The sequence below is a fragment of the Garra rufa genome, chromosome 5 (genome assembly GCF_049309525.1).
Source record: "Garra rufa chromosome 5, GarRuf1.0, whole genome shotgun sequence".
Classification (NCBI taxonomy): Eukaryota; Metazoa; Chordata; class Actinopteri; order Cypriniformes; family Cyprinidae; genus Garra; species Garra rufa.
The window spans coordinates 14,723,029-14,867,207 of NC_133365.1; the positions used below are offsets into that span (position 1 = coordinate 14,723,029).

A 144,179-nucleotide genomic window follows, 5' to 3' on the forward strand; every position below is an offset into this window, starting at 1 on the left:
AAGTGAGTGCAGCTTTGAAACTATAATTTGGAAAAAGTTAAGCAGAATATAATTGATAACAATGTCCGTCATAGTCTGAAGGGTTGTGTGAGTTGTCCTAAAACATGTCCTGTAGGAAATGTACCCTGTAAAAAAGCATTAGTGCCTCTGTAGTGGATCACTTGGTGACATCTTAATACATCCTCTTTTATGAGGGTCTGCATGTGTTATTGAGGGAACAACAGAGAACGGGGTCTAATTGACACTTATTTGTATAGCTGGGTGGTCTCCCCTTCCACTAGAAGAATGTTAAAATAGTGGTTTATCGCGCCTTGATGTATTTGTAATGAGCACACTGTAGTGCTTGTGTTTTTCTTCCATTGCTCACAAGTAGTGGGTGTCACTCGCAGACTTCATTGTCTAATGGAGGGTCTGTTTATTTCTCTGATTCTGTTTATTGAAAGGATTTTAGCACGATTTACAAAGTTGCTACACTACCTTTCATTTTTGGGGTCGGTGACATTTTTAAAATAAGTTTCACATGTTGACCACGGTTGAAGTCAAAAGTTTACATGCACCTTGGAGAATCTGCAAAATGTTAATTATTTCACCAAAATAAGACAAAATGCATGTTATTTTTTATTTAGTACTGACGTGAGTAAGATATTTGACATAAAAGACATTTATAGTCCACAAGAGAAAATAATACGTGAAATTATACCCCATTCAAAAGTTTACATACACTTGATTCTTAATACTGTGTTGTTACCTGATTGCACCACAGCTGTGCTTTTTTTTGTTTAGTAATAGTTGTTCATGAGTTCCTTGTTTGTCCTGAACAGTTAAGCCTGCTGTTCTTCAGAAAAATCCTTCTGGTCTCTAATTTCTTTGGCATCTTTGTGTATTTGAACCCTTTCCAACAATGACTGTATGATTTTGAGATACATCTTTTCCACACTGAGGACAATTGAGGGACTCATATGCAGCTATTACATAGTTCAAATGCTCACTGATGCTTCAGAAGTAAACAAGATGCATTACCTTTCGGGATTGAAAACTTTTTGAATTTAAAGATCAGGGTAAATTAACTATATAACTTATTTTGTCTTCTGGGAAACATGTGTATTTTCTGTAGCTTCTGAAGGGCAGTACTAAATGAAAACCAAAAAGGTATTTAGACAAAATAAGAAAAATGTACACAACTTCCTTCTGTTCAAAAGTTTACACCCCAGGCTCTTAAAATACTTTATTTTAAATAGAAATCTTTTGTAATATTATAAATGTCTTTACTGTCACTTTTGATCAATTTATTCAATGGTAGTGTATATGTTTTACCATCATAAATCACTTTAAAACAGTCTTTTCCAAACATGACTGAGCTCTCGCTCTTTTATTCGGTTGTACCCTACCTGCTAATGTACTACAGTCAGTATATCAGGCTTATGTCATAGCACATGATCATCACGCAGCTGTGGAGGAGAGGACAGCAGAGGAAAAATCAGCTGTCAAGTCTGTTTGGCCATTGAGAACGTGGGCCAAAAATGAGAAGTATTTAATGATTATGTGAAGCATCGAACTGTTTATAATAATTATAATGGACCTACATACTGTACATGTAGAAGATTTAGGATTTCACCTCCTCAGTCTTCTAGGAGAACATTGAATTGGCATTCCATTGTAAAAGTTTGAATTCTGTGGTCCACTTTTTTCTTTGTTTTCTACTTAAGTTTCCTTTTTATTATTATTTTGTAGTTAATTCGTTTCAATCTTGGATTTTGATGTGCTGAGTGGCATTCCTTAAATATGTTATAGTCCATTTTTTCTTTCTTTTTTTCTTCTTTTTGATTTTTTATTATCTTTTACATTTTTGTAAATGATTCATTTAAAAGTTGTTTACAGAATAATATTGGCTAATACTAGCATATGTACATATGTGCTAATACTAGCATATATAACATGTTCTTAAACAACAACAACAACAACAACAACAACAGATTTTTAGCATCATGGGACACCATTTTTGCTAGTTTTATTTAAATAAGTGGTCCTTAGGGGCCAGGGCCCACTATAGAGGGCCTCAGCAAACTTCCAGGGGAAGTCTAAGTCTTAAAGGGACAGTTCACCCAATAATGAAAATGACCTCATGATTTACTCACCCTCAAGCCATCCTAGGTGTATATGACTTTCTTCTTTCAGATAAATATTGCAGTTATATTTTAAAATGTCCTGGCTTTTTAAAGCTTTATAATGACAGTGAATGACTTTGAGATTCAATAGTCAATTAGAAGTCCAATAAAAAGCATCCTTCCATAATAAAAAGTGTTCCACATGGCTCCAGTGAGTTAATACAACTATTCCAAAGTTAATTGATGCATTTGTGCAATAAAATATCCATATTTAAAACTTTAGAAACTATAATCTCCATCTTTTGATTGTTTTATCTAAATAAGTGGTCCTTAGGGGCCAGGGCCCACTATAGGGGGCCTCAGCAAACTTCCAGGGGAAGCCTAAGTCTTAAAGGGACAGTTCACCCAATAATGAAAATGACCTCATGATTTACTCACCCTCAAGCCATCCTAGGTGTATATGACTGTCTTCTTTCAGATAAATATTGGAGTTATATTTTAAAATGTCCTGGCTTTTTAAGCTTTATAATGACAGTGAATGACTTTGAGATTCAATAGTCCAATAAAGTGCATCCATCCATAATAAAAAGTTCTCCACATGGCTCCAGGGGTTAATACAACTACACTGTAAAAAGTTTTCACCAGATTTAACTTAAAAACCTAAGTTCAGCAGCTGCCTTACATTTTAAGTTAAATCAGCTTAAAACTACAAGTCTTTTTAACTTATTACATTAAAAATTAGTTGATTTAACTTGAGTTTAAATTACTTAAGTTGATTTAACTTAACATGTTAAAGGAGAACTCCGGTGTGATTTTGACCTAAAGTGTATTGAATCATGATACCGAGTGTGAACGTACCTTGCATATCTCATCTCGTCTTGTCCACTGCTGTCCGAAATCTGGGGTCAGTTAGCCGATGCTCACAACAGCTTGTCAATGAAAGTCAATCGGGCATCGAAGGAGCCATGTAAATAAATCACTGTTTTACGCCATTTACGAGGCACAAAGTAGCTCCACACTTCATTGGTAGACTTCCAAGGGCCCTGACATTTAAAACGAGACATTGAGAACTTAGAAAAAGCACCGGTAGTTTATTTACAAGTAGATTTATACAGACAGTAACTGCAAGAAGTTTAGCGGCCGCCGCCATCTTAAATGTAGTCACGATAAGTCGAGTGTCGAGCACCAAGGAAACTACAACCTGATAAGTTGATAAGCTGATAAATTCCTTGGTGCTCGACACTCGACTTATCGTGACTACATTTAAGATGGCGGCGGCCGCTAAACTTCTTGCAGTTACTGTCTGTATAAATCTACTTGTAAATAAACTACCGGTGCTTTTTAAGAGTTCTCAATGTCTCGTTTTAAATGTCAGGGCCCTTGGAAGTCTACCAATGAAGTGTGGAGCTACTTTGTGCCTCGTAAATGGCGTAAAACAGTGATTTATTTACATGGCTCCTTCGATGCCCGATTGACTTTCATTGACAAGCTGTTGTGAGCATCGGCTAACTGACCCCAGATTTCGGACAGCAGTGGAAAAGACGGGATGAGATATGCAAGGTACGTTTACACTCGGTATCATGATTCAATACACTTTAGGTCAAAATCACACCGGAGTTCTAATTTAAGGCAGCTGCTAAACTTCAGTTTTTAAGTTGAAACTGCTGAAAACTTTTTACAGTGTATTCCAAAGCGAATCGGTGCATTTGTGCAATAAAAATATCCATATTTAAAACTTTAGAAACTATAATCTCCAGCTTTTGCTAACTGTCGTACATGCGTTCACAAGAGAGTGGTGTTCCGGTGGATGACGTGAGAATATGCTAGTCTCACAAGAACCATGGTTTGTCGTGGCTTATATCAAAATCCTCTGTGAGGAAAATTTGTATTATTATAGGTATTATTAGTTTTGCTTTACCAAAGAGTGTTCTTTAGACTGTGAAAAAGTGTAAGACCAAAAGTTTTAGTTTAGCTTTTTGGACATCCAAGCTTCTTTGAAATTCATTTGTATTAAATACTTAGAAATGCATCCAGGTGACAGTTAGATAGTTAGATACTTTAAATATGTTGATATAAATATGTTGAACATGCTTTATGATTGGATAAAATAGAAGCATCCTGATTTAATTAGGGTATAAATGCTTATAAGAGTCTTTTTTTTTTTTTTTGGTCGTTGCACTCTGCAGGGCAGCATGAATGACTGTATGACTGTAGACCTTTACTTGCAAGAAAATAAAGTTTCAAAAGACTTTTGTCTCTCCCCTTCATTGAAAACCTCCAAAATTTTTCTTTATAAATTCTCAATTTGTACTTGTGTTCTGTTTTGCTCTCTCCTGTGTGCTTCTGTGTTCATCATTTCCATGTTCACCTATGTCCTACGTCATCTGCTGTAACGCAACTCTCTCATGAACACGTGTACCACAGTTACCAGAAGCTACATATTACGGTTTATGAAGTTTTAAATATTTATATTTTTCTTACACAAACACATCAATAAGCTTCAGAAGGCCTATATTAACACCCCAGAGCCACTTGGAGCACTTTTTTTGGCTAGATTAACATAATCTTAATAAAACTGGTTAAAACACGAAATATCTACACAATTTGTATTGTCAGCAGTCATGTTTTCACTGAAATTCTTCAGAGTTTCAGTATGTCTTCAGTTAACTTCAGTGAAACTCTTCTGCTTGTGCAGAAATGATGCAGTCAAGTGACTAAGAAACGTCTCCCACCCTGTGCTTACAAGCTGACTTCATTTCCCTATAAGCAGCTTTAGACCATGAGGTATTTTTCAGATGTCCTAGTCCTGCCTAATGTCACTTGCACAGCATGACATCCCATTACATGACAGGTTGGTCAGTATAAGCACCAACTTTCTTGTAACTCACAAATTTCTAGTTTTACATTGCATACTAAACCTCCTCAAAATCTGGTGTTTGTGTTTGGGTACGTGTCTGAGGCCACATGGGGTCTTCTGTTTACATGCAAAGGGAATGGAAATATGTTTCTAAGCTGTCAAAGTTTAAAGGACAGGATTACATGGATCAGAGAGAGACACAAACAAACAGACAAAAATAAGCTTAATTTAATAGAGTCAATCATTTGAGAACAAGCTTCATTTGTCACTTGTGGGTACATGAGGGAGGGAGGAATAATAATGATATTAGCTTATTCTACCACAACTTTTGCCATTGAATCACGATGGCAAACTTTGTAAATGTCTTCATTTTATAGCATGTCTGAGTTTCTGAACACTAAAGTTTTTGTTTTTGGCTGAGCTGGTAGCTGAGACCACAGACTTAGAAATCTCTGAAGTCATGTTTTCTGAAAAGAATATAATTTACACTGTTACCGTATGTCTTCCAACACCTGATTCATTTGTGGCAGATTTTAAGCTAATGTTTCCACTGAAATTCATCTTTCTCTAGTAAATTTTACTGAAATATGTATTTACTCATCTAAACATCTAAACAAGACCAGGCCATGAGTCTGTTGACAGGTCAGTTAAGAGCATGTTTAGACCATCAAAGGACTCACACGTATGAATTTGTGATGATTGTTCAAATGTTAATCAGACCAGAGACCATCACAGGAAGGCCACTTTGATGAGTGGATCAACACAAAGCTTTCATGGTAGCATTAAAGATGACGCTCCAAGTGCTGTTGCTGATTTCTTGGAAATAACGCAATAAATAGACCACTGAGTCTTACATAAATCAGCAATAAGGGCAAATTACATTCACAGGGCAACTAAAAAACATTTCTTGTTTTGGAAGGCATGCTGTTGTTGAATTGTCTTTCCTATGCGCACAGTGGAGGTTGTTTTGGACGTATCCAAAAATACGTCAATGTAATTTATGAATATATATTGTCACTTAGAGCTTCTTGATTGCTTTATGCATAGTTGACAGGACTTGTAATTTAAAATCTCCACTGTACATGGAATACTTGGAGATCGACAAACAATTAATGGAAATCTGTTGTGGTTTGCAAGGCTTTTAAGACAGTTTGTAAAAATATGCTTTATCGGGGGAAGTACGTTCCTCAGAGCACTGCCTCGCATTTCACTCTTAGCTTAAGGATGCCGTGACCAGTGTTAGGGGTAACACATTACATGTACAAGTTATGTAATATTACTTTTTCAAATAAGTAACACCAGTAACTTTTTCCCCCATTTATTGAGTAAAAGCTCTCCTGTTCACATGTTGAGAGAAATTGTGAGTAAAATGTTACTTTAGTTCTGGAATAAATGTGAACATGCATTAATTTATCTCATTCACTAAAAAAAAACAGATACAGTATTCCTTAAAATGAACAAAAACTATGAAATTCAATGCAAACCTCCAATAATTAAATGTTAAATAACACAAATATCCTTTATGTATTTAATCCCATTTTATTAACCAATGTCTTTGCTGCCGAACTTTGATGATCCAATTTAACTATACTAATAAGCAAAAATTACTCAAGATAATCTAACATTTGTTTTCCCTTTTTTTTATTGCTGAAGAGTTGACATTTTTTCTTCTGTGGTCTACTGTACAGACATGAATTTACTTTTCTCTAAGCCTGAGGCTTTTGGTGTAAAAAGGCCCAAAATAGAACTTTCTATATTAAAAACAAACAAGCAAGCCCTGCCCAGATTTAAAAAGTAACACAAAAGTAACGTAACACATTACTTTCCATGAAAAGTAACTAAGTAACGTAATTAGTTACTTTTTTTAAGGAGTAACTCAATATTTGAACGCATTACTTTTAAAAGTAACTTTCCCCAACACTGCCCTTAAACAAACAGTACTGAAATTAGAGAACATATTTTAGCATCAAATTAAATTAAATTGAGTATTATAACAAATAAAATCAATTTACTGTATGTTATGCAAGGCAAAAGGCATTTGCATCATGCGAAGCGACCGCTGCTGACGCAGCTGACAGTCATCCTGTCCTTGTATGTTGCGTTGAGTACAATATAATTTACAGCACAGTAGACTTTATAAATGAAATAAAATGTATACAAACCTTTATTTTGCTGAAGAAGTGCACCAAATCGGCGGCGGTGAGAACCGCTCTCTCCTGTAGAAGACGCACACTGACTGTAACTCAGCAGCTAATGTTGTTTCATCGGAGATGAGCTCAACTCAGAGGTTGGGTAGAAAAAATAACCCAGCATTAATTTCAAAATGACCCAGCAGCTTAGTTACAGAAAAACTACTCAGCATCTGGGTAAAAATATGAAAAACAACCCAATAAAATTACCCAACAGGCTTAAAGGAAAACTCCAGATTTTTTTTGGAAATAGGCTCATTTTCCAACTCCCCCAGAGTTAATAAGTTGAATTTTACCGTTTTGAAATCCATTCAGCCGTTCTCCTGTTCTGGCGAGATCACTTTTAGCATAGCTTAGCATAGATCATTGAATCCTATGAGACCAATATAGCATTGCGTTCAAAATGACCAACAAGTTTCGTTATTTGTCCTATTTAAAACTCGACTCTTCTGTAGTTATATTGTGTACTAAGACAGGCGAAAAATGTAAAGTTGCGATTTTCTAGGCCATAAGATTAGGAACAACACTCCCATTCCAGCGTAATAGTCAAGGAAGGTTGATGCCGTAATATGATCTATGCTAAGCTATGCTAAAAGTGATATCGCCAGAACAGGAGAACGGCTGAATGGATTTCAAAACGGTAAAACTCAATTTATTAACTCGGGGGGAGTTGGAGAATGAGCCTATTTCCAAAAAAAGTGGAGTGTTCCTTTAAGGCCCGTTCACACCAAGCACGATAACTATAACCATAACTATAAAGATACAGGGCAACGATATTGTTGGATCACTTTCAGAACGATTTTTTTTTTTACAGCTGATGAATGATAAAACACTGACAGTTAATCAGACTTCATTCAAATTTAAAAGGCTTGTCCATTTGAAATAGCAGGCAACATTGTAGAGAAGCAAGCAGACATTGCACAGCAAACAGAGTAACATAAAATATAAAATTACCTCAGGAATTCAGTGCTAGTTTGGACAACAATGTCTTTCCTCCTTTGAAGGTGCAGTAGAAAAGAGCACGTATTGTTTTTATTTCCACTACATTGACTACGTTAGCGAAACGCTAGATGTAATGTTTAGATGTACTCGAAACGTGCATGCTGAGGACATCTACTGATTGAAGTTGTGTAAATGCAACAAAACAGACAGTTATTGTTCACTGGTGTGGACGCAAATATAGTTATCGTTGCATTTATAGTTTTCGTTATTGTTCTTGGTGTGAACGGGCCTTTAACCCAGCTTTTGGGTTAAAAAGAAATAACCCAGCATTTTTTAGAGTGCATATAAAACATAAAACAGATATTTTAATACATATTTTACCATGATAACATCTATTTTCAGATGTTATTTAACTTCTTTTATTATTACTTTAAGATCTTTTATATTACTTGTATATTATATTTTTCTCCCTATAATGTTGAAGTTCAAATAAAGATGAAGTGACGAGTATTGTGTTTGGTATTTGTCATATTTTCGAGGAAATGTGAAGCTATTTCTGAGTCATTTTAAGAATCAGGGAGGAACCTTATGTTTCTGTGCTGGATTCAGTGTCCTAGAAATTAGCTCCATGAGCTCAGAAACATATTCATGTGAAATACTTGATGTAACGCTCAAAGTACATACACATAGCCCTGACAAAATACAACAATCCGATCTTTGTGCAGATTTTGAAAAGAAAATTTGTTTATCATATACTCACACCTTCAACATCATTCATGCACACATATTTCAGTGTATTGACTGCATAAAGTTATCTCACATTTTCCACAAATTACTAGTCGCTTGTGAACAGATGGCTTTTGGAAAGGTTCTCCTACAGTTTCAGTTAGAATTTGTGTTTAAATCTTAATTGTGTGAATGGCGTGGTTCCCATAGACACACTTATATACAGTGGCTTCAAACCAGTCAGTAATTGTTTTCCTCAGCCAAATTTGAATTAATTTAATTGGTTGTTACCTCGCGTTTGTGGAATGTTAGATACTTTTCCTCTGGAAGGATGTCAAAGCCTAAATTAGAGGTCAAAGAGGCAGGCAGGATGGTGTCAGTGAAGTCACTTGGGTTATCTATGGTCACTCTCCCCTAAATCACAAAACGATATCCCTCACAGTACAAGCTGTTGTAATTTAGTCGAGGACACTAATTTGGCTAACCTTTGCTTCACCCCTTAGTTCTTGAAAGAGATACTTCAAAGACTTTGAGTTAAAGTCTTTTTAAATTTGACAATTTGTGGATGCATTTTTAGAGATAATTTGAAAAAAAGATTACAAGAGTCATACATCATTTATTTTAATCACGGATTTATTATATACAAAAAAAGTAATGTTTATTTTTGCCTAGAATACAGATATGTCTTGCCAAGGGGTTTAATTATTTTCTATAGCTCTAGGCCTTATTCTCCCGAGTCCACCCTTAAGAAAACCTCTTAATTACCCTTAATTGCTTTACAGCCACATTGACAGACGCAAACAGGACATTCCTGCAAGTGTGAGATGTATGGCAGACACGACCAGACAGAGACAATGAGCACAGCTTCACAAGTACTTGTCAACGTAAGGACAAAGTTACTGTAGAAACACTGCATGTACTGTTGATTTGTAAAGGCCACTGTGGACTGTTAGCGTTAAAGGGATAGTTAACTCAAAAATCAAAATTCTGTCATTAATTACTCACCCATTCATGTCGTTCCAAACCCATAAAACATTTTTGATGAAATTTTGGTGGTGCTCTTGTGAACATGCATCGAAGACTGACACGGAAGAAAATAAATTGTTGCATAAAGTAGTTATTTCTGTTATTATTGTGCACAAAAAGTATTCTCACTTAATAAGATTCTGGATGAACCACTGATGTTACATGGACTATTGTAACAATGTCCTTACTACCTTTCTGGGCCTTGAACATGTCAGCTGCATTGCTGTCTATGCAGGGTAAGAAAGCTCTCAGATTTCATCAAAAATTTAATTAATTCTTAATTTGTGTTTCTGAAGATGAACGAAGGTCTTACGGATTTGGAACGACATGAGGGTGAGTAATTAATTACAGAATTTTCATTTTTGGGTGAACTATCCCCCCATTAATGTTTAAAATATCAAAGCTTTGATTATCTGAGTGCAAACATAATAAAACTTTATGTATAAGATTATAAATTGCATTAGACATGTACAATAGCTCCAACAGGTAAAGGTTTGGTTAATGTAACTTGCATTTGCATGTCTGGTTTTCAGTGTTTGGCTTTCCCTTGCATTTTAAATAATGTAATAGATTTTATGACCACTTATTTTTTTTATTTTGTCCCACTAGCAAAACTCAGCATGTGAGCTTTCTTTGGTGTGGGTCCAACAAAAGCTTTCTTTGGTGTTGATCCAAAATAGCACTGTACTGTATGTAATTAACGTATTATTGTAATTTTGACATTTTAAAATACATAAATATATTAAACTATATATGTGATCCACATGTCAAATGGAGTGGTACATATGCATTTTTAATTTAAACCAGGCTCAATGAAACTCCAGCTCAGCTGGGTTTCTGCACAGGATTTCCGTTTATAAAAACCCTGACCTACAGTGTTAGTCTATTATAGTGAATTTTAAACTTTGGTATGGGGGCTTCTGGTAAATTGAAGCCTTTCACATCAAGAATGAAAACTGTCAAGTCACCTTTATTTATATAGCACTTTGAACAATACGGATTGTGTCAAAGCAGCTTTTTAGTATTAAATACGAAAATGGTGTTGATTAATGTAAAAGGACAATAATAAACTCTCAATTTACAGTTGAAGTCAGTTCATTATTGATTAATAATAATGCTAACTCCATCAATAACAGATATTGTAACAATTAGTGTAATCATAACATTTTAAAAATCACTCTAACTCCAACAGTATAGCAAACCCACAACATAATATGGTTGGAATCAATTTCAAAATGATTTTTTTCCAGCCGATGAATGATAAAAACATTGATAACCAATCACAATACTTTGTGAATGATAAAAATGTTGATAACCAATCACAATACTTTAGACTTTGCATTTAACATAACATTATCATCTGTTGGTGTGCAAGATACTACATTTATCATTACAGTTAGATTTCCTTTACTTCTAAAGATTCCAGCACTCAGGGCCCAGTATATGCATTTAAGATTGAATATGTGCTAGTATATACAACAAAAGTCAAAGGTCACTTTTTAATGTATACTACATTCTATTTACCAAAGGAAATGCATTTACCTTTGTATATATAGTTTGTCTGTTTAATGTTCAGTGGGATTATGCAAGAGAAGCTGTTTGGTCATTAAACAGATAGGTCACCCAAAAATAAAAATTCTGTCATCATTTATGCACCCCATGTTGTTCAAAACCCATAAGACTTTGGTTCATCTTCGAAATGCAAATTATAATATTTTTAATGAAACCCAAAAAGTTTTGCCATGAATTTTCCAAGACCGACATCTTTCGGTGATCCTGGAAAAACATTACTGTATAAAAACATTGAACTATCCCTATCCCTAACCCTAAACCTACCCATACCAATTTATCCCTAAAATGTATCTCTCAAATCAAAGAGAAATGATAGCTGAATAACAAAGGTGTAGAAGCACCTAAGCCTAGTTGTAAGTCTAAAACTGACATTTCCTGTAAACCTACCTTCAAATCTGGTTGATTGCAACGTTGTTTCATGTTCAACAAAGATGTCGATCCACATACTGTACTTTCAATTGGCCCCTTTACTGAAAGTCCAGGTAACCAAAACTTAAAAGATCCAAAAATGTTATAAAGGCATTGTAAAACAAATCCAAATTTAGGCTTTTCTTCACATATAATCATACATGCATATATAGGAATCACATATTGTAACAACTAACACTAACACTAACTCTCAGTCTGGCCCATCTACTTTTTTACGCTTCATATCTCAACAGCCTCAGTGATCTATATGTGTTGCAAGCTACATGTGCTTATTGTGATATAGTTCCTGCTTTCCACAGACAGAATGGTACAAATTAACTCCTCTGAATTAGTCCTCTCCATCTCCCAGCTTTTAATGTGCTTAGGAAATGGTGAATGGAGCTAACAGAGCATTACTGATAGGCCTGTTTGGAATATAGAGTCAAATCTGACACAACTGCCACACTCTGTGAACCTTGAGGAGAATATTTATTAGTTAGACAGTATCAACATTGTCACAGTTTGTAATTATAGGAGTTGCATTATTGCATTGTGTTTGTATTTATGCCTTGTATTTATGTTTTTTTTTCTCCCAAAGACCATGTTTCCCCAACATGAGTCATGTGATGATGTAGCATGTCTGGACACACACTGGTGAGGGTTGTTGGGGAAAGTGACAAAAAACTTGCTTGCTGTAACATGCATCTTGTGCCTTGTTATACATATAACCGTTCTACATAATCACAACTGTAGCTTGTAAGAGGGTCAGAGGTTGTGAAAGTTCTTTAAAAAACATTTCTAGCTAGACCCTGATTTATCATCTGGTTTAGCTAATATTCAGTTGCTTTATGATGCACTGGTTGACGGAGTCACTGACTAGGAATAAATGGTATGTCTGGGTGGTATGACATAAAAAGGAATAGTCCTTTGTGTCTTGGAAATAACGGCAAACTGGGGAGTCGCCAGGGTATAACCTTAAAGTTACCTTAGATATTTATACCGTTTAAATTTTTTTGCATAATATAATCAACAACTTGCTATTCTGATTCAATATAGATCTTCTAGCTCTTACTGTAGACATGCTTCTTTTGTATCTGTAATATGCAATGAGTCTGAGCACCGAGTCTGAAGAAAAATCTATAATATTTTTTACTTACTGTAGTTAGCAGTGCTTTTGAAAAATGTGCTATAGATGTTAAGTGATGGGTAAACATCCAGTTTGGTCTGTCAGAGAGGAGTGTAGAGATTCTATCTGAGTTGCAACTGGGTGACCATGTCCAATCATTGGTGTAAATGAAGGTGAGTAATGGCCAAAGCACTGACCCATATGGTAAAAGAGTTTGGGTGAGGAGTGTGAGCTTTTCCAGCTGAACTTAAGATCTGTAATCTTGGAAGGAAGTAAGCCAGAAAAGCACTGACCTGGAAATGCACCATCTTGACCAGTTTAGATATTAACTGTCTGTGGTAAGGACTCATGAAGTGCTGTCTGTAAAAATAGTGATTAGTATCCACACTCTCAGAAAAAAGTACCTTTCAAATGGTACACCATTGTATGTTTTTTACTCCTAAAGTGTACATATTAGTAAAATATTGTTGTGACCCTGCACAAAACCAGTCATAAGTAGCATGGGTTTATTTATTTTTTTGCACCCTCAGATTCCAGATTTTCAAATAGTTGTATCTCTGCCAAATATTGTCATATCCTAACAATCCATACATCAATGGAAAGCTTTTTTATTTAGCTTCTCAATTTATGACTAGTTGTAACCATGGTTTTGTGGTCCAGGATCACATATTAGTACCCATATGGGACAGTAAGTGATGCTAAATCTTCCATATTCTGTCGGTTGATGTATTGAATATTTGTGTAGAGGATTAGTCCACTTCCAGAATAAGAATTTTCAAGATATTCATGTCTTTTTTTCTTCAGTCGTGAAGAAATTACGTTTTTTGAGGAAAACATTCCAGGATTTTTCTCCATATAGTGGACTTCAATGGTGCTCAACAGATTGAAGGTTAATATTGTTTTAATGCAGCTTCAAAGGGCTCTAAACGATCCCAGCAGAGGAAATTTATTGAACCAGAGTACAGAGTATGCAGACGCATCGCAGAGCTAGACAAGACAAGCATTTAAAGGAACACTCCACTTTTTTTGGAAACAGGCTCATTCTCCAACTCCCCCCGAGTTAATAAGTTGAGCTTTACCGTTTTGAAATCCATTCAGCTGTTCTCCTGTTCTGGCGATATCACTTTTAGCATAGCTTAGCATACTTCCTTGACTATTACGCCGGAATGGGAGTGTAGTTCCTAATCTTATCAGCCTAGAAAATTGAAGCTTTGCATTTCCACCGGTCTTAGCACACGATATAACTAAAGAAGAGTCAAGTTTTAAATAGGACAAATATCGAAACTCGTTGGTCATTTTTGAACGTGATGCTATTGGTCTAATAGGATTCAATGATCTATGCTAAGCTATGCTAAAAGTGATATCGCCAGAACAGGAGAACGGCTGAATGGATTTCAAAACGGTAAAAATCAACTTATTAACTCGGGGGGAGTTGGAGAATGAGCCTATTTCCAAAAAAAGTGGAGTGTTCCTTTAAGGTTAAAAAGTATATAAACTATAAGTTTTTAGATAATAACCGATTGTTTCGCTAGATAAGACCCTTATTCCTCAGCTTGGATCGTGTAGAGCCCTTTGAAGCTGCACTGAAACCTTTTAACCTTAATTCGCTGAAGTCCAGTATATGGAGAAAAATCCTGGAATGTTTTATCAGTAAATGATCAGGTTATTTTTGTTTTGGAAGTGGATTAATCCTTTAAGTTCAGTTGATGCCCCAAATTTTTAAATATAAACAAATTTACTGTTCATTTTTATATATATATATTTTTAAAAATACCATAAAACTTAAAATTAAGAAGTAATTAATTATTTGTTTGTTTTCAACACAATCTTGAAAACAATCTTACCATTTTAAATTAGAATGAATTAAAACCATCTTAATTTAGAATTTCTAAACTTTATTCTTTGCTATAGCCTATCTGTTGAACACAAAAAAACCCCATCAGAATATATTCAGACAACTAATGAAGGTGGATTTTTAGCTACCTATTTATTTGTTTGTTTGTTTTTATTATTTAAATTAATTATACACTTTAATAAAACTCAATTAAATAATTGCAAAACAACAAAGTACATATCGAAGTGATTTATAGTGCAGCGTGAACAGGGCCGGAGTGGGACTCCTTTTCAGCCCTGGAGTTTCAAGCCTTAGACCGGCCCACTTTAGTTCACGACTGACTATATTAAAATGACGTCATTTCCAATTCAGTGCAAATACAGTAGCCTAAGTGTTGCTTCACAGTGAAGATTTATTTGAACAGTTAACACAATATAATGTTTAACAGTATCAGTATGTATTTTCTGTTAGAATTAGTGCTCATAAATATCCAAACCTTGAAATGAAAAAATATCAAATAAATACAAATGTATATTAAGCTATATGTATAAAATAAAGATTAAAATAAAATGTATTAAACTTTCTAATGACACTATCATGTCTTTTTCAAGTAAACAGCTGCTTTATAAGTTCAAATATTTTTCATAAATGAGAACATTAAAGGGTAAATGTCTAACACTACTCTTTTAAACATCACAATGTCCTTTTCTGCAATATCTGAATATATATTCTGTGCAAAATTGTTGAGTCCTTAAACACAAATAAAGAATAGAACAAGTATTGCACTGTCCTACCTGCCCATTCTAGTGTGTTGGGCTCATGACTGGTGCTTGGTAATGTTACGGGGCCTGGCTTTTCACTCTTAGCAGCAAACTGGACTAGAGGCTGCTGCTGCTGCTGAAGAGCAACAGTACAAGAAAAAGTTTGATACATAAACATGAACGGTGATTTGCAGACATCGTTGTTTTGCACTGCTCCTAACTAGCTTGACGTTAACCAGGGGCGGACTGAGACAAAATTTCAGGCCGGGAAATCTCACACTTATCCAGGCCATCCCACACCAAAATTTGAAACCCTGGACAACAATATTTTTCATTATCACATAAAGAAAAGTTGAAATCAACTGGGTAAAATAATTAAATGCTATCTCTTGAACTTCCAATTTGCCTTTTAATCTCTTTTAATCTCTCTGTCTCTCATGTGTGTTTACTTTTTAAACAAATTTTCTTGTATCTGTCACTTTTTTCATAAACACATCTCGACCTTTACAACCACCTATACAGTACAGATCTAAGGTTGGTCTTTTTTAAAGAAGACAATCAGCAGATTATTGCAGAAATACTGAGACCTTTTTAAAGACATGTTTTTGTCAAGATTGTAAAAAGTTGTGATTTTGTAAAATGACACTTGACATTGCTGCTAAGGGGGAGGAGACAGCCACCAGGATGGTTCTTGAGCTTCTAAGCTTTCAAAATTATATATAATTTATGATTATTACTAAAACATTTGATAGAAAAAAAGGGCAACAGAAAAAAGAGGGCCACTACATTAGGACCATGTGTTATTGTCGTAATGTTAAAATTAAAACAACAAAAATTAGCTACATCTTGAATATATATTTATTAAAAAATCTTAAAACTAAACATGTTTTGCATTATCATGGGTCATGTTTGGCCCTAAGGAAAATTAACCATGATATTATTGAGCCTATGGTAAACATAGTAACCATGTTTTTTTGGGTTTTTTTTTTAGGATTGATTCCCATTAGTATAATCATAATTTTATACCATGGTGAAAGTATAGTGTAGCAAAACCATTGTATATTGTATAATTATTGTATAACTATAGTAAACATGTTTTGTAAAACCACCGTTAATTTTTATAAGGGTAGCTCCCTAAACCTGTTTTAAAACGATATTTTTTATAGATTAACATTTGTTAGCAGTTCAATACAGGGCCGGAGTGGGACTCCTTTTCAGCCCTGGAGTTTCAAGCCTTAGACCGGCCCACTTTAGTTCACGACTGACTATATTAAAATGACGTCATTTCCAATTCAGTGCAAATACAGTAGCCTAAGTGTTGCTTCACAGTGAAGATTTATTTGAACAGTTAACACAATATAATGTTTAACAGTATCAGTATGTATTTTCTGTTAGAATTAGTGCTCATAAATATCCAAACCTTGAAATGAAAAAATATCAAATAAATACAAATGTATATTAAGCTATATGTATAAAATAAAGATTAAAATAAAATGTATTAAACTTTCTAATGACACTATCATGTCTTTTTCAAGTAAACAGCTGCTTTATAAGTTCAAATATTTTTCATAAATGAGAACATTAAAGGGTAAATGTCTAACACTACTCTTTTAAACATCACAATGTCCTTTTCTGCAATATCTGAATATATATTCTGTGCAAAATTGTTGAGTCCTTAAACACAAATAAAGAATAGAACAAGTATTGCACTGTCCTACCTGCCCATTCTAGTGTGTTGGGCTCATGACTGGTGCTTGGTAATGTTACGGGGCCTGGCTTTTCACTCTTAGCAGCAAACTGGACTAGAGGCTGCTGCTGCTGCTGAAGAGCAACAGTACAAGAAAAAGTTTGATACATAAACATGAACGGTGATTTGCAGACATCGTTGTTTTGCACTGCTCCTAACTAGCTTGACGTTAACCAGGGGCGGACTGAGACAAAATTTCAGGCCGGGAAATCTCACACTTATCCAGGCCATCCCACACCAAAATTTGAAACCCTGGACAACAATATTTTTCATTATCACATAAAGAAAAGTTGAAATCAACTGGGTAAAATAATTAAATGCTATCTCTTGAACTTCCAATTTGCCTTTTAATCTCTTTTAATCTCTCTGTCTCTCATGTGTGTTTACTTTTTAAACAAATTTTCTTGTATCTGTCACTTTTTTCATAAACACATCTCGACCTTTACAACCACCTATACAGTACAGATCTAAGGTTGGTCTTTTTTAAAGAAGACAATCAGCAGATTATTGCAGAAATACTGAGACCTTTTTAAAGACATGTTTTTGTCAAGATTGTAAAAAGTTGTGATTTTGTAAAATGACACTTGACATTGCTGCTAAGGGGGAGGAGACAGCCACCAGGATGGTTCTTGAGCTTCTAAGCTTTCAAAATTATATATAATTTATGATTATTACTAAAACATTTGATAGAAAAAAAGGGCAACAGAAAAAAGAGGGCCACTACATTAGGACCATGTGTTATTGTCGTAATGTTAAAATTAAAACAACAAAAATTAGCTACATCTTGAATATATATTTATTAAAAAATCTTAAAACTAAACATGTTTTGCATTATCATGGGTCATGTTTGGCCCTAAGGAAAATTAACCATGATATTATTGAGCCTATGGTAAACATAGTAACCATGTTTTTTTGGGTTTTTTTTTTAGGATTGATTCCCATTAGTATAATCATAATTTTATACCATGGTGAAAGTATAGTGTAGCAAAACCATTGTATATTGTATAATTATTGTATAACTATAGTAAACATGTTTTGTAAAACCACCGTTAATTTTTATAAGGGTAGCTCCCTAAACCTGTTTTAAAACGATATTTTTTATAGATTAACATTTGTTAGCAGTTCAATACTTAAGTAAACAAAGACAAAACTACAATAGTCTGTTTACAGATGTAACAGACCTGCGCTTTAGGTCCTAAACAGGACAGATTTGTCTCTCTGCTCCACCTGGGCACTTCTACTTCAGTCTCGCGTCGTTTTGGCGGACGGCGGACGCGCGGATGCGCGGAGCGCGCGCGAGACGAAACGCGTGCCAGTCAAGACTAACCGATTTATGATTTATTAGAGTTTTATTATTGAATGGCTAATTCTGAAATAACCACTTTAGTACATTAGGCCGGCAACAAAAACAACAACAACAACAATATTAAATAATAATAATAAAAATTGGAGGGTAGCGGGCCAAAAATTCTCCCGATGGACAGTCCGCCCCTGGCGACTGCTGTGAGTGCAGGCAGCTAGGGACACCGGCCCTCGCGGCCAAAAAAACGGACCGGCCCACCGGGAATTCTCCCGGTCCTCCCGATTAGCCAATCCGGGCCTGGTTCAATACTTAAGTAAACAAAGACAAAACTACAATAGTCTGTTTACAGATGTAACAGACCTGCGCTTTAGGTCCTAAACAGGACAGATTTGTCTCTCTGCTCCACCTGGGCACTTCTACTTCAGTCTCGCGTCGTTTTGGCGGACGGCGGACGCGCGGATGCGCGGAGCGCGCGCGAGACGAAACGCGTGCCAGTCAAGACTAACCGATTTATGATTTATTAGAGTTTTATTATTGAATGGCTAATTCTGAAATAACCACTTTAGTACATTAGGCCGGCAACAAAAACAACAACAACAACAATATTAAATAATAATAATAAAAATTGGAGGGTAGCGGGCCAAAAATTCTCCCGATGGACAGTCCGCCCCTGGCGACTGCTGTGAGTGCAGGCAGCTAGGGACACCGGCCCTCGCGGCCAAAAAAACGGACCGGCCCACCGGGAATTCTCCCGGTCCTCCCGATTAGCCAATCCGGGCCTGAGCGTGAACCTGTCTTAAAGTTCACCGAGTCACTTTATAACCTTTTGAACATCCAGTGTCTCTTTTATCAGCTAGTCCTGTAAGCAGTGCGGTCTCTCCCCCGTGTGGAAGTGCAACTGTCTGATGCATGTGGTCCACCAAATCACTATTGAGGTTAAATTAATACAGAAATAATTTGTGACTTGTAATAAAGTGTAACATGGAAATAAATGATGACTCATGTGTTTTTTTTCCTCTTGGTAGATGTACCTTATCCTTTTATTCAACTCTAGTAATTTTGCTGTTTATGTTTAGCCTAAATTTATGTAATCCTTGGTTATTCGTGATTCATCACAAAAGTTACGTAATTTGAGTTGTTATCTGGGATTTGAACCTAAGGTAAACTGTTTGTTTGTTTTAGCAGGAGCCACAATGATAGACTATTTAAAAGTTAAACTTGATCCAAAATAAATTAATACACAATGAAGTTATATTTGAGGAGAAAGTGTTATTGGCTACAGCATTAGCAATTTCACTGCTTTATTTTCAAGGTTAACATCCACTTAAGGGCTCTGCACTTCGGAGTGTTTAGGGCAAAGTGACGCTCTCGCAAATGTAATTCGTTCCTATTTAGATGCAAATGCTCTGAGCTTGCATTGTATTTGTGTGTGTGTCCTTGTCTGGTCGGGGCACCCGTGACGTGTGTCTCAGTCACTTTCCCCGCACCTCCCTTTTCCTTGGTGTCCACTCACTTTTTCGGGTGGGCAGCCAGCCCCTCCTCTAAATCCCTGACGAAGTTATTTAGGGTGTAAAATGGATTTGAATTTGCTGTTAGCATTCACATTTTCTGTCCGGACCACTGCAAGCAACATACGGTCCAGGGAGAACAAACTGATGAGGAGAACACACTTTTTTCCCCTGATATAAGGACACTTATGAAGGTTTCATGTGGACTCACTGTGAACTGGGATTAAGTAACATTGATTTTCGTTTGGAATTATAACTTTCAGAAAAGGTACAGTATGTCATTCATTCATTATTTTGTACATTTCTGTGCATGTTATGACACTGTCATCAGTCAAAGTGATTCAGTAATTGCAAAATGCATAAAGTCAAGACGTAATATTTAAATCTGAAAATTTTTTAAATAGTGCTTTATTAACGATTGCTTTGCAAAATTTTTACAATATGAATAGAGCAAAATACTATTCTACAGTTTTTTAACCTGAGTCACACAGAATTATTGAAAGTTCCCATGATCTCACTCAATACAGGAGTAGGTTAGAATTATCCAGAGAGAACCAATGGACTAATAAAGCAGTGCCAAAGACGCGTTAACAATCCTTCACATCTGAAGCTAACTGTACACATCATGGGGCGTGACTAGAAATATGTTCCAGGTCCGTTTAGGGCATCTAGCCTAGGGCAAGACACTTCTGAATATCTTTTCACAGACAATAATTGACTATGAAACATTAACTGTAGACTAAGGAATCTAATTATTACAAAGTTAGAAACTTCCAGCAGTAGCCTACATGAGCGAAATACTAGAGCGCACACATGCGTGAATGAAAAGTGTTGATATATCTTATCTCAGACGACTTTTTGAATGACAATGAGATTTTAATGCATGTCAGATTCTTTGGAAACATTTCTAACTAGATACAATTTACTTTAGTAAGGGTTATTTTCACACGTGACACCACGTGTATGTTGTTTTATCATTTAATTTATTTAATTAATATTTTTTTTTTACATAGGTTGTTGCAGTATTCGTGCACTCCAACATTTGCTTCCATCTATTTCTGTCATTTCTACTCAATTTTATGATTTCAGTAATGAGTCAGGGTATTCAAAAGTTCGATGACCTCATCACCGCACGTTTTCATCAATTTTCTTAAGGCGGCAATTCAACTTGCCACTTTTATGTATGAGGCAAAGCATAAACAATTGAAAATGTGCATGAAATAATATGAAGAAAGACAAAGAAATCTTCATTTTCACATACATGTCACTTAGTCTTACACATTAGTGAAAGACCGCACGTAAGTTTTGGTTTGTTCTACCTCACTTTTCATTCTCATATGGTCAGTGGGTAGTCCTGCGAGCCCCACTTTTGTAGTGTGGCGGTGGCAAAAGTTTGTGCCTCACCCCCCGCAGGGGATTATAGCAACTGAATACTCAAATCCGCCACCCACCCTCTGAGAGGAAACACTTTGTATGACCACCACATCGCCTCAGATGAGTAAAGCCATTCAGCATACGAGTCTTAATAGATAGCAAATGTTCTTCAGCTCCGTGTACAGCTAGATTCAAGTGACTTGTCAAATAAATGATTCAATGATTCTTCTCTTCACCTCCTAGACAGGAAGATGTTGCTAAATTTTAAACACATTTTGTGGTTGATCTTCATATACCAAACAACGACTGAACCTGGTAAGCATTTTATGATTTTCTTTTATTTACCACAAGTGTTTATACATTTCTACATGTTGGTAATATGATTTATTAACGTAAGGTGGTTGTATATTAGTCTACGCTACAGATGCATGTGAATATATATATTATTTTCTATTCTGTCTTTTAGGGGTCTATGTGATTTTGTTTCATACAACAAAACTCAATTTTTTTTTTTTTTTTTTTGTAAAATTATTTTCAAAGCTTCTCCTTAACTGGTCAAACTCTACTGAAGCATACCTTAAGCTCTCATTCCCACAAACTATTGTCCCCCAGCTGCCTCTAATGGTTTACTTCCAGGCACCTATACCTTTAATTAGGATCTACTTGTAGTCTGGTGCAAACAGATGGCTTGACTTCATCACTCCAAGAGGCCATGCTCTCACACGGTGGTGTGCTCCCCTAAGGGGTAATCCCACCTGTCCAAAGCATTTCTCACATTGTTGGACCAAGTATATAGTGATTTTCTGTCAGTTATGATCCTTTCAACGTCCCCCTTCAAGGTTATCCATCCTTCTGCAGGAGAGTAATTTCTGGTGTGCTTCACAGAGGCAGTAAAATAATTCTCAGCTCAATTATCATAAACACAGTAAGGCATGATTTCCTGGGCTTTGCAGTGGATGCAGCTGTGTGTATAACATCCCATGTCTTTCGTTCTCTCAGTCTCTGGCACGTTATTGGTGATGCGTCCTGTCAGCGGCTTGTTGTCTGGGAAAGTGACCCTGCCTTGTTACTTCTCCATCATGCCCACTGTTGGACCTAGAAACAGAAATGCCTCAGGAACAGATTACCTGCGCATCAAATGGACCAAAATCGAGGGGGGTGTTGAGTCAACAGTTCTTGTCACCCAAAATGGCGTCATTAAGATCGGTTCGGGGTACAGAAGCCGTGTATCTGTGCAGAGCCATCCGGAAGACATCGGGGACGCTTCTCTGACTATGGTGAAGCTTCGGGCCAGCGATGCTGGAACATACCGTTGTGAAGTGATGTTTGGGATTGAAGACACACAAGACACAGTCAGTTTGGATGTTGAGGGTGAGATTTTTAAATACATTTGTCATTATCTGTCCTTTTAGAGACAACATTGTTGTATCTAAAGCACATATGCTGCCAATATGCTACATTCCTCAAAGCTAATTGATCAATGACAGTCATAACCCAAGTAAATTATAGATAAATGTACATTCAGTCTGTTAAGTGGAAATGTTTATGGGAGAAAACCCGCAAGCACAGATTATCTAAATTGTTGAGGGATTTCAAGGTTGTTTTGGACTCTCCCAGATTACAGTTATAGTGTAAAAAGTCAAATGCACTCCAATAAACTTTGCCTCTCTTAATGTCTTCCCTCTGCTTGGATATACTGTGATGCTGGGACACATCTTGTATGGGCTGATTTATGCGCAGGCCATGTGAAAGGATGGGATGGGTCAACCCTGAACTGCTTTGGCTCTAGAACTTGAGCACCACCCTGCTCTCAGCAAAGACACACTGCCATTTTAATTAGAGCCATTACTCATTTAATTTGAATTTGTTTCAAAGCGACAATTATGGGGGTGGATGGAATGTCCCCTCATTCAAATGAATGTCCCAACATTGCTTGCTTTATTAATTTGTTTATAGCAACTTGCAGACATCATCAGGGGCCTCATTTATAAAACTTTCTTACGCACTGATTTGATCTTAGAGTGTTCGTACGATCAAATCCACGTCAAAGTACAGATTTATAAAAACCGTCTTTGACGTGGAAAAGTACTTATCTCCACGTCAGATTCCAGCTTGGCGTACGACCGTTTCCTTGTGGTAATGCCTGGTATTGCAGATAGTTCAGCCTCACTATAATTTGATTTCTTGCGCTCCTTTTTACTTGCCATTGTCACAGAGTTTTTGCTTTAGGAACGAGCTCATTTTATATGTTAATTAATTAAGCAGGGGCGTTTCGACGGCGGAACATTCAGCTGCACACAATTCCATGATCATTTGTGATTTATAACCGAATGACTGGCGTACGCATGGATTTCGTGTGTACGTTCGTTTCTCTGATTCGCTCTTACGATCAAATCAGAAAAGTTCTTAGATAAAATCAAGGATGGTTTCTACGCAAGTCTTTATAAATGAGGCCCCAGGAATAAAGCAGTTCCTATTAGGCTTCATATTTATTGCGGCCACTGACAACAATGATAGTAATACAATATGCCCCTGTTTAATGAAAATGTTAATGGTCTTTGTTAGGACATGTTCATTTTTGTTCATTTTATTTGTTCTTTTGAACAGGCGTGGTGTTTCACTACAGGTCAAGGGCCAGTAGATACGTTCTGAACTATGCACAAGCTGTGCAGACCTGCAGCGACGTAGGAGCCTCCATTGCTACACCGGAGCAGCTGAGAGCTGCTTATGAGGATGGATTTGACCAGTGTGATGCTGGTTGGATAGCAGATCAAACAGTGAGGTTAGAAGCAACACACACACAAACAGTTTGTACTTCTATATCCTCTACTGGCAAACTCAGTTTTAAACAATTTGTCAACATGTTGATATAAAAAGGAAATTGCGAAGGCTGTACTACTTGTACTAATCATGAGGAACTTTTCTGTCTGTGTGGATTGTTTCTATCTGTAGATATCCAATCACTAGACCAAGGCCTGGCTGCTTTGGAAATCTGCCTGGAAAACCTGGTGTTAGGTCATATGGCAAACGCAGTCCCACAGAGACCTTCGATGTGTACTGCTATGTGGATAAACTTGAGGGTACAGATTTTACTATTCATGATATTTCTTACAACTTCACTCATTTTGAAAAAAACTTTGTTGACAAGGCCAACAGTTCTGTGGTAATGTGAAAGAGCAGTAGTTTATCTATTATATTTGCTCAATGCTGACATATTTCATGTGGTTATAAACTGCGGTTATGGCCAAAAATGAGTATCAACCATTTTGGCGAAGAACATCTGTGGTATTAGACATTGAAGTGGAAGCTTTCAATATTTTAGCTGCCACAAAAGAGACGTTTTTTTAAGCAAACCTGTCTCTTTTCAATGTGAACTTTAACTTGGCTTATCAGAGCATGACAAACTTCACAAAATTGACATAGTTGCATTTTCAGTTACTTAAAAGAATAAGATTTCTTACAAAAATAACAAGAATCATTAAAAAAGGAGACTTGGTATTCTTAATATGTGCTAAGTCCAGCTCCATGTTGTGACAAAGGCATGAAAAAACAACTAACATGGAAAACAAATGGAAAATGGATTCGTGAAATTAACACCCTTTTGTAAGTTGTGGTGTTTAATGTGTCTCATTCCCTCACGGAAGAAGATCTGTGTATGTCTTTACTGTTCTGCTGTAAATTACTTAGACGTCATAAAAACCTCAGTTTGAGCTTTTGACAGCAACACCCAAAGCTGGGCGAAAACAACTTCCCCTCATTTTATTTTCATTTGATTTACCACAGCGTTTGCTAATGGAAAACAATTCTTTCTTTTTAGAGAACTGTTTAATGAATTTGCATTTGTCATATTATTAGGGTATTCCTCCTCCACCCAGAGCCAATATCTGGGTTTTGATTCATTGACTGGCACTTTGAAAATACACTAGCAGTCAAAAGTTGTTGAACAGTAAGATTTTTAATGTATTTTGAAGCAGTCTCTTCTGCTCACCAAGCCTGCATTAATTTGATCCAAAATACAACAAAAGCAGTATTTTTGTGTATACATTTTGCTATTTGAAATAACTGCTTTCTATTTGATTATATTTTAAAATGTAGTTCAAGAAACATTTTTTATTATTATTAACAATATTTAAAAGAGTTGAGTTTTTTTCAGGATTCTTTGATGAATAGAAAGATCCAAAGATTTGCATTTGCATTTTTAAATTGATCAAAAATGATGAGAAAGACATTTATAAGGTTACAAAAGATTTCTATTTCAGATAAATTATGTTCTTCTAAACTTTCTATTCATCAAAGAAATCTGAAAAAACATTCAGCTCTTTTCAACACAAAAATAAATGTTTTTTGAGTATCAAATCTGAATATTAGAATGATTTCTGAAGAATCATGTGACTGGAGTAATGATGCTAAAAATTCAGCTTTGAAATCACAGGAATAAATTACATTTTAAAATATATCCAAATAGAAAACAGTTATTTTAAATAGTAAAAATATTTAAAATTTGTACTGTTTTTGCTGTACTTTGGATCAAATAAATGCAGGCTTGGTGAGCAGAAGAGACTTCTTTAATAAACATTAAAAAACTTTTGAATGGTAGTGTACTTGTTAGAAAAACTTTATTAAGATTATACTTAACACACATATGCACTTAACATGTAAGCTGTTTTTATGACAAACTCAAAATGCGGCTAGCATCAGATATAATATTAAAAAATGTTTCTTGTATGTGCTTTTTGTATTTCAGGTAGTGTTTTCTTTGCGCCCACAATACGTAAGATGACCTTTGATGAGGCCAAGGCTGAATGTGAAAGCATGAATGCAGCGTTAGCCTCACCTGGTCAACTCCACGCTGCCTGGAGACAGGGCCTGGACCGCTGTGATTATGGATGGCTGTCTGATGGCAGCGCTCGCCACCCTGTCGCCATACCCCGAAGTCAATGCGGTGGTGGTCTGTTGGGTGTCCGTACCTTGTACCGCTACCGAAACCAAACAGGCTTCCCAGACCCCAAAATGAGGCTAGGAGCATACTGTTTCAAAGGTAAAAACTTTACCCTAAGCTCATGAATTGTTTATGGCGTAATAAACGAACACCTGAGTGGCTGCGAGACCAGCCACTTTACTAGCTGCTTTGACGTCATTTCTCTCAGTATGCGTCTTATGGAGCCCTCACCTCATTACACACGTAAACATAAGCTCCAGACTTACTGCAAATGCCTCTTGAGGGCAGTAAATCAAAGCAGAATATTAGTTAAAGCACACCACTTTTTTGTTAATTGAGGTTCTTTTAAGTTGAAAAGCCTGGTATGGAAAAGTTTACATGAGAGTTGCTCATTCTCCAGTGATTCACTGACCTCACTCTGCTGCGTTCTGGGTTGCCGCCCGTTTCTAAGGAAACCAAACTGGGCTTGGTTAACAAGAAGGCTTAAACATCCAGAGGTCCGTTATGCCACTGTAGTGCTTTGTGGCTAAAATGACAGATGCTTGTCAGACTTTGCCTTGTGGTGTTGTAGGTACTCAGACTTCAGAAAGACTTGATGTTCCTATTAGCTTGGGTGACCTCATAAAAACAATATTATGCAACCGGGGGATTAGTCTCAAAAGGTAAACACCAATGCGAAGTGTCTCTTTAAGGAAAGTTAGTCTATAGCCATTTTGGTAACACCTTTGAGCAGATATTTTCTATATCAGTAATAGGCATATCAGTTAGGGATGCATATTGCTTATTGATATTCTACTGGTAATGGCTAAGGCTAGATTCTGTCATTAATTAATCGCCCTCATGTTGTTCCAAACCAGTAAGACCTCCGTTCATCATCGGAAAAAAATACAATATTTTTTATGAAATCAAAGCTCTTTCATGTCAGTCTCCGCCACACATTCATGAGAGTAAAATAAGCCTCTTCTGCTTACCAAGCCTGCATTTATTTGATCCAAAATACAGCAAAAGCAGTAATATTGTGAAATATTTTTACTATTTAAAATAAGTTTTTTTTTTTTTATTGTTTTCTAATTCGAATATATTTAAAATTTTAATTTATTCCTGTGATTTCAAAGCTAAATTTTCAGCATCATTACTCCAGTTTTTAGTGTTCCATGATCCTTCAGAAATCAATCTCAGTGTTTCCCCTACCATTATCTTAGGGGGGCGGCACGCCCCCCCAACTGCACCCCCCGCCCCCCTTGAACGTCAAGTCATTTAAGGTTATCTTTCCTATAGAACAGGAAACACTCATTCTAATATGCTGATTTACTGTTAAAGAAACATTTTTGTTATTATTATCATCAATTGTTAACACAGTACATTTATTTTAGGATTCTTTGATGAACAGAAAAATCTAAAATAAATCTAAAATAAATAGCTTTTGTTACGTTATACACTATACCATTCAAAAACTTTATATTATACTTTTTTGGGGGGAAAGAAATGATAGAAATTAATCATTTTATTTAGCAAGGATGCTTTAAATAGATCAAAAGTGATGATAAAGACATTTATAATGGTACAAAAATTATTATTATAAAATATTTCAGATAAATGCTGTTCTTCTGAACTTTCTATTCATCAAAGAAACCTGAAGAAATTCTACTCTGCTGTTTTCAACATAATAATAATAATAACAATAAATGTTTTTTGAGCAGCACATCAGAATATTAGAATGATTTCTGAAGGATGGTAATGATGCTAAAAAATCAGCTTTGAAATCACAGGAATAAATTACATTTTTAAATATATTGAAATAGAAAATAGTTATTTTAGATTGTAAAAATATTTTTAAATTGTACTGTTTTTGCTGTGCTTTCAAATAAATGCAGGCTTGGTTCACAAACTTTTGACTGGTAGTGTAAATCTTAAAATTAATATCCAGTTTTAATATTGTACATTATAATGCTATGCCTAATTTTACTTGTGGAAAGTAGTTATTTGGGATAGTGGATCCCAAATATCAGCTGATAGCTACTTGAAAAACCAAAATGACCAAAGTCATTTTTTGAAGATTCTTTACAATAAATATTAATTCAGTCAGCAATAAAATCTCACAAAAGTATTATAGATTTTCCTTCTTTAGCTCAAATTCCGACTAAATAATTTGTCTTCTCTCCCTTGTTTCTTGCTGAGTCTTTTGCTGCATAACATACCTTTTTAATCACAAAGCACAGGCTTACAGCTAGCAACAAGGATGGAAAAGTGCTTAGGTGTTACCTGCTACTTTTCTTTTCCTGCCTCTTTCCCCTGTCAGTCTCTGTCCTTCCTGTCATTTGCACTAGCGCTTATCTGAACAGACATGGGATAAAGAAGAACGGTACTACTAGAGCTCTAAAATCAGTGGGTCTCGCTAACCTCTGACCTGGGGGGGGGTTTATCTTTTCAACTGAGGCTAATTTAGACAACCTACCCCATGCTAGGCAGGGCACTCACCCAGAATGACAGCCACTGACTGCTGTGATAAGTAATGGGCCTGGGGTTAACCCTAAACCTCAACACTATGACCTTGCTGTTTGTTTGGTCTGTTTTAACTCTGTCATGCCTCTCTGATCTATGTGGCACTGAGTGTATTGGTTCTCATGTTCGTCTGCCCTGTGATGACTATTAATGTTTGATATAGTGACAAAGCTGCCTTAAATCAAATTAGTTAAATTAGGTTGGATTAGGATGACAGATGTTGTATTTTTGCTCCTCACCACACCTTGCAACATTAAAACATCCCACAAACCATCAGACAATGCATCACGTGGATGACACACTTTTTTAAGGGGAAAAAGTACCTCATGGCTGACATCAGACTGAATAGAGAGAGCCTGTAGATAATGGAGAACAGCTGGAGCCTTGGCTGCTGGCCTGTTATGTTTGGAGATGACGCTTTTTTTGTGAACTCAGGGTAATTAAAAGCTATTAAGGGCATGTAAGATGTTTGTGTGAATGAAATTCAATTTGCAAAACAATTGTTAGGTTGTTGAAACCATTCTGACACCATTCACATAAAAGAAATCCACTGAAGCGTCTAAAGCCAAGGTAATCTGAGTTAATCTGATGTGCTATTCACGCCAACCTTTACATATTTAAAACCAAGCACTGCATACAAAGAAATATTCAAAGAGCTGAATGTTGTGTAAAAATGACCATGCTCTTATTTTCCTTTTTATGGAGTTAAAGTGAAAATCACTTTTAGAAGCTTTATCATCCATACTGCCGTTTAAAAGTTTGGGATCAGTAAGATGTTTTTAAAGAAGTTTCTTATGCTCATCAAGGCTGCATTTATTTGATAAAAAATCCAGAAAAAACAGTAATATTGTGAAATATTATTTCAATGTAAGATAACTGTTTTCTTTGTGAATATATTTTAAAATGTAATTTATTCATGTGATTCAAAGCTGAATTTTCAGCATCACTAGTCCTGTCTTCAGTGTCACATGATACTTCAGAAATGTATTATGACTGTTGAAAATAATTGTGCTGTTTAATATTTGTTGGAACATGTGATATATTTATTCAGGATTTAATAAATAAAAAGTTAAAAAGAACAGCATTTATTTAAAATAGAAATCATTTGTAACAATTTAAACTTCCATTTAAACATTTTGTGGCTTTTTTTTTACCATAATTTATTTATAATTTTATTTACCAAAGATGTGTTTAATTTATAAAAAGTGATAGCAAAGACTTATATTCTTAGAAAAGATTTTTATTTTGAATAAATGTTGTTCTTTTTTTCTTTTCTTTTTATTAATCAAAGAATCCTGACAAAAGAATCACAGGTTCCAAAAAAATATTAATATTAAATATTAAACTGTTTCCAATATTGATAATAAAATATCATATTAGAATGATTTCTGAAGAACTGTGTGACACTGAAGACTGGAGAAATGGCTGGTGAAAATTACATTTGGATTACAGGAATAAATTATATTTTTAAATATATTCAAAAAGAAAAACATTATTTTAAACTGTAATAATATTTCAAAATTTTACTGTTTTTTTTTTTCAGCCTTGATGAGCATAAGAGAATTCTGTAAAAAACATTAAAAATCTTACTGATCCCAAACTTTTGTGTAGGCTGCTTGGGGACTCGCCTTGTTTCAGCAATACTGGGATGATGTTTCATAATAATTAAATTATAATAATCATACAATCAAGCATAATGTCCCAAGAGATGGACTGACAGTTGGAAGCTGCTGTGAAAATCGAAAGATTCCCATAGAAGAGATTTATTTGGAGATCATGTTTATATTTTAGATACAGCAGCCTCAAAGATTATTTGTCCACATTTGTAAAGCCAGTTCTCGATATCAAACCAAGACAACCATGTGAAAAAAAAGAAAGAAAATGTCATCATAATACCTCTATTATTCATAAATGAAAGTAAATAATATCAATATTTACACTACCATTAAAAAGTTTGGTGGTAAGACTAATGTTTTTTAAATAAGTGTCTGTGTTAATTTGATCAGAAATACAGTGCAGTATTTTTGCCATTTTAAAATTACTTATTGATCCCAAACGTTTAAACAGTAGTGCACATTTATGCTTATATGTGTTATTTAAATATATAATACATGTAGGATATACTATTTTTTGCTTTTACCTTTTAACTAAAGTGGTAATAGTAGTAAAAGTGCTTTTTATGTTTCTGTAGCCAAGAAGTTGTAATCTGATTACTTTTTTATTTTGTTGTATATTTTAATATGGATTAAATGTATACTGCATACTCTACTGTCTACAATTCAAGATACTGGGTATAAATTGTGATTTTTTGTTTTTTCACTGTAGGTTCTAAGCTTTTATTCAACCAGTCATCCTGGGTGGATGTCACAGTTCAGAATGGTACCACTATAGAGTCCAGCACTGCGCTCTTCACCACAGAGACCACCACAAGCCAGACACTCTCTGCTAAATCCAGTCCCTCTCATGCATCCCAGGCCACCTCTGATGATGACCTGTATCCAACAGACGCCCCTTCTATGTTTTCCACAAGCATGGTACCACCAAAGACAAACCGCGTCTCTGACAGACTAGAATCTGTCATCACACCTCTAGCAGCAGCAGAAGTCCGTGCGGAATCTGAGGAAGGCTTTCCCACGGCAAAACTTCCAGATTTTGATATTAGTGATTTTGGCACTGAGACGGCTGATGATGCAGTAAATGTGCGTGGAGATGTGATCAGTGGAGAACTTACTACTGGACTTTCCAGAGCCACAGTGGAACCAATGGAGGAGACAGAGGACAAGAGCATCATTGAAGTGAGGACTGTTCTACCTGATATTTTACTCGCAGACTCTCTAAGCACAAAACCAATGTACGCAGTTGGAAAAACAGAGGAATCTATCCTGGTTGGGGATACAATAGACAGTCTTTTAGAATCAGAGGCCACTGTACTGACTTTAGTAAACACTGAAGAATCTGGACGTAAAACTGAATTGTCCTCACTTAGTGAATCCGTCACAAAATTTCCAGCACAGTTTCTGACTCACACAGCTACTGAGACCAGTGCAGGTAAAGGCGAATCTGAATCAGATGCTTCCACCCAGTCATCTTTTACAGTGGCAACAGAGGCCACTTTTCTTGAGAGTGCTAAGTCTACTGTGTTCTCTGAGTATGAAGATCCTGACATTGGTGTTGTTATGGCGGACCCCCCACCTTTGTCTACACAGAGATCCACCAGCCCAGAACCTGAACCTTCAGAAACCTCTAGTGGAATTACAATCACTGATTCTACAGTTGCACCCACTGTTTCTATGCCAATCTCACAAACTGGAGAATCTACAGAAACTTCTAGAACCTCCAAATCAACACAAAAGGCTTCTCAAACATTCACCAGCTATTCAGAAAATCCAACTGTTGAAGTGACTGCCCGCATTTGGAAGTCATCAGGTTTGACTAAACCTAGTTCAGCCACAGTTGCTGCAGGAGAAGCAGTAACAACACCTTCACTTACTGACCATGAAACATCACATGAAGATGCTGCTTCAGGCCCTTCAGAGGCACCCGGGGAGAAACTAACAAAGGCCACGGACACCACCACTGATTCTGATCACTCACCAGGTATGATTTCTCTGCTTTCTTACTCTGAGGCTTCCAATGATTTTTGAACAACGTGGTTTGAAATATCCTTACAGTCTCATTCAATATTAACATTGAAGAGATGTGCAAGGCAGGGCTACGTCATATTTAGTGTTCACAATTAGTGTTCATCATCTGTTTGATTACACAGTTACTGATTTTAACATTTATATCATATGTACATCGACTTGACATACAGTATTCACCACTAAATATTAAAATTACTAAATATATTGTAGTAGCCTAAACTTTTGTACAGCGCTTTGCAACGATTCGTATTGTGAAAAGCGCTATACAAATAAACTTGAATTGAATTGAATTGAATATTTGGCTAAAACATTATCTCATGTAAATATGAACATGTAACATGAAAGGAATAGTATATGTTCTCACCCTCTGTGGTTTGCAGTCATTATCAGTAACAGATTCAATATATAATTATGATTTGAAGTGAATATTATGGAAGCACGTTTCCGCCACTGAATAAAAAAAAAAAAAAAAAAAAAAAGAATTGCAAGTTTAGATCATACAATTCTGAATTTAGAACTCACAATTGCGAGTTTATATCATGCAATTCTGAGAAAAAAGTCTGATTTGCAAGATAACTTGCAATTTAGAGAAAATAAGTCTTGAAGTCACAATTCTGAGAAATAAAGTCAGAATTAAACTCAACATTTTGACTTTTTTTCTCTCGCAATTCTGACTTTATTATGTGAATTTTAAAAATTCAGAATTTTCCTCTCAAAATTGCAATTGTGAGTTCATATCTCACAATTCTGAGAATTGCGGGAGAAAAAATGGCAGAATTGCGAGTTTTTATCTAACAATTCTGACTTTATAACTTGTAATTGCGAGTTTATACCTCACAATTCTGCGAGAAAGTAGTCAGAATTACGAGATAAAAAGTTGCAATAACCTCTTTTTATTCAGCGGTGGAAACTGGCTTCCATATTTTATGGTTTATTTTTTATATTATTGAAACATTAAGATATATAACTAAGGTTCTGTTTGGCTAACCTTTTGTTCAGAGCTGTCAAGCTGCTAAATTCATGGTAAATTGTGATTCAGTGTCCAAAAAAAGTATAGTGTTTTTTTTTTTTTTTTGGCAGCGCAGAAAGAATAATGGTCATTATTTAGCACTATACAGTAATTGTTATTAAATTCTACAAAACTGCTAATGGTCTGTTCATACCAAGAACAACAACTATAACAATAACTTTATTAGTGTCCACGCCACTGTAAGAAATACTTATTAAAGCATATTCCAATTATATTATTTTGTGTGTGTACTTCCATATACTCATGGAATTAGAATGATTATTAAAACTTTATTGTTGTAGTTATTGTTATATTTATCAGTCTAGGTGTGAACAGCCCTTAACAGTGCTGTCCAGGGTCCTGAAAAGTATTGTTGTTTACATTGAAAGGCATTTAGCAGTACCCATGATCCATATTTCTGTCAATCATTTGTCTGAAAATGCTTTCACGTCCTCACGTGTTCTTTGTATTGCTTTTAGCAATCCTTTTTTATAGTGATGGGAACACTGATTTTCAAGAAATATGTTTTCTTGATGGTTCAAACTTGTCTACATTGTGTTCAGTAGGACTTCACTTTTGACTGATTTTGAAGCTCCAGTGCAGGGGTCTCCAAACTTGCACCTGGAGGGCCGATGTCCTGCAGAGTTTAGCTCCAATTTTCTTCGACACACCTGCCTTGAAGTATCTAGTACGCAAGACATTGGCCCTCCAGTCCCAAGTTTGGACACCTCTGCTCCAGGCAGTAACCATTAACTACACTCCACCACAGGTGCAGCATAAGCTGGCAAATCTGATCTGTTAATGAAAGTTTTTTGCCTCCATCTGGCAGAGATGGCTTCAGTACACATGATGTGAATCCATTTAGTTTAGAGAGCTGTTTATTAGGGGATGCCCTAACAAATCTGTTTTCCCAGTAACTTCTGTCAGTGACTGCAGGCTTGCCAAAATTAGGGTTTGGACGCATTACCAGTGTAAACACAGAGGCCTGTTAATGCATTGATGTCTGGACGCTACAACATGGCTGATGTCATCTCTACAGCAGAGTCTACTCTGTGTAGAGACGGCTAAAAAAGTGGTAGTGGAGAGTGTTGCATTCTTATGTTGGCTTTCTTGGTTGGTTGTAAGAAATAAATGTAAGACCAAAGGAAAGCAAGAATGTAAAAATATAATATTACGTATTTCATGTCAAAATATTGTGACACAAAGATGAAACTAATGAGTTCAGGACATTACCCAGGTTGCTTAGGCCAGTGAGGTAATGATTTACGGACAAAAGCACATTTGTGCTTGCCGTCTGCCCTCTGCACTGCTCTCCATTTTGAGTACGCTCCAGCTTGTTTTTACCAGATGCATAACATGATGCTGGGAACTTTGGGTTTGGCCATTCCCCAATGTCTTAAAAAGTTGGACTACAGGCAAATGAATGAGAACGAGAAGAGGAGTTTTTTTTCCTTCTGTGTTTCCTCTGTCCAGACTTCTATTAGCTTAACCAGGTGTCTGCAGATGTTAACCTTTGTCCCAGCAGGTGTTTCCAACATCAGCTACTAATCTGACAAGTTCAGCTTGTGGGAAATATTGGTGTGGGATGTTTATCTGATATGACTAATGTTGCTTTAAGATGAAATAATAGATCTGTTAGATATGTAGTGCTTTAGTTTGTGGCAGCTGGTCATGAGACCACAACAAGGACATTTAGTGAACAGGATCAGTTGTAGTGAGTTCTGTTGGTTGTATAATATTCTAGTATAAAATTGAGGTAGTTTCATTGACTAAAGACTTCTTAACCTCTGTAATTAAGTCTAGTAATGTGCACTGAAAAAAATTAAGCAAGTCCGAACATGTCTATAGCTATGTTTCCATCCAAAAAATGCGAATTTAACTTATGCGTAAAACTGGAACATCGCATAAAACATTTGCGCATAAAGCAGCGTTTCCATCCAACAAGACAAAGAGAACAAAATCGTCACTTGCTGACAAACTTCCTTTAAATATCACTAAGAAAACTAGGATAAGTCACCGAAAATAATAATTTTCATATAAATATAATCAATGGAAGGGATTGTAGTAGGGATGTGACGGTAAGGAAATTATCCCACCGGTTAATTGACGTGGCAACACAGGCAATACCGGTATCACCAAGGGGGGTAGTTCATTAAAGTTTTCCCACGTTCCCACGCTTTTCTTCGTTTATAAATAGCTTGTAAATGCCCGTGCATGAGCATTTTACTTTTACTTTCGAATTAGCTGCAATTCGGCGTCAAATGATTGAATGGACGACAATAAAAGAGTACGACAAACTCACTTAGTCTATATTAAACACAGAATTATTCATTTATTAACAAAAATAAAATAACTGTTAAGTAACTTACAGAAAGTGTAATTATAAAAAAACAGGCCTACTGAAAATCAGCAAACACGGTGGAATGAATAAGAATCGAATGTTCTTCCAATGAGCTTCCAAAATCACCTTTTAGATAAACGGCAGCAGTCAACAGGCCTTTTTAAAATCCAAAATATTTTTAAAACGGTTTTGCATTTTGTTTAAAAAATCTTTCACCAAGGTCTTGTCTTTCTTACCACACTCGGCTCACACTCTTCGTGTGATGAATTAAATCGGACTCCTGCCGCGGATCTGTGATGCGACTGTTGAGCAGCTGTGTTCAGTTTTTAATTGCACTGTTTGTTCTCTAACTGAACTAAATGATTTTTATTACTATAAAAAATCTAAATGTGGTGGTCAAGTGACAAAACTGGTGAAGGAAACATTTCAGAATGACCAATACAACATTTCTGATGCTGTGCAACAAGATGGGTCAGCTGGTTAGTCGAGTTATCCCGTTCCATCGTGCAGTCACATGATGTTTTTAATACGCATGGAGGAATTTATTAAAAGTGTTTCAATCGTAGTTTATGCACATTTTTCCTTATCGGATAAAAAGTTTATCCTACTCAGTTGTGCACATACATTTTTTATGCGCATTTTCAGAATTTATGCACATTTTGGCGTTTCCATCCAGAGATTTTTTATGCGATATTCCAAAATGCGCATAAAAATAGGTGGATGGAAACGCAGCTTATGTGGTCACTTTCCCACTGTAATTCAAGGTTGTGCACCATTGAGAAATGAACTGAGAATGTCTTATGAACTCCTATTCAGTTCCTGAATTTTAACTGAATCTAAAGTGAAGTAGTAAATAGGATACTGAATTGCAATTTGTGTTTCAGTGTAAGGAAGTAGAACTGAAATGAATTGAAATTCACAGAAATTCTATATAACTAGTAAAGAATGTTGGTTTAAGAAAGCCTTGGTTTAAAGATAAAAGTTTATGACTGAAAAAAGTTTACTACTGAAGATAATACATTACCTGTACTCAATTCAACTTCAATTCAAATAAGTTTGACAGTTTGTTTTAGGGCTCGACCAATAGGTGTTTTTCAGGGCCGACGCTGACGCGATTATTACAGAGCAAGTAGACTGATAACTGATATATATGTCTGGTGTAAAAATGAAAATTAAAGTAATTAAGAATAACAAGGGCTCTGACAAAAACTTTCTTTAAATGCTTTTAAATTATTTTGGAAAATTGGTTTTGAAAGTGATTGATACTGATTACCATAAAATGCTTAATCGGTCGACACCTAATTCATTTAATATTTATGAATTAAATTAAACAGGATTTTGCATTTCTGAATTTTGAACAATTTTGCTATAAATGCATCCGGAAAGAAAAGGGACAATGAATTGAATTTTACTTGCTTTTTTAATTTTTCAACAGTTAATCAAAGTCTGATGCCTTCTGGAGAGCCACATTCTCACATTCCCAAGGTGGACAACCCTGAGATACCTGATGATCTTCTTCCTGTTGATGGGGACACTGCTGTGGCAAGTGGAGATTTCTTGTCTTCACTACCTGTTACCATGACCCCAACAGTCAGCTTCATAAATGGCAAGTTTGAGGTGACACTTCAGCCTAAAGATGTGGCAGAAGAAGTTAAACATGAACATGAAGAAACAACATTTAAATTTGATAGTTCATTAGTGGAGGCTGGCAGAACACCACATGAATCACTGGTGTCAGGATCCTCAATAGTGCCCCCCTTGTTTTCCACAACCCTTGACCCAGATATTAATTTTGGCCCAGGAGGAATATTAGTAGAGTCCACTCCGCCATCACCTCCCATAGCTGTTAGTGAAGAGGAGACACTCATGTCTGAAGGAACTGTCATGTCAAGCATTTTAACCTCCACCACTGAAAAACAGCCTTCTGTAAAACCAGTAGTCCCAATGGGATCAACTGAAATTCCTTTGGATCATGATGACAGTACTGAGTCATCTATATCACATAGTAGAGAAACGGTCTCCTCTCTTGACTCTACTGTACATACATTTTCATCCCCCAGCACTGGGGACTTAACAGGAGAAACAGTTACAAGTAAAGATGTTACTTCTCATACAGGAGCAACCACAGCTGCTCCTGTTTCAGAGACTCTGTTCTCCTCTGCTCAGACTGGACATTTAGATGGGAAATTATCTGAAAGCACTATTACAATGAAGACAACTGCCAAAGATATGTTGTCACCTTCAAGTTTTGCTTCAAGTTTACCATCTACAGAGCCTGAAGCTTCAGGAAATGAGTCCTCTGATATGTTTAGGAAAGAGTTCACAACAACAAGTTCTTCACTTTACACTCCAACCACATCAGATCAAGAACTTACCAAAACATCATCTGGCACAACAGAAACAATCTTAGTCTCCATCTCAACAGACGCAGAGGCTACAAGAAATCAGACAACTGAGACACATAGTGGAGAAACTGTTTCTTCTTTTGACTCTACTGCAACTAGTGCTGTACATACATTTTCATCCCCTAGCACTAGGGACTCTACAGGAGAAACAGTAACAAGTAAATATGCTACTTCTCATAGAGTAGCAATCACAGCTACAATGATGGAGGACAAAGATCTTTCAGCAAAACCGTCTGAATCCACCATCATTAATGTTTCAGAGACTCTGTTCTCCTCTGCTCACACTGGACATTTAGATGAGAAATTATCGGAAAGCACTGTTACAATGATCTCAGAGAAGACAACTCCCACAGATGTGTTGTCACCATTAAGCTTTTCTTCAAGTGTACCATCTACAGAGCCTGAAGCTTCAGGAGATGAGGCCTCTGATATGTTTAGCAAAGAGTTCAAAACAAGTTCTTCACTTTATACTTCAACCACATCAGACCAAGAACTTACCAAAACATCATCTAGCACAACAGAAACAGTCTCACTGTCCATCTCTACAGATGCTGAGGCTACAAGAGATCAGACAGCTGAGACACATAGTATAGAAACTGTAACTAGTGCTGTACATACATTTTCATCCCCCAGCACTGAGGACTCAACAGGAAAAACAGTAACAAGTAAAGATGTTACATCTCATACAGTAGCAACCACAGTTACTATGATGGAGGACAAAGATCTTTCAGCAAGACCATCTGAATCCACCATCATTAATGTTTCAGAGACTCTTTTCTCCACTGCTCACACTGGACATTTAGATGAGAAATTATCTAAAAGCACTGTTACAGTGATCTCAGAGAAGACAACTGCCAAAGATGTATTGTCACCATCAAGCTTTTCTTCAATTTTACCATCTACAGAGTCTGAAGCTTCAGGAGATGAGTCCTCTGAAATGTTTAGCAAAGAGTTCACAACAACAAGGTCTTCACTTTATACTCCAACCACATTAGACCAAGAACTTACCAAAACATCATCTGGTACAACAGAAACAGTCTCAGTGTCCAGCTCAACAGATGCTGAAGCTACAAGAGATCAGACAGCTGAGACACATAGTAGAGAAACTGTAACTAGTGCTGTACATACATTTTCATCCCCCAGCACTGAGGACTCAACAGGAAAAACAGTAACAAGTAAAGATGTTACATCTCATACAGCAGCAACCACAGCTACAATGATGGAGGACAAAGATCTTTCAGCAAGACCATCTGAATCCACCATCATTAATGTTTCAGAGACTCTCTTTTCATCTGCTCAGACTGGACATTTAGATGAGAAATTATCTGAAAGCACTGTTACAATGATCTCAGAGGAGACAACTGCCAAAGATGTATTGTCACCATCAAGCTTTTCTTCAATTTTACCATCTACAGAGTCTGAAGCTTCAGGAGATGAGTCCTCTGAAATGTTTAGCAAAGAGTTCACAACAACAAGGTCTTCACTTTATACTCCAACCACATTAGACCAAGAACTTACCAAAACATCATCTGGTACAACAGAAACAGTCTCAGTGTCCAGCTCAACAGATGCTGAAGCTACAAGAGATCAGACAGCTGAGACACATAGTAGAGAAACTGTAACTAGTGCTGTACATACATTTTCATCCCCCAGCACTGGGGACTCAACGGGAGAAACAGTTACAAGTAAAGACGTTACATTACATACAGCAACAACCACAGCTAAAATGATGGAGGACAAAGATCTGTCAGCAAAACCATCTGAATCCACCATCATTAATGTTTCAGAGACTCTCTTTTCATCTGCTCAGACTGGACATTTAGATGAGAAATTATCTGAAAGCACTGTTACAATGATCTCAGAGGAGACAACTGCCAAAGATGTATTGTCACCATCAAGCTTTTCTGCAATTTTACCATCTACAGAGTCTGAAGCTTCAGGAGATGAGTCCTCTGATATGTTTAGCAAAGAGTTCACAACAACAAGGTCTTCACTTTATACTCCAACCACATCAGACCAAGAATTTACCAAAACATCTTCTGAGACAACAGAAACAATCTCAGTGTCCATCTCAACAGATGCTCAGGCTACAAGAGATCAGACAGCTGAGACACATAGTATAGAAACTGTAACTAGTGCTCTTCATACATTTACTTCCCCCAGCACTGTGGACTCAACAGGAGAAACAGTTACAAGTAAAGGTGTTACTTCTCATACAAGAGCAACCACAGCTACAATGATGGAGGACAAAGATCTGTCAGCAAAACCATCTGAATCCACCATCATTAATGTTTCAGAGACTTTGTTCTCCTCTGCTCACACTGGACATTTAGAAAAGACATTATCTGAAAGCACTGTTACAATGATCTCAGAGAAGACAACTCCCACAGATGTGTTGTCACCATCAAGCTTTTCTTCAAGTGTACCTTCTACAGAGCCTGAAGCTTCAGGAGATGAGGTCTCTGATATGTTTAGCAAAGAGTTCAAAATAACAAGTTCTTCACTTTTTAGTCCAACTACATCAGACCAAGAACTTACCAAAACACCATCTAGCACAACACAAACAGTCTCAGTGGCCATCTCAACAGATGCTGAAGCTACAAGAGATCAAACACCTGAGACACATAGTATAGAAACTGCAACTAGTGCTGTACATACATTTTCATCCCCCAGCACTGGGGACTCAACAGGAGAAACAGTTACAATTAAAGATGTTACTTCTCATACAGGAGCAACCACAGCTACAATGATGGAGGACAAAGATCTCTCAGCAAAACCATCTGAATCCACCATCATTAAAGTTTCAGAGACTCTGTTCACCACTGCTCACACTGGACATTTTGATGAGAAATTATCTGAAATCACTGTTACAATGATCTCAGAGGACACAACTGCCACAGATGTGTTGTCACCATCAAGCTTTTCTTCAATTTTATCATCTATAGAGTCTGAAGCTTCAGGAGATGAGTCCTCTGATATGTTTAGCAAAGAGTTCACAACAACAAGGTCTTCACTTTATACTCCAACCACATCAGACCAAGAATTTACCAAAACATCTTCTGAGACAACAGAAACAATCTCAGTGTCCATCTCAACAGATGCTCAGGCTACAAGAGATCAGACAGCTGAGACACATAGTATAGAAACTGTAACTAGTGCTGTACATACATTTTCATCCCCCAGCACTGAGGACTCAACAGGAAAAACAGTAACAAGTAAAGATGTTACATCTCATACAGTAGCAACCACAGTTACTATGATGGAGGACAAAGATCTTTCAGCAAGACCATCTGAATCCACCATCATTAATGTTTCAGAGACTCTTTTCTCCACTGCTCACACTGGACATTTAGATGAGAAATTATCTGAAAGCACTGTTACAATGATCTCAGAGAAGACAACTGCCCAAGATAAACTGTCACCAACAAGTTCTTCTTCAGGTTTGCCATTTACAGAGTCTGAAGCTTCAGGAGATGAGCGCTCTGATATGTTTAGCAAAGAGTTCAAAACAAGTTCTTCACTTTTTACTCCAACCACATTAGACCAAGAACTTACCAAAACATCATCTGGTACAACAGAAACAGTCTCAGTGTCCATCTCCACAGATGCAGAGGCTACAAGAGATCAGACAGCTGAGACACATAGTGGAGAAACTGTAACTAGTGCTGTACATACATTTTCATCCCCCAGCACTGGGGACTCAACAGGAGAAACTGTCACAAGTAAAGATGTTATTTCTCATACAGGAGCAACCACAGCTACAATGATGGAGGACAAAGATCTGTCAGCAAAACCATCTGAATCCACCATCATTAATGTTTCAGAGACTCTGTTCTCATCTGCTCAGACTGGACATTTAGATGAGAAATTATCTGAAAGCACTATTACAATGATCTCAGAGAAGACAACTTCTAAAGATGTGCTATCACCGTCAAGCTTTTCTTCAATTTTACCATCTACAGAGTCTGAAGCTTCAGGGGATGAGGCCTCTGATATGTTTAGCAAAGAGTTCAAAACAAGTTCTTCACTTTATACTCCAACCACATCAGACCAAGAACTTACCAAAACATCATCTAGCACAGCAGAAACAGGCTCAGTGTCCATCTCAACAGATGCTGAAGCTTCAAGAGATCAGACAGCTGAGACACATAGTATAGAAACTGCAACTAGTGCTGTACATACATCATCTGGCACAACAGAAACAGTCTCACTGGCCATCTCAACAGACGCAGAGGCTACAAGAGATCAGACAGCTGAGAAACATAGTATAGAAACTGCAACTAGTGATCTTCATACATTTTCATCCCCCAGCACTGAGGACTCAACAGGAGAAACAGTAACAAGTAAAGTTGTTACATCTCATACAGTAGCAACCACAGCTACTATGATGGAGGACAAAGATCTGTCAACAAAACCATCTGAATCCACCATCATTAATGTTTCAGAGACTCTTTTCTCCACTGCTCACACTGGACATTTAGATGAGAAATTATCTGAAAGCACTGTTACAATGATCTCAGAGAAGACAACTGCCAAAGATGTGTTGTCACCATCAAGCTTTTCTTCAAGTTTACCATCTACAGATTCAGAAGCTTCAGGAGATGAGTCCTCTGATATGTTTAGTAAAGAGTTCACAGTGACAAGTTCTTCAATTTATACTCCAACCACATCAGACCAAGAACTTACCAAAATATCATCTAGCACAACAGAAACAGGCTCAGTGTCCAGCTCAACAGATGCTGAGGCTACAAGAGATCAGACAACTGAGACACATGGTGTAGAACCTGTATCCTTTATTACCTCTATTATAAGTAGTGCAGCACATATACTTAAATCTTTGAGCACTGGGGACTCAACAGGAGAAACAGTTACGACTACATCTCATAGAGGAGCAACCACAGCTACTATGATGGAGGACAAAGATCTGTCAACAAAACCATCTGAATCCACCATCATTAATGTTTCAGGGGCTCTGTTCTCTTCTGCTCACACTGGACATTTAGATGAGAAATTATCTGAAAGCACTGTTACAATGATTTCGGAGAAGACAGCTGCCCAATATAAATTGTCACCAAGTTTTTCTTCAGGTTTGCCCTTTACAGAGTCTGAAGCTTCAGGAGATGAGTCCTCTGATATGTTTAGCAAAGAGTTCAAAACAAGTTCTTCACTTTTTACTTCAACTACATCAGACCAAGAACTTACCAAAACATCATCTGGTACAACACAAACACTCTCTGTGTCCATCTCAACAGATGCTGAGGCTACAAGAGATCAGACAGCTGAGACACATAGTATAGAAACTGTAACTAGTGCTGTACATACATTTTCATCCCCCAGCACTGGGGACTCAACAGGAGAAACTGTCACAAGTAAAAATGTTACTTCTCATACAGGAGCAACCACAGCTACTACGATGGAGGACAAAGATCTGTCAGGAAAACCATCTGAATCCACCATCATTAATGTTTCAGAGACTCTGTTCTTCTCTGCTCAGACTGGACATTTAGATGAGAAATTATCTGAAAGCACTATTACAATGATCTCAGAGAAGACAACTTCTAAAGATGTGCTATCACCGTCAAGCTTTTATTCAATTTTACCATCTACAGATTCTGAAGCTTCAGGGGATGAGGCCTCTGATATGTTTAGTAAAGTGTTCACAACAACAAGTTCTTCAATTTATACTCCAACCACATCAGACCAAGAACTTACCAAAACATCATCTAGCACAACAGAAACAGTCTCAGTGTCCATCTCAACAGATGCTGAAGCTACAAGAGATCAGACAGCTGAGACACATAGTATAGAAACTGCAACTAGTGCAACTAGTGCTGTACATACATCATCTGGCACAACAGAAACAGTCTCAGTGTCCATCTCAACAGACGCAGAGGCTACAAGAGATCAGACAGCTGAGACACATAGTATAGAAACTGCAACTAGTGCTCTTCATACATTTTCATCCCCCAGCACTGAGGACTCAACAGGAGAAACAGTAACAAGTAAAGTTGTTACATCTCATACAGTAGCAACCACAGCTACAATGATGGAGGACAAATATCTTTCAGCAAGACCATCTGAATCCACCATCATTAATGTTTCAGAGACTCTATTCTCCTCTGCTCAGACTGGACATTTAGATGAGAAATTATCTGAAAGCACTGTTACAATGATCTCAGAGAAGACAACTGCCAAAGATGTGTTGTCACCATCAAGCTTTTCTTCAAGTGTACCATCTACAGAGCCTGAAGCTTCAGGAGATGAGGCCTCTGATATGTTCAGCAAAGAGTTCAAAACAAGTTCTTCACTTTTTACTCCAACCACATCAGACCAAGAACTTACCAAAACATCATCTAGCACAACAGAAACAGTCTCAGTGTCTATCTCTACAGATGCTGAGGCTACAAGAGATCAGACAGCTGAGACACATAGTATAGAAACTGTAACTAGTGCTGTACATACATTTTCATCCCCCAGCACTGAGGACTCAACAGGAAAAACAGTAACAAGTAAAGATGTTACATCTCATACAGCAGCAACCACAGCTACAATGATGGAGGACAAAGATCTTTCAGCAAGACCATCTGAATCCACCATCATTAATGTTTCAGAGACTCTCTTTTCATCTGCTCAGACTGGACATTTAGATGAGAAATTATCTGAAAGCACTGTTACAATGATCTCAGAGGAGACAACTGCCAAAGATGTATTGTCACCATCAAGCTTTTCTTCAATTTTACCATCTACAGAGTCTGAAGCTTCAGGAGATGAGTCCTCTGAAATGTTTAGCAAAGAGTTCACAACAACAAGGTCTTCACTTTATACTCCAACCACATTAGACCAAGAACTTACCAAAACATCATCTGGTACAACAGAAACAGTCTCAGTGTCCAGCTCAACAGATGCTGAAGCTACAAGAGATCAGACAGCTGAGACACATAGTAGAGAAACTGTAACTAGTGCTGTACATACATTTTCATCCCCCAGCACTGGGGACTCAACGGGAGAAACAGTTACAAGTAAAGACGTTACATTACATACAGCAACAACCACAGCTAAAATGATGGAGGACAAAGATCTGTCAGCAAAACCATCTGAATCCACCATCATTAATGTTTCAGAGACTCTCTTTTCATCTGCTCAGACTGGACATTTAGATGAGAAATTATCTGAAAGCACTGTTACAATGATCTCAGAGGAGACAACTGCCAAAGATGTATTGTCACCATCAAGCTTTTCTTCAATTTTACCATCTACAGAGTCTGAAGCTTCAGGAGATGAGTCCTCTGATATGTTTAGCAAAGAGTTCACAACAACAAGGTCTTCACTTTATACTCCAACCACATCAGACCAAGAATTTACCAAAACATCTTCTGAGACAACAGAAACAATCTCAGTGTCCATCTCAACAGATGCTCAGGCTACAAGAGATCAGACAGCTGAGACACATAGTATAGAAACTGTAACTAGTGCTCTTCATACATTTACTTCCCCCAGCACTGTGGACTCAACAGGAGAAACAGTTACAAGTAAAGGTGTTACTTCTCATACAAGAGCAACCACAGCTACAATGATGGAGGACAAAGATCTGTCAGCAAAACCATCTGAATCCACCATCATTAATGTTTCAGAGACTTTGTTCTCCTCTGCTCACACTGGACATTTAGAAAAGACATTATCTGAAAGCACTGTTACAATGATCTCAGAGAAGACAACTCCCACAGATGTGTTGTCACCATCAAGCTTTTCTTCAAGTGTACCATCTACAGAGCCTGAAGCTTCAGGAGATGAGGTCTCTGATATGTTTAGCAAAGAGTTCAAAATAACAAGTTCTTCACTTTTTAGTCCAACTACATCAGACCAAGAACTTACCAAAACACCATCTAGCACAACACAAACAGTCTCAGTGGCCATCTCAACAGATGCTGAAGCTACAAGAGATCAAACACCTGAGACACATAGTATAGAAACTGCAACTAGTGCTGTACATACATTTTCATCCCCCAGCACTGAGGACTCAACAGGAAAAACAGTAACAAGTAAAGATGTTACATCTCATACAGTAGCAACCACAGTTACTATGATGGAGGACAAAGATCTTTCAGCAAGACCATCTGAATCCACCATCATTAATGTTTCAGAGACTCTTTTCTCCACTGCTCACACTGGACATTTAGATGAGAAATTATCTGAAAGCACTGTTACAATGATCTCAGAGAAGACAACTGCCCAAGATAAACTGTCACCAACAAGTTCTTCTTCAGGTTTGCCATTTACAGAGTCTGAAGCTTCAGGAGATGAGCGCTCTGATATGTTTAGCAAAGAGTTCAAAACAAGTTCTTCACTTTTTACTCCAACCACATTAGACCAAGAACTTACCAAAACATCATCTGGTACAACAGAAACACTCTCGGTGTCCATCTCAACAGATGCTGAGGCTACAAGAGATCAGACAGCTGAGACACATAGTATAGAAACTGTAACTAGTGCTGTACATACATTTTCATCCCCCAGCACTGGGGACTCAACAGGAGAAACTGTCACAAGTAAAGATGTTACTTCTCATACAGGAGCAACCACAGCTACTACGATGGAGGACAAAGATCTGTCAGCAAAACCATCTGAATCCACCATCATTAATGTTTCAGAGACTCTGTTCTCCTCTGCTCAGACTGGACATTTAGATGAGAAATTATCTGAAAGCACTATTACAATGATCTCAGAGAAGACAACTTCTAAAGATGTGCTATCACCGTCAAGCTTTTATTCAATTTTACCATCTACAGATTCTGAAGCTTCAGGGGATGAGGCCTCTGATATGTTTAGTAAAGTGTTCACAACAACAAGTTCTTCAATTTATACTCCAACCACATCAGACCAAGAACTTACCAAAACATCATCTAGCACAACAGAAACAGTCTCAGTGTCCATCTCAACAGATGCTGAAGCTACAAGAGATCAGACAGCTGAGACACATAGTATAGAAACTGCAACTATTGCAACTAGTGCTGTACATACATCATCTGGCACAACAGAAACAGTCTCAGTGTCCATCTCAACAGACGCAGAGGCTACAAGAGATCAGACAGCTGAGACACATAGTATAGAAACTGTAACTAGTGCTCTTCATACATTTACTTCCCCCAGCACTGTGGACTCAACAGGAGAAACAGTTACAAGTAAAGGTGTTACTTCTCATACAAGAGCAACCACAGCTACAATGATGGAGGACAAAGATCTGTCAGCAAAACCATCTGAATCCACCATCATTAATGTTTCAGAGACTTTGTTCTCCTCTGCTCACACTGGACATTTAGAAAAGACATTATCTGAAAGCACTGTTACAATGATCTCAGAGAAGACAACTCCCACAGATGTGTTGTCACCATCAAGCTTTTCTTCAAGTGTACCTTCTACAGAGCCTGAAGCTTCAGGAGATGAGGTCTCTGATATGTTTAGCAAAGAGTTCAAAATAACAAGTTCTTCACTTTTTAGTCCAACTACATCAGACCAAGAACTTACCAAAACACCATCTAGCACAACACAAACAGTCTCAGTGGCCATCTCAACAGATGCTGAAGCTACAAGAGATCAAACACCTGAGACACATAGTATAGAAACTGCAACTAGTGCTGTACATACATTTTCATCCCCCAGCACTGGGGACTCAACAGGAGAAACAGTTACAATTAAAGATGTTACTTCTCATACAGGAGCAACCACAGCTACAATGATGGAGGACAAAGATCTCTCAGCAAAACCATCTGAATCCACCATCATTAAAGTTTCAGAGACTCTGTTCACCACTGCTCACACTGGACATTTTGATGAGAAATTATCTGAAATCACTGTTACAATGATCTCAGAGGACACAACTGCCACAGATGTGTTGTCACCATCAAGCTTTTCTTCAATTTTATCATCTATAGAGTCTGAAGCTTCAGGAGATGAGTCCTCTGATATGTTTAGCAAAGAGTTCACAACAACAAAGTCTTCACTTTATACTCCAACCACATCAGACCAAGAATTTACCAAAACATCTTCTGAGACAACAGAAACAATCTCAGTGTCCATCTCAACAGATGCTCAGGCTACAAGAGATCAGACAGCTGAGACACATAGTATAGAAACTGTAACTAGTGCTGTACATACATTTTCATCCCCCAGCACTGAGGACTCAACAGGAAAAACAGTAACAAGTAAAGATGTTACATCTCATACAGTAGCAACCACAGTTACTATGATGGAGGACAAAGATCTTTCAGCAAGACCATCTGAATCCACCATCATTAATGTTTCAGAGACTCTTTTCTCCACTGCTCACACTGGACATTTAGATGAGAAATTATCTGAAAGCACTGTTACAATGATCTCAGAGAAGACAACTGCCCAAGATAAACTGTCACCAACAAGTTCTTCTTCAGGTTTGCCATTTACAGAGTCTGAAGCTTCAGGAGATGAGCGCTCTGATATGTTTAGCAAAGAGTTCAAAACAAGTTCTTCACTTTTTACTCCAACCACATTAGACCAAGAACTTACCAAAACATCATCTGGTACAACAGAAACAGTCTCAGTGTCCATCTCCACAGATGCAGAGGCTACAAGAGATCAGACAGCTGAGACACATAGTATAGAAACTGTAACTAGTGCTGTACATACATTTTCATCCCCCAGCACTGGGGACTCAACAGGAGAAACTGTCACAAGTAAAGATGTTACTTCTCATACAGGAGCAACCACAGCTACTACGATGGAGGACAAAGATCTGTCAGGAAAACCATCTGAATCCACCATCATTAATGTTTCAGAGACTCTGTTCTCCTCTGCTCAGACTGGACATTTAGATGAGAAATTATCTGAAAGCACTATTACAATGATCTCAGAGAAGACAACTTCTAAAGATGTGCTATCACCGTCAAGCTTTTATTCAATTTTACCATCTACAGATTCTGAAGCTTCAGGGGATGAGGCCTCTGATATGTTTAGTAAAGTGTTCACAACAACAAGTTCTTCAATTTATACTCCAACCACATCAGACCAAGAACTTACCAAAACATCATCTAGCACAACAGAAACAGTCTCAGTGTCCATCTCAACAGATGCTGAAGCTACAAGAGATCAGACAGCTGAGACACATAGTATAGAAACTGCAACTAGTGCAACTAGTGCTGTACATACATCATCTGGCACAACAGAAACAGTCTCAGTGTCCATCTCAACAGATGCTGAAGCTACAAGAGATCAGACAGCTGAGACACATAGTATAGAAACTGCAACTAGTGCTCTTCATACATTTTCATCCCCCAGCACTGAGGACTCAACAGGAGAAACAGTAACAAGTAAAGTTGTTACATCTCATACAGTAGCAACCACAGCTACTATGATGGAGGACAAAGATCTTTCAGCAAGACCATCTGAATCCACCATCATTAATGTTTCAGAGACTCTATTCTCCTCTGCTCAGACTGGACATTTAGATGAGAAATTATCGGAAAGCACTGTTACAATGATCTCAGAGGACACAACTGCCACAGATGTGTTGTCACCATCAAGCTTTTCTTCAATTTTACCATCTATAGAGTCTGAAGCTTCAGGAGATGAGTCCTCTGATATGTTTAGCAAAGAGTTCACAACAACAAGGTCTTCACTTTATACTCCAACTACATCAGACCAAGAACTTATCAAAACACCATCTAGCACAACAGAAACAGTCTCAGTGTCCATCTCAACAGATGCTGAAGCTAAAAGAGATGAAACAGCTGAGACACATAGTATAGAAACTGCAACTAGTGCTATATATACATTTTCATCCCCCAGCACTGGGGACTCAACAGTAGAAACTGTTACAAGTAAAGATGTTACTTCTCATACAGGAGCAACCACAGCTACAACGATGGAGGACAAAGATCTGTCAGCAAAACCATCTGAATCCACCATCATTGATATTTCAGAGACTCTGTTCACCTCTGCTCAGACTGGACATTTAGATGAGAAATTATCTGAAAGCACTGTTACAATGATCTCAGAGGAGACAACTGCCAAAGATGTATTGTCACCATCAAGCTTTTCTTCAATTTTACCATCTACAGAGTCTGAAGCTTCAGGAGATGAGTCCTCTGATATGTTTAGCAAAGAGTTCACAACAACAAGGTCTTCACTTTATACTCCAACCACATCAGACCAAGAACTTACCAAAACATCATCTGGTACAACAGAAACAGTCTCAGTGTCCATCTCCACAGATGCTGAGGCCACAAGAGATCAGACAGCTGAGACACATAGTAGAGAAACTGTAACTAGTGCTGTACATACATTTTCATCCCCCAGCACTGGGGACTCAACGGGAGAAACAGTTACAAGTATAGACGTTACATTACATACAGCAACAACCACAGCTAAAATGATGGAGGACAAAGATCTGTTAGCAAAACCATCTGAATCCACCATCATTAATGTTTCAGAGACTCTCTTTTCATCTGCTCAGACTGGACATTTAGATGAGAAATTATCTGAAAGCACTGTTACAATGATCTCAGAGGAGACAACTGCCAAAGATGTATTGTCACCATCAAGCTTTTCTTCAATTTTATCATCTATAGAGTCTGAAGCTTCAGGAGATGAGTCCTCTGATATGTTTAGCAAAGAGTTCACAACAACAAGGTCTTCACTTTATACTCCAACCACATCAGACCAAGAATTTACCAAAACATCTTCTGAGACAACAGAAACAATCTCAGTGTCTATCTCAACAGATGCTCAGGCTACAAGAGATCAGACAGCTGAGCCACATAGTATAGAAACTGTAACTAGTGCTCTTCATACATTTACTTCCCCCAGCACTGTGGACTCAACAGGAGAAACAGTTACAAGTAAAGGTGTTACTTCTCATACAGGAGCAACCACAGCTACAATGATGGAGGACAAAGATCTGTCAGCAAAACCATCTGAATCCACCATCATTAATGTTTCACAGACTCTGTTCACCTCTGCTCAGACTGGACATTTAGAAAAGACATTATCTGAAAGCACTGTTACAATGATCTCAGAGAAGACAACTTCCAAAGATGTGCTGTCACCATCAAGCTTTTATTCAAGTGTACCTTCTACAGAGCCTGAAGCTTCAGGAGATGAGTCCTCTGATATGTTTAGCAAAGAGTTCAAAATAACAAGTTCTTCACTTTTTACTCCAACTACATCAGACCAAGAACTTACCAAAACACCATCTAGCACAACACAAACAGTCTCAGTGGCCATCTCAACAGATGCTGAAGCTATAAGAGATCAAACACCTGAGACACATAGTATAGAAACTGCAACTAGTGCTGTACATACATTTTCATCCCCCAGCACTGGGAACTCAACAGGAGAAACAGTTACAATTAAAGATGTTACTTCTCATACAGGAGCAACCACAGCTACTACGATGGAGGACAAAGATCTCTCAGCAAAACCATCTGAATCCACCATCATTAAAGTTTCAGAGACTCTGTTCACCACTGCTCACACTGGACATTTAGATGAGAAATTATCTGAAATCACTGTTACAATGATCTCAGAGGACACAACTGCCACAGATGTGTTGTCACCATCAAGCTTTTCTTCAATTTTACCATCTATAGAGTCTGAAGCTTCAGGAGATGAGTCCTCTGATATGTTTAGCAAAGAGTTCACAACAACAAGGTCTTCACTTTATACTCCAACTACATCAGACCAAGAACTTATCAAAACACCATCTAGCACAACAGAAACAGTCTCAGTATCCATCTCAACAGATGCTGAAGCTAAAAGAGATGAAACAGCTGAGACACATAGTATAGAAACTGCAACTAGTGCTGTACATACATTTTCATCCCCCAGCACTGGGAACTCAACAGGAGAAACAGTTACAATTAAAGATGTTACTTCTCATACAGGAGCAACCACAGCTACAACGATGGAGGACAAAGATCTGTCAGCAAAACCATCTGAATCCACCATCATTGATATTTCAGAGACTCTGTTCACCTCTGCTCAGACTGGACATTTAGAAAAGACATTATCTGAAAGCACTGTTACAATGATCTCAGAGAAGACAACTGACAAAGATATGCTGTCAACATCAAGCTTTTCTTCAAGTGTACCATCTACAGAGCCTGAAGCTTCAGGAGATGAGGCCTCTGATATATTTAGCAAAGAGTTGACAACAAGTTCTTCACTTTATACTCCTTCCACATCAGACCAAGAACTTACCAAAACATCTTCTGAGACAACAGAAACAATCTCAGTGTCCATCTCAACAGATGCTGAAGCTACAAGAGATCAGACAGCTGAGACACATAGTATAGAAACTGTAACTAGTGCTGTACATACATTTTCATCCCCCAGCACTGGGGACTCAACAGGAGAAACAGTTACAAGTAAAGATGTTACTTCTCATACAGGAGCAACCACAGCAACAATAATGGAGGAGAAAGATATGTCAGCCAAACCATCTGAATCCACCATCATTAATATTTCAGAGACTCTCTTTTCATCTGCTCAGTCTGGACTTTTAGAGGAGAAATTATCTGAAAGCACTGTTACAATGATCTCAGAGAAGACAATTACCCAAGATAAACTCTCACCATCAAGTTTTTCTTCAGGTTTGCCATTTACAGAGTCTGAAGCTTCAGGAGATGAGTCCTCTGATATGTTTAGCAAAGAGTTCAAAATAACAAGTTCTTCACTTTTTACTCCAACCACATCAGACCAAGACCTTATCAAAACATCTTCTGAGACAACAGAAACAATCTCAATGTCCATCTCAACAGATGCTGAGGCTACAAGAGATCAGACAGCTGAGACACATAGTATAGAAACTGTAACTAGTGCTGTACATGCATTTTCATCCCCCAGCACTGGGGACTCAACAGGAGAGTCAGTAACAAGTAAAGATGTTACGTCTCATACAGCAGCAACCACAGCTACAATGATGGAGGACAAAGATCTGTCAGCAAAACCATCTGAATCCACCATCATTAATGTTTCAGAGACTCTGTTCTCTTCTGCTCACACTGGACATTTAGATGAGAAATTATCTGAAAACACTGTTACAATGATCTCAGAGAAGACAACTGACAAAGATATGCTGTCAACATCAAGCTTTTCTTCAAGTGTGCCATCTACAGAGCCTGAAGCTTCAGGAGATGAGGCCTCTGATATATTTAGCAAAGAGTTCACAACAAGAAGTTCTTCACTTTATACTCCTTCCACATCAGACCAAGAACTTACCAAAACATCTTCTGAGACAACAGAAACAATCTCACTGTCCATCTCAACAGATGCTGAAGCTACAAGAGATCAGACAGCTGAGACACATCGTATAGAAACTGTAACTAGTGCTCTTCATACATTTACTTCCCCCAGCACTGTGGACTTAACAGGAGAAACAGTAACAAGTAAAGGTGTCACTTCTCATACAGGAGCAACCACAGCTACTATTATGGAGGACAAAGATCTGTCAGCAAAACCATCTGAATCCACCATCATTGATATTTCAGAGACTCTGTTCACCTCTGCTCAGACTGGACATTTAGAAAAGACATTATCTGAAAGCACTGTTACAATGATCTCAGAGAAGACAACTGCCAAAAATAAACTGTCACCATCAAGTTTTTCTTCAAGTGTGCCATTTACAGAGTCTGAAGCTTCAGGAGAGGAGTCCTCTGATATTTTTACCAAAGAGTTCACAACAACAAGTTCTTCACTTTATACTCCAACCACATTAGACCAAGAACTTACCAAAACATCATCTGGCACAACAGAAACAGTCTCAGTGTCCATCTCAACAGATACTGAGGCTACAAGAGATCAGACAGCTGAGACACATAGTACAGAAACTGTAACTAGTGCTGTACATACATTTTCATCCCCCAACACTGGGGCCTCAACCGGAGAAACAGTTACAAGTAAAGATGTTACTTCTCATACAGGAGCAACCACAGCTACTATTATGGAGGACAAAGATCTGTCAGCAAAACCATCTGAATCCACCATCATTAATGTTTCAGAAACTCAGTTCTTCTCTGCCCAGACTGTACATTTAGACAATACATTATCTGAAATCTTACCTTCTGTGAAAATGCAAACAGAACAAACTGCCACACAGACCCCTTCTACAGTACCTGCTATAGAACTGACCAATGCAAGCTCATTGTTGACTTCAACTAATGCAGATATCCCAAGAATTATGCCAACGGAGAAACATCAAACAGCAAATGTTTCCACTTTTGTCTATAATATCTCAGAAGAAACAGTTCAGCAAGAGGTTTCCAGTGATAAAGATAGAATTACACTGACAACTAAAACATATGATGGTTACATTGTAGCAACTGATGAGGCAGAAATTCATGACACTGACCACACATCAGAGCCTGTGAGACCTTCAGGTTCCTCACATTCCACTTCATCAACAAATGAGCTGTTTTCAAGCACAGTCCAAACAGTAGTTACAGACTCAACTCCTGATCAAGGTAGTGGATACATTTCAGAAAGTGAAGTGGCTGAAGACGACGGCTCTGGTGAAATATCCTCTGCTATTGTAGAATCAATACCTCACCATGTTACACCATCAGAGGACAAGAGAACTGCTGCTGGTTTTGCGTCAACTCCTGCTTCCGGAGTGCAGCCATCAGAAAACATGACAGCAACAATAGATGTTACAACAACTGTGAGTGAAGAAGCTTTACCAGATATGATCACCTCAGCTCCCTCATCCATGATCAGAACAGTCACAAGCAAAGAGGTGATGACATCTCAAAAAGAGATTGTCTCTTCAACGACTGAATTATCCATGATTAGACCTTCTCATGCTGTTACTGAATCACAGTTGACTAAACACACCACAGAAACAATGTTTACATCTTCTAACAAAAGCCACAGCAAGCACACAACAGTTTCATCTGATACAGAGGATGACACAGGAGATGATGAAGGATCAGGAGTGTCCCCTGTCATGCGTGTTTCATCAGCGACCATCAAAATTCAGACTGGTTCTCCTACAGTTCGTATAACTAGCACTGGCTTCACAGAACTTGACAGAGGTTCGAGCCCTATCACATCTGCTTTTGTAGAAAGGGAAGGCTCTGGTATTGTAGAAGATGACCAAGAAACCACTCAACTGGAAGGTTCTGGTGAAGAGAACAGAGTGAATCCAACAGACAACAAATATACTGTGGCCACTGATGAGGCGGAAATCAGTGAGACTAACAGCACATCGGAGCCAGTGAGTTTTGTAAGTTCTTCCCATTCCACGTCCTTCAAAACTAAATCAACATTGATGTCTAGCACAGTCCAAACAGCAGTGAGATCTTTATCTACTGAAGGTAGTGAAATGACTGCTGAAAGTGAAGTGGATGAAGATGATGGCTCTAGTGGTGAAATATCCCCAGCAGCTCTTGAGTCAGTTCCTCCTCAAGGTACAGCCTCTGAGGACAAATCAACTTCAACTACAATCACACAACCAGAGAGAACGGGAGCTACAACACCTGCTGCAGCACTGTCAAGCACATCTGAGGCTTTATCAGTTTTAGAGACACAAAAGAGTACCTTACAGCCAAGCACCTTAGAAAACAACCTAAATGGGTTTGCCTTATCAACCACAGAGGATGACAAGGAATTTACCTCACAAGAAGATCCTACTGATGAGGTATCCGAAACACCAACAACTAAGGCATATGAGGACCTAACTGTAAGAACTGATGAGGCAGAAGTTGACGAGACTGAGGAGAAAACAGATTTCTCGAGTGCTGCATCTGTCACTGGCAGTACAGATTTCATACATAAGTCAACCTTATCCCCATCTTCTTCATTCCTGAGCTCCACCCAGTCAACTGCAGCATTTACAACTTCACTTTCAGAGGATGGTAGTGGGGAAGACTCAACTGAGGGGGATGGAGCAGAAGATGATGGATCAGGTGATGATACAACTCCCGTAACATCTTCACCTTTGCTATCAAGCTCAAAGACGAGAGAAACAACCTTTAGCTCAGTCAATAGTGGACAATACAGTACAGCCAGCATTGTTTCACAGGGACACACAACAACTGAAATGCAGAGTGTGTTCTCAAGCACAAATGCTGAAGGTTTCACTCAGGTCTCAGTGACAGCAGCAACAGAGCAGGACCATACTGGTGTTTCCGTTTCAGATTTAGCAGCCACTAGCTTTACAGCTCCTGGAACACCATCTGGAGTGATAACCAGCCACACTAATTTGCCTTCTTTTGTGAAACCTCAAGATCCTGTGTCCACCACTACTCCATTGGTCTTCTCTAAGGATGGTGGTGATCAGCAAGTCACTCCAACAAGCCCAGTCTTAATATTCACAGAGGAGGAGGAAGATGAAGATAAGCTGTTTTCAACTGCAACAGAGAGCATGAAAGATCATAGCATAAAACCAGACGTTTTCACTAAGGATGACATGATTATTGATGCAGATACTATGTCTGTTTTAGAGCAGTCTTCTCCCTTCGCCCCTACAATTGCTACAGAAGAAGCAGCTGGGGTAACCCCAGTTGTTATGACAGCACAACCCTCAAGCTTTATGACAGAGGAGCCAGAGGGATCTGGAATGGATGGTACTGAGTTATCTCAGTTACATGTGTCATTTGAAACCACAACAGACAGGTTAATAGTTCAACAAACCCAATCAACCCCAGACATCTTGCAGAGCGGTTCAACAAATTTAGAAGAGGAAACACAAGCAACACAATCTCCTGAGGCTACTGATTCTGATGTACCTGAACACACACAAGATGGTCTGACCTTCACAGAATCCATAGAATTTACAGTGGAGACACTGACTGATGACTCCTCAGGAGACACTTTGTCTACTGATGATGGTATTCTGGAAACATCCACTTTGACATCTCAAGTGTCCACAGACAAAGTCATAGAAATGGTCTCAGCTGAAGAGGACCCATCTGAAGATGTATCAACACAAGCTTCTCTACCACTACATACAATATCTTCTGAGGTGGAAGCTTTAAGTGAATCAACTGACCAATATGAACCAATTCAAACAACTGTGTCCAGTCACCTTTTCAGTTCATCCATTGCTGTTACAAGTAGTCCTCTTTATGTTGATACTGTTTCACCTGAAGAGGAAATTAACTTTACTGAGGATGATGTAACAAGTTCTGGAGAATATTCAGATGAGATCACAGACTCTGAACAGTCAGTTTCTCCAGTATCAGATTTAACAAGCACTGCATCTTTCCATACTGCATCCAGTGCTAGCATAACTGAACCTGCCAAAACCACTACAAGTACATACAGCAAAACAGCAGCAACAGATGATAATGACCTAACAGCTGATACAGAGGACCCATTATACATGACAAGTGTTGATGACATTGAACTGAGAAGTTCATCTACTGATAAGGTAATTCAGGGGAGTGAATTAACAAACACAGAGGAAACCACAAGTACATTGTTTTCTCTAACAGATGATGGCTCAGGTGATCAAACAATTGAAATGGTTACAGGACTGTCTGATTCAACAGACTCTCCTTTAATAACTGAAGATGATTCAGTGGCATCACCTATGGAGGGTGATATTGTGATTCATTTTGCAACAACCACTTTGCCCGAAGCAATTACAGTAACTGATGGGGAACTATATCACCAAGCTTTGTCTGAGATGACAGTGACACATAAACCCAACACAGACATCAGGATTGATGAAGACCTGTCATTGCCATCAACAACCATCCCCACACCTCTTATATCTGCATCAAAGTTTAATATGACTACAGACATAGAAACATTAGTGGGATCTCCTTCATCTACAAACATACCAGGGCAAAGTTACAAAACAGGAGCTCCACTTTCCACTGAGGAAAAGACAGATGACATGTTAGATTATGGTACAGAAACTGAACCCTACAATGTATATTCCATGCCAGATTTCATGAACAACACAAACACCGAAGATGAGACTGGCTTAGACATTAGCTCAGAAGATGTAACTAGCATTGATGACATCACCCAACCTGAAGGTGAGAAGAGCTTCACTACTTTACCACCTGATGTTCAGACTGATTTTGAGACCACCTCACAGCCTGATGTTGAGACTGATTTTGATACCACCTCACAGACTGATGTGGAGACTGATTTTAATACCACCTCACAGCCTGATGTTGAAACTAATTTTGATACCACCCCAGAGCTTGATGATGAGACTGGTTTTGAGACCAGCTCACAGCTTGAAGTTGAAACTATCTTTAAGACCACATCGGAATCAAAAATGGACACAACAAAACCTGAGGAGGACAGTGCAACAAATGTTGATGAAAACACACAAGCAGAAGTTTTGAATACTGAGACCACCTTACAGCCAGATGTTGAGACTGATTTTGAGACCACCTCAGAGCCCGATGATGAGACTGGTTATGATACCACCTCAGAGCCTGATGATGAGACTGATTTTGATACCACCTCACAGCTTGATGTTGAGACTGATTTTAATACCACCTCACAGCCTGATGTTGAGACTAATTTTGATACCACCTTACAGCCTGATGTGGAGACTGATTTTAATACCCCCTCACAGCCTGATGTTGAAACTAATTTTGATACCACCTCAGAGCCTGATGATGAGACTGATTCTGAGACCACCTCACTGCCTGATGTTGAGATTGATTTTGATACCACCTCAGAGCCTGATGATGAGACTGGTTTTGAGACCACTTCACAGCCTGATGTTAAGACTGATTTTGATACCACCTCACAGCTTGATGTTGAGACTGATTTTAATACCACCTCACAGCCTGATGTTGAGACTAATTTTGATACCACCTCAGAGCCTGATGATGAGACTGGTTTTGAGACCACTTCACAGCCTGATGTTAAGACTGAATTTGATACCACCTTACAGCCTGAATTTGCGACTGATTTTGATACCACCTTAGAATCAAAGATTGATGCTGGCATTGAGACATCAAAACCTGAGGAGGAAAGTGCAACAAATGTTGATAAAAACACACAAGCAGAAGTTTTGAATACTGAGACCACCTTACAGCCTGATGTGGAGACTGATTTTTATACCACCTCACAGCCCGATGATGAGACTGGTTTTGAGACCACCTCAGAGCCTGATGATGAGACTGATTCTGAGACCACCTCACTGCCTGATGTTGAGATTGATTTTGAGACCACCTCAGAGCCCGATGATGAGATTGATTTTGAGACCACCTCAGAGCCCGATGATGAGACTGATTCTGAGACCACCTCACAGTCTGATGTTGAGACTGGCTTTGAGACCACCTCGCAGCTTGATGCAGAGACTGATTTTGATACCACCTTACAGCCTGATGTTGAGACTGATTTTTATACCACCTCACATCTTGAAGTGGAACCTAGCCTTGAGACCATTGACACTAGCATTGAGACCTCAAATCCTGAGGAGGACAGTGCAACAAGTGCTTATGGAAACACACAAGCAGAAGTTTTGAATACTGAGACCACCTCTCAGCTTGACACCAAAACAAGCTTTGAGACAACCATGCAACCAGAAATTGAGAGTGAAACTTCTTTTGAGAGTGTCTCAAGAAACTCACCAAAGAGTAGAACAAGTGATTTAGAGTTAAGCACATCTGGGGAGGTACATCACAACACTTTATCATCCAATAAGCATCACACCACAACAAGAGAAGAAAAATTCTTAGAAGAAACAGATGAGCATACAACACAATCCAAACTAAATGATACAGGATTCAGGACCACCACACAACCTCAATATGATGGTTCTGCAACTTCCAGCAATTTGAAGAGCAGCTCAGATGAGGATTCAGTTATTATCCCATCATCTGCTGAGGTTCAGGCAATAATTCTCTCTACTGCAACAACCTCACCTTTACTTCTGACACCTGAGTCCGATATAAAGATTGTCAGTAAGGAAACTGCCTCAAGGAAACAAGAGGCAGCTGGTATGATTGAGGAAGCTGTAACTCTTCCAACTGAGATTCCAGTTCAGGAAGAAGATCAGATGACATCATCAGCACCTACAACCAAGAGTGAGCCTGCAACACCATTTTCCTCCAAAGAAGATGTTTCTGAAGCCACTTTGGTTAAAAGCTCACCTCCAAATACACAAGAAAGCACAACACACAGTACAGCAGACCTTCCATACACAATGATCGGGCAGACATTTGATATTCCAGGTATGATTTAAACACTGTTATATACTGTACTTTCTATACCTAAACCAGTATTCTTGTACAGAAAGACATGCCTATATTCTCTCTCTCTTACTGCAGGTGTTCACTCCTGTTCTGATAATGTTTGCTTGAATGGCGGTACTTGTGTAAAAAGAGGTGGTACTCAGATCTGCACCTGTCCCCCTGGATACAGTGGTGAACAGTGTGAAATAGGTATGTTGTATCAGTGTTTCATTTATTTATTAAAGGTGCACTACAGAACTTTGGGCTCAATACTGCCACTTGTGGCGAAATTATAAATGACATGACATATTTGGCATCAGCTGTCCTTCACACTGCTTTTCTGTGTGGATGATTGTGTACCAGATGAATGTACCACCTGACCTTCAAGTGAACTAATTCAGAATTTCCCCACAAAATACAACATGACTGCTCAAATGATAAATTATTATTATATACTTAATTGCTTATGTCTTACCCTGATTCACTAAGTTATCAAACACTTATTATTTCTTGCTCAAAAATGGGATTTGGTTATTTTTTACACCCAAAAAAAGTCTTCTGTAGTGCACCTTTGAATTCTCATGAAGTTCAAATTGTAATGGACTTAAGTACATTATTTACTCACCTTATGTTTTTACATTTATTTAATAGACATTGATGAATGTCAAACAAACCCTTGTCGTAATGGAGGAACTTGTATTGATGGCCTAAACTCGTTCACCTGTGTATGTCTTCCGAGTTATGCAGGAGCACTGTGTGAGCAAGGTAAGATTATATTTAACATATAATAATTTTTTCGGGTTCTTTAAGTTACTGTAGCCACAGATGTACCGTGTGAACCTCTAAATTTTTAAATGAGGTCAGCGCTAATAAAAAATACTCAGACATTCTTGTCAGATTTAAGTTTGGTAAATGTGACTCATGGTTTTGTAGATCCTGATTGACAGTAGATTTTTACTTGATGTTAGAAACTGGGTTTGTTCCAAAACTTCAGTTTAACTCACATCTGGCTTTTGTCAGAATTAAAACAAATGAAAGTTGACGTCATGTGGGCATTACCAGTACTCTGAACATGATTTTCATTTCAAACTTGAGATAGCATCAACATTAGAGACACAAAGAAGTGTCTCCTGCACAGAAACTGCCTCTGATTCAGCAGTGACTCACATTGTAAGTGAAAGTATTTCAGAGTGTGAGTTCTCAGACATAGCTGCTCACAGAGAAAGCAGAAATGCAGAAAATGCTGCTAAATGCAATCTATAGTAAATTAAGTAACATTTTAAAAATCATAAGCCAACATTGCTACATGCATTGTTAAAAGTCGAAAGTTTTTGAATAGTAAGTCTTCTGCTCACCAAGTCTGCATTTATTTGATCTAAAGTACAGCAAAAACAGTAACATTTTGAAATATTTTTACTGTTTAAAATAACTGCTTTCTTTTTGAATATATTTTAAAACATAGTTTATTCCTGTGATCAAAGCTACATTTTCAATGTCACATGATCCTTCAAAAATCGTTGTAATATGCTAATTTTACTTTTAGTATCATATTTACAAGTTGAGTAATTTTTCTTAATGAGTCTTTAATGAATAGAACAATCCAAAGATCAGGATTTATCTGGAATAAAAAGCTTATGTAACATTATACACTATACTAAATATTTATTTATTTATTTGTTGGGAAATAAATTATAAAAACAATACTTTTGTTTAGTAAGGATGCTTTAAATTGATCAAGTGATGATAAAAGAATTTATAAAGTTACAAAAGATTTCTATTTCAGATAAATGCTGTTCTTCTAAACTTAAAAAACCTGGAAAAATTATACTCAGCTTTCAACAACAACAATAATAATAATATTTGTTTTTTCCAGAAATCAGAATATTAGAATGCTTTCCGGAGGATCATGTGACTGAAGTAATGATGCTAAAAATTCAGCTTTGAAATCACAAGAATAAATTACATTTTAAAATATTAAAATAGAAAACAGTTATTTCAAATAGTAAAACTGTTTTTGCTGTACTTTGGATAAAATAAATGCAGGCTTGCTGAGCAGAAGAGACTTCTTTAAAAACATTAAAAATCTTACTGTTCAAAAACTTTGGAGTGGTAGTGTACTTGCACTGATATGTTAATGAGAGTTTTAATAGTTTTATCTTGGTTATTCCAACATTTTCCCTTCCACATGTTAATTTACAGAAGGTTTAGAGACCCCTCCTTCCCAATTAGTGGTTCTGTCAGGGCAAGTCTGCTATAATCACAGTGATTTCAAATAAGGAATCAAAGCTTTTAGCTTGACATAGAACAGCCCTGGGTTGGTCTACAAACAGTCAGTAAGTGCGTTTACAAGCACTTTAAAAGTTTGCCTTCAGCTGGACTAAAACAATAATTTGTCTTTTTAAAATATCACGCGAGTCTGACTGAAGTTGTACCAGCAGAGACTTTGGCTTGATTGTGACGGCACACATAAACATACTTCGACTGATTGGACAGACTTTATTTGCAATTTAAAGTGATCATAGTCAATATTTGTCAACAAGACTAATAAGCTGCTGGGCTGATAATATGCTTTAGAGTTTCCTAAACGGTTACAGCCATATAAGTGGTTGTTTGTTTTACAGGTCTACTTTACTCAAATACCTCTTTCTTGAACAATGCCTCAGAGCATTCGCCATGCCACTGTAGACACTCTTATGCAGAAATGAATTGGCTTCCTGATATGATAGACACATGGGTGTAGCTCTTGCTCTAAGTGATCTCGTTCAACTGACATGTAATTTAAAATGAGGATGAAAGGGAGTTATAACATTCCCTCAGGTCCGGTGTGAGTGGGAAATCATTCTCACTTGAAAAGAGTGCCACTGAACAAAAAAAAGCTTTGATTTATTGTACTGATAACATCCTTGCAGTGTAAGCCCAAAGGTAAAGAACTAATAAAAAGAAATTGACAGTAAACACTATCATGCACCTTTTTTCCCTTCCAGCAACAGGATTATCTGTTTTAGTGTTTACATGTCAAGTTTGTGTGTAGTGCTTCAACGCTAACTCGCATATGATTTCCTGCAGACACTGAAACGTGCAACTATGGCTGGCACAAGTTCCAGGGCCACTGCTACAAATTCTTTCCTCATCGGCGTAACTGGGACACAGCAGAGCGTGAATGCCGTCTCCAGGGAGCACACCTTGCTAGTGTCCTGTCCCATGAGGAACAGCAGTATATCAACCGTGAGTATACATAAACCAAGTTATGGTCAGTCTGTCTAATATCATCAACTTATGCCAGCAATTACATTTGCATGCAAACTAGGGTATTTATAAGGAATGATACTGTTGTTTTGTTTCCTTTTGTTATACTTCTCACTGCAAAAGTGATCAGAGTTATGGAATATTCCACTGGTTCAGGTTTTTTTTTAAAGCCAAACAGGACTTTAGAGTTAAAAAAGGTTGGTTTATCACCAAAAAAAGGGGCAGAATGCTCCTCCAGCACTAGATGCAGGAGCAGGAAGTGTGATGCATAAGAACAAAAATGCTTTTTATTTTTAACCACTGACAAAGAGTTCCTAATATGGCTGGTGAATTGACCTTTGTTTCTCTCTCCTCTTGTAGGCCTTGGCCATGACTACCAGTGGATCGGTCTGAATGATAAGATGTTTGAGAACGATTTCCGGTGGACAGATGGTAGTGCTGTGGTAAGAGCATTATTCAAAACTTATATGTACACATTTATTAGTGGATAGATGCAATCTTTATACATTTTTCTTGTATTTTCCATGATGAATTTTTAGCAAGAATTTGTAGATGTGAAAAAAAAAGGAAAACATATGCAATCATCTTCCTGGTTCTAGAGGTGTTTCTCCATTGAACAGGAAAGTGGCTAATTACAGTTGTTTAGTCCTGACTGGGCTCTTACTTCAAAGATAATGGCAGCATTTTGTAGGGCAGGGCCAGAAAGCCCTGAAGGGCAGGAGATAGGACTTTTCATCTGTGGAAGTCCTCTCAGGACTGGAGGATCAAAATAAAATGAGGGTAGAGGAAGCTTACAGGTGCGGACAGGTAATGGAGGTGTGAAGGAAGAGTGGCACCTGGAACAGGCTGCACTAGATATAATCCAGACCTAAAATGTGAGTGTGTGACCGTTCAGTCCAGTTGGCATCAGTGAGGGGCTACAAACATGTCTACTTACGTTTCCAAACACTCTTATTGAATTCTGTATACAGAAGAATTACTATATTTCTAAGAATTTGTTTGTTAATGAATTTAACTTTAACTGCCAGTGGAGTTATCCAGAGGGTCAAAAATTGCGTTACGTCAATTTTCAAGCAGGAAGCACACATTCCTTTTGTAAGAGGATAATAACAGGCCGATTCGTGTTTGAAGACTAGGTAATATTCAAAGGGCTGCTGAAAGACTGGAGCTCCAGCCTGTCTCCATTGGGTATAATTATGTAATGTCATATATGCACAAACTTTTTCATTTAAATTAGATAAAGTGCCAATATACATTGAATAGTGAATACAGTGAATAAAGTTTGTCCGTGATTTTTGAATATAGATGTATATTACTGGAGCTATAACTATACTATAACTACTACCATCCAAATGCGGAAACAACACTCCCTGCTGCTCAATGCAGTTTAATATTGATGTATGTACTTAGCGCCCCCTACTGGAGTGTATCTGTATCTTTATCATTTTCTAGACTTTCTACTATATGTGCTCCATACATAGAAAGTCATACTCGGCTTGAAATCTTTTGATTGCTTTCATAGTGTATATCACAAATGTTCAAATCTTTACCATAACCCCTGATGTTGTAGGTCTGTCATTTTCACCTAGAAAAGATTTTCTAGTATTCTAGAAATCTAGTATATTTCACACCCAGGTTGAAAAACAAACAAACAAAAACAAAAAACAAACAGCATATGCTGATCAGGCATGTTTTGAAGCATGACTGAGCTGGTTTAAACTGGTTATGAGCAGGAGCTGGTTGCTTAGGACCACCTTAGGACCAGCACATGACCAGCTTAAACCAGATCATAACCTGCTCAGGATTAGTTTAGGACCAGCTTAAATCAGCTCACAACCAGTTTATAACCAGCTCAGGACCAACTAAAGACCAGTTTAAACCAGCTCAAACCAGCTGCCATGCTTAAAAACATACCTAACCAGCATGTGCTGTATATTTGTTTTCTACAGGGACATTTTTTTTAAAATAATAATTTTAACTTTTGGAGAACCCCCCTCACCTTATTACATTTGTGATGTTTCTGATCAAAAATGACTGGCCTACAAATAAGTGTTTATACATTTGTTATGCTGCTGTATTATTACCAAATTGTGGAATTAATCTTTTCATCAACTTGTTTTCTTTCAATTAGCATGAGCTTTGTATACCTTTTTGGAACTGATTGATTATATGCTTCCGTTTTTAAATAAATATTGCCCAAATTATCCATAAGTAATGCTTTTTCAAGGTCCAAGAAGAAATACAAATCCTGTGCTAATTGAAAGAAAACAAGTTGTAAAAAAAAAAATCTAAGATTTGGTGACAATTTAACATAATGAGAAAAATGGGGGGAAAAAGTGAACATTATCAACCCAGGAACAACAAATTTGGATTTTTAGGGAAAATGTACAAAAAACACAGTGCCTTCATAGATTTTGTCTTACAGTCGAAATGTAGATGAGCTAAAATAGTGCAACTGCCATAAATATTATACAATTCAGTATGATTCTTTCAGTATTCAAGTTAACAAGAACCACAAATGTATGCAGGCATCCCGTTGTTTACTGAGCAAATGAGAAACCATACATATGGATGTAAAAGAAGAATATATATATATACAGCACTAGCAGTATATTGCCGTTTTTTTTTTTTTTTTTTTTTGGAGCTAGGTCGTATTTTAAGTTGTGCAGGTGTGTTGAGTACAATTTTTAAACACTCCAAAAATACACTGTCATAACTCAAAGTGTACTGTAGTCATATGATTATTATAATATATCTGAAACGTACTTCTATAGGATAATTGTCTCCCTCTCATTGCCATTCTCATCTCTATCCATATTCTTCCCCTGCAGCAATATGAGAACTGGAGACCGAACCAGCCGGACAGTTTCTTTTCCTCAGGGGAGGACTGTGTGGTAATGATCTGGCACGAGGATGGCCAGTGGAATGATGTTCCCTGCAATTACCATCTCACCTTCACCTGCAAGAAAGGCACAGGTGAGCTTTTAGCACCTGAATGAGGAGCTTTTATAAAATAATAAGGCATGCATAGGTAGACATTTATTTATTTAACTGCTGTGGCCTAAGATATATCTTTAGTGATAGACAGGAATTTAAGAAGAGAGCATTTTTGTCTGTAGTGGTTTTAAAGCAGCTATAATTTTAAAATCACATTTCACATTCAGTTCTCTGTTACTGATGGTTACTCTATTATGTGCTGTAGTGTCCTGCAGTCAGCCTCCTCTTGTCCATAACGCCCGCGCATTTGGCCAGCTGCGCCCACGCTATGAGATCAACTCCTTGATCAGGTACCAGTGCATGGACGGCTTCATCCAGAGACATGTTCCCACCATTCGCTGCAGAGGGGATGGCTCATGGGATTCGCCCAGGATTTCCTGCATGAATCGTAAGTATTCTGTGTAACCTTTTCACAACAGCCCTCCCTATAGAGCCTGATCATTCTGACCTAGATACTAAAAACAATACTCTGGTTTGAGTTTTCATATATGTAGTTTACATATGGGCCATTCTACAAAATTGGTGCAAAGTCAGATTTGGAAACACAAATTTTGTATGTATGCAAAGTGTATAATATCCATCATACAAATTTCTAGTTATTGGGCAGTTAATTCTCATATTGTATTGTCAGAAAGTTTCGGAATATTGGTCCTCTCCCCAAAGGTCTCACTTCCAAAACACTAGCATATAATTAAATAAGAAGGGTTATATTGACCTATTAAGATTTCTTTTGTAAATATATTTTGTAAATATAAGTGTTCAGAGGTAAATCAATAACAAATACAATTTTAACAATATTTCAAGTGTAATTCATAAGATTTGTTGTATTTTAAATCCCGTTTTTTCTTTGTGTAAAGCTGATCATACTGATTTCAAAGTTAAGGACTCGTTAGTTTGAATATACACTGAACCAAAAGCTATCATAGCATCTGAGGGAATAATTCAATACACTATATTTTTAACTAAACATCTCATCTTCGGCCGTGACCGCACATTTTCGGTAGCGACCACATTGCAGAATTTTAACCCACATACTAAAACACTACTAAAACATACTAAAAATAAAAAATATTCTGCACAGATGTACACATATAAAAACTAAATCTTATCGAATAACTCCCAAAAAAAGTGTTTAATTGTAGAAAAATGTGACCCTGGACCACAAAACCAGTCTTAAGTCGCTGGGGTATATTTGTAGCAATAGCCAAAAATACAATGCATGGGTCAAAATTTTTGATTTTTCTTTTATGCCAAAAATCATTAAGAAATTAAGTAAAGTTCATGTTCCATGAAGATTTTTTGTAAAATTCCTACTGTAAACATATCAAAATGTAATTTTTGATTTGTAATATGCATGGTTAAGAACCTAATTTGTACAACTTTAAAGGTGATTTTCTCAGTCTTTTTGATTTTTTTGCATCCTCAGATTTCTGATTTCAAATAGATGTATCTCAGTCAAATATTGTCCTATCCTAACAAACCATACTGTATGGTCCATACATCAATAGAAAGCTTATTTATTGAGCTTTCATATGATGTATAAATCTCAGTTTTGTCAAATTTAACCTTATGACTGGTTTTGTGGTCCAGGGTCACAAATGGTGTTTGGTATTGACATTCTTTAAAGTTACACATATTTATAACTTCTGAACACATTTACCTCAAAAAGATGGGGCCTATTTACTTACCATGTAGCTATGAGAGAGAGAGAGTGACTTATAAATATTTCCTGATCATAAATGTTGGGGTGTAGTTAAAATCAATCTCAGCAAAAAAATTTTTTTACATAAAGTTTCATAATTTACAAAGAAAATATAAAATCAGTTTTAAAATACTTTTAAAAACAACAATGGAATAAAATGCAAAACTAATTTCAATATCATTTTCATAAGTTGAAATTTAGGGGTTAGGGTTTGAGACAGCCACCTTCCATTTGAAAGTACTCACTAAATGATGATTTTATATATTTTATATATATATATATAAAACTTACTTATATGTGACCCTGGACCACAAAACCAGTCATAAAGGTTAATTTTATGAAATTGAGGTTTATATATCCTCTGAAAGTGGTATAATGGTTTGTTAGGATAATACAATATTTTTTATATTTAAAAAATCTGGAATCTGAGGGTGCCAAAAAATCGAAATATTGAGAAAATCAACTTTAAAGTTGTGCAAATTAAGTTGAAAATTCATATTAATAATCAAAAATTAATATCTTCATGGAGCATGATCTTCACGTAATATCCTAATAATTTTAGTCATAAAAGAAAAATCTGTAATTTTGGTTGTGGGACAGCAGTTTGCACCAATTTTGTAGAATGGTTCTATACACTACAATGCAAAGGTTTGTAATATATTTTGAAATGTAATTTATTCCTGTGATGGAAAGCTGAATAACTACAGTCATAACTCTAGAAATCATTCAAATATGCTGATTTGGTGCTTAAGAAACTTGTCAACTGTGCTCCTTAATATTTTTGTGAAAAAAAAACAAAGTAGTGTACATGTATCATATTTTAATATATTAAAATGTATAGTTCTAATTGAATGTACTTGTGTTTTCTTTCCAGCCTCCAACTACCAAAGGTCATATGCAAGGTATCAGACATACAGAGTTTTTCGCAGTCATTGGGGGAGATCAGAAGAAAATTCTGATCATTTACCCAGACGACACCATCGCCACGGTGTAAAACACTATCGGACACAACAAAAGTTGCAATGGTAACACAACCCTATCGCAAGGGCCCTTTTAATGTATTTTGATAGCATATGACGGATCTGCCTGCTGGCTGAAAGAAAAGAACACAGAGTGCATATCACTGGAATGAAACAGTGGATTTTTATCTTTTAAGAGCGATGGTGTTTATGAACTACATAAAGGACATATTCAGCTGGCCTCTGAAAACACAAAGAGATGATCTGACCTGCCCTCCATCTGTTCTGCTTCTTTTTGGGAATACACAGTGCCTTCATAAATTATAACTCACAATCCAGATGTAAGTGAGCTATAATAGTGCAACCTAAATATTATAGTACAATTCTTTCAATCTTTCTTCAAGTTTACAAGAACCACAGGTGTATGCAGACATTCTGCTGCTTACTGAACAAATGAGAACTCATACATGAATGTGAAAGAATATATATTTATATAGAGAAAGTGAGCAATGGCTTACAGAGTCGGTGTTTGTTGTGGTACAAAAAGGCCAATAATATCATAAGAAAAACTGCATCCAATGCAGTGAATGGTTTTGATATCTTAAAGTCAACACAATATATTTTACTAAAGCCATGTAGATTTTTAGATAATTTATATTCCTTTGTCTGATGTCTCTTTCAAATGTTTACAATGCAATTCCTGTTTCACATACGTTTCACTCCGCCGTCACTCATCTATAAACCAAGGAATCTCACTGTATGTACTTTACATAATTTTTCATGTCAACTTTCAGACAGTTTAAAAGAGAATGTACTTTGTGAGATGCTTAAAAGACTTGAACGAATGCTTTTTAACAAATGCCTTTAATTTATTTCCTGAGCTGCTCCTTGTTTTCTCGTTGTAGCGAAATACAACACACTGAGGATTTCACTTGGTCAAACTGCACAGAATTCAGTGTATTAGTGTAGAGGACAGTGTGTCAATACAGTAGCTGGCATTGATGTGACTAATAGACGACGAATTTAGATGGATTTCATGATGACATTTGGGGTGTATCAATGGACCAAAAGAGGAGGATTCATAGTAACAGCATTTTTTGTTGAACTGGTCATCCATTTGTTTATTCCCAAGCATTTTTTTTTCTTTAAGATCTTTTCTTTTGTGTGGTTACTTGTGTCTGTTTTTATTTTTGAGTTTTCTCCTGAAAGTGCACATATCTTTTTATATTTATAGCATAACTTGTTTATTGTCAAATGTGATTGTCTGGAATGTTTGTGAAATGAAAAAAATGTAAGGAATGTTTTTTTATGCCTTCTGTGTAAATAAAGTTTATTATATATTACTTGCATTCCTGGTCTTTTCTGTTCTGATAGAAAGTGAATTTTGGTCTGTTTGGAATGACTTAATGGTAGACATAGTTAATAATATGGGTTGTAATTTGAGTCTAATATTTAATGACAATAATTTAATTAACAATATAATAAAAACACTGTGACAGGAGTAAGTGAAGTGTATGTTTAGTGTACCTAAAGTATGTGGTTTATTAGCAGTGCCTAATGTTCACCACCAGATGGCATTGGTTTACTAACATACTGTGAGAACACTTGAACATCTGAATAATTCTACCAAAAACTGTTACTGTAAATAAAGTCTTGTAAAACTGAAATTCACTTAAACAAAAATGATACCATGCCAATTTTAAAAAAGGGCACATTACAGTAAACCCCTTTAAATCTAATAAAACACCTTCAAATATTTTTGTTACTTTTATTTAGTTTATACACTACCAGTCAAAAGTTTTTGAACAGTCAGGTTTTTTATGTTTTTTTTTAAAGACATCTCTTCTGCTAACTAAGCCTGCATTTATTTGATCCAAAGTACAGCAAAAATGGTTACATTTTAAAATATTTTTACTATTTAAAATAACTGTTTTCTATTTGAATATATTTTAAAATGTAATTTATTTCTGATTTCAAAACTTAATTTTTAGCATCATTACTTAAGTCACATGATCCTTCAGAAATTATTGTAATATTCTGATTTGCTGCTCAGAAAACATGTATTATGTTGAAAACAGCTGAGCAGAATTCTTTTAGTTTTCTTTGATGAATAGAAAGTTCAGAAGAACAGCATTTATCTGAAATAGAAATCGTTTGTATAATGTATATGCTTCTTATTTCAGATAAATGCTGATCTTTGGATCTTTCTATTCATCAAAGAATCCTGAAAAAAAAAAGTACTCAACGTTTTTAAATATTATTAATAATAATAGTAATAAAAATGTTTCTTGAACAGCAAATCAGCATATTAGAATGACTTCTGAAGGATCATGTGACACCGAAGACTGGAGTAATTATTCTAAAATATAGTTTTAATCACAGGAATAAATTACATTTTAAAATATATTCAAATAGAAAGCAGTTATTTTAAATAGTAAAAATATTTCAAAACTGTAGTTTTTGCTGTACTTTGGATCAAATAAATGCAGGTTTGGTGAGCAGAAGAGATATATAAAAAAAAACATTTATATATATATATATATATATATATATATATATATATATATATATATATATATATATACACTAGTCAACATTCGAAGTGGATCAAAAAAGTTAATCAAAAGTTGTCCTAAGATAAGAACGGGTATTCTTTTTGGTTTTAGGACAAATTTGATGAAAGGTTTTGATCCACTTCGAATGTTGACTACTGTATATATATATATATATATATAAAAAAACATTAAAAACCTTACTGTTCAAAAACTTTTGACTGGAAGTGTAGATGAAAAAGAAAACCAAGTCAATAGGACATTTGTTCTCTCTCTTTTAATCTTAATTTGGGTTGGATTGTGTGTTAAAATGTCTTGCTAGGTTCTTTTTTAGGTATTTATTACAAAGAAAGGCTCCAGGCTTCTAGGCTCAAAAATAAGGTAAAAATATGGAGTTTAAAATGAAAACTATAAGATGTCAGTTTTACATACTTTCTAAATCATAAACAGCTTAAAGACATCGAATAGACGTCTATTTGACATCTGATTGGAACCGTCCTATAGACCTATTGCAGATAAACAAACACCCTAAAAAATACGTTTTGCAGATGTAAATGCAGGTCTCAAATAGACATCCCCGAGATGTAGGTGTGCTATCAGGGCAATGACCTTGAGATCAGTTGCTTAAACGTTATTGCAAAATGGCCGTTAGTTTTGAAGAAAATAAGCATAGTGTACATTGTTGGAAGCAGAGCCATAGAGAAACAGAGTTACGACACTCCTATAGGCTTCCATAGGAACTGAGGAATGCGGAAGTAAAGCGTGTCATGGATCGGCCAATAGTTCCAAACAACCAATAGCTCCTCCATAGAAGCCCATTCATTTCAGCGTTTCTCAAGCACTGTCGCCGGTAAATTGAAGAAATTACTGCATTTTTTTTTTTTTTTACATTTTAACGCATCAGTTGACCTCTCGGAAAACTGGCCAGTAGTGGTATTTTATAAAGCGTGTGGTAGTTAATGTTTATCGTTAAAAAATAAACAGTTATACTGTAAATGCAGTTAGATAACGTGAGAAACACCATAATAGCGACCATAACCAGATACTAATTGTCATATTTTTACGTTTTTAGTCTTTCTGCAATCTTTCTCTCACTGTGGGAGATTGAATGAGTTTCAGTAAAGACTGCATTCAAGAAATACGATAAAACAAATGTATGCTGTATGCAATTCGTTGCCTTCTGTTTTTTAAACACTATTTTCATCTTTTCTATTATGTCAAATGCCATTTTTGCTTGCCTTTTATAATATTCAGTTATGTTGTATATTTGAATAAGTATTTTACCTTAAATATCACACTAACTGTAATATAAATACTATATTAGAAAATGTTATCTTTTAAATGTTCAGGATCATTATTGCACATATTATTTAGTACAAAAAAAACCTCCTCAAAATATTAACTAAATAGAACTGAACTATATATTACAATTATTTAATTGAATAAAAGTTACACTTAAGGTGTTTGGTCACATTTGACTGCCAAAAAGTATGAGAACATATTAATCAGGCTATGTCTCTTTATCACTGCCCAGAATAAAATGCGATTGTAAAGCGTATTCAGAGAAGTTATCAATACACAATCAATGCACATTATGTGTTAATAATTACTCGAAATTGCTGCAAATATAGTAAAACTGTCTATCCTACTTAAATCCATTCAAACACATTGACAGCGCGGAGTTGTTTGGAACTATTGGGCGCTCCACGAACCACGTGACCGCGCGGCGGCGAGATCAAAGCGTGTCGCAACTCTCTTTCTCTATGGCTCTGGTTGAAAGATACCATTTGGTTTAAAAGTTTGTTTTTATTGTAATGAGGTAAGGAATAATTGACGACGGACTGTTAAAACATTATTTTCGTAGAATTCAACAGACCGAAGTAAATTATTCCGCTTATACTACGGTTACCACACCTCAAGACATGATCAGATGTTATAACTTATTTCAAGACATTCGTCACGTTTTTATCCTTAAACCGCTATTGTGCGTAGGATTAATTTAAAACGTAATTTCAGACCTAGCAACAACACTTGAGCGTTTGATAGCCAACAAATGCAGTTAATAATGAAGTTTAGACAGACCGACAGACAAGCAGACAGACGGCAAGAGAAAAGAAGAGAGATATTAAGCTGGTGAATTACCTTTCTCAATTCTGTGCTTCTCTCAAAAGTCACTGGCTGCAGTGTCTCTACTAATAGTGAAACTTAGTTTAGTTAAAGTTAATTTTCTTCAAGACCACGCCGTTGTTACCTCGCGTGTGAGAACTGTCATGTAGTTTTTAAGTTGTTAATCGTCAGACCAGCGCTAACAAACATTAGCGCGTATGCTTATGTGTGTGTGTCTGTGGAGAAATAGAGTATGTGCTTTCCGTACATAAAACGTAATTTTGTGGCAAAAACATGGAAATAATCTGTCGTTTTTATCCTATTGTTTACTGTATTTATTTGTTCCGCCAGTGTCCTTGTGGGTTTTGGTTATTTTGCGGTTTTAGGCTGTAAAGGACCTTAAATAACTGAAATTGTGTGGCGAAGTGATATAGACATGATAATATAGGCCAAGAACTGCCTGGAACTACGTTCGCCGTGCGTTTCCCTGAAAATAATGAACACCATTAGAACGTTCCTCAGCCAATCAGATTCAAGCATTCAAGGCCTGTAGTATAAATTCAGATATTTCACTTAGTGTACAACATGGGATTTCTTGTCAAGTTACATATACCTTTGTGGAATAGTTTTGTAAATACATTACGCAATGTAATGTACAAGGAAAAACAGAGACAGGCTTTTGATGTGCCTTGTGTTTCTGAAGTCCCATTGCATATTTTAATTTGACATGAATGTATTTTCCCGCTGGTACCGTTGTGTTCATTAATACTCACCGTATTCTCCTTTAAGACTTGAAAGACACGTTGCCATTTTCCATTGCAGAAATCACTCTTTTTTTTTTTAAACAACTGGAATTAATTTATATGTAAAAAAAAAAAAAAAAAAGGCTGAATTGGTCACAGAACATTGTATAATTGTAGCAAGCTTTCTCTGCAGATGGTTCCAAGGCTTCTCATAGATCTAAAGCTGAGATAGCTAGTGCTATTCTAAATAATTTAATACATATCCTCACACACGCGCGCACACACACACATGCACACACCACGTACGCGTGCGCAAGCAGGCATATATAGGAATTATCATTTATTCATCATATTGATGGATATGCTTAATAGTTCAGATAGACGGACAGCAGAAAGTTTCTGTAACATGATAAGAATTCTTCTCAAAAGCAGCAAAGTATTGGATGCTATGCAATCTGTTTATTTCAAGTTAATTTAATAGTTTGTGTTGGGAAATGTAGGCCATGCCTAGCCAAGCTGGCATTCATACTGCAACAAACATTGTGTACTCAGCATCTGGACTGTCAAAATCCATGGTTATAGGCACTGTAGAATTATCCCAGTTTAATGGAGAATAAAACAAAAGCCATTTCATTTTTTTTATGGGTTTTATTGTTTCATTTAAAATTTGATTCAATTCATAAACCGTACAATGAGTCTCAGATTAAAAAAAAAAAAAAAGAAAAGATATTTTGTGCATACAAAAGACAAAAACAAGCAAAATGTCACTTATGTGCACTGTGGCTTCTGCAGTTCAAAGCTGATTTGTAAATGGAGAATATTTTCCCCCCACATAAACAACACATATCAATACAAAGTGGCAAGTAATAGATGTTACCTTCATCAGTAAACAGATCTCATCAACTTAAGTCATCCACACTTTGCCTGTCATAACATTTCAATGTTAGGCATGATTTTATACATGGCTTTTAGTGCTGGTCCTCTCTTCGCAGAGAACAGTGGCATTACAATATCATTAATTCGAGACTTATTTATTTCTACACTTAAGCAGCTAGGCTCAAGCTAGTCTTGAAATGTTGAATATACAATTGGGTGCTGAAAGAATCTCTCAGTGTAAATTTTGTTTATAGTTGTTTGCCATATAACAGTTTAATGTCAAATTCTGTTGCTGTTTGTGATGAAATTCTATGCAGTAATTTTTTTTTTAGAAATGAGGAATGAGTGTTACAATGAATCACAGGATGAATATAAAGTATATTCATATAGTTATGAATAAAAACACTAAAACTACAGGTCAAACACATTCATTTGATATTTCAAACAGACAAAAGATCACAGTTCAGAGCATAGGATAATACACCAACAAATGAAATACAAAAAATACATAGCTTTAAAGAAATTAGCATTCGTGTAAGATCACAAGTTTTTTTTGTCAGGTGTCAGGTCCATTTTTCAGTTCTGTTTGGGCAAGTTTCAAAAACTTTCTGTCAGGTTAATACTATTTAATAATACTTAAATATTTTATTGCAATGTCACAATGGAGATTCTTGACAAACTTACACTTAAAAGGGGGTTTGATCAAAATTGTGTGACTTCAACTTTCCTTCCAGCTTAATATCCTTCAATCTGTGTTATTTTCGTTCATACATATGGTGTACAATTCTATATAAAATGTAAATGATAAATAGAATAACTGTTTACATTAATATTGAGCATGTATGAATTTTGCAGTATGAAACTGGTTTTTACAGTATCCTTTCTATAATTGTCACAGTTATGGCTAGTTCATGCAGAAAGTCCTTTATAAGTTTGGATGTGGAAACCTGTATATTGCTGCTCTTTGGTTGGTGTCGTGACATGAAGCACTTCACACCTGTGGCTTGTAGCAGTAGACTCCGTGCAGCTTTTGCTTTTTGTCAGGGAAGCCAACAAAGCGAACTGCAGCCTCAGTAGGACTGCAGTTCTTCCTGGGCCTGGAGATAGGGTAGCGAACGCTACCGTCGGCCAACCAACCGGCATCACAACGATCGTATCCCAGCAGCTTCCAGGCAGCGTATATATGGCCCACCTTTGCGATCTCAGCTCCATCTCTCTTACATGCATCAACAGCCTCATCAAAGTTCAGCTTCTTGGGCTGGATCAGGTAGTAAAAGCGTCCTGTGATGTAAAACAAAGAGTTTCAGGGTTGTGCTTGTGTTCATCAGGATTCAAAATTAAAGTTTAAACCCTTGCTCCGAGTTTACAGGTTTTGATGTCCACATAGAAATTACAGTGGCTGTAGCATTTCTGTTAAGAAATGGCCAAATATTAAAGATTAAGTAAACATTTGAATTAAATGTTGTCAAGTCAATATTAAACAAGGATTATATCGCATAGTAAAGTGTAAAAAACAACCGTTAGGCCACTGATATAATGCCCAATGCACATTAGCTCGATTGTTTATAATACATTATATATGTGACCAGTTTTGTTCAATAAAACAATGATTACTTGCTTTTGATAATTCATTTAAACTAATTATTATTGCCTCATTGCTATTATGTATTTTAAGTAATTTAAAGGCTTTTGTTCACTTAAGTCTATTTTTATTACCACAAAAAAGAACAACTATCCAATTACTCGATTAATCGTCAGAAAAATCGACAGATTACTCGATTACCAAAAAAATTGTTCTTTTTTGTGGTAATAAAAATAGACTTAAGCTAACAATAACCTAGAATTCTAGTATAAAATGGAGCTTAACATTTTGGGCTGTCACTAACAATTATCCAATTACTCAATTAATATCAGAATAATCGATTGAAAACTCGATTATCAAAATAATCGTTAGTGACAGCCCTAAATGTTATGCTCCATTTTATAGTAGAATTCTAAGCTATTGTTAGCTTAAGTCTATTTTTATTACCACAAAAAAGAACAATTATCCAACTACTTAATTGTCAGAATAAATGACTGATTACTCGATTACCAAAATAATGGTTAGTGACAGCACTAAATGTTATGCTTCATTTTATACGAGAATTCTAGGCTGTTGTTAGCTTAAGTCTATTTTTATTACCACAAAAAAAAAAAAAAAAAAAATAATCCAATTGTTGGCTTAAGTCTATTTTTTATTACCACAAAAAACAACAATTATCCAATTACTCGATTAATCGTCAGAATAATCGACCGATTACCCCCCCCCCCCAAAAAAAACCCGTTAGTGACAGCCCTAAATGTTATGTTCCATTTTATACTCAAATTCTACGCTTTTGTTAGTCATTTTTTTAGCACAACAAAAGAATAATTATCCAATTACTTGATTTATCGTCAGAATAATCTACCAATTACTTGATTATCAAAATAATTGTTAGTGACAGCCCTAAATGATATTCTCCATTTTATACTAGAATTATAGGCTATTGTTAGCTTAAGTCTATTTTTTTAACCACAAAAAAGAACAATTATCCAATTACTTCATTAATCGTCAGAATAATTGACCGATTACTCGATTACTAAAATAATTGTTAGTGACCGCCCTAAATATTATGCAATATTATAAACTAGAATTCTAGGCTAATGTTATCTTAAGTCTATTTATTACCACAAAAAATGCTCAATTATCCAATGTTATGCTCCATTTTAGACTAGAATTCAACTGTTTAACTCACCTTTAAGGCTGGCTGTGAAGCAGAACACATCATAGCGGCTGTTGGACTTGTTCTGTCGGCCATAGGTCCTTAGTCCGGCTGACTTCCTCGCGCCTCCGCAGGGCTCTCTGGGTTTGGTAATGGGATACTGCACTGTCCCGTCATTGAGCCAGCCAGCATTGCACCAATCCATCCCATTTCTCCATTCGCTGTACAGCTGCTCGAAGGAGGCGACCACAGAGTCCTGCTCCAAACATGCAGCCTCGGCATCTTGGAAGTTGAGGTTGTAGCGCCCAAGACGAGGAGAGTATGGGAACACAACCCCTGTGAAAGAAAGTGAATTTTCCCCTGAGGAAAAGTTCAACTGAGTTTAACATCAGGCTGTTCTGATGAACGTTTTTTTGAATAAGAGCGATATTAGTGAAAGTCTTAGTTTTAGTGTTCTAAGAGCCTCCCTGCTGTACGTGATACAGTCTTAGAAAAAACTATTCAAAGCCAGAGAAAATTACTTTCAGGGTTTAGGCTTTTCAATCTTAGGCTCCATTGTTTCAAGGTTAACAGTGGCTAGTTGTGCCAGCCTGTTTCATTATGCCCATGCACCTCACTTTTCTTTTCTAAAGATCCCCATTGTTTCCCTGGAGCCAAGTCTGCAATGGTGGTCTTGGCCAAGAGCAAGAACTACAAGATATTACTGGAGAATGAGCAAATGAGAAGTGGTAAAAACATGTTGAAAGAAGAGTAAGAGAGTGTCTTCACATTTCAAGAGATAAGGTTGAAGACTGCTTACTGAAATGAACAGCTCAAATGTTACTTATGAACTGTAGAAAGTGAATGAAATATGTTCATACGATGATGTGTTGCAGATCACAGTCAGAGAATATATGCCAATACAAAGACATATATGGAAAATCTCGGTTTTATCTTTAGTTGGCTATTTAATGAGTGACTTTAGATTAAAAGAGCCTGATAAATAAATAAATATAAATATTTAAACTTGAAATGAAAGAATAAAGTTACCTTGCAATTCAAGGTCCACTTCAACAACCTTGTCATTCATGCCGTTGATGATCTCACACCTGTATGTGCCATAGTCTTTCAGATCTAGGTCTGTAATAACTAAGGTAGCATCACTGTCATCTGTCTCCAACAGGTAAACGCGGTCCTGGAAATTTCCGTAGGTCTTCTTGTGGAACCCCATAGACATGAGCACATCAGTTTCTGTAGAGTCATCCTCTATTTTGGTCCACTTGATTCTGTTTCCAAACATCGCGGAAAGACGTTCCAGTCCACAGGGTAGAGTGATATTGTCACCTCTGTTGGCGTAGACCTTGAGCCTTGATTCACTATCTGAAATATAACAAAAGGAGATTTCTATAACAATGGTTTCTTTGTATTGAAACCAAACAGTACATCTACTATTACAGTAGATGTACAAGGACAGGATACAAGGCTTTAGAGTTTAGTGATTGTTTTATTACTCAAGATGTTATTGCACTGAATTATATTAAACTAATTTCCTACTATTCTTCTGTTGGTTTGATTTAATGGCTATGCATATATTTTGCAAAACTAATTTTAGCCGAAGAAATAGCCAAATTATGATTCACTTAAATCAGATGGTGTGCTTGCACACACACTGGGGAACCACAGACATAATTCTCCCATTTAGTGTCAATGAAGACAAATGTTCTCCCCATAAAGCTCAACTTTTTGCTCGCAGATGCTGTGTCTCTATCTCTGGCAGTAGTTTCTATGTCTGCTTGTGGTTAGGGGCATAATTGTCTCATTCAACTCCTTAAGATGTTTCCGGATCTTTGTTTGAGTCTTAGAGGCCCCAATCCATCACAACCCTTGATGGAACATTTGATGGATATCAAGGAAACTAAAACCGACCCAAGAGTTCTCCTGGCCGGCTATACTCCACCATTAACGTGTCAATTGCAAAGAAGACATAATTACATTTAGCTTAAGGCACCATTCAGTCTCTAAAAAATGTAAATTCACATGGCCCTTTTAGAGTTCCTCTGTAACCCTCCACCTCCCCAGCTCCACCTGTAAAAATCTGCTACGGGTTAGTAAATGCTATTCTTTTAAACTTCCTATTAAATAAAAAACTGTATCATGGTTTTAACAAAAATACTTAGCAGCACAACTGTGATAGTGTGATAGTGTGTTACCAAAAAACATTACAACTTCGAAAGAATCCCATCATTCTGTTTCTCAATTTCTTTAGAAAATCTATAATTTATCTTTACAGTATCTTCAACCACATTGTGTTCCAGTCTGTGGGTTCTGCAGAGCAGTTCTTAGTCTTAGTTCTGACAGCCTTAGGCTTTTGTCCTTCTGACCTGCATGTTCTACAACTAACATTAACATTCAGATGCAGTGTATCTGCAGGAAAACCCTTTCCACAAATATGGAACTCATTAGCAAGCACTCAAGACTTTTTGCCTTCTACGTCAAACCATTTACCTTAGCTTTGTTCACTATTACTCACTCAGCTGAGTTTGAGACTTTCCAGATATAGTAACAGAATGACTTTACATATGCTTAACATCTGAATGTATCATGGATCACAAGCCATGTTAAACTGTACCATTTCCACTATTAATTATACAGCACATCATTCACATTATGACCAACTGATGAGAGGTCCTCTTTTTCTAAAGGTAATTAAAACAGAGCCCTACAGTCCTAACACTCACTGACACCACACATCTGATCCCTTTTTACACTTCACTGTGAGTCATCTCACTTTCTTCCTAATAAACTCTCACTTAGGAGACAGTGTGCCAGAGTTACAAGCTGGAACCAGAAAGAACAGATGAAAAATCTTGCATAAAATGATTAAGTACACCTTTCACTGACAGCAGCTACCAATTTTGCAAATTTATAACTAGGCTTTTCGGATTTGGGTTCCACACATTTCTTTGTTGCCAGAATAAATGATTGCTGGTATACCAATTTTGCACTCTCAAATATCATCTCAAACCCACTAACCGATAATGTTCTCCATATACCCAACTCCCACCAGTCCCCATGACACCCCCATCCCCCATCTCCACCCGCCCTGCTCTTGTAAGCAAACACAAGGAAAGTGTTTACTCTTGAACAGCAGAATGAAAGTGCTTTGGTGGTTTAAATATTTAAAAAGTGCCTCTTTCCCACCCTTTAAGAACTCAGCAATTTGATTTAAGACAGGATAGATAATTAAACATTAATTGACATTTATTTATTTATTTATCTATATTTATCTATCATATATATATTTGTAAACTGAAACATAAAAGATGCTATAAATTTACATTAAACGTTCATTTAGCATGAGCATTTATTATACATTTGGGCTCCACTGGCATCTTGAACACATCTGATGCATAAACTTTGGTGTTGGAACCCTTTATAATACAAAATGATGCTTTGTATGAGGCATACAACTCTAAAAGCATGAAAACACACTGATTAGGGCTTTACATCTGTGTATACAAGTGTCATATGGAATCGTTCCCTCACAGTCAGACACTCTTGATGGCTAAACTTCACTTCCTACACTTTGCTGAGCAAGCAGAGGTCAGTGTGAAGTCGGAACATGAATTACTGCACACAGCTGGAGGGGGCTCCCTCTATCATAACCGTCTTGTGCATTGACATTTAGGGTGTCTCTCTCTCTCTCCCTCTCCCTCTTTGTATGTATTATAGTCAGTTTATTTGAATGTCTCTCCTTTACTATCTCCCCTTTTCTCTCAGCCGTCACACACAAAGCCATCCTCTTTCTTTTACACACACCCCCCTACTCAACCATGCCTGACTAATGGCTGCATTATTTCTTGAACAGAGCCTCTGTGAATCAGGCCCATCCTTAGCAGTCTCTGAGAACCCAAAACCATTTTCACTCCTTCCTCCAGTCTCCACCTCTTCTCCATCAGCTCCAGCCCAGCCCAATCTATGCAAACCCATCACTTTACAGACCATTATCTCAGAAGAAAAAGGATTGCATTCGGCAAGGGGCTCTTTACAGTTCAATCTTGCTGTAGCTCCTGTCAGATGTATACATTTAGTAGCATCAGTGTAAATTCAGAGGACTTGGCAACATCCATACAGCAGCGTACTGAGAATATAAAGGTCTACTGTGTGGCCATCAGAAGCCAATCTTGCATTTACCCTCAAGGAAAGGTATTAGATCTGCACTCAGATGTGATCAGCAGAGCCACTTTTCACAGTCAGTTTGATGATGCTCACATTCCCCACTATCTGTCAACAACTGTTAAACAAGTGCTAAATTACCTGCAGCAGATGGTTTAGAGCTTATGAAAGACTGTGGCGAGCTGAATCTTTATGGGTGTGTGAGCATCTGTATGGTGGGAGGAGTCTTTTAGAGATAAATAGTAGAATATTACAATTAAAATCTAATTCATTGTGTCTGCATCAAGTGATAACATTAAAGAAATTATGTGCATTATCCATTTTTTGTCTTATTCTTTATTCTTATTAGCATCTGGTGATTTAATACATAACCTACTTTGTACAACTCAGGCTGTGCAGTTTCTCAGTATTACATTTATATACCACTTATATGCACAGACACAGAAACATGCATGCTGAACCATAATTTCATTCATTCATTCATTCACACATTCATGCACAAAGGGATCAGAAGTGGTTCTTACCTTGTGCTTCGACATGTAGACTGCTTGCAAAGACCACCAATGCCAAGGAAAACAGAGCGCTCATCTTGTCTTTTTTTGTTCTTTGCCTCAAGGCCTCTGGACTGGAAAAGAAAATGAACAAAAAGAAAACGGGAAAATGGAAAAACAAAAACGCAATTAGGTAATAAACCTGGAAGGAGTGTGGAAAAATACTTTCTTCTCGTTGTTGTCGATGAAGAGGTGTAGGTGTTGGTAGTTGTGCCACAAGAAAGATTGGGCTCCTCATAGGTCCATACAAAAGGCTTATATTGAAGCCTTGGCCAATTGTGGCCACTCCCCCTCCCCTTAGAGAGAAATGAAGCCCATCACCCTACGTTTTTTTTTGTGTGTGTGTAGACTCCCTGATTTAAGCACAGCTTCCCTTTCTGTCATGCATGGCTTTCTGTTTAGATTTAAGGGGAGACGTGTGGAGTACAATGTTTTTTTTTTGTGCTAGCTGCATTATGGTATTCATACCCCTTCATTGTTTTCACATTTTATGTTGCTTCCTTATGTTAAACTGCATTGAATAATTTTTTTACACAATAATGGGATAGCAAAAAACTGTTTTTTACCACCATCTTTGCAAATTTTTAAAAAATAAAAAACAAATAAATGATTCCATTGCATAAGTATTCAAACCCTTATCTGGGAGAGTTGAAATTTAGCATTTATATTGCATGTAGATGTTACTACATTCGAGGGTAGTTAACCGTGGCAAATTCAATTGAATGGGTATGTTTTGGAGTAGCACACACCTCAATAAAAGATCTAACAGCTGTAAATGCATATCAGTGCAAAAACCAAGCCCTAAAGTAAAAAGAACTGCGTGTAGAGCTCAGAAACAGGATTTTTGCAAAGCACAGATCCGTGGAACAGTTTAGAAAAAAATTCTGCTACATTGAAGGTTCACAGAAGCATGTAGTCTACTCTTAATGGAAGAAGTTTGGAACAATCAGGACTCTTCCTAGAGTTGGACTCTTGGCCAAACTGAGCATTTGATGCAGAAGGGCTTTGTTTGGAGTGGTGACAAAGAAGCTGATAGTCACTCTAGTTGAGCTCCATGATCATATGTGGAGATAAGAGAAACCTACAAGAAGAAAGCTCAGTGCACTGAAATATTGAAATAGCCTTAATGAAAACCCAGTCTAGAGCATTCAGAACCTCAGACTGGGCATAAGGTTCACCTTCCAACAGGACAATGACCCTATAAGCACACAGCAAGAGTGGCTTATAGACAGCTCTGTGAATGTCCTTGAGTGGTCCAGCCAAAGCTTGGGCTTGAACCCAATCAAACATTTCTGGAGAAACCTGAGAATGTGCATCTACCCCCATCCAAGCTGTCAGAGCTTGAGGGGTGAAGAGATGAGGAGGAAAATGGCAGATAAATGCTGATGTCATCATACCCAAAAAGACTAGAGAATCTCATTGGTTCTCATTGGTTCCTCTTGAAAGCTCTTCTTCACCTAGCATAACCCCCTTTTCAGATTACTTAATGGACGCTTGTATTGATAAGATAGAGACGTGGTAAAGATACAACCCACTTCACCCAAACAAAAGTGTGTCTGGACCCTAAAAAGACTTTATTATCATAGGAGAGATAGGGTGAGGATGTGTGGTCTGTCAGGATGTTTTCTTAGTGGTCCCAATGGAGTGATGGTGGAAGGGAGTAGCCTGTTCAACGCAGATGATGTTTTAAGCCCCATCGTGTTTATTTTAGCTGTGATTTACAGACTGTAGGTGAGAAAGGCACCCTCCATTCCCTCAGGGTCTGGAGACTAAAGCTCCATCGAGTCATATGTTCCCCACCCTGAAAAAAAGCACACAGAAGACAGGGGCCGTTATGCTAAAACCATCACAGTGACTGATTTACACACTAAAAAACTATGGAAAATGAGGAAGGGTCTCTGGATTGGAGCATGACTGACTGGAAATCTCACCTCAGCGAGAATGACTCATTTTCATTTACGCTTCATGGGTTTTGCGCTTACGTACTGAATGGTAATAACGTGGGTCTTAAACACTTGCTAATGTTTGATTACCCCAGATGAAGTCATGAGTTGCTTATTATTTTGTACCAAATGCTTAAAAACAAAAGAACCAATTTGTTGGAATAATCATTGCGGTTATGAAAGCTAGTGTGGGCAATCTGATTGCTTACTCTTTACTGGTTAATTCAGGAAATTGAGGCCATTTTAATTTTGGCTAAACGTGTAATGAGGTGTAGTTTTGACTCATTAAGTTGAAAGAAAAACAGTTTTTTGTTTGTAAAATTCACTGCTGAAATCTACAAATGACTAGTGTACGAAGGCAGAGTACAAAAAGCTTTAAAAGATACTGTACAGGCCCTGTTAAAGCCAGTGAACAATTATTAAAGACTAAAAGTGTAGAGCTTAAGCCTGGCCTAAAGCTTTCTGCTCTAATTTATTTTGAAAGTTAGGTTAGGGAGTTGAAACCATCTCTGGTTGTACTGTACAGTATATGTGGCTATAAGCCATAGTGCACACCTGGAACATTTATGATACATGTAACCATACAGTTCATTCGGGTTTATTCAGTCTTCACCAAGAAGTCATTTTTACTCTTGAAATGCCTGCCTAGTGATGGCAACATCATAAAAACACAAGCTTTTACAGCAACACCTACCAAACAAGCTGCCCAGTGTTTAATAGATGACGCATGCTACTCACCTCATGTTGAAGAAAAAGTTAACCCCAAAATCAATTACTCACCCTCTTATAACTTACTTTCTTTCGTGAAACATAAAATGAGAAATCTGTAGTAGAATGTCCAAGATGCTCTTTTCCATATAAATGGAAGTAAAATGCAGGGGCGGACTATCAAGATTTTTTTTTAGTAAATATCACACAAAGCTATAGGCTTCAAAAGGCTTCAGACTTCTATGAACCATTTTGACAGTATATTTATGATCTAGAGCTTGGTAAAAACATTGGGCCTCATTCATTTAGCTTGCGTAAATATTAGGGCTGTCAATCGATTAATTTTTTTTAATCGCGATTAATCGCATGGTTGTCATGAGTTAACTCGCGATTAATCACACATTTTTATCTGTTCTAAATGTACCTTAAATTAATACTTTTAAAGTTTTTAATACTCTAATCAACATTGGCATGGACAAATATGGATGCTTTAAGCAAATATGTGTTTATTATCAGTGAAACCATACTTGACATAGAGCATGAAGACTAACTTGTTTCAAATGTCATAGATGTTTTTCAAATAACTTGTTCATGTCTATTAGACACATGAAAAAAGAACATAGAAACACCAGATTCCCATTACTTCTCTTTCTTTGCACTGAGCAATTTACTTACACAAGCCTGTTTACATTATTTGCAGGACAGGGCAGCTCACTGCTTCTGAACATGCAAAATCTACATTTATTATTACATTTGTTTGCCTCTCGGTGCCCACATACTGTAATTTAATGCAGCCAAGTTCTCAACAAAACTGTTTTACAAAACTGAGTTTACCCATTTAAAGTTATGTGATCCCAAAAACCTGATTCTTTTATTTTTTAATGTATTGTTTTGGTTATAATGTACTGATTGGAGAGCCTGGTCTCATGAAAATGCGCACTAGAACGACTTTCTGTTTCTATTTGGCGTGCTAATGATATCGCCGTTTTCACGTGCATACTCGTATGTGGCTTTACGCATCAACCCCACAGCACCAATCCTAACGTAGCCCGACTCCGCTTGCATTCATTAAATATGCCAGAAGTGCCGGTACGCACGAAAAAGTGCAAGTACGCAAAAGGATAAAATACAGAAGTGCCTGCGTACCGGCCTACTTCAAGCACTGGAATGAACATAACATCTGTTTTAACTGAAAGCGCTGCTTCACTGTCACCCGCTGAACAGAGCAGACGCAGATATAAAGAGAGGGAGGTGCGCGCGCATTGGAAGACCTCACACACGTTCAGCAAAACCGAAGAGCCTCAGAAACTATATTAGGTTTGTCCAATTATGTGTTTATGTATTGTTGCTAGACACTTTTCGCTAGGTTGGCAGCATTGTGCATCCATTTCTTTAACTATGGGCTAGGTAGTGGGTCAAACAGACAATGCGCGCTGCGTTAATCGCGCGTTAATAAAATTAGTGCCGTTAAAATTAATTTGCGTTAACGCGCTATTAACGCGTTAATTTTGACAGCCCTAGTAAATATATATAAGTAAAATGAGTAAAATGAGTATTTTGGCTGTAATACAGACCTTTCAGAAAAGTCTGGATTCTCCGGATTCACAAACAGTTCGTAACCATCAGATTTCATAGTAAAATGTGTATGTGAATAAATTCCTATCATTTGTAAATAGTGTGCGTGTGCATGCTCATTCAGAATAGAATGTTTTTACGATGTGTCATCAATCTGCCATATTGGCGGCACAGAATGTAAACAATGCCACTGAACCAAACAGAACTTGCAAATTTTGCTGATTATTGCTGCTGAAAATGGGCAATTGTTGTCACATTTTGGGCTGTACTAATCAGTCAGAACGGAAAACATTTGGAGTACTATAGACTGCCAAAAATTATAACAAATCAAGAAGAAGAGTGCAAAAGACTGTCTGAGCAAAGAAGGTGTTTGTGGCTGGTCATCTGGAACCAGGATTTCCAGGGCAAGAATCGTGACAACATTCGTGTTTTTATCTTTTCTGGTCAGTAGGTGAAATATTAGACTAATATCTTAATTAACACTGCTCATACGTATCTTTACCACCTATTAACTTTGGTGTGTTTTAGTTTTAGCACCCTTTTCTGCTTACTAAGTCCTTCTCTATATGATTTAGCAGCTTCCAGATGCTTTTTTCTGTAGTTTAGACAACATAAATGATCAGAACAATGTATTCAGTTGCAGTGCAATCCATGCTGTTGTTTACATCCGAGTATGTCCAATATGGCCGCGTATCCGGGTAACTGAATAAACCGTGACATACGTGCAAACCCTCTATTAGAATAATCCCTGACTATGAATTACAATTTAACTCTGGACTCCTTTCTCAGGTTTGGCTCCAGTATATTGCATAAATTCAAAAAAGACTAATTAAAAGGCCATTTACACCAACGCCACCCACCAAACTGTGATTGAATTAGTCAACACTACAAAAGATTACTATAAAACAACTATTCCAGTGGTGCAAGTGGTAAGACACGTGCTGTAGTCATTTTTAACGCGATCGACCCGGGTTTGAATCCACCTTTTGCCAAAATTTTTTCAAATCTCATGTCAACATCTGAAAAGGCATTTATTTTCAATAAAAATGATGGAAGTAATCGAAAAGTTGAAAATAAAGCATCAGGTAGGGTTAGGATAGGTGTAGGGAGGGAGTAGGGAGTTAAAATTTACACTCAATACGTTAATATTGCATACTGTTTAATAATGTACTACAATACTAAGGTGCAAATAATTGCCACTATTTGCAATGAGTAATATTAATAGCAGAAAACCATGCTATTTTAACAGTGTAAATAGAATTCATTGCTATTTGCACTTAGTGTAAATAGAATCCACTGTTATTTTCACTTAGTGTAAATAGCATCTACTTGCTATTTACACAGTGTAAATAGCCTCTATCGCTATTTACACTTAGTGCAAATAGCCGCTGCCATATAAAAATTAAATAACCAGCAATATTAACTTCTTTATTGTTGTTCGGTCTTAGTACAAGTAGGATGGTTGGTTGGTGTAGTATTTGTCCCGCCCCTTCCTTCACTGATTAGATGACTGGGTAATAAGTGAAGGAGCGCTGCATATTTTATCCATTATCCATATTTACCATTTACATGTGGTAGGGAGCTTTCATACCAACTAACATTTTGAAAATACTAACATTTTCATTAAGTTTACATTAGAATGACTTTACGAACGATGTATACAAAAATTTGTTCCGCTCGTGTTTCATAAATAAGGCACCAATAGCTTGAAGGATACTTTTTGGGATACTTCACCAAAAATTAACATTATGTGCCTTCAGTGTTTTTTGTTTGTTTGTTATAAAGCCTAAACTAAATAAGCCCATCATAAAGTAATTGTGTCTCTTCTGAAAAATTGGATTAAACTGCTCCATTCATATGGATTTTATTCTTTTACAATCTCTTTATTAACTTTTTATGGAAGCTTTGGTAAATTAGACTTTCAATGGAGGGAGAGAAATCATTCAGGTTTACCTTCTATGTCGTCTTTAGGTCAGTAACATAGGAATCACAGAAGGTAAAAAATCAAACAAATGTAGAACCATTACACTGAATAAGAAACGTGAAGTTAGTTACAGTAATTACAGTCTCACTCCTTGCGTTATTTCACCAATGATTAATGAATAATATTCACTCATCAACAACATATAGGTGATCTGAAGAGGTGGTGATGTATCTGATTATTTTAAAAAACACCAAACTGATCCATTTTCCCTTAGAAGTATGGCTCTTCTTACAGTTAAATTGCCTCTGTGCACAGATTGATCTTGATAAGCAATGGCAAAAGATCCTGGATTTGATATGCTGCTTTGCAGTGGGAAAGCGCCCAAAACAAACAAGGCACTCAAGTGTGTGTGTGCGTGTGTGTGTGTGTGTGTTGGCAGGGCCAACAGCAGAGGAAAATCATGTGTATCTTTTCTATGTAACATATAGGGTTCCTACTGCACCAGTACAGTTATTAAATGACTCATGTGTGCATGTGTTTCTGACTCATTGAGTGAGAAAGTGTGTAAGGAAGCGTAACCAAATGTATGTGTAGATACAGTGGTCCTGTGTATTATAAAGCTATGAGATAAATCTCTTCTGCCCCACCCAGGAACCCTCCCCAAACCATTTCAGAGCCAAATGTCTGACTTGCTGAACACATTAACAGCTGGCCAGCAGTTTCCATATCAGATGCTCTGTGCTTTCTGCATTTGGCTGGTATAGTTCCCATCACTGTCATGCTGTTTTCTGGTTGGCTGCCATAAAGGCTTTAGGAGCTCAGCCAACACAACAAAAACATGCGCAAACAAGAAACTGCTTTTGTAAAACACTGCAATATCAGGTTTGATAACATTCAAAGTTTGTGAAATGTAAAAAGTATTTTAAGACGACTATGCATTAATGACATCAATGTTTTCCTGCAGCACTAAATGTCCCTTTAACAGCAACATAGATGTGACCGGTGACCTGTGAAACGTGAGCTCATATGTGTTACCCATAAGTCATGGTTGAAACAATAATTAGAAACACAGGCACTTCTCTCATGGGTAAGTCGTGTGACGTGCACGAGCACCTCAAAGGGCTTCAGTGGTGCATGGGAAACAAAGGCCCTATTATGATTTTATTGCTCCAGATTTTCCTGTGACTTCAAAACACAAATAATGAGATATCAAGACTGATTACTGTTAAACTGGCTCTCAAAAGTGGATTGTATCATTGGCAAAAGCTTTCCAGAGAAGCAGGAGAACAGCACAGAAGGTGCTGAGTAATTGTGGGAGTGTGGGATGAGGCAGTATTCTTGTCAGCATTTAAAGATCATCAGATCAGATGAGATGAAGGGAGTATCTCCTGTGATGTCAACACAGATTCATTGAGTCCCCATATGCATGACATGTCTGGCACAATTGTTTAGATATACCATCTGTGCTCAATGCTTGGCATATAAGGTGATGATGGCATCATGGGCCTTTATCGCTTCCAGTTACTTGTCATTATGTGAGCCCAAAACCATCAACAGGGTGGCCTAGAAACAGTTTGGCTGAATAATGGAAATGTGATCCTACAGCTGTAAAACTGCTGGGGCATTTGGGGTTATTAAACAGTTGGATTATGCCATCCAGTACAGACCTCTTTGGTAAGAGAACAACAAAACAGGAGAAAATCAAAAGTTGAACTTTCTCTAGATTCAGAACTTTTTTCCATTCGCAACTCTCCTATGACCACTCAGACTATACACAAACCTTACTAAACCAGTCTTTCATCTTTTCCAAGCAAAACTCCTTGGTGGGTTGAGAGACAGGGTGGAGACCCTGTTACATAACGTATTAAACTGAGTGTTGCATTTAGTGCAGTTATTGGCATATAACTGTCCATATATATATATATATATATATATATATATATATATATATACAGTAGTTAACATTCGAAGTGGATCAAAACCTTTCATCAATTTGTCCTTAAACCAAAAAGAATACCCGTTCTTATCTTAGGACAACTTTTGATTAACTTTTTTGATCCACTTCGAATGTTGACTACTGTATATATATATATATATATATATATATATATATATATATACACACTGTACTCATTGACCAAAGCCCTGTACAATACAATTATGATTTAGAGAATACAAATAAACATTTCTCAAAAGTCTGTATCATATATTTTTCATCATGATTTCAGCATGGTAATTGATATGACAATGTTAATGTATTTTGGAAAAGATCGGCTATGCTTCTGAATTGCTGCTGCTGTTGGTAGACATACTGCTGCTTCACAAGTAACTCTGAAACTTCAGAGTAACTTTAGAAAGCGTGGTGCGAAATGTTTTACTTGATCTCTTGACGAAAACGCACTGTGGGAACTTTTTCACAAAATGTGAAATACATACCAACAAGTACACATCACTGCAGTGCTGCTTCTGCCAACACATACCTCGATACACTGCTGTGAGTATTTAAGACATACTGCTGCTGCACAAGTAGCATATATTATAACCTGTATATTACATCATCAAATGTGACCCTGGACCACAAAACCAGTCATAACGGTAATTTTTTTTTAAAATTGAGAGTTATACATCATCTGATGTATGGTTTGTTAGGTTAGGACAATATTTGGCTGAGATGCAACTATTAGAAAATCTGGAATCTGAGGGTGCAAAAAAAAAAAAAAAAAAATATTGAGAAAATCGCCTTTAAAGTTGTCCAAAATAAGTTTTTAGCAATGCATATTACTAATCAAAAATGAAGTTTTAATGTATTTACTGCAGGAAATTTACAAAATATCTTCATGGAACATGATCGTTACTAAAATATCCTAATAATTTTTGGCATAAAAGAACACTTGATCATTCGATTAAACAAGACATGCTGCATTTATAGCGTTTTATAAAATACAGCAATATATAACCTGATTTTATGACGAAATTGTACCTATGAGAACTTACAAAATACACAAAATACGTATCAATAAGTACCTATCACTGCAGTTTCCAACAGAAATGTCCACTTAGTGGTGCTACAAGTGTGTTAGGTTGAAACAGATGAATGTACATATGGTATGTTTTATGTGATGTTGGTTTTGTACGTGTCACCGCAGTTCTGATTTGAAATGGCCATTGAGTGGCACCTAATCTCTAATGCTCCGTGACGTTTTAAAATATCGTACCATCTGCACTACACCTTAACCTAACCAAGAGTATAAACAAAAGTGAATGTGACATAAAAACACAATCATAATAATGCCATTTTAGCTTGTTTTTTGATCTCATGTTTCAGCTCTTTCATCGTGAATCATGTTTTTTCACAGGATTTGTACTCAAGGATTCCGCATCTTAAGTCTAATTCCGTGCCGGCTGAGCTACTGAGCAAGTTTGATATGTATGGAATTGTGTCCATTTTCGACCCACTGTCAAATTATTACCCCCTCTTGTTGAAATCGCTACATGATTGCCTAATCCTAACCCCTCCTCCACACTAAACCCTAAACCTACCAATACTAGGGGGGTAGTAATCTGGTGGGGTCAACACCAGAATGCGAAATATGGAGCTGTAATCATTACTATGTACGAAAACGATCACAAGTGCTCGTTTTACTGCCTCTAGTGTTCATTTCCATTGGAAACTGCAGTGATATGTACTTATTGGTTTGTATTTCATGTCCTTACAAAAAAGTTCCCACATGTACTTTCATAATTTTGTCAGTTTGTCTCCCTTCTCTCCAACCCAGCTTTCCATCTAGGCTCTAGGAGCCCGTGCCAGTGAGCAGGCTTCACTTTTTTTTTTACTCCCATGGCTGGCTTTAAAATCTGTTTAAGCCTAGAATATGCTATCATGTCTCGCACAAGCTTTAATACCTTTAAATCATGCAATCGTGTGATGTTCAGAATTTGGCATTCTGCTAGTGGCAGCACTCTCTCACCAGGTCTTACTAAGTGCTTTAAGCCTGTGCTCACAGCATAAGCATAACACTGTATTTTCTGGGCATGACTTTATTGACCATATTGTTGTAGTTATGCAAGTATTGGCGTTGAGAGTGAAGGTTGGCATGCAGTGTTTGAAGCAAATAAAATAACAAGATCATTGCCAGGCTTACGGTGTAGAGAGAGGCCAGTGGAATAGACAGTATAATTAATGAGTAACTGTCCGGAAACATGCTGTCGCAGTTGTCTGTTCTTCCCTGTCACCGTAGTGCATAGTAAGTAAATTGTGTTCTTTGTGGTTTTGGTACAACAGCGATAAAAAAGGATAGGTGACATCAATACAGCCTCACCCTGAATGAAAAACAGATGGGCCGAGCAAGATCTTGGAAGAAGTATTGTAACACTCGATTATTATGAAAGACTCTTGATTGTTTAAACAACAGCACGCTAAGTTCAAGGCTTTGGCTACAGGAAATTCAATACATCAATCGTATGTCTTTAAACCCTGCTTTAAATGCTGGAAGTGCCTACCAGTATTCAACTGCCACTATACCTGGATGTGTACTTGAATAACCTATTCCCAAAGCAGTAAGTTATTGAATCTGGGGAAACTGTTCTCCAAGAGGATGACTTTTTTTTTTTTTCTTCAATCAGTGTATATTGCAGGTTGGATGTGGTGGTCTTCACACCACAATGGCAGTGTTCCCATTGCTTGTCACATCCAAGAAAAACTGGGGCACATTTCCGGACCAGCCTGAGGACTTACTTAAATGGAGTAATGCCCATATATTGCTTTCTGCATTGAGTTGCGTTTTCTTTGCCAACTGCGGAAGTACACTGACCCACTGGCTGAAACAGAGAGATCTCAGTTTTCATAAAACAGCATCAAAGCATCAAACCATTGTACAAGTCATTTTAAACCTCCACATGTTTTATTATCTACATAACCACTTTTTTTTATAACTGTGAATATTTAATGACAGTAAATACTTCTGGAGGGGTTGTGGGGGTGGATTCAAAATCAAAATATGTGAGTAAATAAGTAAATAAATATTCATTGAAACAAATGAATAAGTTTGGCATAAGTGCAAAATAGCTTCAAGTGAAAACTACTTTAAAAGGTTTAAAGCCACTGGCATTGTAAAATGTGCAAACATATTCACCTGTATTTGAATTTACACTCACATATTTTTATGGGAATTTTAATATGGCATAAAACTACTGGATGGAAACCTCACAATGATAATTTTTTACCCTCCAAGTTTTGTTTTTCCTCAAGTTATGTGACTTTCTGGTTTACAACTGAGATCGAAACATATTTGGTATGACTGCACATCTGTTGAAATTGTATATAAAAAAAGGATTGGTTTACTTCCAGAACGAAACTTTCCTGATAATTTACTCAACCCCCATGTCATCCAAGAGGTTCATGTCTTTCTTTCTTCTCAAAAACAGAAATTAGGTTTTTGAGGAAAATTACTTTAATGGGGATCAACGGGTTAAAGTTCCGAATTGCAGTTTTAGTGCAGCCCCATAGGGCTGTACCGTTCGCTCATTTTCTTATAAAAAAAAAAAATATATATACTTTTTAACCACAAATGCTTGTCTTGGAAAAATCACGTGTGACGTAGGCGGAAGTACTGACCCAGTGTTTACAAAGCGATCATGCAAAGAAACTGCCCTTTACAAAAAAATAAATAAAATAAAAAAAATAAAAAATGGTAAAACAAAGATGACGAATGATTTTGAAGTTGGAGAAGAAAACGAGATGGAGTTTACATTACCTTTTTTTAAACAGAGTACATAGACAAAGAACAAACCATGCGTGACCTTTCCAATGTAATTACGTAATGCGTAAAGTTGCAAATGTGCATTGCAAAGCTAGTGCAAGACGAACATTTGTGATTAAAAAGTATATACATTTAAAAAAAAATTTTTTGAAAATGACTGATCATCCTACTAGGTAAGACCCCTATTCCTCAGCTGGGATTGTGTAGAGCCCTTTGAAGCTGGATTGAAACTGCAATTTGGACCTTCAACCTGTTAGCTCCTACTGAAGTCCACAGTATGGAGAAAAATCCTGAAATTTTCCTCAAAAACCTTCATTTCTTTTCGACTGAAAAATTAAAGACATGAACATCTTGGAAGACATGGGGGTGAGTAAATTATCAGTACATTTTTATTCTGGAAGTGTACAAAGTTGATCTCTACCCATGTTTGACTTTTGAGTGGCTGTTTTGATGACAAAACTTTTTCCTTCCCCTTTCATTCATTAGTGTATGAAATAAAGTTTCATTTTTGGATCCCTCTAAAAGAGTTTACATACAAGGGCACAGATACTGGTATACATTACATTTACCAATTTTCTTCCTCTTAAAAGGATGAAAAATGGACCTTCAGCCATGAGATCAGCTGTTGGTATGGCGCCAGGAGCTCACAAAGCAGAAGATGATGACTAACCGACAACAGACTTGGTTCCTTTGTGTCTGAAATAGAGAACATGATGAAAAAGACAATGCTCTTACATGTGCCAAGGAGAACAGAAAGAAATATCTGGTAATTGATTTAGATTGCAGTTTCACACTAGATGATTCTCTCACAATCAGAAAAGGTAAATAAAAGAAAATCATGTTGGTTGAGAGAGAAATGATGACTTGGGATGTCAGGTTTAGGAGTGTCCTCTCGAGTTATTAGCAAGGCCGGCTAGTTTGGAAACAGAGCAAAGACTTGGGAGAATTCAACTGTGATGAAGAAAGGAGTCACTGTTCCTGTTCTGTTTGGCTAATGTTGAGTGAGGAAGAATGGAGAGTGGATGGATGGGAAACTGGGTGGACCTAATGGACGATCCAGGACCCCTGAGCCCAGCCATGTTTATAGTCACACATATATTTTGCAAAAATGCAGTTGTAACATTTCAAACAATCTGTTTATCTACTGAGCCCAACTCCACTGTCTGCCAAAGACATGGGCGGTGGGGTCTGCACCACCACCTGTTTTCCTCAGCTAAACATCCAAACCTGTAAATGAAATCCAGGCTGTCCATTGTTCCCCTTTTGTTTCATATTACTGTTGTGTCATTTAATTACAAGCTGAGATTGAGTTGAAAGCAATGGACAAATGTAAAACATCTGAAAAAAAAAAAATCATTAGGCTTGTTTGCATGAAAAGAAAAACATGTGCTCTTACTTGCAGTGTCATAACAATAGATGTAACTTGACAAGTTGGGCACAAAAAAAACTGGATCATAATGTTCTTTGTGAATTTAGCCTATAAGAAAGAGAGCCCTTGTCCACCACATACACTATGGGTAACATTCTATGTGGTTTAGCATGTTGTACAGCATGCTAAACCAATGACCATTAGGGGAATTGCTCTTTAGACAGCTATCATCATTAATCTCACTGAGTTTTGGGATTGATGTGATTAACCTCAAATCGTATATTTGCTAATACTTTTCTCTCTATGTATCTATATATATTGTCTATTGATCCATCCATCCAGTATGCTCAAAAATTTCATGTATTTAGTAGTAATTCAGTTGAAAAGCCTCATTTTAAGGAATGAATAGATCAATATAAACATAAATATTCAAGTTTTAAAATGGCTCAGCAATCAAAGTTGACAAAGTTGGCATGAAACTCTAGATGTCGCTATCAGATTGGTTCTCTATTGGTAGCCAATGAGTTTGCTGCTCAACATTCATATATGACTAGTGATTGCTGTATCAGTTTGCAGCTTACTTCAGAAAGCCTCCACCTCCCCAGCTCCACCTGTATAGATCTGCTACAAAGTGATTCATGTATGCTATATGGGGGTTATTTCATGTATATGTGCAGCAGCAGTATTTCTTACATGCTCATGTACATTACCATGTCAATCCCTCAGAGAGTTGTCATGACAGAAATAAAATTTTAACTTTAAAGTATGGTAAAATCCATGAGCTAGCAGTTTATGCAATACATTCTCACCAAGGCATCAAAAACTAAAGTATAATCAAATACCTTGCCTGTCACTATTTAGGGGCCTCTATGTAGACAATTTTAGATCAATTCTTGGGTGTAAAAAATTACTTTTTTAACCTCCAATCCTGACAAAGCAATTATTTGGTTATTTGGCCTCAGAAGATTTGTAATATCTATGATTGTTACTGACAAATGCATAGGTTTGGTGCAAAATAGTGTAATGAATTACTGTTGCTCTTTAAATTAAAAAAAAAAAAAAGTGGCATGCAAAAGTTTGGGAACCCCTTGCAGAATCTGTGAAAATGTGAATAATTTGATCAAAATAAGAGATATCATACTCATACTGAGTAAGATGTTTTACATAAAAAGCATATATTGTCCACAAGACAAAAACTGTTCTTCTGAAAAATCCTCCAGGTCTTGCAGATTCTTAAAGTTTCCAGCATCTTGTGCATATTTGAACACTTTCCAGCATTGATTGTATGATTTTAAGATCCATCTTTTCACACTGGTACAATTGAGGGACCCAAACACAACTATTAAAAAAGGTTCAAATGCTCAATGATGCTTCAGAAGGAAACACGATGCATTAAAGCCTCCTTTAAGAACCAGGGGGTGAAAACTTTTGAACAGAACGAAGGTGTCTAAATTCTTCTTATTTTGTTGAAAAATCTTTTTTTTTCCTATTTAATACTGCCCTTCGGAAGCTACAAAAGATACTAGCATGTTTCCCGGAAGACAAATTAAGTACAATTTACCTTGATCTTAAAATTCTTAATGCATCGTGTTTCCTTCTGGAACATAAATGAATGTTTGAAAAATATTTTTTTTATGACTGAAGATACCAATATTACTGATGTCTCTAGAATTTGTTTTTCCAAATATTTAACCATTGACTACAGCCTTTCAACATTACAGTATAATTGAGAGCTGTCAATTTGAACATTTTAGACTTTAAAGATTTCTATAATTTATATTTATAATATTTATAATTATATTTCTATAATTCTAAAAATTTAAATAAACCTAAAATAATGAAGACATAACTGAAAGAGCACATGATGCGAGCACAGTATAACGGCTGACAGGACAGGTAAGTTTGTTTTTGGTGACATATGGCCTGCCAACATCTCTGATCGCAGTTCACTGATAGGCTCGTTTGACTAGCGCCTGACGCTGAAGTGAAGTTGAAGTGTGCAACTGAAAAGTCACCCATTAGATGTGGTCGATGTTCTGCGACTAAATAAATGCACTTCTTGTCAAGACAAAAAAATAATGAACCAGCAGTTGTGAATGGGGTGGATTTTTTTATTTTGGTGTATTTTTTAATGCCTTAAAATGGAAAAATTGCCTGCATTAATGTGTTAATTTTGACAATGCTAATCTCAATATATAATGTGAAGACAATAAAATTGTCATACACTTCTGTGTAGATGCCAAAGGTTCCTAGTTCATCTATTTCGTGACATGTAGGGGTACTGTTAGGATCGCTATAAAGCTTTGACCATGCTTCCATTTTTAACGCTTTGGGGCTATGAATGGGTTGATTTATCATTTATTAGCACCTGCAATGAAGCAAGATAAATAAGTACAATAATTAAGCGCAATTAAATCGAAATCCCTTAGTACTGTCACTGCTGTCTTCAAAATCTCCACACCAGATGTCCTCTATTTGAACATCCGCTCTGTTGTCCCATGGCGAGTAATCCACAAACGAAGCAGAACAGATTGGCAAATGGATACTCTTAATACATACTGCCTCCATTTGAGAAAGAAGAACAAGGAGTCTCATACCAGAATTGAAACATAAACAGAGATGTTACCCATGACAAATAGTGCAGACACTATCGGGGCTGTAAAAGAGCCTTTAATAACCAAACACTTCATTAAAAACTCACACAGGAGATAACAGTTACATTCAGCAAGAGATGAAGTTATTGGAAAGATATTGCATTGGTAAATCCACAAAGGTCCTTTCAACCCAATTAACCACAGGACCATTGGGTCCTCACAAATAGCCTACTATTTGTGGATTCTTCTGTGTTTTTATCTCTTTTTTCAAGTCGCTCTAGATTGTGTGCCATTACAAAATCAATCAGCCTCTCTAAATTAGTGGCCTGATAATTGCACATAGACTGCAAAACCAAGATTTGGATTTTTATACTAGGAAACCTTCAGGCAACACAGGGCCTAAGTCAATATCACCAAACTCCTTTTCAAACTTAAAAACCATGTGGGCACGGCTACAAACACAAACAACTCTTTCCAAAAACATTTTTTGTGTTTTGGAGTTAGACAAAGACTTAGAAAGGATTAAATCCATTCCCATAATGGCAGTTCTACGCTTGCCTCAGCTCATTACAATTTTATAGCCAGGCCGGACCTTTTCCTGGCAAGTGAAGGGTATGTATTAGACCTTTTCCTGGCAACTCAATGGCATCTACAAATATGCTGAGGGCCCTCATGTGTTTTTGGATAGGTTTAGGAGGATGAACCACCAAAACAGCGCCTATTGTTTGCAGGGTCGGTAACATATCCACCCACTGATGCAGATGCCTGTGATTTTGAAACCATTTTTGCCAGCTTTTATGAAATAAACTCTGAAAACAAACTTTACTGATTGCAAGGAGCCAAACTTCTTCACTGTACCCTTAACCCTTCTAAAGCAACAAATATCGGACAACCTTTAAACAAAAAAGTTCAGTTTACACAACAATCTATTAGACTTCACAATCTTTCGTCATCCTCGCTAGGCCACAAAGCTCCACACAGGAAATGAAGTTAAACACAGCAGGGGCATGGCTGAGACCACCCCAAAATCTTGAAGAGCGCCACAGGGGTATAGACCACCCTACAACTCCCTTAGGTCCTGGAGTAGTGTTGTGGGACACACCACAGCTGTTGAATCCCTCCTGGACACAATTGAAGACACCACTGCCAAAAGCTGTGAGGACATTTGTTTTTTATTATGAAGTACGATGACGTGGTGATTAGTAGTTTTTGATGTGTGACTCTTAAGACTATAAAATTTCAATCATTATTACTATACTGGCCTTTAAAACACTATGCCAATTGTCTCCCTCAGAAATTCTCAGCGAACACATGGCTTAGTGTAAAACACTGTTAAAGCCATGCACTCAGACTGCACATATTAGCATGCTACCAAAAGACACATTGTTTCAGACTAATATGTCTTTGACCTTAAATGCCATCCGTCAGCAAGCGATGAAAACTATTGAGGCCACAAATTTGATTTATGAGACTATAAGCTTCCTTCCGCTAATCTTACATAGCACCCATGAATATTGACAGTCCCTCTTGCTCTTTGCCGCTCTGTCAAGCAGCCGAGGGACAAATGCATGTTTTGAGGAAGCTGGTTTAAATCAGCTCTGGTCTGACTGCCTGATTGTGCTGCCATTACAACAGCCCACAGCTGCCGCCCTTCTCCATGTCCTGTTCCCATCTAACCAGGAGTCCTGGATCGCTACGTGCAAATAATTTCCACATGTACAGTGCGAAGGGAGGGCAGAGGGAAACAAGGAGAGGCCGTGAGGGGGTCGTCTTTGGAGCCCGGGTGCATTTATATGAAAGCCCTTTCATCAGTCTTGTATAATGAGCCAGCTGCTCCAGTCGGCTGTTGGGGGGGCTTGAGAGCTCCATGACTAGGTTACTTCATGGAACCTATTACTTGCGTGTCCCATATGCACAGCACACTCCATGTCATGTGAGGCAAACGAATGTAAGCAGGTTGCGCATGCTGAAATACTTAATTTCCACTTTGCCAAACCAAGTTGTTCGGTCTCTTTTACTCCTCCCAGCAAGCTAATAAAACTCACTGGCTACTGGAGAGTCAAGCTGTCTCTCATCCATTGTCTCTGCTTTCCCACCAGCAGGCCACAAAGAGATTACTGAAGTAAAAACTTTGAATTAAAATCGTACGGCTGGACTATTAAAGAGTTACTGATAAAATACTGTCAGGAAGAAAATAGGGAAAGGGGGAGAAGGAGGGGCAAATTTAATGGGGTTAAGAGAGAGCAAGGAAAATCCACTAAAGCCCCCTTTGTGTATCAACATGCTGTGGGCCTCTTTCAGTAAGACAAAACAGAAAACCTCAACATGTTGTACAGATCCTTGCTAGTCTATGAGGAAAATGTAAAATGCAAGTTGACTGAGATCTATAGAACATAATGCGGTTCGAAATGGATTTAAAGAATCTCTAAATGTCTTAAAGCCTCAAAGCCTTAAAGCTTATGTGATAAATTTATCTTGTCTACATTGAAAGCAATTTTACACATGCTTCTTAACTTCTTTTGATTAACATTATGTGTCAGAAATCTGTGAATTACTGTGTGTAAAACAACACCCTTTTTCCCTCGTCAAAAACAGCTCTGTTCACATCCCTTTATAGCAAGGGTCACCAAACTTGATCCTGGAGGGCCAGTGTCCTGCAGAGTTTAGCTCCAACTTGCCTCAACACAGCTGCCTGGAAGTTTCAAGTATACCTATTAAGACTTTGATTGGCTGGTTCAGGTGTGTTTGATTAGGGTTGGAACTAAACTCTGTAGGGACACCGGCCCTCCAGGACCGAGTGTGGTGACCCCTGCTTTATAGGGATAGTTCACCCAAAATGAAAATCCTGTCATTATTTAAAAGATACTTTATCATTCCATTAAGATGACATTTTGTCCTATTTTTTGTGGAACGCCAATGGCCACTAAAAAAAGTTTTATTATCATTTATTATATACATTATTGAATTAAACATATTTTCATGTTCCATAGAAGAAAGTTACTAGTTACTTCTCACAAATAGCAACTGAGTTAGTAACCGAGTTACACCATTACAAAAGTAACTAATTACCAGGAAAAGTAATTAATGTGTTACTTTTTAAAAAAATGTTCAAATATGTCAAATAACTTAGATGCCCCCAATATTAAACAAATAAATGTTAAATGAATAAAACATTGTACACTAATCTACACTATTTTAATGTTGCTTTGAAACAATGTGAGAAACACCTTCCAGGGGCTAAATATCATATTATTAGGGTCGCTTCAACCCACGGACATGAAAAACATTCTGCGGCATCACCGTTAACCACACTGATGCTGTCTGTCTCGTTTTTTCTTGATGATCACGAAAAGAACTAAAAATACTTTGTCATTTTGATCGTACAGATAAAAATAAGTTATTGTTTGAAACTGCAAAGGGTCTACTTTTATTTGTGTATAGTCATAATAACAACAAAACGATGTGCTTTTGTAAAATAAAGAAAATAAAGATGTTGCACTCTCTGCCGTCTTGGTCTCCATCATATCTCCTCACAGACATGTAAATAAAAAAAACAACATGAATCTCAGCAAATACCAGCTTTACAGACATGAGAAATATATGTATAGAACACTTGAAATGTTTACTTTAAAATGAAGTAAGTCACACTGAAAACAAATATTCTCTGATGAAGTAATCTGTATGATACCAGCGCGAGATCAATCTCTAATGTAATCACGGCCACGAGCGGCTACACTTTACAAATTTTAAACATTCATGTGCAACGCCGACATCACCTCCGTAAACAAATGTGAACAATGATCAAGTTCATCTCGGCTACTTTTCGTTTCTGGAAGAAGACGCGCTAGGAGGAATAAGTCAGAATTTACCTCAGAAGAAGAACGCAACATTATGCGATGCGCAGCTTTGCAGGACCTTGGCTGAGAGAAAACCAACCCAGATGAAAACCGCTTCAGTGCATTTGCATTTTATTGTCAGTAACGTCGTTAGTAATGCCATTTATTTCAAAAAACGTTATTCCTATCACTGGTCAAACTGGTTTGAAATGACATGGGAGTGAATAAATGATGACGAATTTTCATTTTTAGGAACTATGACTTTTTAACTCAAATTTGCGAATACAAATTGGAGACATTTGTAAATTTTGCCCAGTCGTGTTACGGACACACAGTGCAAACACGTGCACCTCAACACTAGTGCAGTAGTGTCTAGACACCCCTCTTTCCTGTGTTCTGATCCAAAAAAAAAAGACCTCAGTGAGGCTGGCCAGAAAACCACACCGTGATCTCAGATCTCTCGTTCTTTAACTTCAGCCAATTTATTTATTTTTCTTCTTCTTTTCCCAAGTTGCTTCCTGCTAAGAATGCTAAGAGAGTCTAGTAACCTGAATCTGCCTAATACTTTGACATGTGCAGTTTGTCTTGTTCCCGTCCCCCACGGATCTCATCGGACTAGTTCTCACCCACTTTGTGAATTTACCCCTCCATTTCTGATTCTTCAAAAAATTGGTTCAAAGCCTCCTGGGTGCACATGTTCCCACATCTAAACCTTCTCTTGCAGAAGCAGCAATTTCTGCTGTGAAACTTAAGATGACTTGCAGGCGATAGTTTTCATTCAAATAAGTAAAAAACAAAAAGTAATGATTTCCTGATTTTTATAAACATTGTGCTGAAAAGAGCCCTTGTCAAAGTGTTAGACCTCCAGTTCAGGCATCTATTATCACCCTGTATTACAAGTTGACTCAATATAGCCACAAGCGAAAATTATTGGGATCAAAGCAGACTGGAAAAGTGGGGGGAAAAAAACAGCACAATTGCAAAATGTGCGGATGTAGTGTTGGTGGTATAATGTCAACTTCCTAAATCACAGTGGAACAGCTATGTGGATATTCCTACTCCCTACAACCATAGTTTCATGACATTTTAGCACTGACAATGGTCCTGCTTTCCAAGTATACAAAGTTTTTTGAAATTTGGAAATTGAACTTACAATATATAGGTCAATGTCATTATAGGCCATGGCAAAAATGACTGGCTCATACCTGCTGAAAGATTTTACTTAATCAAAATTCTTTTAATAAATGCAGTTATACTTGTCTCTAGATGATATACACCAAATTTGATGTGAAGCAGATAAATGGTGTAGGAGTTCACAGTCACACATTTGCTTTGACGACTGCAAGTGTGTTTTGAAGCACTATGTAAAACTTTGATATATTCTATTATTTCTTTTTTATTCATTGTACTACATATCCTGCATGTATACACCAAATTTCACAATGACTAGACATTCACAATTGAAATGATTGGCAGCTTAAAGTTCTCAAAAGGTTTATATGAAGATGGAAATTCGATTCAAGGTCAGAGAGGGATTCAAAATAATACACTATACAAAAGTATAGTTCCAGAGTTATAAAAGGAGAAAAAAAAAAACACTATACTACTTTTCCCAATTTTAGCACCACATAGTGTCTAATGGTTGTTTGTAAGTAGGAGTAGTGGGTTTGATTGGGGAAACTTAGATGGGGTCTCAGCATTTTTACAGTCTCAGATAGTCTGCATAAAAGTAATGAAGAACAAAATTAGAACAAACACAACAAGGTTCCAGCAGTTTTGCTGAATTAATCGTCATTTTCATTGTGGACACAATGGGCAGTTACAGGACCCCAGAGAGCCACATCGTCCAGCATACAGTTGTATAACATCTCAGAGAGTCTCTCTAGATTTCCAGTGCTCATGTACAGAGGAAATCTGCATGTACTTTAAAAAGAAAAAGTAGCTCAATAATCGTAAAGCGAAATATGTAGACTTAAAATTAAAATGAATTACGTTACTATGTTAGCTAACTAAAAGAAAGTAGGTGTATCTGATATATCATCTTGAAAATTATGACATTTAATTCCAAACATGAAAATACTTCGATACTTTTACTCATTTAAAAGTATCGGGCCAAAAACATACTCAAGTAAAAGTAAAGTACAATTTTAATTGATAGAAGCACTCTAGAGATAAATTTTCTTTAAATAAAAATACAAATATATTGATTGTTGTTTGATCATTGTGAAACAATAAACTGCATACACATGTTTTTTTAGCTTCCGTTTACCATATTTAATGTAAGAAGTAAAAAGTGTGTTTTTTTTTTCTTCAGAAATGTAATCAAGTAAAAGTACATGTAGTCTGAACAACTGTAGTTGAATAAAATACAAATCCTCCAAAATAATTCTTAAGTACCTATGGTCACCAAAGACTATAATTTAATACAAATTGAAAGTCTGTCTCAGAAGTGAAATGGTTTTACAGCAAAATCGATGTAGTGTTTCTTTTTCTTCAAGTCTTCACAATGCCAATTTCTCTGTCAAGTCTACACTTTCAGCTTTTGATTCAAAATAAAACAACAGTCAAGAAACTCAAGAAGCGGAGTTGACTCTAACTAAATTTATGTCAGACATAACATTTTTCTACATGAGACTGAACCAAACTCAGCAAATTCTGGTTTAGGCATACACGTCCAGAAAAGAAAAAGAAAGAAAGAAAGAAAGAAAGAAAGAAAGAAAGAAAGAAAGAAAGAAAGAAAGAAAGAAAGAAAGAAAGAAAGAAAGAAAGAAAGAAAGAAAGAAAGAAAGAAAAACAGTGCCTCATTGTTTGTCAGAGAAACATTTGGAATCACTTAAGCGTGTGTGTGTGTGTGTGTGTGTGTGTGTGTGTGTGTGAGAGAGAGAGACTGAAGGCATTCAGAGGCAATACTTGCGGTAACAATTACATAAGCACTGGTGCATTGAATGTGTTTGTTTTTAATTCACAAAGAAAACAAAATCAAAATGTCTGAATAAAAATGTCAAAAGGCCTAACCTATTCAGACATTCTTTCTAACAGAATAACAAGTATACAGTAACACAGGAATGAATAAGCTTTTGAATAGACCTATAAACATGAAATGAATGCAGTGCTTGACTTGCCAAATTACCCACTCTCTAATAATCTAACAATCTTTCCTATACTGATTTTTCAGTGGTTATATCGTCCTGCGTTATCTGTTTGTGTTTTCAAACAAGATGTCATTCTTGTCAGCCTCTTTTTCGTGAATGTTTTCTCTCAAACGTATTAAAACCCCATTGCATTCTCACATTTTTTAACTGTATCCATTTGAGCTCTGGAAAATTGAGATGGATTTACTCAATTAAGCAGTAAGCCCCATGTATCCGATAAACCCAACAAACAACAGAGGCTTGGAAACTGTCATGCTGTACTACATTATGGCACTGTATGCACATTTCTTTGTCCTTGTACAGCAAGTCTCTTTAGGGAGCTCACTTGGTATTGAGACGCAACCAATATGCTCACATCCCTACATGCATTGTTAGTGAATCCCATCCAGCTGTACTTTACACCATAGGCCATTTATCAGTTGGCCACACCATCCGGTCTTAGCGTCACTAAGCCCTTAGTTATTTTTTCCCATCGCAAGAAAAGATGATCCATTAGTGTAACACCAATAGTTGGAGAAGATGCCATGAGACTTCATTATGTACATTATGTAGATAACAGTATATAAATAACAGCATGTAAGATAAAATATCCCAAAGATTAAGTAATATTTAGGTCCTATAAGTAGCATAAAATTGTCTTGCATAAATTCATAGAAAACCACAAACTTAGTCCAACCACAGTCTATCTCAAGTCTAAACATTGTTGAATGTTTTTCAAAAACATTAGAAGTTCTACTTTATTCTGTAAATTCAGGCCTATCACATGGCTTTCACAGCCTGCAAAATATTATAGTTCACCAAAACATGAAAATGTTGTCATCATTTATGCTGATGCTCATGCTGTTCCAGCCATTTATGGGTTTCTTTTTTCTGCTGACCACAAAAGAAGCTATTTTGATAAATGTACACTGCTTTTCAAAAGCTTGGAACCAGTACGATTTTTAATGTTTTTTTAAATGACCTTCTAATGCTCATCAAGGCTAGGTTTACTTGATAAAAAATACAGAATAAAAATGTAATATTGTGAAATTATTATTACTATAATTATTATTATGATTTAAAATAACACTTCACGAATTTATTTCTGTGATCAAACCTGAATTTTTAGCATCATTACTTCAGTATTCAGTGTCACATGATCTTTCAGAAATCATTCTAAAATGCTGATTTCTTATCAGTGCTGGAAACAAGTGCTTAATATGTTTTTAGAACCTGTGATACTTTTTGTCAGGATTCTTTGATGAATAAAAAGTTAAAAAGAACAGCATTTATTTAAAACAGAAATCTTTTCTAACAATATACATACACTACTGTTTAAAAGTCTGGGGTCAGTAAATTTTTTGAAATAAATTAATACTTTCATTCAGCAAGGATGTGTCAAATTGATAAAAAAGTGATAGCAAAGAATTATATCGTTAGAAAAGATTTATATTCTGAATAAATGCTGTTCTTTAACTTTTTTATTAATAAAAGATTCCTGAAAAAACTATGACAGGTTCCAGAAAAATATTAAGCAGCACAACTGCTGCCAACATTGATAATTCTAATAATAAATCATCATATTAGCATGATTTCTGAAGGATCATGAGCCACTTAAGACTGGAATAATGGCTGATTAAAATTCAGCTCTGCATCACAGAAATACATTATATTTTATATTGTAAAAACATTTTTGCAATATTACTGTATTTTCTGTATTGTTAATTAAATAAATGCAGCCTTTGATTAGAAGAAGAGACTTCTTTAAAAAACATTACAAGTGTTACTGATCCCAAACATTTTGAACGGCAGTGTAGGTAACAAAATAGTGGACAGCTATTGACTTCAATAGTAGAAGTCAATGGCAATTGGCAACTGTCAACTGTTTGGTGTCTTCACCAAAACAAAGAAACTATTTCCTCAAAGACAAGTTTTTTAAATCAGAATTATCAGAAATATTAGTATATTTTGGCCTTGCACTGATATTGTTCTTTGTCCATTTGTCACTAATAAACTGTGAATTCAAAAATGTACTCTAAGTAACTTATGGATTCCTTTGAGAAATGTGTTATACAGATTAAGTGCAATTTACAAGCTAGTAAAGTTGTACTTCATCCCCTAAGAAACCAGGCATAATGCTAAATAATGGAAATGCAAAGTCAATAACCGTATCAAAATGGTTTTAACAGCCCTTGCCAATGCAACCCCAAATAGCCACAGGGAATGGTCTTGTTCTTACATTTGTCATCTTTAATACTATAAATGCATTGTAATTAAGTACAAAACCAACAACAAATTGATCTACCACAAAAACATTTTCCATTTGAATTTCCCCATCAGAGAAACATTTTTTTTTTTTGTCATTTAGGAAAAACGAGGACTCTCCCAGAGATAACGATACTGGGCTCTATGAGGAGGATAAGCCACAATTATTTCATTTACTTTGGTTTAAGTGATCCCCCTACGAAAAATGGTCAATCAACCAACTTTATAATGTTTATATACCACTTGAGATGGAATAACCAACTCCATTAGGAAAAATCTCCAATCCATTTTGTGGAATATGAATATATGAGTTGTGGGCAGTATACTTGTACAAGTTATTTAAATTCCAGTACATTCACATACAATTTTACTTAACAGTTACTGAATTGGAGTTCATACAGTATTGAGTAAACAAAATTATTCTTGTCTTTCTATCTTTGCAAAATCCTACTCTAAATGTTTCCCTTTCTCCTAAAAAAAAAAAAAAACTATAGTTGTCAGCAACTAACCTATGGCTGTTGATCTAGTGTGAAGTTCTCCCTGGGGAAGATTGCTCATGTGCCCTTTTGAGTCATAATTTAAGATACACATCTCTAATTCTTTCCTTCCTTGGGTACTAAAAGCACATTTTAGGGTCAAATTTAGTTTAGCATTGAAAAAGTGCTGTCTCTTCTGTCCATAGTCAAAATTAGTCCATAAATAATCGCTCCAAAGTACAAGCATGTTTAATGCTTAAGAATAGTACCCTAATTGCTCACATTGACTTGGTTTTTAAAAAATGGAGGATGAAAGTAAAAACTATTTGATTATACGGCCTACTTGAAAGGTACTCAGCAGATATGCCAGAGCTCCTCTCCACTGTGACGTCTCAATCAACATTAGTAACTTAAAAGGCTAGAGCGCATCTAAGAATAGCCTCACTCTGAAAGCTCTCATTTGTGTTTTCTGATAACTATGCAAAGGGGAGGGCTGGGGTCCATTGAAACATGGGGGTTTGTTCTCAGAAAGGAAGCTGATTGATCACTGGCTCTAATAATACCAGAACTCCATCTGAATGTTTAAAGTGATGAGTCATAAACGGCCACAAAGACATCCAGCACTCAGAGAGCGCTCATGTTTTATCAGCCTAAGATGTCCCCATTACAGTTTGAAGGCCCATTCTTTGAAGAGGACAATCCACTGTACCTATACATGGACTGGGGAAGGAGTGGGAAAGAATTTTAAGTGAAACACATCAGACCTTTCCTTTCTGAGCATGATGTGCAAATCCTTGACCAGGCTCTTAACATGTCAAGGTTAACGCACCTACACATAAGAGACAAAACGTTTGTTTGGTAATAGGAATGCAGGGTGTGTGGGTGTGCCAGTTCTTACATTAAAGGAGAACTATTATGCCCCTTTTTACAAGATGTATAATACAGGGCTGATAGTGGAAAAAATTCCTGAGCCTGAACTTTTTTCCTTGCCCCCAAGGTGAGTAGGAGTGGGGGGTACTATGTATGCGACGCACTTTTAACACAAAACTTGTTGGCCCCTGGGCCCAAATATATAAACAGCCTACGTATAACCCTGATCATCATTATTGTCAAGTGGCTCTTTTTAGATTTTTTCATATTTGTCCGCGGCCTCGTCAATGTCGACTGAAAACATGTCATTCTTAAGCTTCTAAGACAGACGTTTTTTAAACTCTGGCGAGATGCCGTGTGTAAGAAGATAGCTTGCGTGCTGCCTTGAGACAGACAGATGCGCCAGGGCGGGTCTATCCTCCGTTAATTTCTTACATAAAATGACGAGTGAGTGGGCGACAGTGATGCGCAGGTGTCTGCGGTTACCCGCGGTTACGAGTCATCCAAAAATATTTTTAATGATATTCGGGCCGCGGTCGGTCGGGTCGTTTGAAATAAAGATGCCAATTAAACCTTTGTAATTTATATAATACTAGACACAATTTTCTATGAAATACATAGACCTACACTTTATTGGCTGAATAATATTTACCTTTTGAATGTTGAGCGTTATTAACTGTTGAATAAATGCTGACGCGGGACAAAATGCCCGATTCCCCAACACGTTGAACTGAGCAATGCCATTGTACCATTTTAATAGGCTACTTTTAAACGCATATAGCTCAGTAATATCAGTTTTATGTATTTTCTGAGAGGGGGTGGGATTTTTGTTGGGAAAGTCGGGGGAGAGACGCACACTTCGATTAGACTGGATAAGCACATACAGCATCTTAATTGTTAAGAAAATGGTATTCCTAATAAATGTCTCGAATATTTTGATTATGTCCAATGCTTCTCTTTCTTTTTGCAATTATTAGACACATTTCACTATGTCTTTTCAAATGCCTAGGTTTGTTTAATTTCTTTAATTATACAATTTCTAGCACTATTTTTAAACGTTTATTCAAGCAACAATATATAAATTATCTCATGTATATGCTTGTTTAAAACCAGGGATTAAAAACGAATTCCAAGTAAAAATGGTATTTTTTCTTTACATTTCCAGAGAGCGAAACAAACGAAATTTAACATTACTTAATAAATTCAAAGCACTATAATTTCCTTATTCATTTGATACAACTATTATAGCTATACAATTTATATATATATATAAAATAATATTATTTTGTCATATTCGTGATTCCTGAATTTATATATGAAAATTTTCATGTTGCACGTTTTGAAGTGCATTCGTTATGTTTGTATAATAAAATTCGTTAACCTAGCCTATTAAGTTGATTTAATATTCTTGATAATTTTTAGAAGAAGTTAAAAGTTAAGAAAAAAGGAATTAGCTTGTAGTCTATATATATATTTAGGGCTATAGGCTAAACTTTTATTGCACTGTAGATCGAAATAAAATAATTCGTGATCATATTTAACATCGGAGAATCACTGACATAAGTACTTCGAAAACGAAACTATTTAAATCTGTATAAAGGAAAGACAAAATAAATCACAACAAGAACAATCTGTATTTTTCTTGTAATCAAGAACATTTCTTTTGACAAAATACCTAATTAATGCCAAATGATGTTTGACAGTGAGTGAACGCATCTCCACCGCATAGCCGCATATAATCGCTGGTGTCAGTCGCAAATTTATTCTTTATGCCTTTATCGATATCTTTAATGTCTTCCCCTGGCTTCATAAACATAGCCATGACTTACGGTTTGAGTTGCCGGTATGAGACACACGATTGTACAGTATGGGAGCTAAAAACACCTTCGCGCATGGAGCATTGCCTTAACCTGTATCAATCTATTTGACAAAGACACAAGGCCCCTTCCCTACTTCTGATTGGCTCATCGGCTAGTATGTGTATTGTTTGAGTCGTTGAGCATTAAAGCTGCTCTCTGACCTGCACATCTCAGATCTAGAGAAATGACAGATCAATATCCGCGAACCTGATTTTTTTTTTCCACAGCCAGTGTCTGTGTTGCTTGCAAAAAAACAAAATGGCAGTGCCACGGGTGGAAACGTGCAGATTAAAGGGTGGTAATATTATAATAACATCCCCTTTCTACGTCATGAGGTGGCCAGTGGTGAAGTATTTTTACTTTACTCAAGTAAATTTTAAAAGTATCTGTAGTTTATAATGGTGTTTTTCTGTGGAAAACTTTACTACATTCCAAAAGCATAATGTCATCATAATTTTTGACTGCACTACATTTCATAAATAAAAGTTGTTTTTTGTACCTGTAATACTTAAGATAATTAAAAATGGAGTACTTTCTTGTACTCAAGTAACTCTTGAGTAAAAAAAGTAAGAAAGTAATAGGTTTCTAAAGTAATTAAATATTAAATGATATTTAATATGAAAAGTAGCGCAGTAAAAAGTACAGTATTATGCTTTGGAATGTTGTGAAGTAAAGTTTTCTAAAAGAAAAAACACTGATAAAATACAGACCCTTGAAAAGTACTTCTACAGCAGAGTAAAAATACTTCACTACTGTCCACCTCTGGGAGTAGCGAAATCTGAGCGGCTCGTTTTTTTTTTTTTTTTTTTTTTTTTTTTCACACACTTGTAGTGAAAGTCTTACTAAAACAAAGTTACTGGGTTGTCCTTCTTTATGTTTTCTGGGTTGGCAGACACACTGGGGACCCGATTATAGTACTTAAACATGGAAAAAGTCAGATTTTCATGATATGTTCTCTTTAACTAGGCACAAATGTATTGAATTGGATTTCAAAAATCACAAATAAATCCAGAACAGCCACTGGAACTGTAAAAAAAAAAAAGACCGTAAAATTAACAGTAAAAATTATGTAAAATTGCTACAGTAAAAACCTGTTAAATGGTTAACAGTAAATTCCCCTACTATATACGGTGAAAAACTGTATTGGACATTGCATGTAATTTTACGGTAGTATACCATTTTCAGAAGTGAAAACGAAAGCAAAATTTACAGTGAATAACTAAAAATTGATATTCCCAGAATTCTTTATATCTTCCATATTTGTTAATATTTAAAAGCTGCTTGTGATGGGCTTTGTACAAAACAGATTTTAGTACTTCAATACATTGGTACATTAACATTACCGTAAAACTTAAAACTTTGCTACTGTATTTTTTACTGTAAAATTCTAGCAACCACAGCTGGGGTTTTTTTTACCATAAATTTTACTGTTTTTTTTTTTTTTTGTTTTTTTTACAGTGTGTACTCTCCTTCTAACTGATGCATTTTGGGCGGTTCAACATTGTGCTTGTATGATTAGATATGTCATGTCATGGACTTTTCCAAACTCCACCCAAGTCCCTTACACACCCTTTTCATGAGCACTTGATCCGCAACCATTAAACACCTACTTAAGCACCAAATCTCTATTCAAAGAATTTTTGTTGTTGTGTAATGTGGTAGTCATCTTACTCTGGAGAGCACCACTAATGCTCAAAATATATTAATCATTAAATGAGAAATTTTTATTACAAATTTCAATAGGTGTGAGTAAACAATTCTAAGGCGATCTCCTTGAAGCACCTTTGACCTTGGAGTTTTGACTTCCTTGTCAGTAAGAAAATCAGTGATAAAGCCATTATTACATATCTAAGTTGGCCTCTGCAGATTCCAAACCCAAAAATCACTCTCTAAGGTCTACCAGGACACAGTATTCAAACGATGATTGAACCCTTAAAACAAGAGCCTTTTGTTCCCTAATTAGAAAATCGTTTATCATGTTTTGTATATATGTTGTTGTCACATGAAATATGACCATGTTTATCAATGTTTTCAAACTCAAAAAGATGTTTCCTATTGCTCTGTGGAGTCGAACGGCACGTAGTATTCCTGTAAAGCTGGATAAGCTTTTTCATTAATCATCTAAAATGTCTATACACATGAAAACAACATGCAGAAATCATTTGGCTCTTATTAATTTAGATTTTTTTTTCTTTGGCCTGCTAAATAACTGATGTTCTAGACATTAGAGAATTGATGCTCTAGACTTTTTTTGTTTAATAGCTTTAACAGCTTATCAATTAATATACAAGCAGTAACCTATGCAACCACTTGAACTGTAATGGAGAATAAAATGATCTCAATATATAAACTGACATAAATCTCATCTTGCTAACATGCTTTATGCAATTAGACAACCTTTGAGAATTTAGATATTTGTTGTTGAACCACAAAGCTGTGGTTTAACAATAAGCGTTAGAGTGGATGTGTGTTGAAAAGTTTTTCATTTACCACTCTAACACACCCACAGCTGTAAACCCAAGAGGTTAAAGCTGTTCTGTTCATGCAACAACAGCTGTTTAAAAGGACAGTTTACTGTAAGCTAAGCCATTGACAAGGTGCTCTGACATTATGGATTTAACACAAAATCCATAAGTTTTTGTCAGCATGGTCTGTAGATTATATGATTCGATTTTGGTGAAAATCGGACCAATGTTCAAGGAGGAGATTGAAAAAGTCAATCAAAATGGCAGACAGGAAGTTTGGCTGACTATAGCAACATTGGTATCACTGTTCTTAGCGTGACCCAATTAATACCTATTAATACCAGTCTCATTACAATAGGCAAAATTCACAGAAAGCTATTAGCATTTATTGAAATTTCATTATAACCTTTGACCACAAGGTAGCACTGTCTCAAAACTTCTTGAGTACTTTCAGGTCCTGGCCTCAATGGCACATACAAAGTTTTGTAATGGTACGCCAATGCATTCTTAAAAAGTAGCATTTTACATATTAATACTCTATTGTAGTCACTGATATTTTCATGTTTTGTTCAATTATAGTTTTGTAATAATACGTCAATGTGTTCATAAAATATAGCATTATACTACAAAATTCTAAATGGACGATCCAAAAAATGGCTCAAAATCAAAATAATTTGACTCAGCATGATGCACCGAATCTAAAGAGAATAGCTTTGTGAACCATTCAGAAGTTCTAAGCAGAAATAGCCATTTTTCACATCTCCTGACCACTAGGTGACTCTGCCAAAACACTGTAGGTAGTCTCAGGCCATGCTTGTTATAACACACTCTAAGTTTGGTCTCAATATGCCAAACCGTTGCAGAGATATAGCCTCACACCCTTTTTAGCGTGGTTTCCATAGAATTAATTTCAATTTAAGTCAATTTTGGTGAAAATCAGACAAACCGTCTAGGACGAGTTAAAAAAAAAATTGGTTTTACAAACTGTTAAAAATAGAAAAAAAATTAAACCCTATGATTTTTACATTTTGGGGTTCATTCAAATCAGTACAAGCCAAGAAAAAAAGATTTTGATTTTGTGCCTTATGGTTCAGAAGTTATTCATAAACATGAGTGAAACTTTGGACAAGTGGTGGCACTAGAGAGTTTGAGTTAGAGACTCCAAATTGTCTGTGGTTAATGATGAGACTGTCCTCTATCAGTGTGCCAAATTTCTCAACTTTCCTGTAAGCGGTTCTATGAGCTTTTTTTTTTTAATTTGGGGGAGCTGTTCTGCAGGGACAAGGATTTATTTGCTTTAAAGCAGATTTGTTAAACATTTGTTATACACAAACAGTGTTGCTATGAGTGGATGACATATCTTATGTTTACTAACAGTTCCAATGTAAAATTGATTATAATACATGAACAAAACAGTTTTTTTCTTATGGTTGAACTTTAAAATACGCCTGTAGGGGACATGTAGTACTTCCAAAAAATTTGCTGTGGTTAATGATGAGACTGTCCTCTATCAGTGTGCCAAATTTCACACAACTTCCTGCAAGCGGTTCTATGAGCTGCCATAGACTCAAGAGCAGAAGAAACGGAAGAAGAATAAAAACGCCAACGGATACAATAGGTGCCTTCGCACCTTTGGTGCTTAGCCCCTAATAACAAGACAAAGCCTATTTTAAAAGCATTATTAGCCCTAACTATCAAAATATTCTCAATAGAAAATTTGTTGACCATTAAAAACTATTACAATCTTAAAAACGTAAATACCAACCAGTAAAATCTATGTATCTGAACTAACAGAATTTCCCAGTTCCATCACTTACGGTTTTAAAAAGCACAAAAGGTCTAAAATCACTTTGACTGCAAAGAGAAAACCAGACTTCGCTCAGCATTTCCAGATACACTAGTCTACAATTCAGAATTATAGTGTAATGCCTAGAAGTTCTTCCCGCCCTGTTCACAAATGGCTGCCTCAGGCGTTTAATTAATCAAACTGCTCATTTGCAAAAATAGGTTTGATTATTTGTAGCTGCAAGAGTGCATAACATTCACAGACAATAAGTTTATTGTACTACCCAGAAAGCGAGAAGGTTTTCTATTTAGGGCTGTCACGGCTGATCTAAAACCTGCTTGATAATCACAGTAATTAGCCCATGAAATTTGCTACTGAAAAGTTAAGCTTGATGACACAGAGGCGCTCAGTTGACACGTTAACCAGTGCTCCATGTCTGACCTTTCTGCTCGAGTGTTGAGAGAGTGTGAGAGGTTTAGGTTGCCTGCTAAGGGCACACACAGATGGCTAAGGTCAAGCTTGGGGTCTCAGTGAAATAAACACAGGAAAGCCTCTTTTTTTTATCACCCTTTTTTGGTTTACGTGAGCTCCGTCACGTTAGCACATGCCCTCCCACCCTGGAATACCCCTGGCTGTAAAAGGCTGAAAAGAAACACGATTGCATGGAAAGTTTGGGGGGGCTGTTCTGCAGGGACAAGGATTTATTTGCTTTAAAGCGTATTTGTTAAACATTTGTTATACACAAACAGTGTTGCTATGAGTGGATGACATATTTTGTGTTTACTAACAGTTCCAATGTAAAATTGATTATAATACATGAACAAAACAATTTTTTTCTTATGGTTGAACTTTAAAATACGCCTGTAGGGCACATGTAGTACTTCCAAAAAACTGTAAAATGAGAACAACTGATGAATAAAAAAATTAGTAATTGTTGAGATTGGCTGCGATGCATTGAACACACTTTTCACCACTATATTTGAACTGCAATTTTTTGCTATTATCTAAACAGCAGCATCAAGTTAAGTGAACAGTGTGACGCGGTATATTTATTGTGTTTCTTTTTGACAACTACATCCCATGAGCACCCACTACAAACACTTGACCACACATGAAAAAAATGTCATAGACAGGGAAGTGAAAGAGAGACGAATGTCAGCAAAGCCTTTAATTACAGGAAAAAGTCATTTCACTCTGCTCCCAGAGCAACCGATCGGTCAGCCTGTCAGGTAATTTAGCCTGGGAAAAGGAGCAGAAGGGCACGAGCCACTAAAGGACTCTTTTGTTCTGGCTGAAAAGGTTTGGGCTAATATTATCTGCTCAGATTGGCCCCTAAATGCATAAAGAGATGGAGGTCGGTCCTTTAGTGTTCACTGCTTAATAATTTATTGACTTGAAATTAGGGATGCACCGAAATGAAAATTCTTGGCCGAAGCCGAACAGAATTAAACACTGGGCCGAAGGCCCATTACCAAACACGGTTTTTCGTGTAAAATACGCCCATGAATTTTGCCAATTTTTTCACCATTGCATAAATTAAATAGCCAAAATGTACTTTTTATAGTTTTGTCTTGCTTTTCAAAAATCAATTACAAACAATTTAAAAATAGTTACTTAACACTGAACATTTTTACCATTCTAGTACCATTATAGCCTACCAGCAAAGCACAATTTAACTTAAAATTAATAAGTTAGTACAATATTCAATTTTTAAGACCCCCTAGCCTACTAGCAAAGCACAATTTTTAAGACATTATAACCTACCAGCAAAGCACAATTTAAGTTAGTAAAATATTCCATTTTTAAGACTCCCTTCTTGAATCAGGCATGTGTTTTTAATAAATAAACACAATAACAGAACAACAGTAAAATTACAATGCTAACATTTATGTATGTTGACTTTTATTTTGGCGGAAACCCACAATACCACCTCAGTAATACTTTTTGCTGACAGCAGCAGATTTATGAATGATTGTCATTACGCTGTTTCAGCGCAGATTTTCCTTGCGCTTTGAACTTTGAACCCTGGCTAACCAGCTTGTGCAGAGCTGTCAGAATTAGGGTTGGGTCGTCCATCGCGATGGCCGATAGACATCACGATGGTGAGCCGGCATCGCGATTCTCCGCCCCGCCGCTGCAACCAGCTCGCGAAAAACACACACTTGATCACACTATATAGAAATGCAAATGAAATGCATGCTTTCAATTTCCGCATCTTTACTTATTTTATTATTATTATGAGGAAATAATAACAAGGAAGTTGTTAGCGATCACAATACAAATTACAGTGAACTCCAAACGAATTACACAAACTAGTTCGTTTACATTAATAAATGAGGCAAACAAAAATAATCAAAATAATTTTAATTAAATTAGATTAAATAAACTACACCAAATATGCCTTTTTTTATGGTTTTACCATAACGAACAGAGCTTGGAACAAAAAACAAGAGAATGTATTTTTTTCTATCGAAATACGAACGTACAGTACAAAGCCATACATTATAAATAACAGTTTATCATTCAAATACATTGGGAATATGGAAACACTTGGATTTGTGCCGAATTACAGAGGTATGTGAGCCCAACGCCTGGTATTTTTAGTTTCGCTTTGTTTTGGTTTCTTAACTTTATATATTTTGTTTCATTCCTGTTCTGTTCTGAATATCGTTACATTTAAATGATTCGTTTTGGAGTCAGGGTAACTAACTTATAGCTATGTTTTATAGTGTTTATAATGTTAATACATAATAATATTTCGCTTGATGTGGTATTATTTCTGATATTACACTTTCTCTCTAAACATTCCGCTGCTCATTAAATGCGTTTGGAGAGAGTGGGTTAAGCAGTAAGCCATCAATGAGAGCGATTTTGAACTTAAAAAAGCTAACTGGTCGAAAATGTTAAGGACCAACACACATCCTCCAAATACATCTACATAAACCCGCGCTTGCTCTGTCTCGTATGCACGCCCGCACTGTCATGATCTAATGCACTTGTTAATGCCGGATCTTTAAAAACAAATACCGGAACGAAAAAATCCAAAATTTGACATTTACCGGAACAGGATCCGGAAGGATCCGGCTCAAATTAAGCACTGGTGGAAACGGTAGGCTACAATTAATTAATTCGTTATTAACTAATTATTTAACAACAACCATCCTTCACCCACGCCCCCCGCCGACGATGCCATCGTCCATCGCGATGTTGCACATTAGACATCGTACGATGCCAACCAAATTGGTCGACATCGCCCAACCCTAGTCAGAATACATACAATTTGTGTGTTTTAGACAACATAACTTTCTATAGTTTATGTACTAATGGATTAAGACCATTTCGCGATTTCAGTCATCATACAGTAACCAGCAACAACCACCCTTTTCTGTTCTCATCGAAGACATGCAATGCAATACTAAACAGTCTCTCGCTGTCGGGGCTTGTAATGATTTTTGCATCTTTCTTGGACAGTTTTAAATAGGGGTAGACCGATATTGGTTTTTACCGATACTGATAGCTAGGTTGGACCACACTGGCCAATAACGATTAATTAACCGATAGTTTTTTGAAAATGGATACTGAAAGGCAACTAAACTAGTGCTCTATTATTTTTTTTTTTAAAAAGTACTAAACCATACTTTGTAAATTAATAAAAATATTAATGTTAATTATATATTGATCATTAAAGTTATTTCATAGTTCATTAATGTTAACAAAATAAACTTCAAAATTTAACAATATATCAAATGTTGAAATTAACACTAACAAGGAACAACACTTCTATTCTACAGCTTTCATCAATCTTAGTTGATGTTACAAATGGGCTCATTGTAAAGGGGTGGGAATCTTTACATTTTAACAATATGTAAAATTGCAGTTTCTATGCTTTTTGTTTATATTTGGAATCTCTGTATGTCAGTACTGCCATCTTAAAATTAAGATTCAATTTAATTACATTTTATATCAAATTTATTTCGTGCAAATTTTACTTTTTTTATTATATAAGCAGGCTACTTTTTAAAACAGTTACTTATTTAAAATAAGTATCCGAGAGTTTACAGACAATAGTTATTGGTTTTTCTTTTTCGTTAGATTATTACTGATGAGACCATAGACAGTGGCTGCTTTAACAGGCTGCATCCAAACTAATGCTATTTCGATATATCAGATGTTTTGTCTTGCTCTGAAAACATAACTGACTGCGTCTACTGTACATCAGTTTCGTATAAAAGTATTCGCAATCGAGCTTTTTAGCAGGAAGGAACACAAAGCACAAGTGAAAGTCTTTCAGTGCATCTAATAGTACTGCATTACAAACGGCAGAAGTGAAGGCATATCTAAAGTAAAACACTGCGGGTGGAAGCACACACTGTCAAGCAATGCGCATGTGTCTCACAGTGAAAATTCTGTGCAATGAAGCCAGCCGCGTCACTAGCGGGCACACTTGCCATATGCGGGGAAAAAGACAAGCTCATTGAAAAGAGGATTGCGATGCATCGGAGAATCGATTTTTCACCCACCCTTAATGAAACCGGGCAAAAGTGCAGCGGACAACTCGCAGGTATCACACGTTGCGTGTAGTTCAAGCGGAAGTCTAAAACAGTTTATTTAATCACCAAACGGGCAAATGTTTACTTCAAGAATGATAAAAAAAGTGGCAAAGATTAGTTTAAACAACAGATCAAACGGAAAGAGAAAGTGCGATCTATATTGTTGTAGCCATTTAAGAAATTGTCTTTTCTGTTTTACATTATGTTTAAATATTATTTGTTTGTGTTTTGTTTCAGTTCAATCTGTTAACTACGAAAGAAGTGTGTGTAATTTGTAAATGTCATAAAGGACGTGGTATGAATTGGGTGGCAATACGCCTGGAGAATTGGAGAGGGTCAGACACAATTTTTGACCACTTTGTACGTTTTTATTCATGGAAAATCCCTTCTTAAACGAATTTCGAATTTTAACGAATTTTAACAATTTGGGACAGATATGATGTAATGTAAAACTATGAATGGCGCAGCAGGATTTATGTTGGCTGAATGAACACAGTTTGCTTTCTCACATCAAGTCTTTAAATCTGCAACTTTGCTGGCTAACAATATGGTGAATATGGTAAAATGGTGTCGGACTTAACCTCTCATACTCTATGACAGCGGAGCGTGAGCCGCTTCAGCAAAGAACTCAACCCGGAAAAACTATCGGCAAGGATATTTGCCGATAACCGATAGTTCAGCCAATCAACTATCGGTGCCGATTAATCTGCAAAACTGATACATCAGTCAACCTCTAGTTTTAAATGCTTCCGCACTGCCGACATGTTTGCTGCATTAGTGCGCGCCTCTATTTGATCACATCACATCATTTTTGGTATAATTTATTCTGCCTTTTCACTTATTCATTATTATTATTTATTTCGGTTGCCAAACATTCGGTGCATCCCTACATCCCTACAGAATAATAGTAGTAGCCATGCAATATGGCTATATTGGCATGGCTGTGTAGTTATGGGTATTTAAAGAGCTAGGCAATTCAGTCAAAAGTACAGTGCTCTGATATACAGTATTAAATTTACAGAAAATATATTGAAATTTTGCCCTCAGCCAAAACTATTTGCTCTGGTACAAATAATAGATTAATGAGACCAAAGACTGCCTGTTAGATTTACCCAAAACAAATTATATCTCATGTTTAATCACTATAGAGACATTAGAGGCAAAGGCAAATTCCAGAAGATCTGGCCAAGGTAAGCTGCTCTTGGTGAATGTACGTTTTTTCAGTTTTGCAAAAAGAGGCACTAATTTCCAGTGAGCCTATGTTGATATATATGGTGCAAGTATAGAAATAAATATAAAAGTATGTTGTAATGGATTGTACATACAGTTTAAACATTTGTGAGTCTGTAAGATTTTTAATATTTACAAAAAGTCTCTTATGCTCACCATTTATCTGATATTATTGTGTCATATTAACGGTTTAAAATAACTGTTTTCTGTTCAGTCTTCAGTGTCAGTATAACTAATGATGTTTTTAATTATATACAGTATAAAAAATTACTTCACCGTCTGTTCTTGAAGACTCAAAAAAAGATTTTATTGTGTGGTGGTTCTAAAGAACATCATAGCATAATATTGTGAGAAATGTCAGTCATCTTAAGCAGCTTGGGGCGCCTGGGCCAGATCAGAGGTCACGCACAATAAACAAAGCTCTGTTCAGGGTCAATATTGGCGCTGCCTGGTTTTGGCCAGAGGGAGGTGTGGTCCATTGTGAGTTCATGTACCCGTAATAAAAGAGGAGATGGACTTTGTAGATTCTCAAGAAGGAATACAAGAGGGCTTGAATAAAGAAAAGAAAGAAGTGTTTCTATCCAGGGGAAAGATAAACACTGCCCTGATTTTGAAGGATGTCAGAGCTGGGGGAATAAACACATTTCCAAATCCAGCTGAGCAAACTTCAGCTGGAGAAAAGAAAAAGAAAAAAAAAAAAAGCCAAAAAGTTGCCATCGTGTCAAACACAAGTTAGAGTTGCAAGCTCTCTGCAGAGAAGAGAGGATAGGAGGGGGGAAGGGAGTGAGGGAGTGTTCAGAGCACAATGTACTATTACTGTAACTCTGTATCAGCAATAATGTTCTTAGTTTTAAGACTAAGCTCCTGAGAGATTCTGTCTGGACACAGAGGAATGGTCATGTCAATGAACGCAAGTTTTTGCATAATAAAATGTTTCTTAGCCCAGGGTCTTTTTTGCACTGGCAAAAGATTAAAAACAACAATATATGCTGAGATATGCAATAAGCAACACAACTGTTACACTCTAATACAATTCCGACATAATGAGAAGTAAATTGAAGATAAATATAATATATAAAGATGATTATAAGATACCTAACCAGTATCAAATGATTGACTGCTATTAAATCCCACTTCTTAGTTTGGCAGTCTGTGTTTCATTTTATCTCAAAGGTGTTCATTGGGGTTCAGGTCTAAGATTGTATGTTTTTTCCTTGAGTTTAAGACAAACCTTATTAGTAGTAGTATGATTAGTATATACAAAAGGCTAAATATGACAAATAATAAATGCCTAGTTCTGCCATGAAACTCTAGATGGTGCAGGTTGGCGGGTTGTTAACATAACTGATGATATCACAGGGTTATACAACTTGGCACAAGCTTATTGGTTCATGTTGCACATGCAACCAATGAGCTTGCAGCTTGCAGCTATTTTAATGTAGCATTCACTTGGGCATTTCGCAGCGCGCTCTTAGAGTTCCTCTGAAACCCTCCACCTTCCCCAGCTCCACCTGTATAGATCTGCTACGGTTTTTTATGCTATTTGTGCAGCAACAGCATGTCTTAAATACTCACAGCAACATATCACTATATGCTTTGGCAGTAGCAAGTTAGTGCACTTGCTTGCAGCAGCAATAATCTACAACTACAGCAATAACCAACAGCTGCAGCAATTCAGCAGCAGCAGCATAGCTATCTATTCCGCCAAGACCAAATACATTAACACTGTCATATCCTGCTAAACTTTTCTGAGTTGTCATGACAGAAATGTATAATAAATCTAAATATACACCAAGTACCCCAAATACCCCATGCATTTGCATTTTGTATATACTACAGTCTACATATATACTACAAAATTCTGGGTTAAAAACAACCCAGCGCTGGGTGAAATATGAGCAAAACACAGCTACTGGGCTGTTTTGACCCACTGGTTAGGTCAAATGTTTAACCCAACCTTCTGGTCAGTATTATTTAACTCAACTATTACTTAAAAATTACTATATTTCTTGCTTAAACTGAACCCAAAATAAGTTGGAAATGAACAGATACTAGTCTGTTCAATGAACAAACATTTATTAATAAGTTGAATAAATAATAATTAAATAATACACCTTTTTTTTCTTTAAACCTTTTGATTATTGCTGATGCCTCTATTATGTCTTTTTTATTTTATTTTATTTTTTTCATTTACAACCTATTTCATTTAAAGCCAACCATAAAGTAACGCTGTCCATATTTTAGCCGGTGCTGGGTTGTATTTAACTTCTTTAGAGTGACCTGTTTAAATGTTAAAGGTTTTATAAATTGAATGTTGTTCTTTTAAACTTTCCATTAATCAAAGAGTCCTAAAAAACATAATTGATTCAACTGTTTTCAACAATGGCAGTAAAAAGAAAATCAACATATTGAATGATTTCTAAAGGATCATGTGACACTGAAGACTTGAGTAATGGCTACTGAGAATTCAGCTTTGATGTCACAGGAATAATTAATTGTAGAATAATTTTAATGAATAATTTAAAAACGTATTCAAAAAGAAAACAGCTGCTTTAAAATGTAAAAAAAAAAAAAATATTACCATTTTAGTTTGATCAAATAATCAAATGGTAACACTTTAGAAGGTTCTTTAGTTCACATTAGTTGCATGAACCTGAACTGAAAGATTCAGTTGATTGCAGTAACATGAGCTAAAAATTAACAGTATTTTGACCACATTTAGTAATCTTAGTTAATGTTAATTTTTTGCATTTACTAATCCATTATTAAATCACAAGTTGTGTTTAACATTAGTTAAAGCACTGTGAACTAACATGAACTAACAATGAAGAACTGTATTTTTATTAACTAACATTAACAAAGATAAATAAATAGTGTAATAAATGTACTGTTCATGTTAGTTAATACAGTACATTAACTAATGATAACAAACAACACCTTATTGTAAAGTGTTACCAAAAATGCATATATATTCCTGACCTCAAACCTTTGAATAATAGTGTACGTGATATTTGGTGAAGCTACCCTGAGTTCAACTTTCTCTCTGATCTATTCCCCTTTAGAGCTGTTATGCACCCACACATCCACTCAAAGTCAACACAAACAAACTCCAGAACCCATCATTCCTCCTCAGCAGTACTTTTATTGAGCCATCACTGTCCTTGCCAGTTCACCCAAGCTATTAATTCATTTTAACTCTCCCTGCGTCGCCTTTCCACTCCCTCTGACTGTGGTGTTCTTCTCCATTCCATTACTGTAGGTGTTACAGGCATGACAAATGAGCGCCCGTCATGTCGTACATCACGGGGCGAAAAGGAAGGGGACAGCATGGCTGATACAGTATATTAAATTTGTCACGGGGGGACCGTCTTGCTCTACTGACCAAGACACACATACATGTGTTTTGGTGGCTTAAGATCGCAGTTTTCAAAGCAATTTCCCCACAGGCCGCAGAAATAAAACTCACTTCATTCATCTTCAGCTGAGCAAACTCTAAATAGTACTGTACACAGTGCTGAACATTTGTCTTCCATTGTTACTAGCATATTGTGAGGATCTTTACAGTTTTAAAATAAAGTCCAATACAATAAGAGAACCTTTTAAGGTCTACAGTTCTTCTGAAATACAGTTAAAAGTCAAACGTTTACATATACCTTGCATAATGTTAATTATTTTACCAAAATGAGAGGGATCATACAAAATGTATGTTATTTTTTACTTAGTACTGACCTGAATAAGATATTTCACATAAAAGATGTTTACATACTGTATAGTCCACAAGAGAAAATAATATAGTAAAGTTTATAAAAATTACCCTGTTCAAATGTTTACATACTCTTGATTCTTAATACTGTGTTGCTATCAGAATGATCCACAGCTGCTTTTTGTTTTTGTTTTGTTTTGTTTAGTGATAGTTGTTCATGAGTCCCTTGTTTGTCCTGAACAGTTAAACTGCTCACTGTTCTCCAGAAAAATCCTTCAGGTCCCACAAATTCTTTGGTTTTCAGCATTTTTGTGTATTTGAACCATTTCCAACAAGGACTGCATGAATTGGAGATCCATCTTTTCACACTGAGGACAACTGAGAGACTCAATATGTAACTATTACACAAAGTTCAAACTCTCACTGATGCTTCAGAAGGAAACACAATGCATTAAGAGGTGGGGGTGAAAACTTTCTGAATTTGAAGATCAGGGTAAATTTAACTTATTTTGTCTTCTGGGAAACATGTAAGCATCTTCTGTAGCTTCTGAAGGGCAGTACTAAATGGAAAAGATATATGGTATTTAGGCAAAATAAGAAAAATGTACACATTTTCATTCTGTTCAAAAGTTTACACCCCTGGCTCTTAATGCATTGTTTGTCCTTCTAAAGCATCAGTGAGTGTTTGAACCTTATGTAATAGTTGCATATGAATCCATCAGTTGTCCTCAGTATGAAAAAAATCGATCTCCAATTCATACAGTCATTGTTGGAAAGGGTTCAAATACACAAAAATGCTGAAAAACCAAAAACTTGTGGGACCTAAAGAATTTTTCTGAAGAACAGCAGGGACAAACAAGGGACTCATGACCAACTATCACAAAAAAAAAAAAAAAAAAAAAAAAAAAAACGGCTGTGCATTATTCAGGTAACCACAAAGTATTAAGAATCAAGTGTATGTGAACTTTTGAATGGAGTAATTTTTTATAAATTTAACTATTATTTTCTCTTGTGGACTATATGTGACCCTGGAGCACAAAAACAGTCATAAGGGTTTATACATCATATGGAAGCTGATAAAATAAGCTTTCCATTGATGTATGGTTTTGTTAGGATAATACAACATTTGACCAAGATACAACAATCTGGAATCTGAGGGTGAAAAGAAATTCAAATATTATGAAAATTGCCTTAAAAGTTGTCCAAATGAAGTTCTACGCAATGGAAACATGATCTTTACTTAACATGATCTTTACTTAATATCCTAATGGTTTTTGGCCCATACAATGTATTTTTGTCTATTGCTGAAAAAATACTCTTGCTACTTAAGAATGGTTTTGTGGTCCAGGGTCACATATGTAAACGTCTTTTAGGTGGCATATCTTATTCAGGTCAGTAGTAAATAAAAAAATAACATGCATTTTGTATGATCCCTCTTATTTTGGTAACTAACCTTTTGCAGATTCTGCAAGGTGTATGTAAACTTTTGACCTCAACTGTATAGCATACTTAAGAACAGCAATAATGAATAGTTCTTGATGAGAAAGTCTTTGCTGAACTTATTGTGTTGAAGGCATATGTTGAAGACAGTATTTTATGAAGGTTCAACACTGAAAAAGTTGAAACTTTCTGTGTTCATTTACTTTTATCAATAGACATTTCTAAAGTATGGGAGCTTCTTTGTAGTGCAAGAAATATATTTTCTAAAGTTGTTTGAGAAAATGGGACACGCTGTACAGCATTGTCCCCTATGGGGCGAGTGAAGACTCAACCCAGCTTGTTTCTCTGCCTATGGGAACTATTTTTCTGCTGCCTCACATTTCCACTGACAAAGTGACTCCACAGGCAACAGAACATTCTCATAATGATGTTACCATATGCTGATCCTCCCTGTACTTTAACCCTCTAGGTGAAGTCCATTTGAGTCCACAGGCCTTTAATAATGAAGTATTTCTTTTTACGCCACCCATAAATCTCAGTACTCCACCTCCAAGCATTTAACTCCATCTTCAGGGATTTGGTCGTTCCAGGCTGTTCTAATTCTTTCATTTATCTGACACCTAAGAACCTGAATGGGGATAAAGTTGCTTTGATCTAGAAACATTTGTGTTGACACGGCAAGGCCAGTAAGGGGAGCTCCATTCACATAACTCAGAGCAGTTACGACACGATACTATCTGGATATCAGCTTTAAATAATGAGGGAACACTTGTCATTTGTTAAGGGCAGATAGCTTGCAATGTTCCACGTCCCTTGAGTTATCTTTCACCTTAATCCTCACCTAATCTAGCATTGAGTCTCACAACAATTTGTCTCTGTTTCCTCGTATCAGGAGAGAAAAAAGCCACTGTATTATTCCACAGAATTTTAGAGATGAATTTAAATTTGCGGGCATTTCTTACCATATCTAAAAGAGAAACAGTGGAACTAATTAATCACTGCAGAACATTTAAAACCATAAAGTTTGATTTTTGATGAAGTCAGTCCTTATCTCTACCCTATTTTGTTCCACCTCAAGGTGTATGCTTATTCTTTGTTGTGAATTAAAATACACAGAAAAATATGACTCATTGTTGGATGCAGATTTTGTTAAGGTCACTGCAAAGCACTCAGATCTGCTCAATGTGTGCTCCGTTCCCAAGTGCCCAGCTCCCCACTGGTTTTGTTTTGTTCTCTTCAACCAGCTGAGGGCACTATGCACATTTCATTTAGTTTATTATGATCTGTTAAGAAGCAAGTGCTGCTCTTTTGATCAGATGTGTCTTCATCAGCACTTAGAGCTAGATGTTTCAAGTACTTCTCAAGCTCAGAGGAGCAGTTCATCAACTGTGAGCTCAGCCTTTTCCCCCAGTATGTTGTTTAATTTTTTTTGCTTCTGTAAAACAAAAACAAATGGCACTTAAAATCTTTAAAAAACCAAGGCTGCATTTACTTGACAGTAAAACTGAAATGTTGTGAATTATTATTATAATTGAATTGTTTTCTATTTTCATCCATTTAAAAATGTTATTTATTCCTGTGATTACAAAGCTACATTTTTATCATACTAATATGCTGATCTGGTGCTTAGTTATTAATATTAATGTTAAAAACTTTAAGTGATTAATGTTTTTGTGAAAACCATCATTCATTTTATTAGGATTCTTTAAAAAAAGGCCAAAAGAACAGCATTTATTTACTGTAACATTAAAAATGTATTGACTTTGTACTAGTATTCACTACGTTATTGGGACCAAATGTTGCCTCTGCACAAGAATTGTAATACCAATACATTTTGACCTTGTAGGGATATTTTTTAGTTTCCCATGAAGAAACAAGCTTATACATCTTACAGAATTAAGAGTTTTGAAAATTTAAAAATGCATGTAGTTTTGTGTGAGGGGTAGGTTTAGGGTAGGGGATAGAAAAGACAGTTTGTACAGTTGAAAAACTATTATGCCTAGGAATACCAGTGTGTATGTACACTACCAGTCAAAAGTTTTTGAACAAAGATTTTTAAATGTTTTTCTTTTAAAGTCTGTTCTGCCCACCAAACACGCATTTATTTGATCCAAAGTACAGCAAAAACATTAAAATTTAGAAATGTTTTCACTATTTAAAATAATTGTTTTCTATTTGAATATATTTCAAAATGTAAATTATTTCTGTGATCAAAGCTAAATTTTCAGCGCCATTACTCCAGTCTTCAGCGTCATATGATCCTTCAAAAATCATTCTAATATGCTGATTTGCTGTTTAATAAACATTTCAGGATTCTTTGATGAATAGAAAGATCCAAAGATCAGTGAAATAAAAAGCTTTTGTAACATTATACACTATACTATTCAAAAGCTTGGAGTCAGTTTTTTTGGGTCAGTTTTTTCTATAAGAAATTATAGAAATGAATACTTTCATTTAGCAAGGATGCTTTAAATAACAAAATTACAAAAGATTTCTATTTCAGATAAATGCTGTTTTTCTGAACGTTCTATTCATCAAAGAAACCTGAAAAAAATCAATCTACACAGCTGTTTTCAACATAATAATAATATGTTTTTATTTTTGCTATACTTTGAATCAAATAAATGCAGGCTTGATGAGCAGAAGAGACTTCTTTAAAAAACATTAAAAATCTGGTAGTGTACGTATTCTCTCTAAATCTTAGTTTGTGTTTTAAAACAAATACATCTCGGGGAAAAAATAAGGTGAGTAAATTACCCATTTTGGGGTGAAGTATCTCTTTAAAGTTGATAGCTATCAAAAAATAATTTTTATATATTTTCAGTCAATCAATCAATCAATCCATCAGTCAGTCATTCAATAGATAAATGAATAGTACCACATTACCAAAGTTCACTTCTTTTCAGTATCAAAATCTCTTTCAGCACCTCTCATAGGAGGAAGAGGAGGAGCAATTGAGGTCATTCAACTGAGGTATGTGTTCACTGCAGCTCTCTGGCCTTGAATTATTGAGAAAGAGATAGAGAATAGACAAAAGCGGTGAGAAAAAGAGCATCAGTTTCAGATGGCACAAACACATTTCTGATATAAAGACTGTTAGCACTGACCTCTTTCTGCCCGTTTCAGTTTGACGTACTTCAGTTACAGCTTAGAAAAGTCATGTAGTTTTCACAGTATTGTCTGGATATCGGTTTAACCTTTATCTTCTTATATTTTAAAAATGTCAAGGAAGGGCAAGAGTCAAATTAGATTATTATGCTTCACACTTTAAAACAAAGTCCACTGAAGACAAACACACACACACACACACACACACACGCACGCACGCACGCACGCACGCACGCGCGCACACGCACACACACACACACACACACACACACACACACACACACACACACACACACACACACACACACACACACTAAAACAGTTTAAGAAAAACTTCATCTTGTTCTAAAAGCCTATTTGACTTGAAGCTTGGTTAGTAATTTCGATGCAGGATTTTGTAAAATACCTTGTAAATGCCACACACTCAGTGAACCTCATCAGTGGTTCACAACCTTTTTGAGCCCCCCTGCTGTCCAACACAATAACGACACTCCCCCCATTACTTTTTCTGCTGTGATTATGACAAAGCTGCTTGCATTTAAACATTTTTTGATATATTAAACAAATGTGTTCTGTGCCCTGTTTAATAGTACTTTATTTAATTTGTCGTGGAACTGCCATCTAGTGGACTCTTTAAGAAACTGCAGATGACGGAAAAATCAGGAAGTGAGCAGCTGAACGCATGGATGATATATGTATGTCAGATGTTTTTTTTTTGGGGGGGGGGGGGTAATCCTCATCTATCCTTGCTTTAAATTGTTTTGAAGAGCAATAGCTGTAAGTTTCATCCTCTATTTTATTTGGGTGATATATATATTCGATATTACTGTGTAAAGTAGATACGATGTTGTCATTTATATACATAGCATGCTTTCTTAAGCCTTTTTCAATGCAAATTGTAAACATTCTTGTAGATGCATAGAAATTGAATTTAATATGCAAATGTATGTGAAGTCAACAGCATTTTGGTAACACGTATATTATACTTTATTTTAGTTAAACATGTTTTAGTTATGAGTGTAATTAGAGATTGTGATTTTTCCTTTAGTTTCACTCTGGTCCATTGTAGAGTTCATCCAAGTGGCAATAAAGTGACTTGAAACTTGCACTTCTCAACTTTATGATGGATGGAGTTTAACTTGCTGTCAGACTTCAAAATAGTTAAACACGAAGGGAGGACAGTATAAAATGAACCACAATAGTTTTTTCTTGATTTCAAAAGTTTCAAAAACTGCATGTTCTTCAATAAAACATTAGTTATTTGTTTTATTTTATTATTAGTTTAGATTTTTAATGAAGATTGATTAATTTAATATATTAATATTTCTTTAATTTAAATACTTTTACATAGCCCTCTGGTTGAGAAACACTTTTTTTATGCATGCATGCATGTATTTTATTATTTATGTATGTACATATGTTCGTATGTATGTACAGAATGTATGTATTTTATTACGTATACATGTTTGTATTTATTTATTACAGAGAAAGGCCAGCAATTAAAAAAAAAAAAGTTCACAAGCTTTTTCACAAATGCTGTGAGAAGTCAACAACACTATCAACCTTTTTCTTTAAATGGGTGACTTCCGGTTCATTAGCCACTGTAGGGAAATAAAGAGAAGAATAACAACGTGGAGTAAACAGTCAAACATTTTGCACTACAAACCACTGTGTGCATACTTAAGATTAGGGCTGGGCGATTAATCGAAAAATAATCGAAATCGACATTCAGAACCTATAATCGTTAAAATTTTTCCAGGAAGATTATTTCAATTACTTTCCCTTTAAAAAACACAAGCGCTCCGTTCCGTTATTCCGCCGACATGTCGATGGAGAGCTTAAACAGTATTTATACAGTAAAAAGTATTTTTACAGGATATACAAGGGTAATTTTATTTAGAGGAGATACTGCTTATTTTCTACTTTTAATATGAAAAACACTGAAAATTATTTATTTTGTTTCCAATAGTGCAAGTTATTTATTTTCACTAATTTAAGAAAAATGTGACTTTTCGTTTTAAGCAATGCTTGCTTTAATTTCAGTTGTTCAACACTGATGTTCAATTAATAATCATAGATCATAGATAGTGTGTTTCCTTCAATTATTTTAAAATCAAGTAATGCACCCTTTATCCAAAAATCTCTCGCTTGTAATATGTGAACATATTTACTGTACAAAACTTGTCAGTGAACTATGAGGGCAAAAAAATAATTATTATATAAATATAATTAAATATAATTTTATTAATAAATAAAATAATCGTTCATTAATCGTAATCGGGTTAAAATGTTCAATTAATCGAGATTTTGATTCTAAGCCAAATTGCCCAGCCCTACTTAAGATAGTACGTTAAAATAATATGGTAAGACACACCAATTTGCAATATGAAGCAGCAAAACCAGCTGTTTTGTACAGCTAAAAATTGTTTGACCGGAAGCCAGACTCATTAAGTTCACAAATTGCCGCACTCACTCTTATGGGATCAAAAGGTGGATAACAGATCAAGAAAAACATTACAGTATTCTGATTCTAAAGACCTGAATAAACTTCAGTCAATTCCCTTTAGTTCTTGTAGGTTTGACTAGACTGCAAAAACCATATACTGTATTAAAACAAACTTTCATGTCGACAAAATTAATCTCCTTAAGCCAGAGAGTCAAACAAGCCCAAGCAATCCATTTAGACAGAATCCCATTCCCCCCGACAGCTGATAAAACTATACCAAATGACTCTGCAAGGTCATATAATCCAACTTCAAAAACTGTATTTCAAAATTCAAGGCAGAGGAGAGAGAAACTGGCACACTGGCCTGAATTCAGGAATAAGGAATAAGAGGTCACAGGGATGCACGGCTCTGCACTGTGTCATTAATTACAAGATGATGTTGTAAACACAGGCTGCATCGAATAAGAATCACATGCTCTAAAATGGCATGGAGGCCTGCTGGCTCCTGTGAAATCAAAATATAGTGTTATCCAATTAGAGCAAGGAAATTGAGGGAGACAGGTCGGGTGAGGGAATGGCAAGGCATGCTTTGAATTATTTGCGTGCGTGTATATGTGTGTGTGAGTCTGTCGCCACCAGTGTGTGCTCTCGTTAGATCATGCAGCACTTTGGGTAATGTTGCCAGAGAGGCTTATCGTTCTTCAGAAAGTAAACAACAGCAGGGCAGAGACTCCTCTCACGGCAGCAGGTGGGATGAGATATGCACAAGCATTAGGCAATCGCACAACTTTGCCAACTTCTCTATCTGTCTTTTTATTTAACTATCTGTGACTATGGCAGTCACCAGTATTTGCAAATTGCCATGCTTTTATACAAGCACTTAACGCAAGCAGTCATGTGATATTTTCCTTTGACTTGCGAAAAGCTTCGCTCTTTGTCTAACCAGTAGGAGGAAAAAAAAATAGATCATCAAGATGAAAAATACTGTTTTTTATTGACTTTAAGAGGGCAGAAGGCTTTTTGGAATTGAATGAGAGATTAAGAGTGTGTTCACGGTTTGATAAAACAATAACAATACAATACAAATAACAATAAATTCTAGTGCAACTGCAGTTTGTTTAAGTGTGAACACTGGCATCTGAACCTTGATTCCCAACAAACAAGTGGGCCGAGACCCCTTTTTTCAAGGGTTCTTGGTCTGCTTCCAAGCTCTGGTGCATTACAGGACCAATGTATCATTTTCTGCTTTGGTCCAGACCAAAAGAACCAAGAGAACCTTGTTGTCTAGCATGTTTACATCATGTTGATAAGACGCTGTGTTCTGCACTGTGAACGCAAGTTTGTTTTGTTTTTATTGCCAAAAGATGATGATGTGAAGAATCAGTGGTTAAATTTTTTTTTTTTCCCACAATACCACAGCAATATAATTCAAACTTTTTGTTGTGTGCTGGTCATTTTACAGAGGACTGCTTCTCTAATCTTGTCTTTTATCCTCTTTGGCTTCTAATCTTCTTTATTTGGACTAACAAGCGTTTCCGAACCACAACCTGTAAGTACGATTATATGTTATGTGTACATTTTCAAGTGAGTGCTCAAAATATCTATCTCTTTGTGCTAATATGTGATGTATACTGATTTCCAGGTAAACCACGATATTACTGTCTTAATGAAATAGTTATGATAATTCGCTGTGAACCCACTATTTCCTAAGAATGTATTGATTAATGTAGACTGTCTTCTAATTATTTTGTTTAATAATAAAGAATGAAACTTGAACATATTTTGGTTTACAAACTGTTTTCTTCAGTTAGTCACGTTAGCACTCGGCTAATGTATCCACCATTATTGTTTTGTTATGTGTTTACAGTTTAGCAGCTAAACTTTAGCTGTGGGCATAAGCTTGCATAAGTGTTAAACAAAATGCTTTATGTCATTCCTTGAAAAATGTCTCCATGTATAAATGCATATTCTGAGAAAATTGTAGTGTTTTCTGGCCTTAGATGCATTTAAGCCTGTTGTAGGGGACTCCAAAAAATATTAGGACACTTTACAAAACCATATGCTACTAACCTGCCAACCTGCTCTTTTAACATGCAACCTGTATTCGGATGTTGTTCACATACACATTAAAAAGGCAAGTGTAAACGCGCTTCTGATCAGAATGTTATGTAGCGCAATGTATAAAAAAAAAAAAGTGCAACACATAGGATGACAAGTCGTCGATGGAGGAGATGCCTCAGCAAGCTGTGAAAATAGTCTGTCACATCATAAATTACCTTCTTGGGTGCTAATTCTTAACATGTTTGCATTGCATTATCAGCTTTATTTAGCTATATTTGCCATTAGCTTCAAAGAAACTGCTGTTTTATAAGAGAGGTCACAGACAATTTTGCAACAGACAGACCACATTCTACAGCACACACACACCCACCCACACAGGGGACTCTCCATAGGCATAATATACTGGCGTATAACCTGTATTTTCTATTGCTCATCCCCAACCCTACACCTAAACCTACCCCTCAGGAAACTATGGCCAATAGTTTTTACATTTCATAAAATGCCATTAGAATATTTTTTTTAGCTTTTTGGTTTATGGGGACAAAGGAACTTTCCTCATAAACCATGTTTATGTTGTAGTACTTTTACCATTATACACATTTGTGTCCTCATATATAACTTAGAACACATACACACTGTTGTAAAACTCTGAAAACTACGCAATGACATCAAAGCTATTGTGTGACAGGTGTTTTGTGAAGTTCTCAGGTGGTTTCTTCCCTATTGTTTTAAGTGTTCAAAGCTCAATGATTTATTGAATTCAAAAATATGAGAACAGAATATATAAAAATGTCTTTGCTTCCCAGATTTTATATTTCATTGTTTTAACAACAAATCTGTCTACTCTAGACATTATAATAATTAAAGCTGAATTTAAATTTCCCACACAGTCAATACTGAATGACTTATATTCCATCCCACAGACAAATAGTATTGTTTTCCCCCCAGTCATATCTGTTGTTTTTCTTAAACATTTCTGTAATAGGCTCAAATATGAGTCTCAAGTGTGCCAAGTCCTCAAAATTGCTATTTTAAATCTTGAGTCCAAGCCACGGGTCCACCACAAAACTGAAGATTTTTCTATGTGTGTTTGTCTCTTTGCGGAAATATAAACCCCAAGATACACAATTAGTTTCAGTTATCTGTCCATCTGTCACTGCTCAACACCATCCAACACCACAATGACTCATACATTTTTTTTTTTTTTTTTACCAAATATTATACTTATATCATACTGATACTACACACACTCATGGAAACTTATACAGCCAGATTTCTTTGCAGAGTTATATATATATTGAGATATGGGACTTGTTATGTTGGCTTGGAGAGCCAACATACTGTTATGCTATTTAAACTTATTATTATTATTATACTTCTTCTGAGACTAAAATTTTCTATATGCTACTCCTAGGGCTTTAATGCCACAAGGCCCAAACTCGGCGGAGCCCTGGGCCCTGACCACGAGATTGTTGCTATATCTTTTTAGACTGATCAGATGTACAGTTTATTTATTATAAATTTTTGAAAATGGAAAATGGAAAATGTCCCATAGACTTGCATGGGCTGAGAAAAAATGCGCCCTCTAAAGGAGTAATTCCACTCCACTGAATGGAAAAATGTCCCATAGACTTGAATGGGCTGAGAAAAAATGCGCCCTCTAAAGGAGTAATTCCACTCCACTCAACAGGAGATCGCTGAGCTCTGACCTACTTTCACTTTCAAATCGGTGGAAAATGGAAATAAATAACGCCTTTAAAATTAAAATATTCGAGTGATTTAATTCAATCCACCCATCAGAACACATCAAGAGCTGAATTCAGCTGTTTCTGAGCTGTTTTATTTAAAACCTAAAGCTTTTTTCCTTCACCGCGTATAATCTCTGTATATGTGGTACAAACAACATCATTTGCACGAATTTGACCGCCTTTAAAATTAAAATATTGCAGCGATTTAATTCAGTCCACCCATTAGAAATTATCAAGAGCTAAATGCAGGTGTTTGTGAGCTGTTTTATTTCATACAGAAAGCACTGTGTTCAGCAGTGTGTTACGGTGCGTTCACACCGCCCAAAACGTCAGCGTCAGTTGCGGCAAGATTACATGTAAAGTCTATGGTTGAGTCCGTCAGAGGTCCGTCAGAGGCTCTGCGGTGCGTTGGATCCGTCAACTTTTCAAGCGTTACCTGCGTTTCAAGCGTCAACGCAGCAAACGCAAGCAACGCAGAAGTTCAGCTAGCTGAACTTTTGATGGACTTGACGCACTTGACGCAGTGCGTCAACCAATCTGATCGTCTCACTGTAGCGACGTCACCACATGTATCTTGAATGAAGCGGGAGCAGAAAAATAACATTTTCAACAATGGAAGACAAATCATTGTAGCCGTCTGCAACCGCAGAGAATTGTATGATCCGTCCTCGTTGTTGTATAAAGTTAGGAATGAAAAGGAACTTGCTTGGATGAAGATTGCTGAAGAGATCGGGATGTCGGGTCAAATCTTTTCTCAACGTAATTATTTTCTATTTCGTTAGCTAGCGAAACATGGTCATGAGAAGATTCCAAAATGTCCAGTCCCTACTAGTTTGCCATGGTTTATTCAGGGGAAGTGTGCAAAAAGCGGTGGAGGAGTCTGAGGGACAGAGCGTTGCCTGACGTGTGCGGTGTGAACGCACCAAAAAGCAAGCGTTGCAAGCTTCAACGTACATGCGTCAAACTAGATGCGTTGGGAGCGTTGCCTGACGCAGACAAAGTGTGCGGTGTGAACGCATTAGACAGACATGAGGCTCGGAGATTCCCGTCTGCGAACTATACATCACTAAACGTCTTTTAAAAGCATTTAAATAAAAACACTCCAGCGATTGTACACAATAAATATAGAAGAACATTTTAAAGAGCTGCATTGAGTGCAAATGAGCTGTTTCATATGAATTTCACTAACAATGGCGGCACGGCTGGGATTTATCCGTCTGTGCCAAACAAGACATCATTTGCACGTCTTTTAAAGGTATTTAAATAAAAACACAAGAGGCCGCATTCTGCTTTCTGTCTTCAATGTTACTCAATAAAAAAATTTTTTTTAAAAATCATTCATTTGACTTGGCTTCTTTTATGTATCTATGTATGCATTTATTTATTGCTCTAACAAGGATCAATGATGATGAAAACAATGCGATCATGTGGTTCATATTGCTAATGTTGTCCAAAAGAGGGGGCCACAGGATAACTAATCCTTCAAGATCTCAATTCAAAGACCTATTTACAGTGTTTCATTTGAGTGAGAGAACTTTGAAAATAGCAAACAGGGAAAACAATTACAAGCATATAAAAACAATACAAATAATTATTTCACATCCAGCTAGCCAACTCTGATGAACCTGTTGTCATAGCCTAGTCTGCTTTTTTATTAGAATGTGAAATATCAAGGGCGCATTTTCACAGCGGGCCAGCTCGAGAACGCCGGACACACAAGCGCTCTGGTTCTTTTGCCCCAAGGCTGCCTGCGTTGGCTCTCCAAGCCAACATTTAAAGTTTGTAATCGAACTTTAGCTTCTAGTTTTTTCTATTGATGTATTGATTCATTAATATATAACCACCTTGTAGTTATCAAAACTCTATGCCATCTTGATGTTGTAGTATTCTGATTACATATTATCCCTAATTTAAACTGAAAATCTACACAATTGATTTTTCAGACATATGGACATAGAGCTGAATCATCCATCACTATGTTATGCACCCACTCAACACCCACAAAGTGTATCTCACCAAAAAATGAACAATGTTTGCTGCTAATGAACTGAACAGTTGGTCTTGAATTAATTAAGTGATTTAAGTGTGAATCTCACTTCTATGTTAAAATGAGTCCTGTGAAATCTGCTTGCTTTATTTAAACTGTTATGAGGTACATTAAAATTACACAAATAGGGTAAATGCAGGGAACGTTCAGAAGAAGGTAAGCAGGATACTTCAATCATGTTTATTTTTTTACAGTACTTTTGGACTGCTAAAATTAAATAGAAACTTATTTTAAAACTAGCATTGGACATCTGACATAATTTGGAGCGAAGTGATGGGAAAACTCTACATGATAAGGCATCTTGAGGAAAATCATGATGTGACATTTTTTTGACATTGGATACAGTAACGAATCAGATTTTGCTTCTTTTCCATCTTTGGATGCAACTTTGACACTTTCCCAGTTTGCCAAACTGGAAAAATGCATTACTGGCAAACTGGAAAAGAGCTATTTAAGTCATTTTAATGAGGGAGCATAGATTCTGTTTGTCTTTGACCATTATGAAAGTACAACTCCTAACCCTAGACTTCAGTTTAAAAGGTTAAGACCATGTTTTATGTAAATTTGCCCTTAAGATAGCTTGTTAGCTAGTTCTATGCTGACCCATTCACTATAATAATAATAAAAGATGTATTTGAATACATGTACTGTAGTCATTAAAGTGAAAAGGAAAAATATGCCACCGCAGCAGCCAAGAGAGACGTTAAATCAGTGGGTTCTAAAATTGCAAATCCAATACAATTAAGATTAATAATTAATTTTACTGATTGCCTTTGCAATTAAATGTTGTATTTAAAAAGTTCAAAATTCAATATGTTTCTGAGGAAGCAAAATTTTTGGAATCTAATACTGACTCTGAATGTTTTTTTAAAATGTAGGTGACGTATAGCTATTTAAAATAGTACTGCACTTTGCAACATATATAGCAAATAAATACAAAAGCATCTCATCTGTATTCATTCTTATTAAAAAGAAGGAAACAAACAAAGTGCAGCTCTCATTAGTTGCTATGCATGTCCTCCACAAGACATGGATCAGCTGTGGCTTTAACACAAAGCATCAGGCTGAAGATCACCTCAGGCCTGTCTCTTCACAGTCATCTCTTTTTTCCATATGCTCCCTTCTGACAAACAGTTCAGAGCCATCCAGGCCAAAACCAGTCGAGGCTTTAAGAGCCTTAACCCCTGCACTGTGACCATCTGTATCAGTAATTAATTTAATGTTAATGCTATGCTTATGAAATATTCCTTTGTTTAACTCAGAGTTTAAGAAGGGAATGTTTGTGCGGGTGTGCTGTTTTGACAACTGGATCTGCTTTGAAACAAACCAGGTGACAATGTTGCATCATGCACGCAATGCGACAAGAAGTCAGAAAGTTCCGAAGGTGTAAGCAACAACCTTATACAACAAAACAGCCATTTGATGTTGACCAAAGCTTACAGTTTATGAATAAACGAAACACTAAACATTCTGAATGCACAAACAGTTGCACGATTCAGGTTTGCTTGTTGAACTTCATATTTGTCAAAATACAAACAACACAACTATTTCTTATCATCAAATATCAAAGTCCAAGAAAGGCATAGGCCTATAATTCAACAAATATGCTCTTGGTTTTAAATATCCTGCATTTTACAACAAACTTATAATGGACTACTGAAGCTAAGAAAGTAAACAGTGCACTTTCACATAAGCATCCTTATCATATTAATTCAGCATTAGACCATTCTAGTCTAGTCTAAGTACGCTTATATCACGATAAAGTGTTATGTTGTTCTGACTATCTAAAAGACATGACCAGCATTGAGATATTGTTTTCATAAAACGCTTCAGTAAACAAGAAGGTACTTACGTTTCATACACACAATATGGCCAGTCATTTTCGTGGCGCCAAAGCAAATATAGTTCCTCACGAAATCGAAGCAGAACCCGAATTCGCGCGTCTCCGAACAACACAGTTTGATTCCATGAATCAATGATTTTGAATCACTATGATTCAATGACTCACTCATAATACACAGATTTACATGTCGCCACCTAATGGCATAAGGTTACCTGCAAGATACTGTGAAAAGAGTCAATCCCCATAGACCAATGATAGGCCTATGTTCAATGATATGGACATCAGTGGCACAGCATCAGCCCCTGACCCATATGCAAAAAACATTTACTTACTTAAATTTACTAAAATGAATATAATCGATCAGTCAGTGTTTGAAAATCGGCAATAAAACAGCTTATAACATAACCACAGAAATGTCAACAATACAACTTTTCCAACATAGCTTTTTATAAATCAGTCATTTTTTTAATCAAACAGGTGCGAATAATCCTTTCCATTACATAGATTCTAATTTGTATTATCTGTCCACCTTATTTTTTAACATACAGTGATGGCCAAAATTATTAGAACACTAGTATTTTACCAGCTAAAAATGGTTTTAAGTTAGTTATTTCTTTTGCCATAGTGTGTCAGTAGGAAATTTCAGTTTACCTTAAATTAATAGTAATAATCCAGTCACAGTGAGATATTTGTTTGCACAAGGAGTCTGTTCTCTACACAGAGATCTCATCTGATCATCATCCAGTCTGTCTGGAATGACATGAAGAACAGAACAAACTGAGACAGACTAAGAAGAACTGTGGAAATGTCTCCAAGATGCTTCAAGAGACCTACCTGCAAAGCTACCTGAAAAACTATGCGCAAGTGCACATAGGGTAAAAGTTGCTTTAAACGCAAAGGATGGTCACACCAAATGTTGATTTAATTTAGTTAATAGAAGTTAATTGATATGCAAAATCTATTTATGACATTTTTTTTTATTTTACAGCATTTTTACACAAGTGCCTAAAACTTTTCACAGTACTGTAGCTTTGCAGGCAGGTCTCTTGAAGCATCTTGAAGACGTTGTCACAGTTATTTTGGATTTAGTCTGTCTCAGTTTGATGTGTTTCTTCATGTCATTCCAGACAGACGGGATGATCTCTGTGTGCAGAACTGGCTGTTGTAAGACTCCTTGTAGAAACAAAAATCTCAGTGGAAAATTAATGTTTGGAAATGTAAACTGATATTTCCTACTGACACACTACAGCAAAAGATAGAACTAACTGACTTAAAACCATTTTTAGCTGGTGAAAATACTTGTGTTCTAATAATTTTGGCCACCAAAAGCAGATGCAGCCATTTTAAACTCGAATGTTTAAGGCTTCCAGTAGGCTATCAGACACTTTGAGTAATATTGCAAAGACAAGTGAGTGATACAAACAGTAAAAGTGAATTTTTATTGAGAGCATCTTGAAACAGAAAATGTAGTTTATTCTAATAAGTCATGTAATCATTAGCAGACATTGTTAAAGGTAATTGTAATCACCTTAAAAAAGAAAAACTTCCTGAAAAAAATAATTGGTTTTATTACACAAGCCTTAAAAAACTCTTCAACACAGATTATTACAAAAACGGATAGGGGACAAAGATGAAGAAACCGTAAGAACAATGAGAAAGATTAGTCTACATGAAAGAATGAACAATGAGAAGACAATAAACTGGACAGGATTAACAGAACATTCTTTCTGCTTATCAGCGCAAGGTTTTATCCTCATTCACTTTTCAATTAAAGATACGGCCACCACCTCATCTCCCGAGAATGACACTTCAGGCTTGCACGCTGCCATCTGATCGCAATTTCAGTAATGTCATTTTCATGCAAATGGATTTTTTATATCTCCAAATGAAACCTAAGAGGTGCTTATAGGCTGTGGTCACATGTTCTGTATCATCTGATATGTTGTAGCTATGTATAGCAGCTTTTTGCCTTTGTAAAATCAAATGCATTAAAAAAAAAAAGAAAAAACGCATGTTTGCTTATCAACCAAAGAGATGTAAACATGAATGCCGAAAGGTAATGGAAAAATTCACTACAAGATCAAGACTTGGATAGGTCCTACCTTTCTTTGACTCTTTTTTCTTATTTTTTTTCTTTTTGGTGCAATGATGTTCAGCACTCCAGCCCAATGAAAGTAATTCAAGGATGAATTATAATCTGGGTGATGGTTTTATAGTTTGGAAAGAAGTGCATTCTTATTTAAATATGTTTACTGGCATCGGTGGTGAACCATAATGACGCTATTTGAATCAATAGAACAAGCAATCCAAACTGGCACACAGTTCTGCCTTCAGTAAATGTAGAGATCAACATTGAATACAAACAGTCAGCAACACAGGCTACGAGGTTATATTTTGCCCGTACTCAGACTGAGCAATCTTTTTATTAGATTACAAAACAACTCCACTATGGCAATCAGATGTTTTCAAGATTGTTTAAATAGTTTTTCTCTTTGAAGAAGAACCGTGAAGGCATTTCTGATTGGAGGTGTTTGTAACCAAGGAGATAGGTGCTATAAATCTTGAATTTGCGCTTTGATAAACTGACACTAGGTGTTGAACCATTTGCTAGAACCTCATATTTCTATGCAAGGCCAGTCGAGCACTACTTTAATTAAACCATTATTATATACAAAGACGTTATCATGGCCTCCAGCCAGGTGTGAATGAGAAGCCAACAAATAAAGCTGAGCTCTTTGTCCTCTCTCTCTCTCTCTCTCTCTCTCTCTCTCTCTCTCTCTCTCTCTCTCTAGTAGACTCATCAGAGAAATGGAATGTGCTCCTACCTTCACTGCATCCTGCCAATTATCCAAATACAGGTATATTTCACCTTCTTTTTTGGTTCCTTATTAAATAATACTGTATTTTTTTCCGAAAATGGGTATTGTAAACAAATACACCATAATAGAGGATGAAATCATGTTTATTGATTGTGGTCCATTAGGCAATGTGATTTACAGCCTTTACTTCATGACACATATATGCTTGTGCTGTAAATGGCCTCTTTAATAATTTATTTTTCCATTTCTGTTTTTCTCCCCCATTATTGTTGATATGTGGTCAGTGTTTATGAGCATCACTGTTAGTTATGTATGTAAGCATAAACTTTTTATAACATAGAAATTTGAAATTAACAAACAAATGCAGTTCCATTCAGCTGCTATCACTGTGCTCTTTTGTCACCTAATATTTTATTTTGGTGCATCAATCTATTAGATTACTTAATATATGAAACCATCATCCACACTTACGAAAATAGTCTTCTTTTAGTGTTTTATTTTACTTTAATCACCACCAGGACATTGGCATACTTCTGACATTGAAATTATGAGATTAAAAGTCATAACTAAGATATGAAAAGATAAAATTAAGAGATAAAAAGTTAGTTTTAAATTTTTTGACTTTTTGTTAACTAGGACTTTTCTCATAAATCTGAATTTTTCTCACAAACATGAATTTTTTGTCACAATTTAAATTTTCATGTCATACAGTTGAGGTCAAAAGTTTACATTTCCCCTCTAGAATCTGCAAATTGCTAATTATTTTACCAAAATAAGAGGTACTGACCTAAACAATTTCACATTAAAGATGTTTACATCTAGTCTACAAGAGAAAATAATAGTTGAATAGTTGAATTTATAAAAATGGCCCTGTTCAAAAGTTTACATCCCCTTGATTCTTAATACTGTGTTGTTACCTGAATGATCCACAGCTGTGTTTTTTTTAGTGATAGTTGTTCATGAGTCCCTTGTTTGTCCTGAACAGTTAAACTGCCTGCTGTTCTTCAGAAAAATTCTTCAGGTCCCACAAATTCTTTGGTTTTCCCAGCATTTTTGTGTATTTGAACCCTTTCCAGCAATGACTGTATGATTTTGAGATCCATCTTTTCACACTGAGGACAACTGAGGGACTCATATGCAACTATTACAGAAGGTTCACTGATGCTCCAGAAGGAAGAATCATGCATTAAAAATCGGGGGGTGAAAACTTTTGAACTTTTGGAGATGTGTACATTCTTCTTATTTTGCATAAATATCATATTTTTTCATTTAACACTGCCCTTTAGAGGCTACAGAAGATAGTTACATGTTTCCCAGAAGACAAAATATGTTAAATTTACCCTAATCCTCACATTCAAAAAGTTTTAAATATAATATATAATTATATTTTCATGTTATAATTCTAATTTAACAAAACTTGATATTTTATATTTATTTATTTAGTAATAAGCTGTGTAATAAGTAGTTCATCTGTTATCTCTTCGTCTGCTGTTTTGTGTT

General features: G+C 36.4%; 2 protein-coding genes across 3 annotated transcripts; one reads left to right on the forward strand and one right to left on the reverse strand.

Moving 5' to 3' along the window:
• The first annotated feature begins 22,497 nt into the window (after positions 1–22,497).
• Positions 22,498–70,743, forward strand: vcana (versican a). The gene is made up of 11 exons (XM_073839921.1): positions 22,498–22,849; positions 24,086–24,260; positions 24,431–24,558; positions 26,223–26,516; positions 60,593–60,706; positions 61,148–61,261; positions 63,563–63,721; positions 64,103–64,185; positions 66,574–66,718; positions 66,945–67,127; positions 69,316–70,743. The coding sequence occupies exons 1-11, from the start codon at positions 22,498–22,500 to the stop codon at positions 69,468–69,470; spliced, it is 1,902 nt and encodes a 633-aa protein (XP_073696022.1). The 3' UTR covers positions 69,471–70,743.
• A 4,686-nt stretch (positions 70,744–75,429) lies between these two features.
• hapln1a (hyaluronan and proteoglycan link protein 1a) lies at positions 75,430–83,364 on the reverse strand. Of its 2 annotated transcripts, none has more exons than XM_073840989.1 (4): positions 83,098–83,364; positions 79,448–79,777; positions 78,452–78,778; positions 75,430–76,958 (listed from the first exon to the last, which is right to left on the reverse strand). In XM_073840989.1, exons 1-4 carry the CDS (start codon positions 83,360–83,362, stop codon positions 76,669–76,671), a joined length of 1,212 nt encoding a protein of 403 aa, XP_073697090.1. In that variant the 5' UTR covers positions 83,363–83,364; the 3' UTR covers positions 75,430–76,668. The 2 variants fall into 2 exon arrangements, with proteins under 2 accessions (XP_073697090.1, XP_073697091.1); XM_073840990.1 differs by having other exon boundaries at positions 78,452–78,754; positions 83,098–83,363.
• Between the last annotated feature and the right edge of the window lie 60,815 nt (positions 83,365–144,179).

What these genes read in the sequence shown, in the direction of transcription:
- vcana (XM_073839921.1), top strand. Translation starts at nt 22,498, where the DNA reads ATGCGTCCTGTCAGCGGCTTGTTGTCTGGGAAAGTGACCCTGCCTTGT. An exon ending in ATAGCAGATCAAACAGTGAG is followed by an intron (nt 24,261 to 24,430) that starts GTTAGAAGCAAC and finishes TTCTATCTGTAG; the next exon opens with ATATCCAATCACTAGACCAA. An exon ending in CACCTGCAAGAAAGGCACAG is followed by an intron (nt 66,719 to 66,944) that starts GTGAGCTTTTAG and finishes TATGTGCTGTAG; the next exon opens with TGTCCTGCAGTCAGCCTCCT.
- hapln1a (XM_073840989.1), bottom strand. Translation starts at nt 83,362, where the DNA reads ATGAGGAGCCCAATCTTTCTTGTGGCACAACTACCAACACCTACACCT. An exon ending in AGTGGACCTTGAATTGCAAG is followed by an intron (nt 78,779 to 79,447) that starts GTAACTTTATTC and finishes ACTTTTCCTCAG; the next exon opens with GGGAAAATTCACTTTCTTTC. An exon ending in CTTCACAGCCAGCCTTAAAG is followed by an intron (nt 76,959 to 78,451) that starts GTGAGTTAAACA and finishes TTTACATCACAG; the next exon opens with GACGCTTTTACTACCTGATC.